Source organism: Onychomys torridus, chromosome 5 (genome assembly GCF_903995425.1).
Source record: "Onychomys torridus chromosome 5, mOncTor1.1, whole genome shotgun sequence".
Taxonomy (NCBI): Eukaryota; Metazoa; Chordata; class Mammalia; order Rodentia; family Cricetidae; genus Onychomys; species Onychomys torridus.
In genome coordinates, this window is record NC_050447.1 from 127,509,924 (window position 1) to 127,651,614 (window position 141,691).

General features: G+C 46.8%; 4 protein-coding genes across 12 annotated transcripts in view; 3 read left to right on the top strand and 1 right to left on the bottom strand.

Moving 5' to 3' along the window:
• The first annotated feature begins 24,054 nt into the window (after positions 1-24,054).
• Faf2 (Fas associated factor family member 2) lies at positions 24,055-65,551 on the top strand. 4 transcript variants are annotated; one of them, XM_036188195.1, is made up of 11 exons: positions 24,055-24,168; positions 43,340-43,408; positions 47,097-47,231; positions 50,834-50,910; positions 53,636-53,774; positions 55,319-55,404; positions 55,491-55,582; positions 57,397-57,574; positions 60,832-61,003; positions 61,805-61,948; positions 64,775-65,551. In XM_036188195.1, exons 1-11 carry the CDS (start codon positions 24,106-24,108, stop codon positions 64,955-64,957), a joined length of 1,338 nt encoding a protein of 445 aa, XP_036044088.1. In that variant the 5' UTR covers positions 24,055-24,105; the 3' UTR covers positions 64,958-65,551. The 4 variants fall into 4 exon arrangements, with proteins under 4 accessions (XP_036044088.1, XP_036044089.1, XP_036044090.1 ...); XM_036188196.1 differs by having other exon boundaries at positions 24,068-24,168; positions 47,097-47,174; positions 64,775-65,012; XM_036188197.1 differs by lacking the exon at positions 24,055-24,168 and adding an exon at positions 30,267-30,336 and having other exon boundaries at positions 64,775-65,012.
• A 24,847-nt stretch (positions 65,552-90,398) lies between these two features.
• Rnf44 (ring finger protein 44) lies at positions 90,399-103,409 on the bottom strand. 6 transcript variants are annotated; one of them, XM_036188383.1, is made up of 12 exons: positions 97,838-99,095; positions 97,317-97,486; positions 94,135-94,285; positions 93,755-93,944; positions 93,222-93,389; positions 92,677-92,853; positions 92,425-92,586; positions 92,213-92,334; positions 91,908-91,995; positions 91,703-91,824; positions 91,529-91,628; positions 90,399-91,408 (listed from the first exon to the last, which is right to left on the bottom strand). In XM_036188383.1, exons 3-12 carry the CDS (start codon positions 94,239-94,241, stop codon positions 91,346-91,348), a joined length of 1,299 nt encoding a protein of 432 aa, XP_036044276.1. In that variant the 5' UTR covers positions 94,242-94,285; positions 97,317-97,486; positions 97,838-99,095; the 3' UTR covers positions 90,399-91,345. The 6 variants fall into 6 exon arrangements, with proteins under 6 accessions (XP_036044276.1, XP_036044275.1, XP_036044277.1 ...); XM_036188382.1 differs by lacking the exons at positions 97,317-97,486; positions 97,838-99,095 and adding an exon at positions 103,278-103,409; XM_036188384.1 differs by lacking the exon at positions 97,317-97,486 and having other exon boundaries at positions 97,838-99,096.
• A 17,300-nt stretch (positions 103,410-120,709) lies between these two features.
• Positions 120,710-141,222, top strand: LOC118584687 (cadherin-related family member 2-like). Its single transcript, XM_036188929.1, has 27 exons — positions 120,710-120,761; positions 121,021-121,092; positions 122,299-122,438; positions 122,565-122,618; positions 124,169-124,258; positions 125,756-125,845; positions 126,433-126,558; positions 126,635-126,781; positions 126,865-126,940; positions 127,031-127,146; positions 127,238-127,471; positions 128,359-128,514; positions 128,597-128,758; positions 129,025-129,086; positions 129,647-129,890; positions 132,287-132,526; positions 134,035-134,104; positions 134,394-134,999; positions 135,916-135,987; positions 136,403-136,452; positions 138,623-138,771; positions 138,929-139,037; positions 140,330-140,418; positions 140,752-140,820; positions 140,915-140,992; positions 141,091-141,155; positions 141,218-141,222. The coding sequence occupies exons 1-27, from the start codon at positions 120,710-120,712 to the stop codon at positions 141,220-141,222; spliced, it is 3,423 nt and encodes a 1,140-aa protein (XP_036044822.1).
• Positions 141,185-141,691, top strand: part of Gprin1 (G protein regulated inducer of neurite outgrowth 1) — a 3,906-nt gene continuing 3,399 nt past the window's right edge. Inside the window, 2 exon segments of the mRNA XM_036188705.1 lie at positions 141,185-141,294; positions 141,296-141,691. The exon segment at positions 141,296-141,691 is cut by the window's right edge and continues 3,399 nt beyond it. Coding sequence (XP_036044598.1) covers positions 141,223-141,294; positions 141,296-141,691 — 468 coding nt within the window. The 5' untranslated portion in view covers positions 141,185-141,222.

Below are 141,691 nucleotides of genomic sequence, written 5' to 3' on the forward strand. Positions count from 1 at the left end.
TCCTGAACTGCACATGTGCAGTCATGCAGCTGGAGTGAGGGAAGAATTCTAACACCTCCCCCGCCCCCCCCAAAAAAAAGATTTTAATGGCCACTTTTTCTCCCAAAAGATAAATACAAATGAGGTGGGCATAGAAGTATATAGCTATAATCCCAGCAACAGGAACAAGGGCAGTATGTGAACAAATTGAAGACTAGCCCGGACTACATGGTGTGACCTTACTTAAAAACAAAACAAAGAAAATGTACAAATGGCCAGCAGTCACATGAAGAGAAACCCAGCATCATTAGTCATTACAGAAATGCAAATCAAAACCTCAATTAGATACCACTTCACACACTTTCAATAGCACACACTTTTTTTTTTTTTTTAAAGGGAAAAGTGTTAACAAGGACACGGTAAACTTGGATCCACTACAGACTGTAGAATGTAAAAATGCAGCTGGTGTTTCTTCAAAATGTTAAAAATAAAATTACCAGATGACCCAACAATTTCAACCCTGGGTATATCAAAACAACTATTCAAAACAAAATTAAATACAAATATCCACAGCAGGGCTGTTAATGATAGTCAACATGAGCAAGGCATAGTGGCATGCACCTATGCAGCCAGCACTTGGCGGTCTGAGGCAACAGGATCAGGAGTGTAAAGTTAGGTTGGTTAATAACAATAAAGACCCTGTTGTCTCAGAGAAGAAAAAAACAAAACAAAACAAAGTAATCCAAATATTAAAATAATCCAAATGTCTATTAACTTTTTAATGGGTGAAAACTGTGATCCCATCATATAGTACAATACTATTTGATAGAGATTCACAGGGCTGGGGATTTAGCTCAATGGTAGAGCGCTTGCCTAGCAAGCACAAGGCCCTGGGTTCAGGCCTCAGCTCTGAAAAAAAAAAAAAAGAGAGAGATTCACAATACGCCCCCATGGTTGTGCATGCCCGGCAGACCTAGACACTTCTGCCTAGCCATTTCCAGGTCAAAACATCTCTCGTGACCAGGACCCTGTGATTTTGCATGGTTGGGTAAAGCATGCAGTGCAACCATGTGATCTACACGCATCCGATAGAATATATTAAGTATTAGACTCAGGTTCTTTAGGATAGAACACCTTTTGGAATGATCTTTGTAACATGCCACCTACCCATGCTCTAGACTTCCCTGGATTTCACTATGTTTTTTGCTTGATATTGTTTACACTTATTGTAGTTCCAACTTATCTAGGTCATTATCCCTCATTACTCCTGGACAATTTTGATAACCATCTCTTTGTATATAGTCTTGTATTAGGTTAGAACTTTCTTATTTAGACAAAAGGGGAAGATGTAGTGGATAGCCATCCCAGCATTGGCCTGGAAGTTCCAACCCCCACTGAGGCTTCGGTAATGGTCACGCCCACAAGGCGGGGCGGAGGAGGAAGCGGAAGACCCAAGATAGAGAGGAGGTCTCTCTCTCTCTCTTGGTTCTGGGATGCTGGACGCAGGTGGTAGACGAGCAGAGTTCTCCCTGGAGTAGCCACATGAGCCTGCGTGCGCAGGCGCAGCCCAGCCTTTATAAGCCGGCGCCATATTCCCTGGCTTCTCTCTTTATTCACGTGTCTTTCCGCAGGCCTCTTCACATCTGTCTCTCTTTCCTATTTTAATAAAACTCTTGTTAGTGGATTCTGTATTGTTTCGTGACATTTCCTCACAGGGTAAGAGCGCCGCCAAATAACTAACACTATTCAGTCATAAAAACTATGACATGTGCTTCCACAGAGTTGAACTTTGAAAACATTTTAATGAAAGAAGCTGCACAAAGCCAGCACATTGCATCATTCCACTTAAATATCCAGGATAGGCAAATTCATAGAGATGACGTGTAGGTTACTATCTCCTAGTGGCCAAGGAAGCAGGGAATGGGGGATAAAAGGTTTACATTCAGGATGACCGGACAGCAGGATTCCAGTTTGCTTGCTGTTGCTCTGACAAACACCATGGCCAAAAGTAACTTAGAGGAGCGAAGGGTTTGTTTCAGCTCACAGATTACAATCCATGATTGAGGGATGAGGAGCACTGTTGCTGGTTGGCTTTCTTATACAGCTCAGGACTAGCCACAGTGCACTGTGCCCTCCTACATCAGTTAACTACAGAGACAGTTTTCCCTGGACATACATGTTAAGATCCTCAAGAAGTCATATACAAGGCCACTAGACTTTGCAATCAGCAAGAGCATTTATTTACTATACCAGCATATGTGGGGTCGTTCATCTGTACACAATGGCGATGACTGAGGAGCAGCGGGCTCCTTTTAAGCACAGCTAAGGGGAGTTTCAGGGACAGTGAGGTCATCTTAACCATAGTTGGTTAAGCAGGCATCAATTACATTAGTATATTTCTAATTGGCTGAGGTTTTATCTTTGGGCATGTTTGTACAAGCTTGGGCAAGTCCTGACATGACCTGGTAGGGGGGCTGTAGGACTTGTCCTTGAGACACTGTGCAGCTAACTGCAGGCCTTGTTTGTGTTCTCTCCCTTGGCCCTGAAGGTGATTTGTTGATAAATGGCCCTTTGTTGGGAGAAACACCTGTTTGCCCCTCTCAGAGAACCAACATCTAAATTCAGTTGTAAAAGTGGGACGGTTTAACCCCTTCAATACCCACAGGCCAATCAGATCTGGGTTGTTCCTGAATCGAGACTCTCTTTTCAAGTGACTCTAGGCTGTGTCAAATTGACAATTGAAACTAAATAGGTCAGGAGAGACAGGTATCAGTTTGCTAAATGTCATGGAAGAGTAGAGGATAAAATGGGCAAAATGACCTGGAACTAGAGGCCACCTTCTCGCCTTGACTCTATAGAACTCATCCAACAGTACAGACTGCCTGAGGGCTATGACAGAGCAACAGACACCATCAAGGAGTCAGAAAAGTTGGAGATTATTCTCACAGCCCAAACCTAGAGAATGACTGTGGATTACAGAGTCTAAATAAGGCAGTATGTCACTGTTAGTTATTTAGGCAGCGCTCTTACCCCGCGAGGAACACTTCCCGAACACGACAAATCCACAGAAGAGCTGTTTATTAATAGAGGATAGAGGATAGAGAGAGGTGACAGGCCTGTGTGAAGTGTGTGCGTGTGCGTGTGTGCGCGCGCACGCACGCGCGCGCGCACACACACACACACACACACACACACACACACACACACACACGAGTGAGGAGAGAGAGGAGAGAGACCTGGGCAAAATGGCACCGGCTTTTTAAAGAGTGAGCCGCGCATGCGTAAAGCCACAGAGTCCTAGTCACGTGAGATGTTCTGACCTGGAAATGGCTATTTTGAACCGGAAATAACTAGGCGGTCCACCGGGAAAGCCCAACTGTGTGGACATGTTGTGATTTCCTATCATTCCTGGCTTATTTTCTCTTAAAAAAAGAAAAAAAATGTGGATGAGTGTGTATGGGGCGCCATTTCTCTCAAAGACTGCTTCAGGCTGAATGGTGGACGTTGACTGGTTCTTGGGGGAAGCTGCCTCCTGAAGTCCTGGGATGAAGTCCTTTGATGAAGTTCTGTCATGCCTTGTTCTGCAGCTGTCCATCCTTCATGGTGTGGCTGGGAACCTTCTGTCTGACAGGACACTGGTGACATAAAAGCTTAGAGAAAAGACTTATTATTATTTTGTTTTTGGAGTTGACATTTATCTGAGGTAGATCTGGCCTGTCAGGATGGAGACATGTTAAAAAGGTGGCTGTGATGTTTTAGTACTCTGCTTAATTTTTACCTGAGACAAGCCTTATTTGAGGTGGTTTATTTAAGGCACCTGCTTGTTTTGTTAGTTTAGCATTTGGGATACACAGGTGATCAGTTGCTGAGTATTGAACAGTGATAGATTGTTATATCCTTACCACCTGGATATTTTGATGGTCCCTTTTGCCTCCGGCTCCATGTGGCCCTAGTTGGGAAGGAAAGGGATGATACCTTATTCCTCTGGAATTGGTGACAAGGCAGTGGATCCTGGTGTCCTCTGGAGCTTGAGAGTGCAAGAGAACTTTTCTCATTAAATAACTCTGAAAGTACAATTAAATCTGGTGAGGTAAGTAAGGCTGTCCTCTGTTCCCGACAATAGAAAGGAGGAGTGACATCCTAAAACTCCCAGGACTGAGTCAGTGGCTCTGGTGTCCAGAAGGAATGAAACTGATCGCTTCCCTGCTGAGTTCTGGGTTCCCTGCTGTGTCTATAGCCAAGCCTAGGTTTGCTGGAGGTCTTAGCTTGATGTACCCATGCGTCTTGGCACCTGGGGGCAGTCAGCTGACTGGTTGTCTTTCTAGGCAGCACAAGGACAAGGCTGTTGATGGGCAGGGCATTCGCTAGCCCGTGACCTTTTTCATTTAAAACAGGGACCCAACAGCTTTTGGGAGTCAGCGAGTTCCAGCATTTGGCAATTTTGTTTTCGGGCTTCTATCTCTTTCCTGGCACACCTTAAATGCCACAGATGACTCTTTTGCCCGTGGGGTCAGGAGCCTTGCTCTCCAGATACTTAACTTTAGCCGGGAACAAGAAACGGATTTTACTCTGTGTCCTGAATTTTTTTCCTGACAATTGGTGGCTTAAGGACAGCTTTTGGAAGATCTGCCAGTAGGCAGACTGTAAACTGATCCTTTGGAAGACTTGCCTGAGGCTATAAGCTGATTTTTCTGGTTTAGGAGCCATCCCAATTATTGTAAACTTAATTGTTTAGATCTCAGCTGCTTTTAGACCCATCTGTGGTTCTCAAGGCAGTTTGAGAATGAGTGGGTGGAGTTAAGGTGAGTTAGGGCGAGTCTTAGAAACCGCCCAAGCCCGCGCATTTGAGCCCGCCCACCGCCAGTGCGGAAGTCAGACAGAAAAGGTTACACGTGGCAGACTCCGAAGTGGGAAAGGAAAAAGAAAGGGTTTAGAGCTTTAGCAGAAAGCTTGGAGATGAAGCAACTCTTATTTTCCCATTCGCTGGCTGAAGTACCTGCCACACTGTTATGCAGTCAGGTTTATGCTGTTATGTGGCCAGGCTTACCAGTACCCACCCGTATCCGCCAATTTAGGTGGTAAATGTATCTGCCCCTTTGTCCCATGGCTGTAGCTGAGAGAAAAATAAAAAATTAAAATAACAAACCACGATCAGACTCCAATCTTGGGCGTCCCCAAAGAATGGAGAGAGATCTAAGAATCAGCTCAAGTTCGCCATCCTCTTCGTCAAGGGATGGGAAGGGCTGTGGCTGTGCTGCAGTGGTCTACCCGGTAGACCCCAGACGACATTTTTGCCAGCAAAAATGTCCCCACCACTGCCAGCACAGCCTGAGGACAACAGCTGGGATTGTCCGTTGCAAACATATAGCTCAGATTTCAGCCATTAGAACAGCAGACTCACTGTGAAAAATCGTGGCAGTATCAGTAGTGGAAAGCTGCACTTCTCATGGCTGGCTACCACCCACGGTGGCCAGCTGGAGGTGCGTGCTGGTTGGCGGAAGAATCGTAAGCCATGGTTACCTTTCTAGAGCTTTATGAGAGAAAAAGAGAGATAGGGACAGAGAATCTTCCGGTTTAGGCATAGCTAGGAGCACATGAGCAGAAGAGAATGAAGAGACAGTTTAACATTGAGAGAGAAAAAGCTAAGATAAAGAGCAACTCTTTCTATTTGCCTGTTCGCTGGCCAGAATTAGATAACTCCCATAAAAGACTGGGATTTTTTGTTATTTTTTAAAGCATACTTGGGCCATCTCTCAGTACAGAGAGGGATAAGTTTAGGAATCTTTAAGCAAGAAGACAGCCTAAAGGAGAATTAGGACTGATCGGGTTGGAAGCCTTATTTCCCATGTCTGCAGTGGAGAGGCAGAAAAATAAAAAATTAAAAAAAAATAAACGTGATCTGGAGCCAACCAAGACCTCCCAGAGGCCGGACGGATCTCAGGCACAAGCCGCCTTATCAGCTCGGTGGTGGTCCTATCTCGAAAAATATCTCAAGCTGCAGACATGGGAGGTGGCTGGAAATTTGGGCCTGCAATAGGGGCCGACCATAGCCAATGAAGACCGTGGCCGGGGGTTCCCCCAGTTTCAAGAATAACCAGCGAGGCAATGGTTGATCTCACGGATTCAGGAAACCATTTATGCTAGCCGAAAAGGGGATAACTCACCAATCAGAGGAGCGGTGTTGCATGTGGATTTGTGCGATCAGGCAAATGGACAGTGATTTGTCGCGAACGGAGCAGAGTTCCTGGTTTGTGCAGCACAGAGTTTCCGTCCCCGGTTCCCGGGTTTCAGCACCAATGTTAGTTATTTAGGCAGTGCTCTTACCCTACAAGGAACACGTCCTGAACATGACAAGACCACAGAAGAGTTTTTAATTAAAGAGGATAGAGGATTGGGGTTGACAGGCCTGTGTGAAGCACACACGTGAGTGAGGAGAGGAGAGAAGGAGAGGGACCTGTGCAAAATGGCGCCGGCTTTTTAAAGAGTGAGCTGCGCATGCATACAGGATGCATGTGGCTACTCCACGCATTCACGTAGATTACATGGCAACCATGTAAAGCCACGGAGTCCTAGTCACTCAAGATGTTCTGACCTGGAAATGGCTATTTTGAACCGGAAGTAACTAGGCGGTCCGCCGGGAAAGCCCAACCGTGTGGACATGTAATTTCCTATCAGTCACCCCCCCACTTCCCTGTGTCACCGTGTCCAGCACTGCTCATTTGACACAGACAACTCACAGTGATGAGGAATTTCTAAGATGGACTAGACGTTCCTGGTGCATTTTTTTTAGTATTCCTTTATTTATTTATTTACTTACTTACTTATTTACTTATTTATTTCAGAACAGGGTTGCTTTGTGTAGCTCTGGCTGTCCTGGAACTAGCTCTGTAGACCAGGCTGGCCTCAAACCCAGAGATCTGCTTGCCTCTGCCTCCTGAGTGCTGGGATTAAAGATGTGTGCCACTGCTGCCTGGGCTATTTTTTTAAAATAGATTTCCTTATTTTTTTTATTTTTCAGATATATGAGTATTTGCCTGGAAGTATGTATGTGTCTGGTGTGCACAGAGGCCAGAAGTGGGTATTAGATATCCTGGAAGTGGACTTCCAGATGATTGAGAGCCTTCATGCAGGTTCCAGGAATGAAATTCAGGTTCTCTTTAAGAACAATAAAGTGCTTTTAACCATTGAGCCTCTTAACATCTGCTGAGCTCCTGGGTCCCAGGACCAATTTGCATTCACTGGGAACAGTCACCAGTGGACCTAAGTGCTTCTCTAAAATTACCTCCACAGTCCCTCTGTTTGTCATGGATGGTGGCTCAGGACCATGTTTTCTTATCCTGTTCACTTCTATAAAGAGATTTCATTACAGAGATGACAATGTTAACTTCTGTTTCACAGGTTTAGAAAAGTTTCTCTAGTGCTTTTGGTATGCCTAAAGGAATGTGGGAAAAGGGCAAGCACAGCTGTAAAATTCTTGAGAATATTATGGTCTGGTAAGAAGTATATGATACCCAACAATTTTGGTATCATAATTGAAAACATTGTACAAAAGTCTGTGCCTGTAAATGTAAAAGAGCTACTGGTATCCTTGGGGATCCCTTGGATAGAGAATTTTTATACCCTACCTAGCCAAAGTTGCCCTTTCTCCATATAACTTGATAAAGACTATTGTGTGAATTGAGACAAAAAGGCTCAAGGGTTTTTCTTCCTTGTAGAGCAGGTTAAACGGCTGGGGCCCTATCACGCCAGTGTTGCCTTTATGTTAGAAGTCACGTAAAGCAGACTGGAGAGATGGCTCATTGATTAAGGGCACTAGCTGCTCTTCCAGAGGTCCTGAGTTCAATGCCTAGCAACCACATGGTGGCTCACAACCATCTGTAATGGTATCTGGTGCCCTCTTCTGGCCTGCAGGCAGAACACTGTATACGTAATAAATAAACCTTTAAGGAAGGGGAAAAAAAAAAGAGTCACCTGAGGCTCTGAAGACCATAGCTGGAAGCTATGGCAGAAATAACCTGAGAAAATGGTTCTAGTAGAATTTTGTCTCAGGTATGGATCAGGCAAACATCAGAGCAGCAATTTCTGCCTGTAAGTTACTTGCTGTGGGATGTCTTTCTGTATACTGTGAGTATGTATTGCTCTTATTGGTTGATAAATAAAGCTGTTTTGGCCAATGGCGAGGCAGAATAAGTTTGGGTGGTACATTCAAACTGAAGATGGAGGCAAAGAAAGGTGGAGTCGGGGAGATGCCAGTGAGCCACCTAAGAAGCAAGATATGAATGCTACCAGCTACATGGCAATACATAGATTAATTTAAAAAATGGATTAATTTAAGATAAAAGAACTAGTTAATAATAAGTCTGAACCATAGGCCAAACAGCTTGTAATTAATATGAAACCTGTGACTAGTTATTTGGGAACAGGAAGGCAGGAGAGATTCCTCTATCTACATTTAGCACCCAACAAGGGGCACATACATCCACATAAAGCCTAACTTCTTGATAGCTGCCTTCTTTTCAGCTAGGCTCTATTTGCTGACAGCACACGGATGTGAAGGTCCTTTAAAAGATGACTTCCTGGTTTGTAGTGGTGGCAGTGATGATTCTTTGGACAGGCCCTGCTAGGGAGCACTTAAATGGGGCTTGTGCTTGGTGGCAGCATGGACCCCTGCTTCCCAGAGCTGGGAAGATGAGCATGGACCCCAGAGTTGGTGATGAACATACCTTCACTATGTTGAAAAGCCAAACAGGGTGGAGCCAGCAGCCAAAGCTGCAGCTTTGATTCTAGCCATGCCACTTAGCAACATCTTTTCTTTCTTTCTTTCTTTCTTTCTTTCTTTCTTTCTTTCTTTCTTTCTTTCTCTTTCTTTCTTTAGCTGAGAATCGAACCCAGGGCCCACTCTATCACTGAGCTAAATCCCCAACCAACCCTCAATTTATTTTTTATTTTTTATTTTTGCCACTTAGCAATTTAAAACAATGGTCCAAAAAAGGACTATAAGTACTCAATAAAGACAAATTCAGACATAATGAAGACAAAAAAAAAAAAAAAACCCTCTAAATGGTTCACAATATATTTAAAAAATATACATAGACTTGGAAGAGAGAAGAGAAAGAATATTATTGGTTAAATTATTAAGGCCACTCCACGTAGTTAAAAGGGAGGTTTATTTTGTGGGGTAACTTACAAATGAAGGGGTAGGTTACAGGGTCTGGCAAGGGTATAGCGCAGTCCGGCGGTGTTCTCTTGAGAACTCTGCTCGGTCTACCTCCAGCGTCCAGAGTCTGGGAACCAAGAGAGAGAGCTCTTCCAGATCCTTGGTCTTCCGCTTCCTCCTCTGCCCCGCCTTGTGGGCGTGACCATTACCGAAGCCTCAGTGGGGGTTGGAACTTCCAGGCCAATGCTGGGATGGCTACCCACTACATCTCCCCCTTTTGTCTAAATAAGAAAGCTCTAACCTAATACAAGACTATATACAAAGAGATGGTTATCAAATATTGTCTAGGAGTAATGAGGGATAATCTAAGTTGGAATTACAATAAGTACAAACAATATCAAGCAAAAAACACAGTAAAATCCAGGGAAGTCTAGGGCATGGGTAGGTGGCGTGTTACAAAGATCATTCCAAAAGGTGTCCTATCCTAAAGAACCTGAATCTAATACTTAATATATCCTATCTAAGATATTATATATGTATATATACTAAGTTGTAAGTATAACTGCTAATCTCCAACCTCATCAAAGACCTGAGAAGGAATATAATAATACCTGAGAAATGGGAGAAGGACGCAAGCAACTTTCGGGAGTCTTGCAAGAGTAGACAGAGACAGCTAGCAGCCTGGACAGTCACCTAATGTTTCTCAGCATCGTTGGTGCATTCAAATTGGCTACAGGCCTAGAGTATCTGACAGACCATTTTCAGAAGCAGGAATTCTGAAAGACCGTCTTACCCTGTCTTGGCAAAGTATAGTAGTCGCTTTCCTTGTGTCCCGCTTGTCCAGAAAGGACAGCATTTGTACTGTCAGCAGTTGAGGCAAGGGCAGTTCTTTGTCCAGTAGGCCATTTTGTGCCAAGAAGACAAACTTCCAAATGGAAATGTCTTAGAAGCCCAACATTCTCTCGGGAACAAATTGGTGCTGCCAGGAGCAATTATGTCTCACGTCAACAGAATTCTAACTTATTTAAATGCCATGTTCTCTAGGTCCATGAAGTGTTTGAAGATTACCTGTCCATCTGACCTATGTATTTATTAATCTGGATGACCTAACTAACATAATTATAGAGATGACAAGCATAGGTGACAATAACTATGTAAGTCTTGTCTACCTAAACAACCTAAGGACTAAGCTTCCTATAAATAAGGCAAACAGTCTGTAAGCAAATGCACTGTAAACGGACAATGACTTTAAATTGTGACAATACACAAAATATCTTTAACAGAGGTAGGAATGTATAGTGCAATATGCAATATGATAATAATCCTAAATATATATCAGTATACAGAATATCTTAAACAGAAGTAGAACATACATACAGTATGACAGATATAAATTCATATTTGTATCAATATACAAATATTTCACATAAGAGTAAAAATATATGTACAATATAACAAACATAGTTCTGTATTTGTATCAATATACAAATTATCTTAAATAGGAATGTAAAAAGTTTATATTTGTATCAACATATAAGAATTCATAACAGTGCAAAGGCTGGTATATTACTAAATTTGTTTACTAATGTATATGACAGTCTACCATAATATCTTATACCTATCCATTCCATTTCTTCTTTTCCCCCTTTTTTTTTTTTGAGACATATTTTCTTTCCTTAAGGAGAGTACTGAGTTTAACAGTTTCTTCCACCCCCAACCCTAGAACCATTATCCATAACCCTGAGAAATATGAAACCTTAGGGAGAAGGGGCGTTGTTTTCTTAGAATTGCTTCCTGCTGTTTAGGAAGCGATGGTATCTCTGTTGGGTATTGTGAGAAAGCTCAGATAGTTAAATCTCAGTTAGACTAACTGTAGATTCTGCAGCAACTCTCAGAGTAATGGGTAAGATTGTCTGAAATTTTGGCAAGAAGTGTAATATGATGATGATTACCATGGCATCATTCTGGATTGGGTAGAGTTGTTGTTGCTGGGGCCCCATCTTCCTTCTGGAGACTTCAGAGATTGCTATTGGAAAAAACTTATTTTTTTATCAGAATGGAAGGTTTGGATTTAAAGATGTCATGACATGTAAGAAAGGATTCCAAGAAATCAAGAGTAAGCATGGAGAGAATTAGAATCTTGAAGATAACGGTCCCTTATAATTGGTTTCCTTCTGTCTCACACCAGAGGGCTCTTCTGATATGGGACTGAAGAATCTCTCAACCTTTTCTTTTATCAGTATGCTTGGGTTTAGAGAAGGAGTGAGCCAGTTCCATCTCCAAAGCCAGATTGGTTTATAATTAAATTGGAACCACAACCATTCTAGATTGATAGAGATATAGATGTTAGACAGTGATATCTTACCCTGTGTAGATTGGTACCAATAGATTCTTTCTTTCTGCTGTAAACATCTGGATATCCAAGTCCTTATGATTTCTGGAAGATGGGTATTTCCATTATCCTGGAAAGACAAAAACAGAACCCTACCCCAACCTTTGATTGTTAAATTTTTCTTACAACCTGAAGAGATGTCACATTGGTGGATGATCTTTTACTTCTCCTCATCAAGGGGTTTCTCCTGTTCTAATTGAATTTTTATTAATTTTGTTGGTATCCATAGCTTTTCTTCTCCTGTGGAAACAAAAGCAAAACCCCTTCCCCAACGTAGGACATATCCAGGTTTCCATTCTGAGGTCAACACATCTTTGAAATAAACCGGTTGGTTTAGCTCAGGAGTTTTGTCTGTCGTCCAATGGCTCTCCGCAGCTGTTGTTCCTTTCTCATCAGCATTGAGAAAATTCAAGGTTAATAAAGCACTATGCAATCGATTTCTAGGAGTCATTGTTACCTGTTGCTGTTTATTTAGCATATCCTTTAAAGTTCGATTGGATCTTTCTATGACTGCTTGGCCTGTGGGATTGTGTGGTATACCTGTAACATGCTTTATATTGTAATAAGCAAAGAACTGTCTCATTTTATTGGAGACATATGCTGGGGCATTGTCTGTCTTAATTTGTACAGGTATTCCCATGATGGCCATAACTTCTAATAGGTGTGTAATCACAGAATCAGCCTTTTCAGTACTCATAGGAGTTGCCCACTGAAATCCTGAATAGGTGTCAATGGTATGGTGTACATACTTTAATCTTCCAAATTCTGCAAAATGAAACACATCCATCTGCCAAATTTCATTTCTTTGTATACCCTTTGGATTGCTTCCTGCAGGTAATGGAGTTTGGTTATAGAAGGAACAAGTAGGACATTTTTTCACAATATCCTTAGCTTGTTGCCAAGTAATGGAGAAATCCTTCTTCAAACCTTTGCTATTTACATGGTATTTCTTATGAAATTCTGAGGCTTCTAGCACATTACCTATTAGTAACTGATCAATCTCATCATTACCTTGTGCTAGAGGTCCTGGCAGACCTGTATGGGATCTGATATGTGTTTTATATATATATATATATATATATATATATATATATATATATATATATATATGATGTTCCCTTTTTCTGATGATTTCCTGCAATTGTATGAATAATGAAGTTAATTCTGTATTATCAGGAATAAATTCAGCAGTTTCAATGTGTAAAACAACTCTCTCTGCATATTGAGAGTCAGTGACTATATTGAGGGGTTCTGTGAAGTCCATCAGTACCATAAGAACGGCATACAGTTCTGCCTTTTGTACAGAGCTGTATGGACTTTGTACTACTTTACTTAAGTCTCCTGATTTGTATCCTGCTTTCCCTGATTTATTTGCATCTGTATAGAATGTGCGGACTCCAGAAATTGGCTTGTGTCGTACAATGTGAGGAAGGACCCATTCAGTCTTCTTTATGAATTCTATTCTCTTGCTTTTGGGATAATGGTTGTTAATCTCTCCCAAAAAGTTACTGCAGGCTCTCTGCCAGTATTCATTATCTTTCCATAGTGATGAAATTTCCTCATTAGTTAAAGGTACTACAATTTCTGCTGGGTCCATTCCTGTCAACTGACGAAGTCTTAATTTACCTTTATGAATCAAATCAGAGATCTTTTCTATATAAGTCTTTAATTTCTTATTTGGTTTACGTGGTAGGAATATCCATTCCAATATAATATCTTCCCTCTGCATCAAAATACCTATGGGGGAATGTCTGGAGGGGAATATGACAAGAATACATTTAAGTTGTGGATCCACACGATCCACATGTGCTTCTCGAATTGTCTTTTCTACTAGAGCCAATTCCTTCTCAGCTTCAGCTGATAATTCTCTTGGACTATTTAATTCTTTGTCCCCTTCTAGAGTATTAGCCAAATTTTGTAGTCCATCTTTGGGTATTCCCATGATACCCAATAAGTTGGAAATGCTTCCTAACAACTTTTGAAAATCATTAAGAGTCTTTAATCGATCTCTCCTCAGTTGTACCTTTTGGGGTCTAATTTTTTGTAACTCTATCTTATATCCTAAGTAATTAATAGAATCTCCTCTTTGTATTTTTTCAGGAGCAATTTGCAGTCCCCAGCGAGGCAAAACTTTTTTTACTTCTTCAAACATGCTTTCTAATGTGTCTAACTTTGGATCTGCTAATAGGATATCATCCATATAGTGATAAATTATGGATTGTGGAAACTTTACACGAATTAACTCCAATGGTTTTTGCACAAAGTATTGGCATAAGGTAGGGCTGTTTAACATTCCCTGTGGGAGGACCTTCCATTGATATCTCTTGACTGGCTGAGAATTGTTATAATTAGGAACTGTGAATGCAAATTTTTCTCTATCATTTTCTTGTAAGTGTATGGTAAAGAAACAGTCTTTTAAGTCAATAACTATTATAGGCCATTCTTTGGGTAGCAGAGAGGGCAAGGGCATCCCAGTCTGTAGGGAGCCCATTGGCTGAATTACTTTATTAATAGCTCTCAGATCTGTCAGCATTCTCCAATTACCAGACTTTTTTTAATAACAAATACAGGAGAATTCCAAGGGCTGGTAGAATCTTCAATGTGTTGAGCATTTAACTGCTCTTGAACCAGATGTTCTAAAGCTTGTAGCTTCTCTTTTGTCAAAGGCCACTGTCCAACCCAGACAGGTTTATTAGTTAGCCATTTTAAAGGTAAGGCAGTTGGTATTTCTGAGAGTTCAACAGCAGTTGTGCTCTGTTTGTGTACAGCCTGAATAGTTGGTGACTGTTTTTTATAGCATTTTATGATATTATTCCTAGAAACATGGATTGGCCTGTATTCCTTTTCTGAGAGTGTAGGAATTTTAATCTGGGTATTCCACTGTTGTAACAGATCTCGGCCCCATAGATTTACAGCTACATTTGCTACATATGGCTTCAGCCTTCCTCTCTGTCCTTCTGGCCCTATGCATTCAACCCATCTCGAACTCTGTTTTATCTGAGATAGGGTGCCAATTCCTAAAAGTTGGACATCTACCTCTTGAAGAGGCCAATTTGGATGCCATGATTTTGGTGTAATTATAGTCACATCCGCACCTGTGTCTACCAGGCCCTCCAGAACCAAGCCATTAATTCGAATTCTAAGCTTTGGCCTTTGTTCATTTATGGAAGTCTGCCAAAATATTTGTTTTATTGTGTTCTTTGTAAACTGTGATTCATCTATCAGAGCTGTTTTATCATCCATTGCAGTATCAGTTTTTACATTAGACATTGGTTTATTCAGTTGTCCTGGAGAGGAATGTCTTCCACAGTGGCTGGGAATGTTCTTACCACATTTGATTTGGGGGCCTGCAAGAGGCCCCCTGAGGCATTTCCCGCTACTAAAGGGTTGCCTCGTATATCTATTTTTGATCTGCACTCACTGGTCCAATGTCGGCCTTTGCCACATCTTCTACATAATCCAGGAGGTGGTTGGGGTCTTCTGTTTAGGCTATTCCTAGAAGGAGTATTACTTCTAGGATTACCCCATGTACAGTTTTTACTTATATTACCTGGTGTACCACATGTAAAACATTTGGTACCACGGGGCCTTCTTACACCTCTGGGATTTGTCTCTCCTATCCAAGCCTCATTACTGTAGTTAAGAGATTCAACACTATTAGTATACTGAATCCATTCTTCCAAAGGAGCTGATCTGATCTTTAATGGTGTAAGTATTCTTTTGCATTTTGCATTAGCATTGTCGAATGCCAAGAACTCAGTTAATACTTTTCTTAATTCTTTATCTGATACAGCTTTTGTTATAGCTGTGTTCAGCCTTTGTAAAAAATCAGTGAAGGGTTCATGTGGTCCCTGAAATATCTTTGTGTATACCTCAGTTGCTTTTCCAGGTTCTGGAATTTTTTCCCAAGCATTTAGAGCTGCTGTACGGCATAGGGATATTGTATGCTCATCATAAATGGCTTGTACATTCCTGTCAGCGAAACATCCCTCACCAAGTATTTGATCTTGGGAGATCTCAAAACCTCTGAGTTTACCTTGTTGTTCTAAATTTCTTGCCTCTTCTCTCAACCAGCTTTTCCACTGTAACTGCTGGCTATATTCTAGAACAGCTGAAATTAACTGATGCCAGTCATCTGGAATGATTCTATGTGAGGTAGACCATGAATTTAACATCTGTTTTACATATGTGGAGTGTATCCCATATGTAACTACTGCTTCCTTTATATTTTTAAAGTCCCTTGTTGAAATTGGTTATAATGTATATGTCGTATATGGCTCGGGGTGTGTGTCATCTGCTGGTTTCTCATGGATGATAACATGATAAGCCATTGTATGAGAGCCATTTGGAGATGTTACAACCTGTATGGTCTTGCCCTTCTGCTTATTAGGTCCCTTGTCATGTTTATTTAGAGTTTCCTCCAGGGCTTGTAAACGAGCACCTAGGGTCTGTTCCAGGGAGTAAACCTCCTCTCTTGTAAGGGATTCCAGATTTTTGATGGAATCATGGAAGTTTTTATGTTCTTCTGAAACACATGATTCCATGGACCTTATCCTATCAAGTAATGATAATTTTTCTTCCTTATATATTATCTGAGTAGCTACAACTTCACTCTGGAGAGTTAGTGTTCTATCCATTAAATACTCATATTTATTATCAATAAAAGCAATTTTGGGTACAAGCTTGTTTTGTAAATTCTGGTTAGCAGATTCCAGAGAGAGAATCTTTTTATGTAAGTCCTGGCCAGCAGATTCCAGAGAAAGAATCTTTTTCTGTAAGCCTTCATTGCTATCTTTTAAAACCTGTAATTCCTGGTTAGCAGATTCCAGAAAGAGAATCTTTTTATGTAAGTCCTGGTCAGCAGATTCCATAGACAGAATCTTTTTCTGTAAGCCTTCATTGCTAACTTTTACAGCCTGTAAATCCTGGTTAGCAGATTCCAGAAAGAGAATCTTTTTCTGTAAGCCTTCATTGCTATCTTTTAAAACCTGTAATTCCTGGTTAGCAGATTCCAGAAAGAGAATCTTTTTATGTAAGTCCTGGTCAGCAGATTCCATAGACAGAATCTTTTTCTGTAAGCTTTCATTGCTAACTTTTAAAGCCTGTAAATCCTGGTTAGCAGATTCCAGAAAGAGAATCTTTTTATGTAAGTCCTGGTCAGCAGATTCCATAGACAGAATCTTTTTCTGTAAGCCTTCATTGTTATCTTTTAAAGCCTGTATCAGTCCCAATAATGACTCATCTTTGTTCTTATTATTAAACCAGTGTTTGAACACTGTGTGAATTATTACAATGAATGTCAAAATGGTACAGGCCAGATATGTCTTAGGGAGGTCGTATATTTCCAGGAAAATGTCATTCAGCATACAGGCAAAAAGGTTATTAAATTCTTGTGAGGTAATGTTGTCAGCCATATTACAAGAATTACTCAAAATTTGTTAGTCAGTTTTAAGGTGTAAAATTATCAAGTACTTTTACTTGAAAGCAGCTTACCTTTCCGTGGTTTTCAGGGGTGCAATAGCACTTTTCAGCCAGCAGGAGGCGTTGGTATAGCTCCAAAGCAGGGCCTGCTGGTGACCTTGGCTGGTGGCAACTGAAGGCAGGAGCCAAGATGGCGGGGAAACGGCACTCGGAGGAGTGGGAAGATCTCACTCACAGCGGTTTTCGCTGGTCTGGGGGTAAGCTAGGGAACTGAGACTGGACTAGCTGCTCCCTTTTTCGGGAATGGAACCGTGTAGGTGTCCCCTGGTTAAATGGAACTTTGCAGGCGGTTTTAGGTACCCGCCAGCCGGGGAGGAGGCTGAGGGAGGGAGCCGCCTAGGCCTTTGGAATTTGCCCCACGTGAGCGCCAGATATTGGTTAAATTATTAAGGCCATTCCACGTAGTTAAAAGGGAAGTTTATTTTGTGGGGTAACTTTTGTGAGTCTGGGAACCAAGAGAGAGAGCTCTTCCAGATCCTTGGTCTTCTGCTTCCTCCTCTGCCCCGCCTTGTGGGCGTGACCATTACCGAAGCCTCAGTGGGGGTTGGAACTTCCAGTTAGAGTTATCTGCCAGCCACCACCATGACAAGAAAGAAATAAGGTACTGGTAAGCCATGAGCCACGTGGCAACTATAGACTAATAGAAATGAGTTAATTTAAGATAGAAGAAGTAGATAACAAGAAGCCTGCCATGGCCATACAGTTTGTAAGTAATATAAGTCTCTGTGTGCTTACTTGGTTGGGTCTGAGCAACTGTGGAACTGGCGGATGAGAGAGATTTGTCCTGACTATGGGCCAGGCAGGAAAACTCCTTTTTAATATTGTAACTGTAATTCTTGCTTGATAATTGTTTTATTATCTGAAATTTTACTATATAAAAGTTAAAAACCTTCCTAAAAAAGGGGGGGGGGTTGCTGTGGGATGTTCTGTATGTCAAATGTGTTGCTCCGATTGGTTAAAATAAATAAAGTGCTGATTGGCCAGTAGCTAGGCAGGAAGGATAGGGTAGGCGGGACAAGGAAGAGGAGAAGGTTGGGAACAGGAAGGCTGAGGGGAGAGATGCTGCCAGCCACCGTCATGAGAAGATGTAAGGTACAGGTAAGCCACGAACCAAGTGGTAAAGTACAGATTAATAGATATGGGTTAATTTAAGATAGAAGTAGATAACAAGAAACCTGCCACGGCCATACAGTTTATAAGTAATATAAGTCTCTGTGTGCTTATTTGGTTGGATCTGAGTGACTGTGGGACTGGTGGGTGAGAGAGATTTGTCCTGACTGTGGGCCAGGCAGGAAAACTCTAACTACATGTGTCCGGCTTTTTTAAGGCACAGATTGTATGACCACATAGTCGCCAGCACTTCCAGACGATGTAAGATGCAAGATCCTGAGCTGTGCCTATAACATGAGCTTAACATTCCATTTTCTGATATCTTCTTCAATTTCTTTGTTAGAGACTTAAAGCTCTTATCACATAGGTCCTTCACTTGTTTAGTTAGTGTTACCCCAAGGTATTTTTAATTATTTGTGGCTATTGTAAAGGGTGATGTTTCTCTGATTTCTTTCTCAGCCCTTTTATCATTTGTGTATAGGAGGGCTACTGATTTTTTTGAGTTGATCTTGTATCCTGCCACTTTACTGAAGGAATTTATCAGCTGTAGGAGTTCCCTGGTAGAATTTTGGGGGTCACTTGTGTATACTACCATATCATCTGCAAATAGTGAAAGTTTGACTTCCTCCTTTCCAATTTGTATCCACTTGATCTCTCTCTTTTTGTTGTCTTATTGCTCTAGCTAGAACTTCAAGTACTATATTGAATAAATATGGAGAGAGTGGACAGCCTTGCCTTGTTCCTGATTTTAGTGGAATCGCTTTGAATTTCTCTCCATTTAATTTGATGGTGGCTGTTGGCTTGCTATAAATTGGCTTTATTGTGTTTAGGAATGTTCCTTATATTCCTGATCTCTCTAAGACCTTTATCATGAAAGGGTGTTGGATTTTATCAAAGGCTTTTTCAGTATCTAACAAGATGATTATGTGGGATTTTTTTTTCTTTCAGTTTGTTATATGCTGTATTACATTGACAGATTTTCATATGTTGAACTATCCTTACATCCCTGGGATGAAACCTACTTGGTCATGGTGGATAATTTTTTTGATGTGTTCTTGGATTCGGTTTGCCAATATTTTGTTGAGTATTTTTGCATCAATGTTCATGAGGGAGATTGGTCTGTAATTCTCTTTCTTCATTGCATCTTTGTGTGGTTTAGGTATCAGGGTAACTGTAGCCTCATAAAAAGAGTCTGGTAATGTTCCTTCTGTTTCTACTGTGTGGAACATTTTGAAGAGTATTGGAATTATTTCTTCTTTGAATATCTGGTAGAATTCTGTACTGAAACCATCTGGTCCTGGGCTTTTTGTTGTTGTTGTTGGGAGACTTTTAATGACTGTTTCTATTTATTTAGGGATTATTGGTCTATTTAAATAGTTTATCTGGTCTTGGTTTAACTTTGGTATGTGGTATCTATCCAGAAAATTGTCCATTTCTTCCAGATTTTCCAATTTTGTGGAGTACAAGTTTTTGAAATATGACCTGATAATTCTCTGGATTGTCTGTTGTTATGTCTCCCTTTTCATTTCTGATTTTGTTAATTTAGGTGCTCTCTCTTTGCCTTTTTGGTTAATTTGGCTAGGGGTTTGTCTATCTTGTTGATTTTCTCAAAGAACCAACTCTTTGTTTCATTGATTCTTTGTATTGTTCTCTTGGTTTCTATTTCATTGATTTCAGCCCCCAATTTGATTATTTCCTGGCATCTGTTCCTAATTATTTCCTGGCATCCTCCTGGGTGAGTTTGTTTCTTTTTGTTCTAGAGCTTTCAATTGAGCTGTTAAGTCACTAGTGTGAAATTTCTCCAACTTCTTTTTGTGTGCATTTAGTGCTATGAATTTTCCTCTTAGCACTGCTTTCATAGTGTTCCATAAGTTTGAGTATGTTGTACTTTCATTTTTGTTGAATTCTAAGAAATCTTTAATTTCTTTATTTCTTCCTTGACCCATTGGTGCTTCAGGTGGGCATTGTTCAGTTTCCATGAGATTGTAGGCTTTCTGTAGTTTTTGTTGTTGAAATCTAATCTTTGTGTTTTGTTTTGTTTTTTCGAGACAGGGTTTCTCTGTGTAGCTTTGTGCCTTTCCTGGAACTTTGTAGCCCAGGCTGGCCTTGAACTCACAGAGATCCACCTGCCTCTGCCTCCCGAGTGCTGGTATTAAAGGCATGTGCCGCCACTGCCCAGCTGAAATCTAACTTTAAGGCATGGTGGTCTGATAAAATACAGAAGACTATTCCAATGTTTTTGTATCTGTTGAGATTTGCTTTGTGACCAAGCATGTGGTCAATTTTGGAGAAGGTTCCATGGGGTGCTGGGAAGAAGGAATATTCTTTTGTGTTAGGGTGGGATGTTCTGTAGATATCGATTAAGTCCATTTGAGTCATAACATCTGTTAGGTCCTTTATTTCTTTGTTAAGTTTCAGTCTGGTAGATCTGTCCTTTGGTGGGAGTGGTGTGTTGAAATCTCCCACTACTAGTGTATGGGGTTTGATGTGTGATTTAAGCTTTAATGTTTCTTTTATGAATGTGGGTGCCTTTGTATTTGGGGCATAAATGTTCAGAATCAAGACTTCATCTTGTATGATAAATATGTAATGTCCTTTCCTATCTCTTTCAGTTGATTTTATTTTGAAGTCTATTTATTAGATATTAGGATAGCTACACCAGCTTGCTTCTTAAGTCCATTTGATTGGAAAGCCTTTTCCCAGACACTCTGAGGTAGTGTCTGTCTTTGAAGCTGAGATGTGTTTCTTTCTTTCCTTTTTTTTTTTTTGGAGCTAAGGATTGAACCTTGGACCTTGCGCTTGCTAGGCAAGCGCTCTACCACTGAGCTAAATCTCCAATCCCGAGGTGTGTTTCTTGTATGCAGCAAAGGGATGGATCCTGTTTTCACATCCATTCTGTTAGCCTGTGTCTTTTTATAGGTGAGTTGAGACCATTGATATTGATGGATATTAATTACCAGTGATTATTAATTCCTGTTATTTTTTGGTGGTAGTGTTGTGTTTCCCTCCTTTGGTATTTGTTGGTGTTGGATTATCAATTGCCTGAGTTTTTTCATGGGTGTGTTTAATTTCATTAGGTTGGATTTTTCCTTCTAGTGCTTTCTGTAGGGCTGGATTTGTGGATAGATATTGTTTAAATCTGGCTTTGTCATGGAATTATTTTGTTTACTCCATCTATGGTGATTGAGAGTTTTGCTGGGTATAATAGTCTGGGTTGGCATCCGTGGTCTCTTAGTGTCTGCACAACATTTGTCCAGGACCTTCTAGCTTTCATAGTCTCTATTGAAAAGTCTGGTGTTATTCTGATGGGTCTGCCTTTATATGTTACTTGGTCTTTTTCCTTTGTGGCTCTTAATACTTTTTCTTTGTTCTGTATGTTTAGTGTTTTGATTATTATGTGTTTTTTTTTTTTTTGGATCCAGCCTACTTGGTGTTCTGTAAGTTTCTTGCATCTTCATAGGTGTTTCTTTCTTTAGGTTAGGAAAGTTTCCTTCTATGATTTGGTTAAATATATTTTCTGTGCCTTTGAGTTGGTATTCTTCCCTTTCTTCTATCCCTATTAGTCTTAGGTTTGGTCTTTTCGTGGTGTCCCAAATTTCCTGGATGTTTTGTGTTACGACATTTTTGTCGTTAGTGTTTTCTTTGACTGACGAATCTATTTTCTCTATTGTGTCTTCAACATCAGAGATTGTCTGTTCCATCTCTTGCATTTGGTTGGTTATGCTTGCATCTGTAGTTCCTGTTCATTTAGTCAGAATTTCTATTTCCAGCATTCCCTCTGTTTTCTTTATTGTCTCAGTTTCAATTTTCAAATCCTCTGGAGTCCTGAGATTAAAGGCATTCACCGCCATACCTACTGACATCAGTATTTGTACTCAAATCTTCTTGAAGAGCAGGAGATATATTTTGTGACTTACACAAAGTAGAACTCAGCCTCCAAGCCTAGCTTGTTCTATCAGTCCTGATAGCCTTCTCAGAAGCCTAAGAATCTTCAACATACAGCTGATTAAAACTATTGCCAACATCATGTCTTAGTTAGGGTTTCTATTGCCCTGAAGACACACCAAGACCACGGCAACTCTTATAAAGGAAAACATTTAATTAGGGCTGTCTTACAGTTCAGAGGTTTAGTCCATTATCTTCATGGCAGGAAGCATGACATCATGCAGGCAGACAGGTACTGGAGAAGGAGCTGAGAGTTCTACATCTTGAACTATAGGTAGCAGGGAAAAGACTGACTTGAGCTTCTGAGACCTCAAAGCCTGTCCCCACAGTGACACTTCCTCCAGCCACACCTAATCCAACAAGGCCACACCTCCTAATAGTGCCATTCTTTATGAGTCTATGGGGACCATTGTTATTCAAACCACCACACATTTCACCATGTACTGTATGCAGCAATCAAATTGCTGTGTTCTCTTTCCTTTTTATTTATTTATCTATTTATTTATTTAGTTAGTTAGTTAGTTATTGTTGTGTGTTCCCTGCCCCCTCCCCGCGCCGCACCCCCAGCGCCTTGTAGTGACACTTCATGGCCAGGCTGGATGCTGGGCCTGAAACAGGGGCCAAAGTGGGGGTGGGGCTGGTCCTCCTCTTTTTCAGAGGTGCCTCATTATCCTTTCTTAACCCTTTCCTCGCCCCATTTTGCCCATCATTCCTGCTAATTCTCCTCTTTCAGCTTCAGATTCTATACTTGACAGAAAACATGGGATACTTTGTGAACATGGCTTACTTCACTGAACATGATGGTCTCTAGTCACATCCATCTCCCTGCAAACAACATAAGTGCATTCTTCTTTATAGCTGAATGAAATTCCATTGTACATATACAGAATTTTGCTTTGTTTTCTTCATACAGGGTTTCTTTGTGTATCTCTGGGTGTCCTGAAACTTGCTCTGTAGACCAGGTAGGCCTGGAACTCAGGGTTCCACCTGCCTCTGCCAATCGAATACTAGGATTAAAGGTGTTAGCCACCATGCCCAGCTATATATAGAATTGTCTTTATTCATTCATCTATTAGTACACACTTAGGCTGATTCCATAATTTATTGTACATCAGTAAATATGTGAATATGGGATTTTTGTTTTTTGTTTTTTTGAGACAGGGTTTCCCTGTGTTAAAGTCTTAGCTGTCCTGGAACTCTTTCTGTAGACCAGGCTGCCCTTTAACTTAACTGAGATCCACTTGCCTCTGTCTCCCAGGTGATGGGATTAAAGGCATGCGCCACCACTGCCCAGCCAGAATATGTGTATTTCTATAGTAAACTAACTTTGATTCCTGAAGGTTTATATCAGAACTGGTGCGGCTGGAATTATGTAGTAGGTGTTTTGTTTTTTTTTTAAGATTTATTTATTTATTATGTATACAGTGTTCTGTCTGTATTTTTACCTGCACACCAGAAGAGGGCGCCAGATCTCATTACAGATGTTGTGAGCCACCATGTAGTTGCTGGGAATTGAACTCAGGACCTCTGGAAGAGCAGTCGGTGCTCTTAACTGTTGAGCCATCTCTCCAGCCCCCTAGGTAGTGGTTTTAATTTTAATTTTGAGGGGAATCTTTATACTGATCCCCCCCCCCCAGCTTTAGAAAAAGGATTAAGCATCAATCTGGTGCTATTTCGTCAAAACAATAGTTTCCTGAGAAATCTTCAAAACTATCGGAAATGGTTGGAAAATGTTTAAGCAGCAGCCAGACTGCGGGACTTTTCGCAGCTAGTGGAATTCTATTGAGACCCTTTGGGCTCTGACATCTTTTCAGCAAAGTTAGATCTTTGATAGATTCACTGCCTCGGCAGTTTCCGGAATTGTTCGGCCTAGACTCGAGAACATCGCTCTCTGGCGGCGAGATTCGGAAGGGGTAAGTGAGACAGCGCGCGCAGACGCAGTTGAGTACCGGCGGCGGTTCGGACCGGATGTGGTTGCACCTGAGATCACTTCCGGCGGGTGACGGTGCGGACGGGTCAGGAGCGTAGAGGCGGCGGCAAAATGGCGGCGCCTGAGGAGCAGGATCTAACTCAGGAGCAGACCGAGAAGCTGCTGCAGTTTCAGGTAGCAGCGAGTTCTCGGTGCAGCAAAGGCCGCCGCGGGATGGGGAGCGGGGCCCTAGAGGAGCGCGGAATCATCCTCAGGTTGGGGTTGGGCCCGTTTTCAGACCGGCAGGCGGCCCCCTCCCCCCAGACGCCAACTGCCCGGGTTTCCCCGGCCCCCAGCCTCTGTCGGTACCCAGCCTTCCAGCCGCTGCTGCCAGCCGGGCTCGACCGCAGGGGTCAGCTGCCTTAGTTTCCCTTAGCGGCGCGAGTCCGCAGTCCTTGCCAGCCTGGTTAACCCGCCAGACCCTCTGCGCCCATCCGCTGTTGATGTGCTAGAGATCCTAAATCCCCATCGCAGAGTTGGTGTCAGCTCGCGGGTCTGGACCGCCGACCGCCATCCCGCTATGCACAGACGTTTGCTGAGGGGCTCTTGTTACTAGGTCTTGTGTCGAGGGCTGTAGTAGGGAAGGACGCACCTACACACAGACCTGGCACCTGCCCTAGAAATGTGGGCGGACGCCACATGCGGAAAATAATGCAACATTAAGTACCATCGATGGCGTCTGACTGGATTTGTTACCTTCGGCTTTCTCCTGAACTGCTGACTATGCTTGAGGAGGGTGGCAACTTGCAGGACTCGGCCTCCTGTTAGTGGATGTTAAACAAAATAAAGGGGCCGGGGGTGGGGGGTGTGCTCTAAACACTTAGCCGAGGTGGAGGAGACCTCCGTGGTGGTGACCATGACATTATTAGCCAATTGCCTTAGTTCTTAAATGCATGACTTCAAAATGCCTGTTCCCTTGAGGATGTTTTGGAGGTAAACTACAGTTGATGGATGTTACAAGGTATTAAAAAGACTTTGTAAACAGTAAAATGTGCCTGAACAGTTGCTGCTGTCAATGAACAATTAACTTCAGGTAGAACTAAAGTTAATAGAACTCGTTTCCTTATAGGAAATGTGCTGACTATTAATTTTGAGCAGTTTTTTTAAATGAAAAATCTTAGTAACAGACACTGCTAGTTAGACTACCGCCTATTAAATATATGTGATGTTGTGAGACTGTCACTAATGTTTAGCATGTTACCTTGTTTAACACACAGCCCTATGGCGTTCGTACTGTGACAATTCCTGTCTCATACATGGGTATGGATTATTAAGAAGTAGCACCAGTGGGTGTGGCCCGAGACTGTAATCTCTGGGTACAGGAGGTAGAAGCAGGGGGGGTTCTGAGTTTGAGGCTAGCCTTTTCCAAATGAACAAACAGCTTGCTTAGGGCACACAGCTAATAAATGGCGGTGGTGTCACATAAGCACAGTCTTCTCTGGGCCTTTTGTAGGCTTTTGGTGTCTCTGCTATAACGGTCTGTGTTTGAGTGTATAGTTAAGAGTTGGCTGTACCTGCTGTGATGTCTATTTTGTGTGTGTGTGTCTGTGTGTCTGTGTGTTTAAACAGTGTGCTGGGCATGTATAAATGGTAAAATACTATCACAGACTTAGATGCTATTTGAGTGGAGTTTATAATAGAGAAATTAATAACACCAGATTAGAAATAGAGAATGAAGAGACCGCCTTCAGTTCTTTGTAGACCACTACTTTCAGGGTTTTATTTAACTTGCACAGACTACACTTGACAACTCTTAGGGTAAGCTACTTGTGGAATGAGGTATGAGTAGTAAATTGTGGTGACTTAGAAGTACATGTGTGAATACATGGCAATGTTTGTGAGATGAAGTTAACCCTTTACAGTCTTCTAAATTAGTTTAAATTGATGTCAAGCATTATAACCTTAAACTAATTTAGAAGACTGTAAAGGGTTAACTGCCATTCTATTACTGAAGAAAACAGGTATGAGAGATCAGGTAATGCAAAACAGTGCCTTGCATATATCTAGAAATACACATTCATAAAGTATCATATTCATATCCTGGTGTTGAAGCCAGGGTACATAACATGAATAATAGGAGTGCCTAGAAAGCTCTCTGGGGTGTGTGTCTGTATGTCTTTGCTATTGGAGTTTAGGGAAGAGCAAACTTACTGATGTTGAGGGGAAGGAAGAACAGCTTAGAAGGTAGTATCTGTTACCTGCTATGTTTTACGGTGATGTATAACCACCATGCTTAATCCACAGAGTTACCTCATAAAGTACGAATGGTGTTCGGCCTTCTGTCATTAGCTGGTAAAGAGAGGTTTGTTGATTCATTTGCTCACGTAGTGGAACTGCAGAGGCTCCAGCTCTGGGCTGAACGGTCCAGCTCCTAGTGCAGTGCCTTTCAGTTGTGAAGGAGGAATAGAGTTTCAGCAGATGGTGGGCAGGAGGATGTTCGAAGCTGAGAAAACGGGCAAGTGTGGCTGTGTTTGGAGGAAACGGTGACCGAGAGCCAGACTTTGAAGACCTGGCAGTGCTGTGCTCAAGTCTGTAGGTGTGGCAATCATGAAGAGTATTTTTAACTAGGGAGTAACAGCACTAGGTTTGGGGTTTACTTCTCTAGCAATGTGGGTCATGTGCTTAGAATCTCCACCGGTATCAGGATAGAACAGGGTGGCACTGCTGACAGCTAGTTCTCAGGGTGTCCACATTTCACGGGTCACCATTGAGCCAGGCATGGTGGTTCATACCTGTAATCCCAGTGCTAGCACTTGAGAAGCTAAGTGGATTTCTGCAGGCTGGGCTGTGGTGGCACACACCTTCAGTCCCAGCACTGGGGAGGCAGAGGCAAGCGAATCTCTGAGGCCAGTGGTCTACAGAGCTAGTTCCAGGACAGACAGGGATACACAGAAAAACCCTGTCTTGAAAAAACCATAAGGGGGAAGAAAAAAAAAGGATTCTATAGGTTTGGGGCCAGCCTGAACTACATAGTGAATTTCAGCTTACCATTCAAGGTGAGGAGGTCTCAAAGAGCTTAAATAAATGAATTAGTAAAAATTAAAGCATTTCAGGAAATCTGAAATTTCTTATGTTTCTTTTTGTGACACATGACTGGGTTAGATTTTTCAGACAGGTTCTCTATATAGCACTGGCTGTCCTGGTACTGTGTAGACCAGGCTGGTCAAACTCGGAGATCCTTGTGCCTCTGCCCCCTGAGTGCTGGCATTAAAGGTGTGGGCCACCTTGCCTAGTCTGTACAATGTATCTTGATTATATTCATCCCCACTTCTCTCCTCTCCTTAACCAGACATCTCCCAACACATTCCCTTCCCACCTTGATGTCTTTTTGGTAATTGACTAAGTTAATTATTGCTGCCTGCTGTACTGTTGACCTGTCTGAGCTTGATTTTGTGCAAGTGGTCTTTATTGAAGGGAGTTCATGAGTGCAAGGGCCGAACATGTCATATCTAGAGGACAGCACTCTTCAGCTCTTCACAGTCTTTCTGTTCCTTCTGCAGTGTACCCTGAGCCTGGTGGGAGGAAGGGAGTTCATAGGAATGTCCTCTTTAGAATTGAGCACTCAATAGCCAATTATTCTCAGCCCTTTGACAGTTATGGGTCTCTGTATTAACTGCTGCCCATTTCAGAAAGAAGCTTCCCTGGTCAACGCTGAGAGTTGCACTGATCTATGGATATAAACGTAAACATTTAGAAGGCAGTTGGACAGCATGCCATTCAGCAGAACAACAGTACTAAATTCCCTGCTAGAGCCAGTGATCTGAACCAGGCTTTGACTAGGCTTATGGTACCAGGCGTGACTTTACTCCTGTGAAGGAAGTCTCAAATGTAGTTAGGAAGTAGTTGGTTACCTTTAAACAATCAAGCCTCTACTGCATCAGTGGTCACACCTGGCCTGGCAAATTAGTATTGTAGCACATAAAGTTCTGTACTGAGTTAAGACCACCCCCCAGTGGCCTGCATAGCATCTTCTGGCACTATGGAAGCTAGCCACCAAGGAGTGTGTTTTCTGACCAAGTTCCAGTTTTATTTCTCGGTGTCCTTTAATCAAAGTGTGCTGTGGATTCAGCAATAGGATCTTACCATCTAGTTATGATGGGCAACAAAAAAACTGCCTGCAACTCCAGTTCCAGGGATCTGGCACCTCTGTTGTGAGCTGGTTGTTGGGAACTGAATTTTGGGTCTCTGCAAGAGAGAAACCATCTCCTCTGTTTCCCTCCCCCTTTAATTTTTTTTTTAGTTTGCTTACAAACTAGTTAGTTTCCATAAGAGTTTTTCATGCATCCTTAGTTTTGTTTAACCCACCTTCACCCAACTCTTACCCCCTGTTTTCTTTCTTTTGGGGCAGGTCTCACAGTATAGTCCAGATGATCTTTGAAAAAATTCTCCTGCCTCTGCCTGCATGCAATGAGCTGAGATTATAGGCATGCACCACCACATTTGACTTGCTGTTTGGTTGGTTTGTTTTTTGTTTTGTTTTATTTTGGTTTTCGTTTTTTCAAGATAGGGCTTCTCTGTGTTGCCCTGGCTGTCCTGGAACTCACTCTGTAGACCAGTCTGGCCTCGAACTCACAAAGATCTACCTGCCTCTGTCTCCCTGAGTGCTGGGATTAAAGGTATGAACCTTTTGTTTTTGAGACTGGGTCTCACAATAGAGCCCTGTCTGGCACCCAAGCTGACCTTGAACTTGGAGCCATCTGTCTGCCTTTGCCTCCCAAACTTGACTTATTGTTACTTCAAACAAACAGACAAACAAACAAAAAACCCTACCAAACAGTGTATAAAATATCCTAGACAATATGTCATCAAATAAACATTGGGATTGTTGTGTGTCTTTATGTACCTTTTCCTTCTATATGTACAAATGCTTAATTTAGAAGACCTCTTACCTTAATCTTCACCTCACTGAGTATAAGAGATAGCCTCTCTTTTCTGAGGTCTAGTTTTTAATCTATTTTTTTTAAATGTTTTTTAGATCTTTTTAAATTTCTCTTTGTGTGTGTGAATGTTTTGCCTACATGCATTTCTGAATCGTGTATTTTGGAACTGGAGTGATAGATAATTGTGGATGCTTCGAATCAAGTCCGGGTCTTCTGTAAGAACAAGTGCTCCTTACAGCTAAGCCACTTCTCCAGCCCCTGGTGGGCTTTGCTCATTTATTTATTTATTCATTTATTTGTTTATTTCTTCTATTTGTGTGCGTGTATGTGTCTGTGTGTGCGTGTGGAGGTCTGAGACTAATACTGTGAATCATGGTCAGTTGCTCTTCTACCTGACCATTGCTGCAGGTCTCTCAGGGAAACCCAGAGCTTGATCATGAGGCTGCTCTTGCTAGCTGTTTTGCTCTGGGAGTCCTCATCTATTCTTTCCAGGGCTAGGATTCAAGTGGCCTCTGTACCCACCTGGCGTTTGCATGGTTTCTGAGGCTCCAGACCTCACTTGTGCGGTAGTGCTTCAACTGTGACACTGTCTCCCAAGCTCAAGTGTGGTCTTTAAAAATGTGCTCGCTTAATTTCTCTTTTGTAGCCTTCATTATTGTTATTTATGCCGTGATACGTAATGGAAATCACAGGATAACTTTCTCTCCTACCCTTACATGGGTTTTAGGGGTTAAACGTCAGGCTTATGTGGCAGGAACCTTAGCCCACTGGACTACATGTAGCCTTCTCCTTGAATTGTCAGTTGACAAGAGTCAACATTTATATTTGCTCTGAACCACTGTGTACTGATGTTTGTCATAGAAATTTAATTAAATATTATATGAATGAGTAAAATACTTACAAAAACTGTTTTAACAGCTTCTATGAAATTAGCTTAAATGCTTTGGAAAGGTTCTAAGCGATAAGTTACTGGAGAAAATTGGTGTTCAAGTAGGCAGTCTTAGGTAAGCTAACTAAATGACTTGAGGAAAGTGCCTGAGATAAGGGATTATACACTTCTTGACTGGCAAATGTTTAAGGTTGCATTCTCCTTAAAATAAATACAATATGCTTTTGCTAGAAAAATCCAAGCATTCCAGTGGGCTTGTTCCTATTCATCAGAAGATTGCTGCCTGGATGTGTGTGCTTGTTAAGATGAAGTACAACAATGTATGGGATGTTTGATTCCTTCAGGGGGCTTTCAGTTAATTGACTGGTTATAGTTCCCATTCTCATTGGGCAAAAGAACGTCTTTCTCTTACAGGGACATGTGTGAACTGTGAAAGGCAGCAGTGTGTAAATGCTTGCTTGTGAAGACTGATTCTGGAATAAGGCTGTCTGGATTCGAATTCTGCCTTCTCCAGTTACTAACTTTCAGCTCTGGGCAAGTTATCATTTAATTTGTCTCTGTGGACTAATAATATTATCCATCTCACAAGGTTGCTTTGATGTTTAAATGTTAATATAGCTGAAGTATTGGCAAATATTAAATATCTGAATGTTAAGCATTATTTTTAATTAATCAATTTGAGACAATGTCTCCCCATGTTACATAGTAAGTGGCTGACCTGGAACTTGCTATGTAGACCAGGCTGGCCTGGACTTAAGAGGAGCCACCTGCCACTGCCTCCCAGTGCAGTGTGCACCACCGTGACGTTTATGGACAAACATGTTTTCTTTTTTTTTTTGTTTGGTTTGGTTTGGTTACCACAAATAATGCTGCAGTGTATGTCCTTGTACATAGAGACTTATCCCATTCTCAGTCAACTCAGCTATAGTTGTAGCACTGGATACAGTAGTACAATCAGCACAGGTCTTCCACTGATGAGACTCCCATTCTAGTAGGGAGACAGGCCAAAGTCAGCGAATGAAACATGACGGTCATTGGGTGTTTAGCATGCTGGGGAAGTTCAGGAATTTAGAAGAAGGGCTTTCATTTAAGGGGATTTCTCACTTGGGTAGAAGTTTCTAGATTGTGAAGGGCTTTGTAGTTATTGTGTGATGAGAACTGTGATTTGACCCAGAAGTGAATAGCTTATCTCTGTCCAGAGGTCAGTGGAGGAGTTAGTTATAGGCAGGTGACCATTAGTATCTGATGTGAATTGGTTTCGAGAGTTCCCACTGATACCAAATTCTAAAGGTGCTCAGATTCCTTATATAAAATGTTTGTGTTTGTATATAATCTAAATACATCTTCCTGTATGCTTTATAGTATAGTAATAAATGTTACAGAAATAGTTGTATTGTTTAAGAAATAATGAGCCAAAAAAGTTTACATGTACATGTTTGGTATATTTTTTCTTTTTTGCGTGGGGGGGCGGTGGTTGCAGGGTTAGAGGTTAGCCCAGTGCCTTACATCTGATTACACCTTGAGATTTAAAAGTGGCCGGGTGGTGGTGGTGCATGCCTTTAATCCAAGCACTTGGGAGGCCAAGCCAGGGGGGATCTCTGTGAGTTCAAGGCCAGCCTGGTCTATAGAGTGAGATCCAGGACAGGCACCAAAACGACATAGAGAAACCCTGTCTCAGAAACACAAAAAACAAAACAAAAGTGTAATCTGATATTTCTTGAACAGTATTGAATTTACTTTGACCAAGGTTCCAAATAAACAAATAAGTTCTGTTGTTGGTTAATTGAGATTTGACCTGGAAGTCTAGCTCTGTTCCCGAGCTCTCCTGGCACGGGCACCACCTTTTTGGCTCCTATTAATTTGTTTTGAACTGCAGACAAGTAGGGTTGTTGGAAATAACCATGTGGCAGGTTTGGGTTTGTATGCTTTGGTGGTGTTTTTTTCCTCCAACCAGGGGCTTCCACTGTGTCGGACAAGTGCTCCACCACCGAGCCACCTGAGCCGGTGTGGCAGCTTAAGACAGAAATGCAGCAGAGTCCAACCTGGTTCTGATCCCACTAGTAAGTTCCTTATCACCTCTTCCTGAAGGTAGACTCGTAAAGAGAGAGGAGAATAACAAAGATGACAGTTGTCTCATTTCCACATCCACAGGGTAGAGAAAATGTGGGAGGAAGGCTTCAAGGAGGGGTGTCCACAGGGAAAAGGAAAGTTTCAGTTAGGAAAGTGAAGGATGAGAACCCACCTCGTATTGGTGCATTTTGTTCTCCTATGACAGAATACCCAAGATGGGTAATTTATAAAGAACAAAGATTTGTTTCTTCCAGTCCTAGGGGCTGAGAAGTCCAAGCTTGAAAAATCTGTACTGTCAAGAGCCTGTGCATTTTGTCATTTTATGGCATTCCGTGGAAGGATAAGAGAACATGAAAGAAACACACACACCCGTAATCTCAGTACATGGGAGGTGAAGGTAAGAAGATGAGTTCAAGGGCTGGGCTCCTTAAGACCTAGTCAGCTTGGAAGATGGACCTCAGGATGCTGGAGATGGCAGTACTGTGGACATCTGCCAAGGAAAGCTGCAGGAAGAGTGTGGCAGGCCCAAATGAGGGGCCATGTGTGTTGCAGCTGCGGAACTAGAGAGGTGGGTATACAGGCCCATTGGAGCCCAGACCAAGAGATCCAGATACTAGACATAGAGATGCAGGATTTGTTTGGATCTTGCTTTGGCCTAATAATTCTTTCTTGAGACTCCATTTTTCCCTTTTTGAATGAATTTTTTTTCCTGTGACATTGTATATTGGAAATACAACTTTTCTTTTTTTATTGTAGGGTGACTCACAGTTAAGAGATTATCTGGGGACTGGAGAGATGCTTAGTGGTATAAGAGCACTGGCTGCTCTTCCAGAGGACCCAGGTTCAATTCCCAGCACACACTCATGGCAGCTCACAACTGTCTGTAACTACAGTTCCAGGGGACCTGACACCCTCACACAGACATATGTGCAGGCAAAACACCAATGCACACAATATAAAAATAAATAAATTTAAAAAGAGAGAGAGAGAGAGATTGCCCAGTGTCTCACAATAGAATTTGGACTCTTGATTTTTGAACAGTGTTAAAACTGTTAAGATTTGGAGGATTTTTTCTTTGTGGGTTTTTGTTTTTTCAAGACAGAGTTTCTCTCTGTAAAAGCCCTGGCTTTCCTGGAATTCACTTTGTAGATCAGGCTAACCTCAAGACTCACAGAGATCCACCTGTATCTGCCTCCTGAATGCTGGGATTAAAGGTGTGCACCACCACTCCCAACTGAGTTGGAAGGCTTTTACAGCTGAGTTAAATTTATTATGTAATTTTAAAAAATATTTGTTATATGGGCATTTTGCCTGCATGTATAGTCTGTATACCATGTGTGTACCTGGTGCCCTTGGAGGTTTGAAGAAGACATTGGCTCCTCTGGAAACAAGTTACAGATGATTGGTAATGGAGCTCAGGTCCTCTGCAAGAGCAGTAAGTGCTTTTAACTATTGAGCTGTCTCTCCAGCCTCCTGAGTGCATTTTGCATTAGAGGTGAACATGAAACTGTAGGGACTGAAGTGGAATGTTAATTAAAGTGATGTGTTTGGATAGACTTGTGGGTCTTACTGTTTATTAGCAGTTTGACTAGATTTGGGATCACCTAGGAAACAAACCTCAAAGTGTATCTATGAGGCCGTTTCTAACTGAGAAAGAAAGGCTCATAGGATGGGTCCCAGGCTGAATGAAGAGAGAGGAAGCCAGCTGCACATCAGTTTGTCTTTCTCTTGACTGCAGATGCAGTGTGACTTCTTTGCTGCCGTCGTGGACTGTGTCCCTTCAGACATTAGCAGCATTAAACTCCTCCCTAGTTTTTGTCTGGTGTTTGGTGTCAGCAACAGGAAGGTAAATAACACAAATGTGTACCTGATGTTTTCACATGTATAGAGTCAAACCCAACATTCGGATTCAAAGTATTCATTATTAAATGTTAATGTTTGGGATCTGGAGAGATAACTTAGTGGTTAAGAAAAACACTGCCTTCCAGAGGACCTGGGTTTAATTTCCAGCACCCATAAGGTACCTTACAACTTTCTGTAACCCTAGTGCCTAGGGATTTGAAAACCTCTTATTGCCTTTGTGGGCATTGCAAAACGCCTGTATACTTAAAAAATAAAATTTTCTCCCCATTTTTTTTTCTTCCGCTTAAAATTTAAAAGCTTATTTTGAAACATATAGAAGCATATTTTTGCAGAAGGGGAGATTGAAAGTAGGGAGGGCTGGCTCTGGGAATACTTTTGATTCTGAGCAGAAGACTCACTTAAGGCTGGGCGCTGATGGTGCGAGCTTTTAATCCCAGCACTCGGGAGGCAGAGCCAGGCGGATCTCTGTGAGTTCGAGGCCAGCCTGGTCTACAAAGCAAGATCCAGGACAGACACCAAAAGTACACGGAAAAACCCTGTCTCGAAAAACAAAAACAAAAAAAGACTCACCTTTAGAGGAATATGGTCACGGTGCTTTTGCTCTTCATGTTGGTGAACTACCTCCAATGAAAGGATACCAGTGTCAGAATTTAGTGAAATACAATTTCATTTGACTTTCCCCAAAATTTACTGTAGTGCTTTACATTTAAAGCAAGTTCAGGTTCAGCTCCCAATACTTTACAAATACCTTTATGATACACTTTGTCATCATTGTTGAACTACTGAGATGATCTAAAACTCTGAACCTAAAACAGATGCCTACGATGACCAATCTAGTGAGTGGTGAAGTGGTGGGAAGTGTTGAGGACTCCAGCGTCCCCAGACTTTCTCAACGAGTTCAGCTTATTCCACCTAGTTTGAAGAGAAGAGTGGTGTGGATTTATTTCTGGAAACATGGGTGCATGCATGTGCGTGAGTGAGGTATACATGCTAAGCAAACACTGACTGAGCAATATTCCTAGAATTTTAGGGTTTTTTTTTCTAATTGTTTTTATTTTATGCTTATTGGTGTTTTGCCTGCATGTATGTCTGTGTGAGGATGTCAGATCCTCTGAAACTGGAGTTACAGACAGGTGTGAGCTGCCTTGTGGGTGCTGGGAATTGAACCTGGGTCCTCTGGAAGAGCAGACAGTGCTCTCAACTGCTGAGCCATCTCTCCAGACCCCACATGTAACATTTTTAAGTAGATTAAAATATTTATCTGTGAAACATTTGGATACAATGAAATATAAAATATTTAAGAAGCCACTACAAATATATATAGTCGTCTCTTGATTGACATTTGGCATTTGACTTAACATCTAAAGTGCTAACCAGTGATTTCCAATCTGATTCTTAGAAAAAGAAAAAACAAAACAAAACAAAACAAAAAAACTTCAAGGACTGTTAATGGTGATTTTTTGTTTTGTTTTGTTTTGGCTTTTTTTTTTTTTTTTTTTTAACTTTTGAGATACAGGCTCACTGTATTACCATAGCTGGCCTAGAATTCAAAAGATCTGCCTGCCTGTCTCCTGAGCTCTGAGATTAAAGGTGTGTGCCATCATGACTGGCTAATGGTGTTCTTCTTAAAAAAGATTTTTCAGCTGGACTGTAGTTGCGAAAGCCTTTAGTCCCAGCACTGAGGAGACAGGCAGGCGGATATCTGAGTTCAAGGCCAGCCTGGTCTACAGAGCAAGTTCCAGAACAGCTGGAGCTACACAGAGAAACCCTGTCTCTGAAAAAGACTAAACAAAACCAAAAAAGTGTAGGGAAGGGGGCGGGAGTGGGGTGGGGTGGGGGTGGATTTTCTCCTATGTAAAGTTGTAGATTAAATTTTCTTTCTTGCCGTGCGGTGGTAGCGCACACCTTTAATCCCAGCACTCAGGAGGCAGAGCCAGGCGGATCTTTGTGAGTTCGAGGTCAGCCTGGTCTACAGAGCGAGTTCCAGGAAAGGCACAAAGCTACACAGAGAAACCCTGTCTCGAAAAACCAAAAAAAAAAAAAAAAAAAAAAAAAATTTTTTCTTTCTTTTTAAAAACAGATTTCAGATTTCAAAGCGTTTTAAAGTACTTTATTTCTGAAGCCAAGATGGGCTAGTCTCTGTGAGTTTGAGGCCAGTCTGGTTTACAGAGGGAGCTCCAGGCCAGCCAAAGTCACCTGGAGAATCTATAAGCTTGCAGCATTTTCTCCTTAATAATTTTAAACCTATTTTATGTGTATGAATGTTTTGACTGAATGTTTGTGTGAGCCATATGTGTGCCTTGTGCCTGCATAGATCAGAAGAAGGCATTGAATTCTCTGGAACGGCAGTTCTGGTTGTTGTCAGCCACCATATAGCTTTGCACCTGTCCTTGAACTCACAGAGATCCGCCTGGCTCTGCCTCCCGAGTGCTGGGATTAAAGGCCTGCACCACCACCGCCTGGCTAAGAACAGATGTTCTTAACTGCTGAGCTAACTGCCCAGCCCCACATTTTTTCCCCCCTTGGGGGTGGGGGTGGGGGTGGGGTGGTGGGGTGGGGGTGGTGTCGGTGGTGTCAGCCCCACATTTTCTAGTCTTAGTTAATTGCAAACCATTTGGTAATTGAGTAAAATTATATAAACATATTTATTGATTCTGGGCAAAAAGAAGAAAAATTTCTTTTGTTTCTTTCTCTCTTTCTCTCCTTTGTTTATCTCTTTTCTTTTTCTTCAAGGTTTCTTTGTCCTGGAACTTGTTCTATAGAACAAGCTGGCCTTGAACTCAGAGATCCACCTCCCTCTGCCTGTGCTGAGATTAAAGGCATGCAACAACACCACCGTGCAGCCAAATTATCGTATTTTCAATAAACATTCAAATTTTCTAAATTAAGAATTGGGAGCTTGTTTTCAAACATGAGTATCCAATAATGGGAGGCATTGTTGCTTAAGAGAACCTGGACTTTGGAAGTTGTTCTAGCTTTCACTGTTACCGAGTATTACTGGCCAGGCAGTGTACCCTTGGGATACTTGGCTTTCCTTCTTGTTTGTTTGTTTGTTTGATTTTTGTTTTTTGTTTTTTTATTTTTGAGACATGGTTTCTCTGTGGAACAGTCCTGGGTATCCTTAAACTCACTCTGTAGACCAGCGTGGCTCCAACTCACAGAGATCAGCCTGTCTCTGCCTCCTGAGTATTGGGATTAAAGGTGTGTGCCACCACTGCCCAGCGGCTTTCTTGTTGTTAAAAATGAGGGTTTTTAGACACACAGTTGCTTATTACCCAGTGTAGGTGTTTAGTAGGTGGGAACTGATGAGAATTAAATGTAAACAGTGAAGGTCTCTAAGAGCTTTAGTTAAAACTCAAAGCCTGGTAGTCATCACTTTCTGAATGGACTTTAATTTCCATTTTTCTCCAGAGTAAGCAAACCTGCCCTATCTGGTGGGAAGGAAAAACAAAGGTTACTGGTTTGGGTTTTGGTTTTTTTCTTTTTTTTCTTTTTCTTTTTCTTTTTTTTTTTTTTTTTTTTGGTTTTTCGAGACAGGGTTTCTCTGTAGCTTTGGAGCCTGCCCTGAACTAGCTCTGTAGACCAGGCTGGCCTCGAACTCACAGAGATCTGCCTTGCCGAGTGCTGAGATTACAGGCGTGCGCCACCGCCTGGTGGGTTTCCTTTTTTTTTTTTTTTTTTTTTTTTTTGGTTTTTTAATTGTTGTTTTGTTTGCCAAGTTTTACTCTGGTAATAACTTAAAATATAAATCTCAGCAAGCCAATTGGAACATGGAGCACTTAGGTGTTTAATGAGTATGTTATTACAAACACTTGAGATGTGGAAAGTGAGACACTTAGGAAAGGCAGGTGAGTAGACCCTGGTTTCCCAATCCATATCCAAATAGTTCATTAAGACACCTGGTTAAATGGTTACACACCCAGCCTGTTGTGGTTTCCTCCTTGAGTTATATTCTCCTAAGAGCTAGATCAGCATTCATAATAATTCAGTATTTGTTTTTCAAGTGATCAGCATCCCTTTAGCTTCTGAGTAGATGGAAGTTAGAACAGGGCTAGATGGAGGAAAGTACTTCACACACTCTCCTCATGTCCCTGTACATAGTACTTGCCGTCGATTGGCACTCCAGGATATTTTGTCCCCAAAAATAAATATTGCCCGTCTTTCTTTGATGTTGTCATCACTTATACTTTTGTGTCAATTACTGTATCTGAGTGCAGCTCCTCAATCATCAGGAGGTCAATTCATGGCAGGAAGTTCTGTCTGAGAAGTGAAGGAGTAAGACATACTCAGATGGGCCTGCCTGAGGGGGTGGCAACAATTTCCTACATTATGGCAAGAGATTAGAGGGAAGGAGCCTTAGGTGAACTTAGCCTTTGTTCCAGATTGTTCCAGTTCTTCCCGAGTTGTCTCAAGTCGCATCCGATGTCAGTGGGTCTGCATGTAAGCAAACCAGTTCACTGACTTCATACACAGGTCTTAACTCATGGTGGGCATGGCCTGATGGTAATATTTTCCTCATAGAATCACTCAACGTGTTGAAGATAGCCAAAATAGTCTCTGACACAGTAGAAACAAAACTCATAAGAATGATGCATAAGGAACGAGGAAAAGTCTGACAGTGGTGGTGCATGCCTTTAATCCTAGCACCCCATTTCAAAAAACCAAAACCAACCAAATAATTAAATTGAGTGGCCTCTGAGGAAAATATCTAGGGTCATTCTGTGGCCCCCACAGGCATGCGCACGCGCACACACACACACACACAAACACACACACACGTGCGCGCGCGTGCCTGCCTACATGTAAGCAGAGAGAGAAAATGAGAATAGGGGGAAAAGCTGTCAGAGTAGAATAAGAGTCATTAATTTAATTTTCTTTCCTTTTTCTTTGTTATTTTTTGGTTTTGTTTTTTTGAGACAGGGTCTCTCTCTCTCCCTTTTTTTTGGGGGGGGGTTCGAGACAGGGTTTTGCTTTGCGCCTTTCCTGGATCTCGCTCTGTAGACCAGGCTGGCCTCGAACTCACAGAGATCCACCTGCCTCCTGAGTGCTGGGATTAAAGGTGTGCACCACCATTTCCTGGCATTTGTTTGTGACAAGGTTTCTCTGTCTCTAGTCCTGGCTGCCCTGGAACTCACTCTGTAGATCAGGTTGGCCTGGAACTCAGAGATCTGCCTGCTTCTACCCGCTACTTCCATTGCCGCCACCACCAGGTGAAGTCACTCATTCCCTAGTGTATGATAAGGAATGACACTGGCACACAGGGCTAGGGATGTGCTGAGCCTATGTGAGGCCCTGGATTCAACCCCTAACACTCTAAAAAAAATTGATTTAAAAACAAAAAGGATAACCTGGGCTGGAGGAATGGTTCGGGGGTTAAGGGCACTTGCTTCTCTTCCAGAGAACCTGAGTTTGGTTCCTAGCACCCATGTTGGGAAGTTCACAGCCATTTGTAGCCTCCTTCCAGGGCATCGGACACCCTCTTCTGTCCATCACACAAACAGCATATATATACAGAGAAACATGCACAGAAGCAAAAATCTATAATCTGTTGACTTCAAATAAATTTACTGTGAAAAGAACTGAAAATTTCTGAGGTTATTGAGTCTAGCGTTACTTACTTCTGTGATGGTTCATTTTGATTGTCAACTTGATGAGATTTAGAATCATGGTGGAATCAAATTTCTGGGCTTGTCTGTGAGGGTTTATCTAGATTAGGTTAATTGAGGTAGGAAAGCCTACCCTGAAGGTGAGCAGCACCATTTCATGAGCTGGGGTCCTGGGCTGGATAAAAAGGAGAAGGATAATAGGTGAGCCTAAGTGCTCACCCTCTCTGCTTCCTGGTAGTGCGTGCCATGTGACCAGCTGCTTGACATCCTGCCCTCTACTTCCCTGCCATGATGGACTGCACCATGGAACTGTGAGACACAATGTATCTCTCCTTAAGTTGTGTGATAGCTAATATGTTTCTGCTGAGATAATACATGTGGCATCAAAGCCAGTGGGGTCTGTTCTAGGAAACTCCTCTCCCCTCTGGCATTGGAAAATACATGTCAACATGAGATGGAAATAAGGTAGCTTTTGACTTACACTGGTAACCAGCTTAGTGTAACTGAGATCGTTTTTATGACAGCTTTATACTGGCTTTGGGGTGTCTACCAAGGTTTTAAAATGTGCGTATTACTAAGGGGGAAAAAGTGAAAAAGCTCATCAAGGTCTGGTTCTCAGCCTTCTTAAAGCTTCAGCCCTTTAATATGGTTCTTCATGTTGTGGGGACCCCCAACCATAAAATTACTTTTGTTGCTACTTCATAACTATAATTTTGCTGCTGTTTGGAATTGCAATGTAAATATATTGTGTTTTCTGGTGGTCTTAGGCAACTCTTTGTGAAAGGATCATTTGACCCCCAAAGGGGTCCTCGACCCACAGGTTAAGAGCTGATGATGAAGATGTTTGTGACCAGGTCACAGTGTAGCTAAAGTTGTCCTGGAATTCTCCCAGTAGCCTAGACTGGCCCTGAATTTGCCTAGAGAGAATACTGAATACTACTGTTTTTTTTTGTTTGTTTGTTTGTTTTAAAGATTTATTTATTTATTATATATTCAGTGTTCTGTCTGCACGTATGCCTGCAGGCCAGAAGAGGGCACCAGATCTCATTATAGATGGTTGTGAACCACCATGTGGATGCTGGGACTTGAACTCAAGACCTCTGGAAGAGCAGCCGGTGCTCTTAACCTCTGAGCCATTTCTCCTACTGTTTTGTTATTGTTTGGTTTTGTTTGGTTTGTTTGTTTTTGTTTTTCCTCCCTGAAACAGGTCTCAGTGTCCTGGAACTTGCTCTGTAGACCAGCCTGGCATTGAATTCACAGAAATCCACCTGCCTTTGCCTCTCAAGTGCTGAGATCAAAGGTGTGCACCACTATACCACCTTCAGAGAATCTGATTAAACTGCTTGGAGTGGGAGGTCTAGGCATGTGTAGGTTATTTTAAGTCTTCTTAAGTGTTGGGAGTGTGGTTCAGCGGCATGGCCTTTGTTTCTTGAGTTTCATTCCCTAGCATAATACAAAAAGTGCTTCCTTTTTTTTTTTTTTTTTTTTTTTTTTTTCTTTTTAAATGTGCATTGGTGTTTTACCTGCATGCATTGTCTGTGTGAGAGTGTCAGGCCCCCTGGAACTGGAGTTACAGACAGTTGTGAGCTGCCATGTGGGTGCTGGGAATTGAACCGGGGTCTTCTGGAAAAATAGCCAATGCTCTTAACCTCTAAACCATCTCTTCAGCCCCTCAAAAAGTGATTCTTATAGGTGGGTAATACTGAGAAACACTGTCCTTAGATGACCCTGCTCTGCCTGCTTCTGTTTGCCAGCCTGAAAGTTCATCCTAGGATGATCCAGGGTCTTGTGCATGCTAAGGTAGTATTCTACCACTGACCTACATTGCCTGCCTTTTACTTTTTTTGTTGTTGTTGTTGTTGTTTTGTTTTTTGTTTTTTGAGACAGGGTTTCTCTGTGTAGATTTGCGCCTTTCCTGGAACTCACTTTGTAGTCCAGCTGGCTTCGAACTCACAGAGATCTGCCTGACTCTGCCTCCCGAGTGCTGGGATTAAAGGCGTGCACCACCAGTGCCCGGCGCCTTTTACAATAACTTTTCATTTTATAATACATTTAGATTTACATGAACTTACACTGATAATACATAAAATCCCCATGTTCCCTATGCTCAGTGTTTCCTGTTTAATAGTCTTAATGTATATTCATCACAGTTAACTATAATGACATATATTTTGAAATATCTCATTTGAGCCTGGCATGGTTGCATACATCTTTAATCCCAATACTTGGGAGGCAGAGACAGGCAGATCTCTGAGATCCAGGACAGCCAGTACTACACAGAGAAACTATGTCTCAAAAAGAAAAGATCATTCGTGTGTACACACAATATATATACTACAATTTATTGTTATCATTATCATTATTATTTGAAGCAGATTTCACTTTGTAGACCAGGCTGGCCTTGAACTCACAGAGATCTACCTGCCTCTGCCTCCCAAGTGCTGGGATTAAAGGCATGCACCACCATGCCCGGTAAAAAGAAAACATACTTAACTATTTTGAACCATTGATTCTGCCCAAGGGAAAAATATGTTTAAGATTGTGTGTGTGTGTGTGTGTGTGTGTGTGTGTGTGTGTGTGTGTGAGAGAGAGAGAAAGAGAGAGAGAGACAGAGAGAGACAGACAGAGAGACAGAGAGAGACAGAGACAGAGAGAAGGAGGAAGAGAAGGAGAGAGGCTCTTGTTAGGTATCCCAGGCTGTCCTCAGATATAACTTCCTAGGCCAGTATCACTGGTTTACAGTATTTCAGACTGTGATGGAGAGACGATTCAGCTGGTTACAGTGCCTGCTGCATAAGTGTGAGGCTCTGAGTTCAGACTTGACTCCACACTCAAAGCCAGAGGTGACGGCATACTCCTGTACCGCAGCACTAGAGCCTCACAGTCTGGGAGTGTCAGGGTCCATTGAGATTTGTCTTAAAAAATAAAGGTGAATCTCTGTGAGTTCGAGGCCAGCCTGGGCTACTAAGTGAGTCCAGGAAAGGCGCAAAGCTACACAGGGAAACCCTGTCTCGAAAAAACCAAACAACAAAAAGGTGAAAAGGGAAGAAATGAAAATTTGGAGTTTTGTTTGTTACATTTGGAAAGGGGACTGGAGAGGTGACTCAGAGGTTAAAAGCACTGTCTGCTTTCCCAGAGGACCCAAGTTAGATTCCCAGCACCCACATGATGGCTCCAGTTCTAGGGGATCCTACACCCTTTTCTGGCCTCCAAGGACACAGCTACACACGTATTGCAGGAAATACAGGCAAAACACTCATATACACAAAAATAATTGTTAGAAAAAAGTCTGGAGAGATTATCTAATCCAGGTTAAACATTGTACATAAAGTACACAATAAAGTGTACAGAAGTAAAATCTTGTCCTTGGGTACAGAGTACACAATCAAGACAAGAAACTTTGTTTTGACTTAACAGTCGGGTTGAGATAATATCACTGTCTCTGTGGTTGCCAGCGGTTAGGAATCTCTTGACAGTAGAGAGTACCTGAACTCATCTTTGTATAGTACCATGCAGTAAGCATTTGTTGAATGAAAGGCCTCTGAATGGAGGGAGGATGTGGCTTTTGTACTGTGTTGGATGGTCTAGCACTGTCTGATTTTCAGGCCTGTGATGTGCGTATGAACTGTTAGGTTTGATGCGGAGTGGACCCGGAGGAAGTAGTTAGAAAGGAACCTGGAAAGCCACTTATACTCACTGTAGAGAGGCTCTGTGTGTCCTCCGTGGTCGGGTTTGCACAGGCTCTAGGGGTTAGCCTCAGGTCCTTGTATGTGCAAGGAAAGCACATGACTCAATGAGCTACCTCAGCAGCGTCTCCTGTGGCCAACAATGACCCTTTTTCCTACACCCCCAGTTGCTAATCCGTGCATGTGTTGCCATGCCTGGTTTATGCAGTGCAGGAGATGGAACCCAGGGCCCTTGTGCATACTGAACTAGACAAGCACTCTACCAACTCAGCCCCAGTCCCATAGTGACCTTGTGCTTCCCCTTCCTTTCAGGACCTGACTGGCATAGAATCCATGGAGCAGTGTCGCCTTGCTTTGGAGCAGCATAACTGGAATATGGAGGTATGGGCACCCACCTATCCCTCTCACAGTGAAGTCCCGCTGCCACAGCGCCTTCTCCCATTATGTTATATCAGAATTATAACTTCTTTGTGTTTAAAACACACGCGTAGAAGTATAGGAACTATGAAAATAAAGAACCCCATTCATGCTGTGCTCCTGTCCTTACCCCTTGCTGGGAACAGGTGTCTCACCACCCTGCCTGTGGTGCTCATTACACTGCAGAGTTAGCTGCTTTGAGGTAGTTCTACTAGAATGTGACTAGCATGGAAACCCCAGGAGGACAGAATTTTCATTTTGCTTTTGTTAATTGCTCTGAGCATAAAACTTATATAGATTTTTTTTTTTTGAGGCAGGGTTTTGTTTTGTTTTGTTTTGTTTTTGTAGCCCTGGCTGTCCCTCACTCTGTAGACCAGGCTGACCTAGAATTCAGAGATCTGCCTGCCTCTGCTTCCTGAGTGCTGGGAGTAAAGGCATGTACCACCCCACCCTCACCTTTATGTTTAGATTTTTTTTTTCCCCTTCCAGAGCTGAGGACCAAACCCAGGGCCTTGCGCTTGCTAGGCAAGCGCTCTACCACTGAGCCACATCCCAACCCCATGTTTAGATTCTTGGTGCTAGGCTGTGATGGTGCACACCTTTAATCCAAGCACTTAGGAGGCAGAGGCATAGACCTCTCTGGATTCAAGGCCAGCCTGGTCTACCTGTGTTTCAGGGCTACACAGAGAAACCATGTCAAAAAAAAAGAGTAGATACTTAATGGATATCTGCTGACCACTTCTAGCATATTAGCAACTTATATTTGCTGGCTGAAAGAGATCTTCTCTCAGAGAGTGGAAGGCACCTGTGGGAAAACACAGAGGTCATCACCTGACCTCCGGCATGAGTGTATGTGTACACAAAATTAAAAGTTTTTTTTTCTATGGCATAATTCACTTTATCCTTTTCATATTAGTCTTTCGTTTTACTTCATTTAGGTGTCTGAGTCTCTAATAATTTTCTGTTGACATCATAAATCTATAAGAATATTTTAAATTAAATATTTCAAACAAAAACAGATATACTTGGGAGAGGGGTAAACTAGGCATGGTAACACCTACATGTCAACACTTGGGAGGCTAAGGCAGAAGGATCAGGAGTTGAAGCCCTCCCTGTTTAGTATATAGCAAAGCCTGTCTCAGAAGGAAGGAGGAAGAAGTCCTGTGCCTCCCTCTCAGCTCCTAACCCTGAAGTGTTTTATGTAATACAGTTTCAAATTTCTGCTCATCAGATGTGGGTAAAACAGCTTGTCTGTGAGTTGCTTGCATGTCCTCTCTTGTTCCCCATTTCCTTTTTTCTTTTTCTTGGGGTAAATCGCTATTGACAGGTATGTGTTTACCAAAGATTGAATATTTTGTGAGCTAAAGATTTGTATCTTTTTGTGTTTATTTTGAGAAAGGGTTTCTCTATGTAGCTTTGGAGCCTGTCCTGGAACTCACTCTGTAGACCAGGCTGGACTCAAACTCAGAGATTCACCTGCCTCTGCCTCCCAGGTGCTGGGATTAAAGGTGTGCTCTCACTGCCTGGCTATATCCATTTTTTTTTTATTCATTCATATTTGATGAGATTACTTTGCATAGCATAAATGTGACTGGAAAGATTTATTTTCCAATGGTATTGTCTTTTTCCAATTACGGAAACAAAATATGCCTATAAAAGATTAAACACAAAATTCTTTCACTTTGTAGAGAAAAGCACAGTTGCTTTACTGTGTGTCCTTCCAGACTTTCTTGTGATGTAACTCTGTTTCCCCTTCTACCATGTGGATCCTGGGAACTAGCCTCAGAAGGTGAAGCATGGCAGCAAGCTCTTCTACCTGTTGGCTCAGTTAGTTTCTACTGCTGTGATAAAAAGACCATGAGCAAAGTTGATTTCAGCTTACAGCCAGTGCCACATCACAGTCCATCACTGAGGGACGTCAGACCAGGAACTCAAGGCAGGAACTGAAGCAGAGACTGGCAAGGAGTGCTCCTCGTACTTGCTCAGCCTGCTGTCCTGTGAGTCAGGCCCACCCACATCAATCATTAGTCAAGAAAATGCACCACAGACTTGCCTATAAACCAGTCTCATGGAGGCATTTTCTCTGTAGAGGTTCCCTCTTCCCAGATGAACTTGTGCCAAGTTGACAAAAAACTAATTAAGATACCCACTGAGCCAGCTTTCCAGACCTGAAAGGTTATTCTTTGCCCACTGAATATGATTTGACTGCCTGGAATTAATCAAACCATAAAGGTTAAGTCCAATTCTCAAGTTTAGAAGACACATAGCCCTTCCAAAGTCCCCACCCTAAATTATACAGCTGGTCTTTATGATATTACCACATTTTCCCCTCAGACTATTTATCAGGTGGAGTAATCCCAGTAATAATAACAAAAGAGGCACTCCCATCAGGTAAAGTAGGTCATTGAGGAAAAGCCAGACATCTCTTTGGGTATGGACAATTTTGTCACAAAACTGGAATAGAAAACTTTTCAGAGACAGAATTTAGAGAATGAAGGGTTTTTTTTGGTTTTTTTTTAAACCTGAATATTCAGATTTTTTTTTTCTTGGTGATTTTGTTTTGTTTTGTTATGTTTTTGAGACAGAATCTCTAACCAAGGCTCGACTCAGACTCCCTACATAGCTCAAAATGACCACCAACTTTTGATCCTCCCTTCCCTACCTCCTGAGTTCTGGGACTAAAGCAATGGTTTATGCCTCATACATGCTAGCCCTCATCAACTGAGCTATATCCCAAGCCCTGAATATTCAGGGTAAGTTGACCTTCCCTTCAAATTCCTCCCACTTTGGAGAAGTTCTCACTTTTTTTTTTTTTAAACAAATCTGTTTCTTTACTAAAAAAAAAATTTTCAGGGCTGGAGAGATGGCTCAGCTGTTAATAGCACTGGCTGTTCTTCCAGAGGTTCTGAGTTCAATTCCCAGCACGCACATGAAGCTTACAACTGTCTGTAACTCCAGTTCCAGTGGAGTTACACCAATGCACAAAAAAATAAAATTAAGTAAAGTAAAAATTTTTTTCAGATTAATTCTAAGTTTCCTTCAATTTTGCACATAAAGAATTTAAGGCTTGTGTTTTGTTGATACTCATGGAAGAGCCACCCTTTCCTGGATGGAGCCTGAAGCAGAGGGGATGGGGGATACAGACAGGGAGGAGAGAATGGGAGGAGGCAGGCTGTAGCCAGGATGTAAAATAAATAGTGGAATTTTTAAAAAGAGAGAAAGAATCTAAGACTCATCAGTTAGTGTCTTTCTGGGCTGTGGGGCTGTATTCAGACCATGTTCTCCTTGCCAGAACTGTCAGATACTGATGGTCAGTCCTGCCCACTGCACAGCCCTGGAGGTGCTGTCCATGCTGTATTCTCTGTACTGCCTTCCCTGGGGTTGTGTGGTAAAGCACCTTGTAGTTTAGCCATTCTGAATAACACATATTAATAATAATGTGCTTACTGTATAAATGTGGCTTCAAGACAAGTTGTCAATTCTACCATGTGCGATTTCTTATTGCCCCATAGCATAGCAGGATAAAGGTCCCTTGACATGTACTCATTAAGTGACCTTCGTGTAGTGTAGACCTTGTTTTGAGACAAGCAGTAGTTTCCTCTTGGGTGGATTTGAGCATCACTCAAGTTCTGCATTCTGTTTTCCTTCTCAGGCTGCAGTCCAGGACAGACTGAATGAGCAAGAGGGTGTACCGAGTGTTTTCAATCCACCTCCATCCCGACCCCTACAGGTTAATACAGCTGATCACAGGATCTACAGCTATGTTGTCTCAAGACCACAACCAAGGGCAAGTTTTGTAGCTAGAATATCCCCCTTTTTAATGATTTCACCCATTTGGTTTTGTTATCTTCATATGATAGAGCAAAAGAAATGTTGGCAGTATAAACTTGTTAGGTGTGGGCCCTTGGAAGACTTAATGGGTTTATCAGTTTCCCTGGATCTTTTAATGAATTGCTATAGGAACTTTTTTCTGTTCTTTACTGAGAAAGTATTTTCTGTACCTTGTTTTGAGCAACTTGCTTTTGAAATGTCTGCTGCAGGCTGAATAGAGCTGCTCCTGAGCATGTCTGTGCCCACATGCCTACAGGAGCCCATGGAAGCCTGAAGAGGCACTGCATCCCTGGGGACTGGAGATCGGCTGTTGTGAGCCACCATGTGGGTGCTGGGAACCAAACCTGGGTCCTTTGTAAGAGCAGTAAGTGCTCTTACTACTGAGCCATCTCTTCAGCCCTTCTGTGTGTGTGTGTGTGTGTGTGTGTGTGTGTGTGTGTGTGTGTGTGTGTGTTGTTTTGTTTTGAGACATGATTTTACTCTGTAGCCCAGACTGGCTGTAGACTAGCCCAGGCTGGACTGGAAATCATCATATAGCGTGGGCTGGACAGGAGCTCACTAAATAACTCAGACTAGTTGGCAACTCACTACAGCCTAGGCTGAATTGGAACTCATTGTGTAGGACAGGCTGCCTCAAACCTTGGACAACCTACCGTACCTGGCAACTTTCTACCATTAAATTGCAATCTGATAAGTTTTTTATGACTTGAGTTCACTTGACTTGAGCTACTTTTAAGGAAGTGCTTAGAGTCTAAGGGAATTCTGTGCCACTGTTTTGAAATTGGTCCTGAAGGACTGGTGGCAAAGAGGTGGTGCACTTCAGAATGCGCCAGTTGACTGCTCCTAGCGTGTGGAGAGGTCAAGAAAGAACTGATTTACTGCTCCCTTCTTCCTCCTCTCCATTCATTCCCTTTCTTCCTTTCCTCCACTGCCTCTGCCTCCCTCCTTCCCCTTTCTTTCCTTTAACAACATTGTGGTATCACATTTTATTTATTTTGTGATGTGTGCATGTAGATCAGGGGACAACCTGCAGAGTTAGTTCTCTCCTCCTACCATGTGGGTCAGAGAGACCGCATACCCCTCTGCCTGTTGATCCACTTCCTTCCTTCACTGTGTAGTCCAGGTTATCATCGAACTCTGGATCCTTTTGTCTTAGCTTCCCTATTTACAGTCTGATTTCTCATGATCTGTTTAAGGAAATTAGATATATAACTGATCATGAACTCTGAAGAACTTTCTGGAGCTTATTTTATCCTTGAGTGATGACACTCATCCCTTGAACATCCATTTAGAATTTAAAAAAAAAAAAAAAAAACTTTTTAAGCACCTCAGTAAATCCTAACACAATTAAAATCACTCCATTATCATACCTTTTTTTGTTTGTGTGTCTGGAGTACTTAATGTTTCAAAATGGCTTTAGACAGTGGTGCATGCCTGTGATCCTAGCCCTGGGAAGGCTAAGGTGGGAGCAGCTCCTCCAGTTCAAGGACAGCCCAACTCTATTTATGAGACACTGCCACGGAGAGAAAAGGCTTGGCTGCAGAGATGACTAAGCAGTCAGTAGTACTTAGCTACTCTTCCATAGGACCTAGGCTACATTCCCAGCACCCACATGGTAGCTCTCACCTATCTGTAGCTCCAGTCACAAGGGGATCCAGTGCCTTTTTCCAGCCTCCACAACCCCCAGGCACACACATAGTGCACAGACATCATGTTGGCAAAGCACCCATACACTAAAATTAAAATTAGAATTAAAAGAGTGCTGAGGCAGGGGGATCACTAGTTTTGAGGCCAGCCTGGGCAACGCAGTGCAGCCATGTCCCCAGATAAATGTGGAGCTTAATTACACCCTTTCCATGGAGGACACACTTCCAGGTAGAAACCCGAGACTCTCAGTATTGCTAAGCCTTATTATTTAATGCTTTGTCCATCATCATCAAGCATTTACCATCACTTTTGCTGTTGAAGGGGCAGCAGCAAAGCCAGCACAGATTTCTCTTCCTTCACAATTTTATGAATAAAAGATTGGTTGTTGTTGTAGATATTAACAACCTCACTATATGGTTTCCTGGCTAAATCTTACCTGTTCACTTAAATGGGTCATTTTGTGATTTCCCTTTGCCATATCAGTTCCAGCTAATTATTTAGTTTTGTTGTTGTTGTTTTGAGTCCAGGTCTCCTATGTAGCCTCCTTACCTACCCTTGAACTTGCTGTGTACAGTAGGTTGCCTCAAATTCACAAAGATGGACCTGCCTCTGCCTCTCCAGAGCAGGCATTAAAAGCATGCACCGCCAAGTCTAGCAGGGGCCTTTTTTTTCCCCCAAGACAGGTTTTCTCTGTGTAGCTTTGCGCCTGTCCTGGAACTCACTCTGTAGTTTAGGCTGGCCTTGAACTCACAGAGATCCACCTGCCTATGCCTCCCAAGTGCTGGGATTAAAGGCGTGCGCCACCACCCAGCGCAGGGGCCATTTTTTAAGTAAAATAAGGATTACTTGAACACAAGCAACACCCTGACACATCTGCTAACCAGGATAGCTACTAAGATTCTAATAGGCAGGTGTCATGTATGGAATGCTGGATGAAGAGATTCTTCCTGAGTGGGAAGTGAACAGCATGGCACACTATTTTACCACACTACTCAATTTGCAGTTTAACACTTACAAATTATTTAGTTTTTTAATTTTCCACTTAATATTTTCAGATCTCAGTTGTCTGGGGATAACTGAACTGTAGAAGACAAAGCCATAGATAAAGGGAAGAAAGACTAAGTAGATGAGTACAGACTTGCCAAGTAAAGGCACCTGCTTGAAATACTAGCATTCAGCTGCCTGAAGCCGGCTAGCCTGGGCTATATACTGAGTTCTGGGACAGCCAGGACTATAGAGACAGCCTGTCTCAAAAAAACAAACAAACAACAAAAACAAGAAACTCCAAATTCCTGGAGCAATACATAACTCAAGGAGTAGTTCTCTCTAAAGCACCTGTTTCCTCAGCTTGAACTGGCTCACTTTGTGATTGAGACCCTGGTCCCCATTCAGCTTTAGAGCTCCCCCTGATGATTACACAGGACATGTTGACACGGTGTAACAATAAGCCCTGTTTGTATATGACAGCAATAAGGTTAATTAATGTTATTGCAAAGATTAGTAGCTATAAGGATTTATCCTCATGGTAATAGACTTATACAAGTGTCCAAAGTAATAATACTCATCTCTCTTGATATTTCTGTGTACCATATGTTGATGTTTAAATAAAAGATGGAAAAAATGAATATTTATTACGTGGGGAGAAACTTGAAGTTGATGAATATAAGTAGTTGCTGGAGAATGTTATGGAGATTAAAGATAAAAATCCTGTGGAAAAAAATAATAGTCTTAGATGAAATAATACCAAAAGCAGTAGCATCTAAGGATGAGATTGCCAGGAAGAGGACACTGTATATTATAGAGAGAAGAGCCGCCATAGTGGGGTCAGGGCATGGAAATTTGAACTAGGCATTTTCTGAAGTATTGGACATTAAGAGAATGGGGTCTCTAACTTTGTTTTTGGAATTTCAGGGGCTGCTTGGATGGGGTTATTACTTGATAATGCTTCCATTCCGGTTTACCTATTACACGATACTTGATATATTTAGGTATGTACCTCTGTGTTTGTATACTACCAGAAGCAGGGCAGGCTCTGAAGCTGAAACTTAGACTAGAGTAAGCCTGATGGTCAGTCACTTTTGACTAGCCAGTTTGTTACCAGATTAAACATTCTTCCTGCACTCTCTTTTTCTATAGTAAAAAAATGTTTTAAATTGTTGCATAGTGGAAGGTGTTATAAATGTCTTTAAATTAGTTCTGGCTGTTGTTTGTTAGAATCACATTAATCTGCCTATGTTTATTGATCTTTCCCCTCCTCCACCATGTTTGTCACCACTACATTCCCAAGTTAATCACCATGCCCTTTCCTTTCTAACCACCATGATCTATCTCCTAACTTCATACTCCAGGAACTTTTACCCTAAACCCCTTCTTCTCTACCTGACTACAGTCCCAGAAGATTGTCTTGCTCTGAAACTACCCACTTTGCCATAGATTGTTGGCATCTTTCTAGGCAGTGTTTTGTACATTTCCCTCTGCCCTGGCAATGCTTAGGTTGCCAACACTGGAACCCTTTCGTATATATATACCCACTTGTTTCATACCTTCACCATCAAGCTTTCTTTGTGTACCATTCAAAAAACTTACCATGGGAAGCTATAGTATGTGTCCAGAGCTAGGAAATGTTGAGTGTGACCTGACTTCTGGCAGATGAGGCTTAGCACAGAATATGGTCTGGAGCTACACCCAAGCTCTGTCAGAGACTGAAATGTTCATTGGAGGCTAGGTGTAGCACGCACCTATAGTCCTATTGAGAATGAGGCAAGAGGACTTTGAGTTTTAAAGGGGTGGGGAGAATATGAATGAAAGAGCATGACATCCAGGCCAGCAGATGGAAGTACAGTGTGTACACTGTGCCCCTTCCAAATTCAGGCTAGCTCTTGCTCTGCTCTGACTAGCAAAGGCTGGAAGTAAGGACCCAGCCACTGCAGAAGTTCAGGGATTGGGTAATTGTTTCCCCTTGGTCTCTTGTTTAATGGCATCCTTGCTATAGCAAAGAACAACCCCACCCGTAGCCCTGGCCGTCCTAGAACTCTTTGTGTAGACCAGGCTGGCCTCGAACTCAGAGATCCGCCTGCCTCTGCCTCCTGAGTGCTGTGATTAAAGGCGTGCACCACCACCACCTGGCTAGTGCAGACTTCTTAGTGGCTACTTGCTTTGTAGTATCTTTCAAAATCACAATGAAAACTGAGTCGACACATTCTTAAATTACGTTGGCTGTGGAAATACATTGTAGTGAGAAACAGTAGACTTAAAGCCTTTACCCCTTCCTAGAATTTGGACACTAAAAAAGAGATAACCCTAAGTAATCTTTTCAGAAAAATAGTCAAAGTACCGGCCTTCTGAAACACTCATAACTGCTTCCCTATATATAGAAGTAATGACATTTTATGTCTTTAATTTTCTTGGAATGTTTGTATTGATGAATTTGGTTTAATGACTCAGGAAAAACGGAATATCATTGCATACATGTGGAGAATTTGTTAAAGTACTAATAGGCTCAAGAATTGGTAAAGAAAGTATCAGAATGTAGTTATCTTTTCCTATGCGGAAAAAATTCAAGTAGCGGGGCAGTGATGGCGCACACCTTTAATCCCAGTACTCGGGAGGCAGAGGCAGGCGGATCTCCGTAAGTTCAAGGCCAGCCTGGTCTACAGAGTGAGTTCCAGGAAAGGCACAAAGCTACACAGAGAAACCCTGTCTCGAAAAAACAAAAAAAAACAAAAATTCAAGTAAATATTATTTGCTTTCCTTGGAAAAATATGCATGGCATGTTCTACTAATTTTAATGCAGTGGTATCATCCAGGCAATGTAATGTGAAATGTCCCACTTCATCCTCTACCCCACTACCGTCTGTGGAAACCCAAAGCATAAAGAAGGGGTAAGGTGCAGTATGAGAGGATAGGCTCTTTAGGAATAGATGTATGGGCTCATTAGGCAATGCATCCTTGAATCTAAAGTTGCTAACAGTACTCCACATCTGGGTCCATTTTATGGATGCCATCAGTGTAAACACAATGAAGCAAAGTTACTTGCCCCTTTGAAGAACAAGTGAGTTGTGACTAAGTTTAGGTTTGAAGTCCCTATTGATGACTTGAATAACTTGAGAGTATGAGTTAAAAAAATCAGAATCCCAGAAGAACATAAAGGAGAGGAAGCTGCAGGTAGGAAGATCCAGAAAGAGGTGTCTACTCTAGAGCAGTATTTGTCCTGTGCACTTTTTTTGATTAAGACACATTCTTTGTCTCTGTTGTTCAGTATGAATCACTACCCACATATGTCTGTTGAGCACTTGAAACATGACAAGGGTGACTGAGGCACTGAATTTTAACTGTATTTAATTTAATGTATTTAAATCTATAGCCATAAATAGTTAGTGGCTGCTATGTTAGACAGTGTCTAGGATTGTGATCTTCCTTACCCAGTCCTTCTAGCCCTGTTTTTCTGCAGAGAGCACTCAAGAAGGGTTAGGCCAGCATTGGAATGTTGTAGTCCTAGTGGTGTGCATTCTTCTTAAGCAGATAGTGGAACACTTGACAGCTTTGTGGCTTTTGAGCCAGGCTCTACACTCAGATTTGATGGCCCACTCACTGACCATTCACTTCCCTTTGCTACCATGCCTCTGGCTCTGTTATAAAAGTCTGTACAAACTGGCCCACTCCATATGCACTACAGGAATCCAATTCATGTGATATTTATTCCTTCCTCCCCAGGTTTGCTCTTCGTTTTATACGGCCTGACCCTCGCAGCCGGGTCACTGACCCTGTTGGGGACATTGTTTCATTTATGCACTCTTTTGAAGAGAAATATGGGAGGGCACACCCTGTCTTCTACCAGGGAACGTACAGCCAGGTCAGTGCCACAAACCAAATAGATGCCAACTTAACAATATGATTCTGTCCTCAAAGGGAAGTGTAGTTTAGCTCTGATCATGTTGCTCTTATACTCAAAAGACTTAAATAGCTCTTCATTGGTTATAGGAGAATTTTTTTTTTTTTTTTTTTTTTAAAGACAGGACCAAACCTTTTATCTAGGCCTCCTTGATCTAATCCCAATCTTCTCTGATGTCTTTTTGCACAACTTGTTTCCTCACACCCTGGGTTCCAATCACACCCTTCCCTGAACACTACCCTACCTCAGTGCCTGGCTTATTGCTGTTCCTTTCACCTGGAATGTCCTTCTAACACTGTGACTGACGGGCATCTTGCCCATCCTTCAGACCAGCTCATGCCATCCTCCCTAACCAGTCCACTTGTTCCCTGTCTTGCCCTACCTTGCTTTCTAAAGTCCTGACCTTCCCTTTTGTTTTCCATTCCTCTGTTTTTAAATTTATAGCAATTTTACATTCCTCCTTATAGTGATTGTGTTCATGTCTTTGCTCTGTTATTAGACTGTACCTTGAAGGCAAAACCTGAATTTGTTTTGATCCTTTATAGAATTGAATAGAATTTAGACCATAGGCTCAAGGTGGTTCATTTCACTCAAACTAAGCCACAAAAACCTTTCAGTTGTCACCTTTCAGAGGGAAAACTGGGTGATCAGCATATATGGTTTGTCAGAGAAAATAATCAACAGCATGGACATAGTTAAAAGGTGATTCTATTCAGGAGTGTCCAGGATTTCTGAGTTTTGCTGGGAGAAGGCAGGGGTTCACCTTGCTTCTGCTTTTCCCCCCACATCTGCTTTTTCTCACAGTTAGTCTTCTTGGTAGCTGCTGCTATCCCACTCAGTAAACATTACATGCCTGCTGTACAGAATTCAGACACCCTGCTCAGGGCTGCAGATAACAGGGATGAGGGAAAAGAAGCACTTCTTTGTATGATCTTGAGAGTAGACTACCATTAAAGTGGAAGTTACTCAGGAGTATACTATGTGTGATACAAGATTCGTGGACACTTGCCTTGTCTTAGAAGATCTTCTAAACCCTATGCTCTTTAGAATGCCTTTGGGTGCCCTGGTCCTTCATTCTTGCCTTCCTGCTGGATCCAACTGAGTTTTGCAGCTATTTTTTATTAACAAGAACTTCAGAGTTGCAAAGTAGCTTTGACATAGTCACAGTCTCCTGTTTTTATCTTTAAACCACGGACAGCTGACTTTCTCTGACTTGTTTGTGTTGTCTACTCTTACGTGGCTGATGCAGTGTAAATTCTAACAACACTAAAACCTTTTTCATCAAATTTGTCAGCTTGAACTTGTTGTAGGGAGAAAAGTGCCAGGGTGGGTGTAGAGGTAGAAGCCTCCTCAGAAGTGCTTAACTTCCTGCTCTCCTTTCCCCTATCCCTTCCCCTTCTTCCTGGTTGCTGTTGTTGATAAGACATAGTTATATCCTTTGGACCATTAGCCTAAATAGAAGTTCAGAATCTTAATAGTGAGCAGTGACCTTCTGTCTCTCTCAGGCACTTAACGATGCCAAGCGGGAACTTCGATTTCTTTTGGTTTATCTTCATGGAGATGACCACCAGGACTCCGATGAGTTCTGTCGGTAAGTAGAGATGGGTCGTTGTCTTTCTTTTCTGACACTTTATGGTTGGCAGGCTGTTCTTACATTGTCTTCATCCTGTTCCATAGCAACACTCTCTGTGCACCTGAAGTTGTCGCACTGATAAACAGCAGGATGCTCTTTTGGGCTTGTTCCACAAACAAACCTGAGGGGTACAGGGGTAAGTGGTGTTTCTCTTGCCTCATTGAGAGTATCAGAATATCCTTGGGGAAGTCTGGAAAATATGCCATGCCATTTCTTGGGTGATTGTTTTGTGGTAAACAGAATACTAGTTATAGTTTTTATTTATATCACTTAGTTCTGTCAGTAGTCCTGAGAGATGAAGGTTGTATTGTTTCTTTGATTTTATGAAACAGTTTCAGAGGCTAACATAAGACAGATCCAAGAGCATACAGTCAGCACGTTTTGAAGCATGGTCGGGATTGACAGACTTTAAGGCCCGTTTTGTTTTGTTTTGTTTTTTTGAGACAGGGTTTCTCTTTGTAGTTCAGGTGCCTGTCCTGGATCTCCCTCTGTAGCCCAGGCTGGCCTCAAACTCACAGAGATCCACCTGCCTTTGCCTCCCGAGTGCTGGGATGAAAGACGTGCACCACCACCGCCCAGCCTTGCATCTTAGTTCTTAATCTTAGTTTATTTACTCCTAAGTGTTTTGTGACCATTTGGCATGTCCTGCAGTCTGTGTTTTACCATTCGCTTATGGCTCTGTAGAGCTAGCAGATAAATGGCACAAAGGGTACTTTTTGTAGAAAGTTCTAAAATTTCTTCTTTCATAACATAAGGACATAGATGCAATTGTATTATAGTAAAATTTTAATTATTTACAGACCAACTGTCTTACTTTATTTGGAGCAGAAAAAACTACCTTGTTAAGGGAAGAAAAAAAAGATTAGGAAAATGAGGTATGGAAGGAATTAGATGAGGAGGAAAAGACAGAGCATATGTGTAGTGTGTAGAAATCATGACCAGCAGCCGGGTGGTAGTGGTGCACGCCTTTGATCCCAGCACTTGGGAGATAGAGGCAGGTGGATCTCAGACTCAAGGCCAGCCTGGTCTACAGAATGAGTTCCAGGGCTATTACACAGAGAAACCCTGTCTCAAAAACCAAAAAAATTTAAAAAAGAAATCATGACCAACAGCATGCAGCTGAGAACTACAGCCTTTTCTCCTTTTGGTTTTGACCCTTCATTGATACTTGGAGAAATTATCACTTAAGCTGTAACTGGTTCTTTGTAGAGCCTTCTTCCATTTAATAGACATTGTCTTAGAACCTTGCTGCCTTTCCCAGCATGATAACAACAACTCATCAGAAAGGGTTGTCCTGCTCTAATCACTCACCTCAGTTGAGGAATGCAAACATGAGACAGAAAAGGTGAAGAAGTGAGCCAGGGTTAGTTAGATGACTCAGTTGGGAAAGGCATTTGCCACCAAGCTTGATAAGCTGAGTTTGTTCATCCTACATGGTGGAAGGAGAGAACCAACTCCATCCACAAAGCTATCCTCTGATCTCTGCACATACCTGTAGAGAAAAAAAACAAAAAAAAAATAAGAGTAGGAGCTGGAGAGATGGCTCAGCAGTTAAGAGCACTGGCTGCTCTTCCAGAGGACCTGGTTCAATTCCCAGCACCCACATGGCAGCTCACAACTGTCTGTAACTCCAGTTCCAGGGGATCTGACACCTTCTTCCAGCCTTCACAAGTACCATTTATTTGTGCATGTGGTGCACATAAATATGTGGAGACAACACTGATATACATAAAACAGAAATAAATCTTTTAAGTGTATTTTCATCAGTTATTATAAAAAAGAAAAAGAAAGAAGCCAGTAGCAAAAAAAATAGGCAGAGAAGAAATGACACCTTTTTTTTTTCCCAGCCAAGATTAAAGCATTCTGTCACTTAGTATGCAAAGTCGGAAGGTTGATCTGTTTCTTCCCCAAGTCTTACCCTTGGTCTCTTACTTCGGGTCTGTCTATTAGTCTCACAGGCTTTACGAGAGAATACCTATCCATTCCTGGCTATGATCATGTTGAAAGATCGCCGAATGACGGTGGTGGGGCGGCTCGAAGGCCTCATTCAACCTGATGACCTCATCAACCAGCTGACATTTATTATGGATGCAAACCAGACTTACCTGGTGTCAGAACGCCTGGAAAGGTACCAGGGAGTTCCTTTCTAAAAAGAGACAGATGTGTTAGAAGGGCTGACCTGGGGCTCCACAAACTTCTTTCCCATGTCCTAGGCACTTTTAAAGCCCTAAGATATCCTTCATGTTGAAGGATATCTTAGAATGCTGAACATTATAGAAAGAACTTAATGTGGAAAAGGAGGACTGGTTATCACTCCTCCCCCATTATGTGAATTATGTACAATAATTATAGAAAATTTGAAATGGGAAAGTCAAAGAAATTGGAAACCAGTCATAATTCTAGGGTACTTTTAATTTTGTAGACACTTGTGCACACCACTGTCTGATTACTCTGGAGATAATAATAGAAAACAAACAAAAGGTCTGCTTGTCTTGCCATACTCAGAACATCACTTCTGGTACCAGGTGTGTAAGTGGTTTTTCCCCCACACCAAACAAATGGTTCTGCAGCAGTGACTGCAGCTAGGTGTCTGCTAAATCAATTCACTTCCGACCCTCTTGTTGAGCTCAAGCCTCAAGGCTGTCACCTTTCTCCTTTTTCACTGTAGATGCCAGTTGCAACTCCTGCACTGTTTTGCGTGTACTTTCAGAACCCTAGGTCAAGGCTCCCACAGCTTGCACTTTGATTAATTTATTCAAGCACTTCAGCAAGCTCTGGAAGCACTTAGCTTCACTTGTTTCAGCTCTCAGGGTGTGTTTAAATTATGTCCTTCCAAGACCCAGACTCAGCTGGGTGTGGTGGCGCACGCCTGTAATCCCAGCACTTGGGAGGCAGAGGCAGGTGGATCTCTGTGAGTTCGAGGCCAGCCTGGTCTACAAAGTGAGATCCAGGACAGCCTCCAAAGCTACAAAAACCAAAAACCAAAAAAAAAAAAAAGAAAGAAAGAAAGAAAGAAATAAGGTAAGCCAGGTGGTGGTGGTTCACATCTTTAATCCCAGCACTCAGGAGGCTTCAAACACCCACCCCCCCACACCCACCCCCCCACACACAAAAAGGGCCTGGAGAGAGATGGCTCAGTTGTTAAGACCATGCACTTCTCTTATAGAGGACTCTATTTCAAATCCCAGCACTTAAGACAGTCAGCTCATAACTACAGCTCTAGATTGAACTCCTTAAAGGGCGCCTGTGTACATGTTCACACACACACAATTTTTTTGGTTTTGTTTTTCTTCTAGACAGGGTTTCTCTGTGTATCCCTAGCTGTCCTGGAACTAGCTCTGTAGACCACGCTGGCCTTGAACTCACATAGATCTGCCTGCCTCTGCTTCCCAAGTACTGTAATTAAAGGTGTGTACTATCAACTGCCTGGCCAACACACACAATTTAAAAAAATAAGAATAATTTTTTTTAAAGTTTGAGGGCCGGCCAGGTGGTACTTGTTTTTAAGTCTGAGTCCTCAGGACCCACATGGTGGAAGGAAAGCACTGACCCCAGGTGTCCTCTGACCTCCACATTGTGCTGTGGGGTGCTCACTCCATATCTGTACCATGTGCAAATAAATACACGTAGGAGAAAACATGCAGAATCCTGTAACTGGCCAAAGTGTGGAGAATAATGATGGTGACATACTTGGCTGTCACGTGGAACAGTGTACTCATGCCCTTCAGGGCTCAGGGAATACCGGAAGTAGGAGCAGAAAGAAAGTCAAAGCCAGGGGATGAAGAGATGTCATCTGGACACAGCACAGCTGTTGCACTCCTAAACTCCCTGCAGCTGTGCTATCGGCCCATCAGCATTTCATCATGGATGGGGCCTCATAGACCACAGCCCTCCCTGAGGGACTGTTGCAGTCAGTGATTGTTGGGGGTAGCACTGATAAGTTGCCCATGCTTCCATAAATAACCTCCCAACTACCCTCTGGCAAGAAACAGAACTCAGTGGCCACAAACAGAAAGACAGTCAGAGAGGACTTGTTGAGAAGGTCAGTGGAAAGGGAGGGATGAGAGGAGAATGGAAGTTGGAAAATGAATAAAGGTCATTGTATAAATCATGCAATTGTCCAACAGTAAGTGGAGAGCCAGTGAAGTAGCTCCGCAGGTAAAGCTACTGTCTGACACTCAGATTCTGATCCTGACCGAATCCCACATGAGGCTGGCCATGAGAAAAGATGTGGCTCTTTCAGACTCTGGTTCGGAAATGCCTTTGTGAAACAGCATGTTTACCTTGCCACCAAATCATCAGTGTAAGAGAAGATAGAGCCAGGCGGTGGTGGCGCACACCTGTAATCCCAGCACTCGGGAGGCAGAGGCAGGCAGATCTCTGTGAGTTCGAGACCAGCCTGGGCTACAGAGTGAGTTCCAGGAAAGGCAGAGCTACACAGAGAAACCCTGTCTCGAAAAACCAAAAACAGAAAGGGGGGGGAAGGGAGGGGAGAGGAGAGGAGAGGAGAGGGGGAGAAAATAGACTGGGAATGTAGCTGAGCTAGTAGAGTGTCTTGCTGGCATGCACAACCCTGAGTTCTATCCTATCTGGAATCTGTCTGACGCCTTGAAAGGCGTCAGAAGTTTAAGGTCATCCTTAAATAATTAGTGAGTTTTGAGACCACCCTCGGGAATGTAAGTCTGTGTCTTAGCCAGGGTTTCCATCATTGTGATGAGACATCATGACTAAAAGCAGGATGAGGAGGAAAGGGTTTATTTTGCTTATAGTTCCACATCACAGTTCATCATCCAAGGAAGTCAGAGTAGGAACTCAAAACAGGACAGGAACCTGGAGGCAGGAGCTGATGCAGAGGCCATGGACAAGTGCTGCTACCTAGTTGCTCAGCCTGCTTTATTATGGAACTCAGAACCGCTAGCCCAGTGGTGGCCCCACCCATAATGAACTGGGCCCTCTCCCTCAACCACTAATTAAGAAAATGTCCCCCACAGGTTTGCCTTTAAGCCAGGCATTCTCCCAGGTGTGTTTCACTCTTCTCAGGTACCTCAGCTTGAGTCAAATTGACAAGTGAATAAGTAGCAGCAACCAGGACACTGTCTCAGAAAAAAATCTTTCTTTAATAAAATAAAAACCAGGACCTGGGTGTGGTGGGCATGTCTCTAGTCTCAGTACTTGAAAGGCTGAAGCAGGGAGATCTCAAGCTAGGGGCCAACCTTCAAGAACAGGGAAGTGGGAGAAACACAGTCAAGAAATGTACTTGCCTAGCACACTGATGGCCCTGGGTTCTATCCCTAGAGGGAAGAGGGAGAGGGAGGAGGAAGACGGGCTAGGAAACAACTTTGTGGAGTTGGGGATTTGTTTGGCATGGTTTCGATCTGTCCACAGGGAAGAAAGGAACCAGACCCAAGTGCTGAGACAGCAACAGGATGAGGCCTACCTGGCTTCCCTCAGGGCAGACCAGGAGAAAGAAAGGAAGAAGAGAGAGGAGCGAGAGAGGAAGCGCCGGAAGGAGGAGGAGGTGCAGCAGCAGAAGCTGGCGGAGGAGAGAAGGCGGCAGGTGAGCCTTGTTTCTGTCCTTGTCATTCCCAGCGTGCCGAGACCTTGTCACTCAGGGCTCTGTGTGTGACGCCGGAGTTGTGTTGGGATTGTGGGTGACTTGTTTCTCACCTCATTTGTTCTCGGTGTCAATGTCAGCAGACTGGCATTTGCTCATGGTGTTTTTTCACTGTGTATTGCCACTTGCTTACAGCCAGGATCCTTTTTCCTCTAAATAATCAAATGCCTAAACATAGTCAGCAATACAGGTGGTACAGTGAAGTTGTTCCTCATTTCTTGCCAAGTATGATTTTGGGGGGTGGTTTTATAATTTTATCCAGCCAGGTGTGCATGCCTTCAGTCCCATCGCTTGGAAAGCAGAGGCAGATGGATCTCTGTCAATTTGAGGCCAACCTGATCTACATATCAAGTTCTAGGCCAGCCAGGGTTACATAAATAGACCCTGCCTCAATCAGTCAGTCAATGAGATTTTGTCGATGTGTATATGTGATGTGTGAGTGCTGACACACAATGACACAGGGCTTCTGTGAAGGTCAGAAGACATTTTGGGGACTCTCTCTCTCCTTCCACCCTCAACACGGTTTCTGAGGAAGGAACTTGGATCTTCTTTAGGCTTGTACCTTCAGGGCCCAAGCACTTTTACCTGATGAGCTATCCTGCCAGTCCCCAGGAGAGTTTCCTTATAGTAATTGTTCATTAATTTTTCTTCCTGGTGCACAATAAATCTACATGGCCATTGTATTCCTGGTTTCTTGTTTCCCTGTTTAAGCCAAATCCTTACCTTTGTTTTGTGTCTTTCTAGAACTTACAGGAGGAAAAAGAAAGAAAGTTGGAATGCCTGCCTCCTGAGCCATCCCCAGATGACCCTGAAAGTGTCAAGATCATTTTCAAGTTACCCAATGATTCCAGAGTAGAGAGACGATTCCATTTTTCACAGTCTCTAACAGTAAGGATCACTGATGAAAAGGAGCCAGATGATATATGTAGATTTAGGCTGTAGATGTGTGTTTGTGTATGTACACCATGGTGTGCATATGGAGGTCCAGAGGACAAGTCATGGGAATCCAGTGTCCTGGGTGTGGGTCCTTGGGATGGGGTCTTGTGGCTTAGCAGAAAGGAAGGACCCTTACCTGCTGAGCCCTTTGATGCGGCTCCTCCCCACCCCTTAACTTTAAACTGAAAATACATTGTGTTCTGAACTAGACACATTTACGTTGAGTACAGAAAATAAGACTCAAAGGACTAAACAGAATGAAAATGAGGTGGTGGCTTGGAAGAGAAGCAGATAGCTCCATTTATGTGTTTACTTATATTGAGAGTAGAGCATTCACACCTCTGATTCTTTGGGTTTTATTTTTAGTGCTGGGGATGGAATTAAGGGTCTCCCATATGCTAGGCAAGCATTCCAACATTGAGCTACATCTCCAACCCTGGATTTTTTTTTTTAAAGTAAGATTTATGTATTTTATGTATATGTGTGTTTGTTTGTTTGTTTTTCGAGACAGGGTCTGTAAAACTCTGTAGACCAGGCTGGCCTTGAACTCAGAGAGATCTGCTTGCCTTTGCCTCCCCAGTGCTGGGATTAATGTTTTATCTGTACACCAGAAGAGGGCATCAGATTCCATGAGAATTACATGAGACTACAGTCAGATGGTTGTGAGCCACTGTGTGGATGCTGGGAATTGAACTAAAGATCTCAGAAGAGCAGCCAGTTCTTTTAATTCCACTAAGCCCTGGAAGTAGGTAACATAAATGTGCCTCCACAGAGGCAGGCCAATCTCAGAGTTTGAGTTCAACCTGGTCTACTTACTGAATTTTCAGCCAGTCAGAGGCCAGCATAATGAGACCCTGTCTTGAAGGAAAAAAAAAAGAAAAAAGGCGGGGCTGGAGAGATAGCTCAGAGGGGAAGAGCACTGGCTGTTCTTCCAGAGGCCCTGAGTTCAATTCCCAGCACCCATGTGGTGGCTCACAACCATCTGTAATAAGATCTGGTGCCCTCTTCTGGCCTGCAGGCATACATGCAGGCAGAACACTGTATACATAATAAAATAAATAAATCTTAAAAAAAAAAAAAAGGCTAAATCACAGGGAAAACCATCCCTAGATCCTATGGCTAGTCCAGAAAAACAGCTGGAGCTGCTCAGTTATTAAAAGCACTTCCTGCCAGGCAGTGGTGGCGCACGCCTGAAACCCCAGCACTTGGGAGGCAGAGGCAGGTGGATCTCTGTGAGTTCAAGGCCAGCCTGGCCTACAAAGCGAGTTCCAGGACAGCCTCCAAAACTACAGAGAAACCCTGTCTCAAAAAAAAAAAAAAAAAAAAAAAAAAAAAGCACTTCCTGCTCATCTGGAGAGCCTGAGTTTGGTTCTCAGCACCCACTTGAGGTGGTTCACCTGTAACTCAAGCTCCCATGACCTCCATGGGCCTTGCTCTCATGTGTACATACCCACCCATCCCCTGACAACCATATACATATAATTTTAAGACATTTTTTAAGCAGTTGACTTCCTTTCAAACAGGAGATCCAGCTGCTACTCCGCTTATTTTCATCACAAAAGAAAAGAATGCTTGGAATGGTGTCACATTGCTGTAATTGCTACTTTGGGAAGGGGAAACAGAAGGTTCAGGAGTTCAAGGCCAGCCTTGTCTATATACCAAGTTCACAACCAGCCTGGGCTACCTAAAACTCAAAAATAAGGGCCAGTGAGGTAGCTTAGTGCTTAAAGGTGCTTGCCTCCAAGCCTGATAACCTTAGTTCAAACAAACAAACAAAATCCCCAAGACAGTAACATGTATAATATTGTCAGTTAAATAGGTATAATTACTTTAAACAATTTAAAGGATACAGAAGAATGCTTGAGATTTATCTGAGTGTCTGATGATTTTGGCTTAGGGGAGCGATCCTGAAACCATTATCCCCCACGGTATTGAAGGATGAGTATATAAATTTTTTATAATATGTCAATTAAATTTTCTGATTTTGAAGTCATTTAAAGTGTAACAAAATTATGTCTTCTGGGGTAATGGGACACCAAGGTTGACAGACCTCTTAAGACTACCTCAAAGAGAAATATATTTTGTATGCTACACTTGTAGCTTTTCTGTAACTGTAGTTATTTCTGAGTACATGTTGTTTACTTTGCTGGGTGTAATTGCCCCATGCTGGTACATGCCTGTGATCTCAGCACTGGAAGAAACAGAAGAGGCAGGTCGATCTCTGAATTTAAAGCCAACCTGGTCTACATTGTGAGATTCTCAGATAAACAAATGAATAAATTTTAAAATTGTTTAGCTTTACATAAAGACAGATTCTCAAAGATAAAACATAATTCAAAGGGCTAGTGATAGGCTTGTGTGAATTTTTTTGAGCCAGGGTCTTCACATAGCCCTGGCTGTCCTGGAACTCATTATGTACACCAGGCTGGCTTCAAACTCAGAGATCTGCCTGGCTTGGCCTCCCAAGTGCTGGGATTAAAGTCGTATGTCACTACTGCCTGGCTCCTTGTGAATTCTTTTTTTTCTTTTTTTTTTTGGAGCTGAGGTTCGAACCCAGGGCCTTGTGCTTGCTAGGCAAGCACTCTGCCACTGAGCTAAATCCCCAACCCATGAATTCTTAAAAAGAGCAACCACAGTTTTTTTTCCAGTGAACTAAACATACGTTCAATTCCATTGTAATGTGGCTACTGTATACCTGGGTCATCCTTGGGAAGGTTGGGGACATCTGACTTCACGGTGTGTCTCCTCACTGTATTATTTTCTGTGTGGCATCTACAGGTCATCCATGACTTCTTATTCTCCTTGAAGGAAAGCCCTGAGAAGTTCCAGATTGAAGCCAATTTCCCAAGACGGGTCCTGCCCTGTGTCCCTTCAGAGGAATGGCCCAACCCCCCAACACTGCAGGAGGCGGGACTCAGCCACACAGAGGTTCTCTTTGTTCAGGACCTGACAGACGATTGACAGCTTTCTGCCTCCTCCCTCCCACCCCACCCCTAAAAGAAATGGAAAAACAGAAAGAGAGAACAAGAGATAAATTCATATTATTATTATTATAATACAATATTTTTTGAAGAAAACTGCTGCATCCTACGGAGGGATCAGAGACCATGCTGTCTGCAAGAGTCACAGCCTGTGTGCGTGTGCAAGGCCAGCAATGAACACACCTGCTCGGCAGACTTACCTTCCCACAGCCTCTACCACATACCTTCCAGTGAAGAGACTTCTCCTCCAACCCATCCGTTGTCCAAGTGGGGAAGGAGACATTCCCACTGTCTCTCATTCATTCTTGCTTTTCTAGAAAATACAAATGGAAACCTCCATAACCAGCTACAGCAGCATCTCCTGAGGAGGAGGGGAGCCAGCCTGGACAGACGAGCAGACTGCCACAGTTTACGAATTATTTGTTTCTGTTTGTTTTGTAACGATAATGACCAAAGGAATGAGGCTGACTTAGGTGTATTTTTTTTCCTTAAATTTATTTGATAAAGAGCCAATGCTGTGGGTTCCTTAGCCCAAGGTAGTGTAATAAAGGTGCCCTGGGCTAATTTGCGCGTATTTCTGCCATTGCCCCTCGTCCTCACAGAGAGGTCGTTTGTTCTGGTACATTTCTGCCGCTTGTGTATGCCATTTGGAGCAGCGAGAGGAACTCTGCGTTCTTCACCCACAAAGGCTGTGTGTGTACAGTTTACACCTGTGTGTGGGGTGTGTGCTCACCTTCACACATAACTGCAGCTTTTTCTTGGCATTTGTACTAGGTGGTGGTGAAGGGCTCTGGCTCTTCTCTGCACATGCTACTCTTCCCAGTTTTCCTAACTTGTCAAGCTTGGTGCCTTCCCAAAGGACTAGTGGGACCCACCCTTGGGCCCACCATTCCACCTGCGGGTGCCCGTCCTGTTTGAGTGCAAGTGTGAGAATGATGTTTTAAGCGTGGAACCATAGCCCGCGTGGTGGTCCACACTTGTAGTCCCAGCACTGGGAGAGAGACAGAGGAAGTCAGATCTCTGATTTTCAGGCCAGCCAGAGCCACATAGTGAGACCCTGTCTCAAAGAAAGGGGAACTGAGACTCCCAGCCTGTGGAAGTTGTTGGAAGGCACATTTCTCTTTCTGATGAGGCCATAGCAGAGGTAGCTTTTGACCTTCCTCCTTTGCCATGGTGAAACAGCGGGGGCTTTTTCCTCTAGATGTCTCATCTGTGGCTGAGTTCATGGGAGTGGGTACGTGGTTAGGCCATGCATTAACACACACCAGTGTGCACTGACAAGTTTTCCAAAGTATGGACTAGCTGGACTGATACAGACTTCACACTGCCACCCTTTGAATTGACTGTAGTCACTAGTGTACCATGAGGCAAGGCAGTCCAGTGAAGAGAAAGCCTGGCTTGTGTTGGTCACCTCCAGAAGCCCCTCTTAACTAAAGCTCCTGCTCTCTAGCTTTCCACTGTTAGAATAAGCGTGGTGAGGATACCTCGTGGAGTCCTTTGGAAAACCTGAGAATGTCCTATGGCCTTAGTGCAGGGCTCGAAATTCTATCTTAGGAAACGATAGCTCTGCTGACTGGCTGCCAGGGCGGGTGAGAAACCACGCCTGATGCCAAACTGCAGTGATGGGCCTAGATGGCCCTGAGGTGAAGTCTTCCCAACGACAGCTACGCAGAGGGACTTTTTACCTGCAGCCTCTCTCCCAGTGTGTGGTCTCTGTCTGTCTGCCTGGTACACAGGCAGGTGTACTGTGGAAGTCTTCTGCTCACACCTGCTTGAGGAAGTTCTGATTCCCCCCTTAATCTCATTCTGTAATGTGTGCATTTTATGCTTCTCACCTTTTGATAGCTGCAGAAAGATTCTAGAGGGCAGAGTAAAACCAGGCACCTCTGAGGACAGCCTGTTCGTGGACTGGAGCTTCGTGTGAAGTACCTGCCCGACTCTGGTCATCTCCCCCATCCCCTTAGCTTTTTTCTCATCTTTGGTGGCCCAGGCTGGCCTTGAGCTTGTACCCTCCTGCTTCCCACTCATGTGGTGGGATCATGGGTGCGCACCACCACACCAGGCTCTATAGTAGCCGTGGAACAGCTCCACTTTCTTGCTGCCTGGGTGGCAGTCCCCATTCCTAGGTGAAATATGAATCTGACATAGTGTCCCTCATGCCAGTACAGTCTGTGACTCCCTAAGACCTGTGAGCCTGAGGAGACCTTCTGGCCTTTGCTGGTGTCTAAATTGCTTCTGGGCAAGTCATGGATGATAGAAGCACTTATTTCAAGTCTGTCCCTTGCTCCCACGGAAAAAGTCTCAGCTGAATGGCCATGGGGATGACCAGGCAGTGGTGCCTGAGTGAGTTGAAGTCTTGCAGCCTCAGTGGGTCCTGTCTGGTCTTCCTCTGCTGAGTTGTCTGCAGAATATAGGTTTGTTTTTGGTTTTTCTCCTTGCTTGCGTCCACCATGAGATAATAGAGAAGAGATGGCCACAGAGTTCCTGTCTCTTTAAAAACTAAAAGAACAAAAACAAAAAACCTAGAGTCTCCAACTGATCAGCTATTATGAAAATTGCTAATGGTGCCAAGGCCACCGAAAGAGTTTCAGAAATGGACTGAGAAGGAGCAGTACCCCCAGAACACAAAGTCAGGGTGTCACCCGGTGCTGATCAGGGACCACCACCTTACAGCTGGTTGGGTTTTCTGTTTGTCTGGGGGCAGGTTTTGACTTGAGAAGAACACAGCAACAGAATATCCATCCACAAAAGATGCAGTGCCCCATCCTGTACTGCACCTGAGGAGTTAACAGTTTCCTGAAGAAATCCAGTGTACTTCAAATTTTTCATAAAGGTTTACATTGTATTGTAGGTTAACATTAAACGTTTTATAACAAAAATTATACAACCAGCTGTGGGTCTTTCTGTCTAGAAACTTTCCCATGTGAAGGGAACAGGAAAGGCAATGTGGAGAAGAATCGGGAGAATCCTGGAGTTAAAATAGACCTCACACAGATACACTGTATCCCTGTGAGAAACAGCCATCTTTGTGTAGGAAGAGGGGATGGACATGGGATCAGGTTCACTGTCATTGATCAGCTTTGTGACTTCAGGCAGCTGCAGTTTCCCAATTTTAAACGAAGCTAATGACCAGCTTGCTTGGGGAGAAGTTTGAAAGAATAAATGAAAATGTAGTGTTCCCTCCCGGTCCCACAGGGGTGTATTTTGAAGGAGCATCGCCACACAAGAGTAGCTGTCTGTTCCTGTAAAGCAGAGCACTTGGGGGAGTCACATCCAGGGGCGACTTCCGCTCCTGTTTTCATCCAAGCCTCAGCCTTTCTCTTCCCTGCCCTTTCCTGGTACAGATAACTCATCCGAGAATTCCATGGGCCCTTGTCACCCTCAGCCCACTCGGGTCTCCAACAATGGGGGAGGAGAGCATTTTTTTTAACCTTTATTTTTATGTGCATGGGTGTTTTGCCTGCATTTATATCTGCATCACATGTGAATACAACTCCATCTTTTTTGTTTGTTTTGTTTTGTTTCGAGACAGGGTTCCTCTGGGTAGCTTTGGTGCTGTCCTAGATCTTACTCTGTAGACCAGACTGGCCTCGAACTGACAGAGATCCACTTGCCTCTGCCTCCTGAGTGCTAGGATAAAAGGCGTGTGCCACCACTGCCCAGCCAGCTCCGTCTTTAAAGTACATGGTAAGTATAAACTTAACCTCTGCCCAGACAGTCTGCAAGAGTTTATTCACCTAAGGTCAGAAGATAAAACAACTTAAACTCTGATGCCAGACACAAGTGGTTTAAAGTCCTGGCTTTGGCAGTGATTCTGGTCATGTGACTTCTGTTCTTTAGGCCAAGGTTTCAGCTATAAAGTGGACTGGCTGTAGCATTTTCTTTCTTTCTTTTTTTTTTTTTTTTCCAAGAGAGGGTTTCTCTATGTAACTTTGCGCCTTTCCTGGAATTCACTCTGTAGACCAGCCTGGCCTCGAACTCACAAGAGATCTGCCTGCCTCTGCCTCTTGAGTGCTGGGATTAAAGGCATGTGCCACCCCCGCCCGGCCGCATTTTATTTCTTGAAACAGGGTCTTCCTGTGTAGCCCTGGCTGACCTGGAACTTGCTATGTAGCCCTAGCCTTGAACTCAGATTAACAAGTGCTGGTATTAAAGGCATGCACCACCATGCCTGGCCTGGCTGTAGCATTTTAGTGTGACTGAATGAATTGCTAAGTGTTGCAGTGTTTGCTAAGTACCCGAATCATGTTTTCAGTGATGTGTAGTTTGCTCAGTGAAGGTTTGCCTGAGTAGGCTGGAGTACAGCTCATTAGCAGACTACTGGCCCAGTGTGCGTGGAGGTCTGAGGTCTCTTCCTAGACTTGTAAAAACAACAAAAACTCACCCAAGTATGAATAAGGGGTTGGGGTAAAGTGGGGCTTTGCTTATTGGCAGGTAGTGCCTGGCTCTGACATACCTCATTTGCAGCACCTTTGGAACTGCTTAAAAACAACAAACACGGGGCTGGAGAGATGGCTCAGAGGTTAACATCACTGACTGCTCTTCCAGAGGTCCTGAGTTCAATTCCCAGCAACCACATGGTGGCTCACAGCCATCTGTAATGAGATCTGGTGCCCTCTTCTGTATACATAATAAATAAATAAATAAAATGAAAGGAAAAAAAACCTATTCTTTAAAAAAAAAAAAAAAAAAAAAAAAAAGCATAGATTTTCATTTATTTTGAGAATCAAGGGGCAACACGAAGGAGCCAGTTCTCTCCTTCCACTGTGTGGATCCTAGAGATCGGACTCTCATGGTCAAGGTTGACAGCAAGCACCTCGCTCTACCTGCTAAGCCATGCCCCTGGTCCTGTGCTGTATACCCCGTTAGAGTGCCCTGTGCTAACTCTCAGGATGACACCCAAAAAATTCCAGGATTCTTTAAATTGAGGCTTGCAGCGGGGAGGTGGTGGCGCGGGGCTTTAATTCAGAACTCAGGAGGCAGAGGCAGGTGGATCTCTTGAGTTCATGGCCAGCCTGGGCTACAGAGAGTTGCAGGACAGCTAAGGCTACACAGAGAAACCCTGTCTCGAAACTCACCCCACCCCCCAAAAAATGAAGGTTTTCCTTGTAAGATGAAGCCTGTGAGTGGAAAGCTGGGCATGGCCATCTCTCCAGTACCAGAACTTTCAAGGCTGAGGCAGGAAGATTTAGTTAAACCCACCCCGGGCTACAGAAACTCAAACAAAGCCTGTCAGTAGAAGCCACTTGGTTTCCTAGGACTTGTCAGTAGGAAGCAGGGTGATCCTGAAGTACAATGCTGAGGCACGTGCCACCCGCATAGACCACTTTGTCCCCATGTGACTGCTACCAGCCATTCTCCAGATGCTGACAACCCAGGACTCCCACATACACAATGAGGGTCTCCTAAAATTTTGCTTTTTTTTTTTTTTAAAGAGTTTGTGTGTGTTTGCCCACATGTTGGTGTGTACACTACTTATGTGCCTGATATCCTCAGAGGCAAGAGGGAGTTGGATGCCCTGGAACTGAAGTTACGGACATAGGAGCCACCATGTGGGTGGGTTCTAGGAGCCAAAGCTGGGTCCTCTCCTAGAGCAGCCAGTGCTCTTAACCACTGATCCGTCCCTTCAGCTCCATAACTCCTCTTTTTTCTTGTGGTGCTGGCAATTAAACCGAAGGAAGCATCCTAGACCATGTCGATATGGGATTCTTGTTGTTTGGTTTTAATTGTTTTGTTTGAGACAAGGTCTTTGTATTGTGTAGCTCAGGCTGTCCTGGAAATCAGTCTGTCGATCAGGCTGACCTCACACAGAGATCTGCCTGCCTTGAGATTGAAGGCATGTGCCACCATGCCTGGCTGATATTAGTTTTAATAATTTTATTTTTTATATATTATGTGTGTGTATGTGTGTGTACCAGGAGCCTATGGACATCAGAAGAGGGCATCAGATCATCTGGAACTGGAATTAAAGGCATTATAGGCAGTTGTGAGCCACCATGTGGGTGCTGGGATTGAAACTCGGGTCCTACCCAAGAGCAGTAAACACTCCTTAACTGTTGAGCAATATCCAGCCCTTCAGTAATTTTTTTTTTAATGAGATATACTTTGCATAAGTACCCAGATTTTTAAGTCTTTACAAAAGTTGATGCATACACCAAACGGAGATTTAGAGGACTTCAGTTACCTCAAAAAGTTCCCTTGAATGCAGCTCCTTAACAGCCTCTTAGGAGAGGACCACCTCTGCCTTTCACCAAAGGAGGGAGGACCACCTCTGCCTTTCACCATGGGAGGGAGGACCACCTCTGCCTTTCACCATGGGAGGGAGGACCACCTCTGCCTTTCACCATGGGAGGGAGGACCACCCTCTGCCTTTCACCATGGGAGGGAGGACCACCCTCTGCCTTTCACCATGGGAGGGAGGACCACCCTCTGCCTTTCACCATGGGAGGGAGGACCACCCTCTGCCTTTCACCATGGGAGGGAGGACCACCCTCTGCCTTTCACCATGGGAGGGAGGACCACCCTCTGCCTTTCACCATGGGAGGGAGGACCACCTCTGCCTTTCACCATAGGAGTGTTAGGGTCGACGTACAAAACAGAGAGCTCCACTCCGATATCGGATCACAAATGAAGCTTTACTTTAACACAAGCTCATGGGGCACCAGCGCGAGGACTAGCTGGTGACCCCGAGTTTGAGGCTCACAGGCCTTTTATGAGGCAGTTCTACCAGGGCAGGGGAGTGGGGTCACCCCGAGTGCAGACACCTGGACGCCAGATGTCTCTGCGGTCTTTCTCAGAGTCTGGGTAGGTAAACGAATTCCAAGCTTATCTAGCAAGGGGTTATTTGGCAAGCATTCTTCCCAAGCGATTTATCTTGCAAACACAACCGCAGGGGTCATCCTGCAAGCATCCTGTTAGCATAGCGCAATGGGCTAACTTTTCTGATATGGGGCGTGGGGGCAGAGTGCAGTATTTTCCACTGAATCTGCAATTAGCAGAGATAGTGGGGGGGGGGGGCTTATTTCCCTTACAATGGCCTTTCATTCCTCCCTTTCTCTTGTGCAGGCCTTTAATCCTAAAGGCCACTGCCAGATACCGGCTGGTATCGTTGTCTTAGGACCATCATCTTAACCTCATTTACCTGGGATTGTACAAAAGCCGAGATTCGATTGAGGATACATGGTCCAATCATGAGGATAAGAATTAATACAACAAGTGGTCCTGTGAGGGCTGACAATAATGTAGTTAGCCATGGGGATTGATTATACCATCCCTTATTACATCCGTATTTTTTTCATTATATTTACAAGTTTCCTTTCCATCCTGACAGACGGCTGGCGATCTAGGGTTCCTAGGGTCAGTTGTAGGGATATCCCAGTCATCTGACCCTGCTGCTAGCTGGCAGAGGTCCGGGTGCAAGTCAGGCCATCAGCCCCACAGTGGGTGCCGATTAGAGGTAATTTTTTATACAATTTTCCCTTGGCCTGATATAACCTGCCAAGTCTGAGACATTGGTTGATGTGGGTTACTTGCGGTCGCACTGGCGACGAATCTGAAGCTTAAGAGGATGGTCAGTCCGTTCCGCAGTCCAGGAGTCTTCTGGCACTTTGGCTGGCTTGAGGTGGGAGGCATGGATCCAGGCAGCGATCCCGTCCACCTTGACCGCCGTTGGAGTGGTCAGCAGGACTTGGTATGGTCCCTTCCACCGGGGTTCCAAAGTCTGATGCTGGTGTCTGTGGACGTATACGAAGTCTCCCACGTGGAACTGATGGGCAGTGCTGTCCCCGCTGGGTTGGTATGCAGCGGACAGTTGCTTCCACAGTGTATGCTGGACAGATGCTAAGGCTTGCAGCCTGTCAGACAGAGGGGAAGGCATGATTTCTCTTTGCTGGAGGGTTAGGTTCTTAACTGGGGGTGCACACCCAAGGAGCAGTTCAAAGTGGGTAAGACCCATGAAGGAAGGGGTATTTCTAGCTCTAAAGAGGGCATACGGTAGGAGCATCATCCAATCTCTAGAGCCAGTCTCCATGGTCAATTTGGTTAAGGTCTCCTTAATTGTTCTGTCCTGAGCTCTGGGGTCTATAGATATAATGTAATTTTTAATCAACCCCCAGTATTTTTGTCAGTCCCTGACTTACCTGGGCCATGAACGCTGGTCCATTATCTGACCCAATTACCTGAGGCAGTCCAAATCTTGGGAAGATTTCTTCCAGGATTTTCTTAGCAACTATTGCTGCAGTCTCCTTTTTGGTGGGGTAGGCTTTTACCCATCCTCTAAAGGTATCTACAAACATTAGCAGGTACTTTAGGCCATATTTAGCTGGCTTTACCTCGGTGAAGTCTGCTTCCCAGTGCTGGCCAGGGCGGGTTCCTCGTAGCCTTTTCCGGGGGCCAGTTTCCCAGGATATGTATTTACCTGCTGGCCGGCCTGGCAAGCAGCTACCATCTTTTCTGCCATTTGTTTCTTTTTAGATGGGGAGAGGGTCTTATCTTTTGTAGTCAGCTGGATCAATTTTCTGCTACCCAGATGGATTAATTTGTAGATCCTTTTTAGAGTGTCTTTCAGAAGTTCCGGGGGTGGAGCCTCTTCAGGAGCTGAATCCTCCGGAGTCCAGGCGTGAATGGCCAGGCTCCTTGGATCCCGGAGGGCAGCCTCCTTTGCCTCTTGATCGGCCTTCCTGCTTCCCGCTGCCATTGGGGAGTCCCCTTTTTGGTGCCCAGGGCAATGTACTATGGCCAGCTCTCGGGGTAACATTACAGCCTCTAATAGGGCCTTAATTTTTTTTTTAAGCCAATGTTAGTAGCCCTCTCTCTCGATATATTGTCCCATGCACATGCGCTGTTGTGAACGCATACCGGCTGTCAGTATAGATTGTGGCCCGTTTCCCTGCAGCCATGGTGAGAGCTCGCGTGAGTGCTATCAGTTCTGCTTTCTGGGCTGAAGTTCCTTCCGGGAACCTACTAGGCCAAATTACCCGATTTTTGTCCACTAAGGCTACTCCCGCTTTCCTCTGCCCCCTCACTCAGGAAGCTGCTGCCATCCGTATACCATATCAGATCAGAGTGGGCTAGAGGCTGGTCTGTTAGGTCCTTTCGGACCCCGGTCTCTTCGGCTAGGATGGCCTCGCAGTTATGGACTAGTTTATTTTTACCCTCCTCCAGGGAGATTGGGAGGCCGGATTTAAAAGGGACGGGGGCCCAAATGTGATGCGGTCTCGGTCTAGTAGCATTGTCTGGTAATAGGTGGCCCGGGCATTGCTCAGCCATCTTTCGGGCGGCTGGTGAACAATGCTCTCTAGTGCATGGGGAGCTATAACAGTCAGATGCTGTCCCAAAGTTAATTTGTCCACGTCTCTCACCAGAGTAGCCACTGTTGTCATTGCCCGGAGGCAAGTGGGCCACCCTCTAGCCACTGGGTGGAGTCGTTTGGATAAGAAGGCGACGGACCTTTTTCAGGGTCCGAGAGCTTGCGCTAGTACACCAACCGCCACCCCCTTTTTCTCGTGGAGATATAGGGTGAAGGGCTTACTCACATCAGGAAGGGTGAGGGCAGGTGCCGACAGGAGTGTCTTCCTTAGTGTCTCGAACGCTGTCTGGTGTTTTTCTTGCCAGACAAAGGGGTTCTTTTCCCGAGCCGGAACTGCTGTGGGTTTTAAGGTGACCACAACAGGTGGCTGTTCTACTGCCAGTCCAGGTCCCCCCCCCCCATCTCTGCCCAAGCCTCTGGGAACCTGTGGGTCCATTTTTTATTTTTCAGTCCTGTGGGGACCATAGTCAGTTGGGCCGCGGGGATGGTGGTCCCATACAGCTGATATTTCTCTGTTGCTGGGAGTTCTTTCCCCAAGTTGACTGTTTTCTGAGTGGTCCAGGGTCTCTCTCTGCTTCCATTTGTTCCTTGGACCAGTGACTTTCGGGTAGACAGAGGGCCTAGTGGATGCTTGATGGCTGAATAGACTGCCCCCATGTCCATCTCAAAGTCCATTGGGGTCCCCTCCATTTTAAACGTTACCCGGAGTTCGGGGAGGGGGTCCGAACCCTGACTTCCTCAGTCGTCAAGGGCCAAGACCGACCGGCCTCGTCTTTTTTTTTTTTTTTTTTTTTTAATAAACCTTTTCTGCTTCCTTGACTAAATCTCTCAAACTCAGTTCCTGCAAACCATCTAATCTCTGTAATTTGTGTCTTATGTCTGCAGCTGACTGTCCTATAAAGGCCATCACTACCGCCCCCTTCTGTTCTTCAGACTGTGGATCGAAAGGCGTATACCTCCTGTATGTTTCCATGAGCCTTTCAAGGAAGGCAGAGGGGGTTTCGTCAGGCCCTTGGAGAACCTCATCTACCTTAGCCAAATTAGTGGGCCTTCTGGCCACCGCATGGAGACCCGCCATTAGAGTCTGGCGATAGAGGGACAGATGCTCCCTACCTTCCGGAGTATTCGGATTCCACGTTGGGCGCCTCATCATGAGGGCGTGCCCTTCTCTGGCGGGTGCCCTGTGCAGGCCCCGAAGGGGAGACGGGGGCCGGTCCGGATCCTGCCCCCGCTGGCGGCAGCGGCGATCTGTAAGGCGGTGGGGGGTCTAGGTCAAGAGAAATGAGATCAGCCTGAGACTCTGGCAGGGGTGCAGGTGTCAGGATCGATGGGGGAGGGGAAGATTTAGGCGAATCAGAGGTTTTGGTTAGAAGGAGAGAGGTATGATCAGTAGGTGGTGCAGATGGGCCGACCTGAAATGACCGGACCCACTTAGGCGGGTTTATCATTAAATCTTTCCAGACCCAGATGTAGGCTTGTTGGTCGGATGCCCATGTGAACCTGCAATGAAGATTTTTTGTTTGACTGTTCTGATTATATTAAGATCAAAAGTACCATCTACCGGCCACCCGACTCCGAAGGTGGGCCATTCAGACGAACAGAAAGTCTGTCACTTTCCTTTCCTCATCCGAACCGCCAGGTTCAACGTGCGGTCCGTCACTGCCGACCAATGAGAGAGGGTTAGGGACAAAGGGGTGGAGGCAGACTTGGTGACCGACTGTCCCTTTCCAAACAAGTAGAAACCGACACAGAAGGACACAAAGATAGAGACACAACATACAAACAAGACAAGCCAGCAAAATGGTAGGGAAAATGAAGCAAAAAGATTGTCTATTGGCCCGGGCCGTCTGAAAAATCTCCTAGACAAAAGGGAATCAGACGGGGCCCCTGTCTCAGGGTCCCCATACTCCAGAGCGTCCTCCAGAGCTGCAGCCTGTGGGTTCAGGACACGTCTGTCCCCCACCGTCCAAGGGTCCTCACGGGCCGCTTGAACAGCTGCTTCCCTGCCGACTCACCACCGTCCTTATCAATCTCGGTGGGACCTCCAGATGTTAGGGTCGACGTACAAACCAGAGAGCTTCACTCCAATATCGGGTCATAAATGAAGCTTTACTTTAACACGAGCTCATGGGGCACCAGCGCGAGGACAAGCTGGTGACCCCGAGTTTGAGGCTCACAGGCCTTTTATGAGGCAGTTCTACCAGGGCAGGGGAGTGGCGTCCAGGTGTCTCTGCGGTCTTTCTCAGAGTCTGGGTAGGTAAACGAATTCCAAGCTTATCTAGCAAGGGGTTATTTGGCAAGCATTCTTCCCAAGCGATTTATCTTGCAAACACAACCCCAGGGGTCATCCTGCAAGCATCCTGTTAGCATAGCGTGATGGGCTAACTTTTCTGATATGGGGCGTGGGGGCAGAGTGCAGTATTTTCCACTGAATCTGCAATTAGCAGAGCTAGTGGGGGGGGCCTTGTTTCCCTTACAATGGCCCTTTCAGGAGGACTACCCTTTGCCTTTCACCATAGGAGGGAGGACCACCCTCTGCCTTTCACCATAGGAGGGAGGACCACCCTCTGCCTTTCACCATAGGAGGACCTCCCTCTGTCTTTCACCAAAGGAGGGAGGACCACCCTCTGCCTTTCACCATAGGAGGGAGGACCACCCTCTGCCTTTCACCATAGGAGGACCTCCCTGTCTTTCACCATAGGAGGGAGGACCACCCTCTGCCTTTCACCATAGGAGGGAGGACCACCCTCTGCCTTTCACCATAGGAGGACCACCCTCTGTCTTTCACCATAGGAGGGAGGACCTCCCTCTGCCTTTCACTATAGGAGGACCACCCTCTGTCTTTCACCATAGGAGGGAGGACCACTCTCTGCCTTTCACCAAAGGAGGGAGGACCACCCTCTGCCTTTCACTGTAGGCAGTGGTGTGGGTTTTTGTTTGCTTTTGAGTGTTGTATATGTGTTGTTGTCATTGAGGATTGAATTTGGAGCTTTGTGATGTGATGGCAGGTAAATGTTCTACTTCCTCAGCCTTCACCACAATTATCAGTTAACATCTGCCTCTGCTGGGGAGGTGGGGAAGGGAGAGATTATTGTTTTGTTAACTGTGGTTTAGTTTTTTTTGTTTGTTTGTTTGGTTGGTTGGTTTTTTTGTTTTGTTTTGTTTTGTTTTGGTTTGGTTTTTCTAGACAGGGTTTCTCCATGTACTTTTGGTGCCTGTCGTGGATCTCACTCTGCAGACCAGGCTGGCCTCAAACTCACAGAGACCTGCTTGGCTCTGCCTCCCGAATGCTGGGATGAAAGGCATTCGTGCGCCACCACTGCTGCCGCCGCCGCTGCCACCACCACCACCACCACCACCCAGCAGTTTAGTTCTTTTTTTAATGGTAGGAAAATTCAGGAAATACACAAAAACAAGAGACTCAGGCATAATGGTATGTAGCTGGAGAGCTTCTCTCCGGGTCTGCCAAGCCCCGGCAGTCCTGTAGCCCACTTATAAACACACAGACTCTTTTTTTTCCCCCTGGGGAGTTTTGTTACCCCTTTCTGTTTATTTATCATGTCCTTTAGAGTTCTGTTTGATCTTTCTATAACTGCTTGGCCTGTAGGATTATGTGGCATACCTGTAATATGCTTTATATTCTAATAAGCAAAACACTTCATTTTAACAGAGGCATATGCTGGAGCATTGCCAGTTTTTGTTTTGTTTCCGAATGCCGTTTATTGAAGGAGGGAGGAGGTCTTAAATACAGGCTTACAGCACAATGGGAGAGCCCCAGAGGGCAGAAGTCTGCTTCTGATGTTTTACAATCTTGCATCTAAACTGTTAACGCCCAATATGCAGGATACACAGACAAGGAACTTCCCTTAAGCACTCAGGAGGGTGGAATCTCTCAGGGAATTAGCATAGGGAGGATATCATGGTCAAGGTCAGCAAGCAAGGCAACAATCACCCAAAACGGGGGTCAGGTCCCTACAGGTTCCCCCCGCCCCTGCTTTTACTAAAAAATGAGCTTCTGACTTAGGTTGCCTGGGACGTCAGCAGGTCACCTTACCCATCATGGAGACACCTGTCCAGGCCACACAGGCACTTCTTCGGTTATCACACAGGCTCAAACGACACAAACTCTTATATTTCTTATAAACTGTATGGCCATGGCAGGCTTCTTGTTATCTACTTTTTCTATCTTAAATTAACCAATTTCTATTAATCTATACTTTGCCACGTGGCTTGTGGCTTACCAGTACCTTACATCTCCCTTGTCATGGTGGTGGCTGGCAGTGTCCCCCTCCTCAGCCTTCCCCTCCCCCAATTCTCCTCTCTGCTTGTCCCGCCTATACTTCCTGCCTGGCTACTGGCCAATCAGTGTTTTATCTACTAACCAATCAAAGCAAACATTTGACATACAGAACATCCCACAGCAATGATACACTTGTGTTACCACACCACTATGAAGACTGAGGCAGGAGGAACTCAAGTTTGAAACCAGTCTGGGCTACATAGAACCTGTCTCAAAAAAAAATTAATAAAGCCCAGAGGTGATGGCACACGCCTTTAGTCCCAGCACTCAGGAGGCAGAGGCAGACAGATCTCTGAGTTTGAGGCCAGCCTAGTCTACAGAGTAAGTTCCAGGACAGCCAAGGCTATACAGAGAAACTCTGTCTTAAAAAGTCAAAATATAGGGTTTGGGGACTTAGCTCAGTGGTAGAGTGCTTGCCCAGCAAGCTCAAGGCCCGGGGTTCAATCCTTAGCTATACACACACACACACACACACACACACACACACACACACACACACACACAAAAGTAAAAAAAAACAAAAACAAAAACAAAAACCCCCACTCTACATGCAGGCAAAACACTAATGCATGTAAAATAAAAACAAATAATACCACACTGACCAGAGATGCCTGTTAATATTCTAGTCAATTTTATTACACATTATTTATTAATTAGTGTATGGAGAGGAGTATACCACATTATGTGGGTGAAGGTCAGAAGATAATTTGTGGGAATTGTTTATTGCTCATAAAATCTTTTTTCAGTCTGAGGTAAGAACTGAGTGGTAGAATGTTTGGGTGGTGATATGAACAAGGTCTCTTGGGTTCCATCCCAAGTACCAAAACATACATATAAAGCCAGAACTTAAAAAATACTCCTGGCTGGATGGTGGGGGCGCACACCTTCAATCCCAGCACTGGGAGGCAGAGGCAGGCGGATCTCTGTGAGTTCAAGGCCAGCCTGGTCTACAGAGGGAGTTCCAAGACAGGCACCAAAAGCTACGCAGAGAAACCCTGTCTCAAATATAAATATAAATAAATAAATATAATATATAAATATATATATATATATATTCCTAGTTCCAGGACAGCCAGTGCTGTACAATGAAACAAAACATTTCTTGCTACATTTATTTTTTAAGTTTTAAAAGATTTATTATTTTAAGTGTATGAGTGTTTTGCCTGCATGTGTATCTGTGCACTACATGTCTGGTCCCTGTGGAGGTCAGAAGAGGGAGTCAGATCCCCTGGAACTGGAGCTACAGGTGGTTGTGAGCCACCATGTGGGTGCTGGGAACTGAACATGGATCCTCCATAAGATCAGTAAGTGATTTTCACCACTGAGACCCAGTCCCAGCCTTTATTTGTTTGTATTGTGGTGTATGTGTGTGTGTGTATACATGCTTGTGCCAAAGTGCACACACAAAAGGCAGAGAAGAACTTTCAGGACTTGTTTTCTGTGGGCTCTTGCTCCAAAACTTTTCTATAGAAATGGCATAACATGATAACTATATTATTTAAATTTTGTGGGGATGGTGTTTTGAGGCAAGGTTTCTCTGTGTAGCCCTGGCTGCCCTGTAATTCACTCTATATACCAACCAGGCTGGCTTGGAACTCAGAGACCTGCCTGCCTCTGCCTTCCAAGTGCTGGGATTAATTGTGTGCTTCCATTTCACACATTCTTTTATTTTTTTATTTTTCTTTCTTGAAATAGGGTCTCACTATGTAGTCCTGGATGGTCTCTCAGAGCCTGCCTCTGTCTCTCTAATGCTAGGATTAAAGGTATGTGCCACCATACCTAGCCCCCCCCACAAAAGCCTTTAAAAACTTTATGAGTACATATGTGTATATGTGTGTGTGCATGTGTGTGTGTGTATTACATGGGTGCAAGTGCCATCCTAAGAGACCAGAAAGCATTGGATCTCTCCTGAGGTGGGTGCTGGGAGCTGAGAACTGAACCCTAACCTCTGAGCCATCTCTCCAGCCCAAAAGTTGTGTTCTTAGCAGCAGCATATGACTGTGTGCTCAATCTCCCATCTGTCATCACCATCTCTAGAACCTTTCTCCATTATTCCCTTTTGTTCTAGTTTGGTTTCTTTTTTTTATTCCGAGACAGGGTTTCTTTGTGTAGCTTTGGTGCCTTTCCTGGAACTCACTCTGTAGCCCAGGCTGGCCTCGAACTCACAGAGATTACCTGCCTCTGCCTCCCAAGTGCTGGGCACTGGGATTAAAAGCGTGCTCCACCATGGCCCTGGCTAGTTTGATTTCTGTTGCTGTGATACACACTGTGGTCAAAAGCCTTTTAGGATGCCAGGCATGGCTTTAACTCAGTACTCAGGGTTAGGGAGGTCAGGATGGATCTCTGTGTTTGAGGCTAGCCTGGTCTACAGAGCAAGTTCCAGGACAGCCAAAGCTACATAGGGAAACTCTGTCTCAAACACACACACACACAAAAGCAACTTGAGTTAAAGGTTTGTTTCAGCTTAGGATTCCAGGTCACTTTAATGAGAGAAGTCAGGGCAGGAACGCAAGCGAGGCCTGGGAGGAATGCTGCTTACTGGCTGGCTTGCATTCGGGCTCATGCTCAGCTGTTCTTCTTCTGTTGTTTCTTTTTTGATACAGGGTTTTGTATCCCTGGATGTCCTGGAACTCCCCTTGTAGATGAGGTTGGCCTCCAACTCAGAGATCTGCCTCTCGAGTGCTGGATTAAAAGCATTCACCACCACCACCTGGCCAGCTATTTTTCTTACACTATTCCAGCCCACCTGCCTAGGGATAGTGCTGTCCATAGTAGGCTGGATCCTCCTACATCAATTGTCAAAACAGTCTCTCACAGACATGGTCGTAGGCCAACCCGAAAGAAGGAATTCTTCAGTGGAGGTTCCCTCTTTCCAGCCAGCTCTAAGATATGTGAAGTTGACATGAAAACTAACCAGGACATCTTTTGAACCAACTGACTCTCTGTCTTCTCTCTAGAAATGATTGGTGTTTTCTTCCTCAAAATGCTTCAACCTTGCTTTCTCAAAGGTTCCCACATAGACTCCCTCCTGAACATACAGTTTCCACAACCAGCTATGAGTTTCTCTCAGGATGCAGGCTGGTCTCACTAGGACTAGGTATGTGCCATCCTGCCTCTTTTTTTTTTTTTTTTTTTAAACATCCTATGTGAGAGGCTGGAGAGATGGCTCAGTGGTTAAGAACACTGGCTGTTCTTCCAGAGGACCCGGGTTCAATTTCCAGCCACCACATGGCAGCTTACAACTGTCTGTAATTCTTGTTGCAGGGAATCTGACACCCTCACACAGACATACATGAGGACAAAACACCAATGTCCATAAAATACAAATAAATAAAATTAAAAGGCGGGGGTGGGGTGGTGGTACTGGAGAGACGGCTCAGAGGTTAAGAGCACTGGCTGCTCTTCCAGAGGTCCTGAGTTCAATGCCCAGCAACCACATGGTGGCTCACAATAATGAGATCTGTTGCCCTCCTCTGGCAAGTAAGAATACATGCGGACAGAACATAATGCATAATAAAAAAAATTAAAAAAAACAAAACAAAGCATTCATTGTATGTGAATTGAACTCAAGACTCTCTACATATCAGGAAGCTTTCTGAGTTACATCCCTAGTTAACTTTCAGCTTTTTTTCCTGTGGATATGCTGTGGTTAAATGTCACAGAAAGCATTTATACCTGTGCAAAAGTAAATGTGTGTTTGTTCAGTAGATGCAGCTGACATGCAGCTGAACGGCATGTCATTGTGCTGAAAGCTGCCCAGGAATGAGCCGTCTTGTTTTGAGGGGCTTTCCCAAAATGCACTTCTCTATCAGAGCCCTTATCTCAGACTGTAACAGCAGAGACTTGAGATTTATCTCAGCTTGCCACATTATCATACCCCAAATAAAACAACAGTGATAATTGTCAGTGGGTAAATAACTGCACATTTCAGCTGGGCCACTGAGGAAGCCAGAGCCTGTGTTAAAGGGATTGGGGCCCCGGAATTGGGTCAACTACATTGTCCGTTTTTACTAGGGGTCTGGGATGTGCATGTGCTGGCTCTAGGTCTAATACAGGTGCTTTTCAGCAGGAGCCATGGTGACAGGAGCATCCTCTGCAGGTGTGTTGTGGGAGCCAGTAGGCTTGGTTGGAGGGAGAAGCCAGTGGAACTAGGCTTGTGAGAGGCACATGCGCACTAGTAGGAAGGCATCAAAGTGTTAAATCTGTGTAGGAGAGCAGTGAGGAAGACCTGGGGCCGGATCCCTCCTATGCCTCTGGTTGGTTGTGATCTTAGGCAAACTGAGCTCCTTTTCCTGTGTGGGAATTAAAGAAGGCTGGTTTACAGTCAAGAAGAAAAAGGATGTAATGCCAGCACTCTGGAGGCCGAGGCAGGATTGCTGAGAATCGGAGAACGGCCTGGACAACAAAGCCACATCAATCCAGCCTGGAGTACACAGCAAGACCTTGTTTCAGAGAACAAATCCAAAACAGAAGGACCTACGATGGGTCCCCTGGCAGTGCCACAGACGCTCACAGGTGTGCGGCCGGCGTCCTTGGCAGAACACAGGGGAAATCAGAAAGATGTGGGAGTGGGGTAGGAACAGAAGAGAGGCAGGGACTGAGAAAAGGAAGGTACTGTCCACTACTGCCTGCACCCATGAGGACCTGCGGAAAGGCTCCAGGGCACCACCACACTGGTCCCCTCTGCCTTCCTCTGAATGAGTGGAAATTCTTCTCTTCATTCAAGAAAAAGAAAAGACTGACCTACCCCTCAAAAGGCTGAGGCTCTCTGCTTCCTGTGTGGAGGAGTCTGGGGACAGCAAGAGTAGGCTGACCAAGTCAGGGCCTCGATTCACTCTTAGCACGAGCATGGGGCATAGGACTGTCCTCATTCTTGGCCAGTCACAGAACCAGGCTGTTTGGTCCCCAGTTTCTCCAGGTGGAAATAAGACATTTCTTAGGCTGTGGAGGAAAAAATGCAACAGGGAGACTGATCACCCCTGCCCGCAGCGCCTCCCTCCTCTCACAGGTGCCTATCCTTCATTCGAAACAGCTGTTGCCTGTGTATTTTAACCTCTGCTTCAGAACCTGGCTTCCGGAGGCAAGAATTTGTGCCTGGGTTGGCTTGAAGCAGAAGTCAGCTAGTTCTGTTGAATAAATTTATTTGACACAAATGATATGCCAAGCACTGAGTAGACTCCCCCAGGAGTCAGGGTAATCAAATTTTCCCTATAGAATGCCTAGGCTTTTATATGATCCTTGTGGCCCAAGAACTTCAAATGTTTTTCCTGCCAAGGTACAAGTTGAACTCACAGGACAGTGGATGCTCTCACCATGGACCAGATACAGCTGGAGTTGCTAGCAGGCAGGCAGAGCTTCTGAGAGGAAGTAACCAAAAACCCATGTCATACCTTAAAGCGGTAATTCCAGTTTGCCCTCTTGCCGAAGGTCTTTACAGTTTTCCACAGGCTATTTGCTTCTGAGACCCAGCTCATTATGCTGCCCAGCCTGGCTTCAAAGCCACTTCTCTCCTCCCAGTTACCCTTCCAAATGGGTGACCACGATGAGTGGCCAGCATGCCAGATCTCAACTTTGTTTTGTTTTGTTTTGTTTTGTTTTTATGAGACAGGGTTTCTCTGTGTAACAGCCCTGGCTGTCCTGGAGCTCGAGCTGTAGACCAGGCTGGCCTTGAACTCACAGAGATCCACCAGACTCGGCCTCCCGAGTGCTGGGATTAAAGGTGAGAGCCACCACCACCTGGCCTCCTCAACTTTTTATGTCAAAATAACCTTAGGATTATAGGGATTGCAAAAATAGTTCAAAAGGATCTGGTGTGTACCTTGTTCCTCTCTGATGGAACCTGTAGGCTGGTAGGTTAGGGACGCTCTGCAGCTTGCTGGTTGAGCATTAGCATGCAAGAAGCCCTATGTTTGCACCCCAGCACTAAAACCAAAACCAAACCACCTAGAAAATCAACATTGGTACAATCTATAACTTTCAAAGGTTTTTGTTTGTTTGTTTGTTTTTTCAAGACAGGGTTTCTCTGTGTAAGAGTCCTGGCTGTCTTGGAACTCACTCTGTAGACCAAATGGGCCTTGAACTCTTCAGAGATCTGCCTGCCTCTACTTCCCAGGTGCTGGGAACAAAGGCATGCACCACCACTGCCTGGCTGAAACCCTGACTTGAAACACCTAAAAAAAAAAAAAAAAAAAAATCTGGGCAGTGGTGGCGCACACCTTTAATCCCAGCACTTGGGAGGCAGAGCCAGGCAGATCTCTGTGTGTTTGAGGCCAGCCTGGTCTACAGTGCAAGATCCAGGAAAGGCACCAAAACTATACAGAGAATCCCTGTCTTGAAAAACAAAACAAAACAAAACAAAAAACAAAAACAAAAAAACAAACAACAACAAAAGACAGGCTTCCTCTGTGTAGCCCTGGCTGTCCTGAACTCACTCTGTAGACCAGGTTGGCTGAAGTCAGAGATCCGCCTACCTCTGCCTCCTGAGTGCTGGGATTAAGCCACCACCGCCTGGCAAACTTCTGCTTTTATATGAGAAATGAACCCTTTGTCAGATATGTGGTTTGCAAGTTGTTGCTCCCCCCGCCCCCCCATTTTGACAATATCCAGTTACTGGCTAATTTGAAATGATTTTGATGTAACAGCCAAAACTACTTTGCCTAGCCCTAGATCTGGCAGTTTCTACAAATTTTTCTAATTTTCAAGTTTTATCTTTACTCTTAAATCACTCTGTGTTTGCTGTTGTATAAACTGTGAAATGTAGTTCTTAGTAAAGCCAACTGTAATTGTATAGACTGACTTCTGGGTGGGTTGGTTTGTTTGCTTGCTTGTTTTCTTGCTTCCTTTAATCCCAGTGCTCCAGAGGCATTGACAAGTGGATCTCTGTGAGTTTGAGGCCAGCCTGATCTAAACAGTAACAGGACAGCCAGGGCGACACAGTGAGCCTGTCTAAAAACACAAAACTTTCTGGTTTTGACTATGGGTATGTCTGTGCACCATGCATGTGGACATCTGGAATGTCAGAAAGGGCATTCTATCCTCCTGGGACTGGAGTGAGACATTTCATTGAGTCCCCATGTGGGTGCTAGGAATCAAATTTGGGTCCTTTGTAAGAGCAGCCTGTACTCTAAAAGACTGAGCCATCTCTCCAGCCACAACTTCCGGATTCTTTTGTTCCATAATCTGTAATAATCTGTCGTGTTGCCTGTGTGTGTGTGTGTGTGTGTGTGTGTGTGTGTGTGTGTGCTTTTTCTTAATTTTTCTTAAGAAATTTTCTACTCACTTCACATACCACCCACAGATCTCCCCTCTTCCCTCCTCCCACCCCCCAGCCCTCTCCCTCAAGCCCCTAGGCATCCCCACATCCCCCAAATCAAGGTCTCCCATGGGGAATCAGCAGAAACCAGCACACTGAGCCTAGGCAGGTCCAAGCCTCTTCCCACTGCACCAAGGCTGGCTATGCAAGGCATCACACCACAGGCACTGGATTCCCAGAAGCCTGCCCATGCACCAGGGACAGATCCTGATCCCCCTGCCTGGGTGCCCCCCAAACAGTTCGAGCCAAACAACCATCTTCCGTATCCAGAGGGCCTAGTCCAGTCCCATGGGGGCTCCACAGCCACCAGTCCACAGTTCATGGGACTAGACTAGGCCAGCCATCTCTGCACGTCCTCCCATCATGAGCTCAACATCCCTCGCCTGCAGAATCCCTCCTCTCTCATCAACTGGATTCCCGGAGCTCAGCCTGGTGCCTGGCCATGGATCTCTGCATCTGCCTCCATCAGTCACTGGACAAAGGCTCTATGATGACAGCTAGGTTATTAGCTAGACCAGTCGCCAGAGTAGACCCGTCCAGCCATCCTCTGGACCACTGCCAGCAGACCAAGGTGGGGTCAACCTTGTGGATTCCTGAGAGCCTCCCCAGCACCCTGCCTCTTCCTATTCCCATGATGTGTGTGTGTGTGTGTGTGTGTGTGTGTGTGAGTGTAGCTACCTTGTCCATATATCAGTTTTTCCAGTTTCCAGCATGTAAAGCTTAGATTTTCCTTTAAGATTAAAAATTTGTGTATGTATCTATGTGAGTATATGCCAGAGGCAGGGGTCCTTTGGGGCTAGTTACAGGCAGTTTTGAACCACTGGACTTGGCGCTGGGAATCAAACTCTAGTCCTCTGGAAGAAAAACACTCTCAACTGCCCAAATGTTTGACTGGTTAGAAGTAGTATTGGTTTTAAATGATATTTTCATGTGTCCAGCTTGGGAGTGTCGGCTCAGCTGAGTACCCAGTATAATCAAAGCACTACACAGACCATGTGTGGTGGCACAGGCCTATATAGTCCTAGCATTTGGGAGGCCTTACCCCTTTGCCCCAATTGCTGTGCTCAAGGAATCATTCTCTTTCAAGAATGGCTGGAACTATGGGTACAAACCACCACTCAGCTTACACAATTGTGTTGACCTTGTACCCCATGGCCTGTTGAACTGTCAGAAGTCTTTCAGATATGTTTTCTTCACTGGTTTCCATTAGCTGGGCTACAAATCCAGGATGTTCCCCTTTCTTGTCCATTTCCCTGGGACTTCCTGCTGCTGCTCAGTAGTGTGACAGGTTCTTGAAGCATCCAGACTTTCTTTAGGTGGATTTAGCTGTCTGAGCCTTTTGCTGACATTCCTTCCCAGCTCATTGAGCTTTAGTTTTTATGAATGAGAGGTGAATTATTTTGATATAATTTATCATTTTTCTTTGGGCTTTCTGCAGTTCTGAAGAGCTTACAAACTTCCACTTTGAATTTTCATGGCTCTAGTGCCATGGGAATGCAGCTGCTGCCAACATATAATCTACCATGTCCCAGTGTGCTGCATGGTGTGCAAAGCCAAGGCAAATACAGGACACGTAGCCCTAAGAATCAACTCCTGGAGATTTACAGCACATATCGGCACAAGGCCCAGTTAAGCCATGCAATCCAGATTGCTGTGCCCTTGAATGGGAGCTGACTGAATTTACATTACCAGAGGCCTTATCCTTTATAAACGGAGATGCTTCCAATGGACTTCTGAAATAGATTACAGGAACACCTCAGCTGATCCTGTCCCTCAACTTGGAAATGACCCCAAGATCACATGAGAAGGACCTGACCAGAGCTCTCTGGTCAGTGGCACCACACAAGGACCCCGGGTACCAGCCACCGCCCTGCAGAGCATGTTTTCTGATATGTTCACCCCTACATCCAATGTCAGCATGGAAATGAAGCCCCTTTGGGGCAGGGGGCAAAGGCAAGGGGTACACAGGTCTCTCTGGGGGTGTGGTCTAGCCAGTCATGCTGAGAACTGACTGCTCAGGTCTGATGTCCAACCATAGCTGTCCAGTGACCAAAAGGAGTACCCGAGCACTGGCGGTTTTTATTGGTGAAATTATTATGGCCACTCCATGTAGTTAAAAGGGAGGTTTATTTTGTGGGGTAACTTACAAATGAAGGGGTAGGTTGCAGGGGGTGGCAAAGGTATAGCGCAGTCCGGCGGTGTTCTCTGGAGAACTCTGCTCGGTCTACCTCCAGCGTCCAGGGTCCCTGAACCAAGAGAGAGATCTCCTGATCCTTGGTCTTCCGCTTCCTCCTCTGTCCTGCCTTGTGGGTGTGACCATTACCGAAGCCTCAATGGGTGTTGGAACTTCCAGGCCAATGCTGGGATGGCTACCCACTACAGGTTTTCCTCTGGAGAAGTGCCAGACTCAGAAGGCAGGGTTGAGTCCCCTCCAGTCACAACTTACCTCAGGATTTAGTTTTTCCACTGTGCTGGGGATGAGGCCCAGAGCTTGGCAATGCTAGGGTAGCTAACACACTCTACCACTAGGCTACACTCCCACTACCTCAGAATCTCAATGTCAGGACCTGTGTGACAGCAAACCTATAATCCCAGTACCTGGGGCGGCTGAAGCAGAACTGTCCCAAATTTGAGCCCACCCTGGGTCAGATGGCAAGACTGTCTCAAAAACACCAAGCACTTGGGAGATGGGAACAGGGGATTCAAGCTCACTCTCGGCTACACAGCCATCTGAAGCTATCATGGGCTACTTAGAAGTCAGGACCACTAAAGATATCTCTCCTCACATTAGTTAGGTGGACTCTTGAAAATTGCCAATAGAATCCAATTTCCCGGGAGACTGTTGTTTCTGGTCAGTGGTGACTAATTTCATGGTTCCAGAGCAGAGAACCATGTTTTCTGTGACATGCTCCAGCAGCATCCCCCCAGGCACTCCCCAATTTTCAATTCTCATGGAAGAAGACACGAGCAGCCAGAGGTGGCTTGGGCAGCACTTGTATACATCATACATTTATTAGTGAATATCCCTCTGAAATCAGCAACAATATTAAAAAAAATAATGATTGCACTACTTGGTCAAGCAGAACTAGCAACTTTCATTTAAAAAAAGTACAAATCTGTTAAAAATTTCAATCCGTATACACATATATAATACAACATACTAGTTATGTTAAATGCTACAAACCAATGTGAGTCCAATGGGATGGAAAAAACCACACATTTAAGCTTTAAGAACCATTTTCTCTATATATTAGCATTTTTTCAAATACATACATGGGAAAAATGAGGTAACTGTAAGATGTGCAAGGAACAGGGCCCCCAAATCACATGTGTTTATATATATGTGTGTAATTATATATATATAGATATATATATATATAAAAACCTTTCTAACAGAACACAGGCGCTGGGCCCAGCAATGCTGGGGGAAGGTGCCCACTGTCATGCCTAGGCCAGAAGTTGGTAAATAAGGAGTAAACAATGCCAAGCCCCCACCACAGGAAATCATTGGTAACATGGCATCTACAGCAAGGTCAGCAAATCACAAACATCCGAAGTAATTGTTTGATAAATCTTTCTTAAATGATTAAAAAAAAAAAGGTATATTCCCCCCAGTAGCTGCTTGTTGGAATCACCACTGCAGCCGACACAACCCATGAGTCAATTCTGCTGCTCCAGGAACCGTAAGGGTTTGGAAACCTTTTGTTGGGGTAAGGAAGGGACTGGGTTGGATAAGGTGGTTCTCTGTGTAAAATGTGGATTTTCAACACTGCTATAAATATAGAAACATCACCTGGAGTTATATACAGTAAGACTTTGGGTTCTTGTGGGGTGGGACCAGGTCAATGGGCCCCTGGCAGGCTGGGGTGGGAGGCAGGAAGCCAGGGCTGCCGCAGGAGAACGAGGGTGGTTGGAGCATCCCTGAGGCAGCAGGCGCCAATGGCTGCCTGCTAGGATGTGCCGGCCCCACACGCGGTTCGTTCACTCAGGGCAGCAACCCCAGGTGGGGGCAGGAAAGGAAAGGGACCTGAAAGGAGAGCAGGGAACTGGCCTCCTCTGGACCTTGGAGGGCAGGATCAGGCTGGGAGGCCCATGTGGAGGTTCACGCCCTCCCTGTCCTCATGGGATTCCTAGGAGGAGACCCCACCAGGCAGGTGGGAGACAGCCCCTGGCTGGAGGAAGGCCCTGAAAAGCAAATGGTCCCGGTAGGCTCTAGGGACATGTGCAGTACAGTGCATGGCAGTTATCAGCTGAGCACAGACCCCCAACCCTGCCCTGGGACTTCTAGCCGCACAGTCATATGGAAGGCCTGGTGCAGCACAACCTGACCTTTCTCTGCCCCCTGGGCGTTTGGTCCCGGTTGGTCCCTATGCCCTCACCCTACTCCTTTAAACCAATTAAGAAAAATTAAAAACAAAACAAAAACAAAAACAAAAACAAAAAACAACCCCCCCCAAATCAACCAACCAAACAAAAAACAAAACAAACAAAAAAACCAACAAAAAAACAAAAATAAAAAAAACCCAAAAAACAAAAACAAAACAAAACACCTACCAAACACCTCTAAATATCCACACCCCCTCCACGCAATTTTTGGGCCAAATGAATAAACAAAAACTGCTGTTCCTCACATTCATGCAAAACGACAGAGGGGGAGAAGATCAAGCATTGGTCTGACATTGTCACTGGTGGAGGGGCGGCCACCAGAAACACAAGGACATGCCCAGATATCGTGGCTTGGCTCCTGCAGAACATAATGTGTCCAGCTTGGAGCCCCCATCCCATTTGCTCCAAGAGCCTGGCTGGGATACACCTTCCAGCCTGGGGGTGGGCTGGAACATTGTGCCTGGGGTGAGAGTCCTGAGGAGTCAGACCCACACTGCACAGCAGTGGAGGAAGAGCCGACTGCCTAAGTCTGTCTGGAATCAAACAGGACTCAGATCTGGGACTTAGGAAATGGTCTCTGGCTACTATCTGCCCACAGATGTGGTAGGACCACCTGGGCAGGGAATACTTCACTTCGGTACAAGAGACCAGTTGACCCAGGGTGGCTACTCCTTTGCCCACTTGGGGGGTGGGGAGTCACACTTGGGGAATGGACTCCTGCCTCCCAGAGCCAGCAGGAAGAAGGACCCAAGGGCAAATAAGAGGCAGACTGAGTTGGGGACACTCAGGCAGCTCCATGACAGGAGGGAGGGCAGGTGGACGGACGGACGGACGGCGGGCGGGCGGGCGGGCAGTTTGGGGAAGGAGTCTTTGGAGCTTGGCAAACGCAGGGGCTTATTGCAGGGGCTTCTCCAGGGCTGACCTGGCACCAGCTCTGGAGTAGCAGGTGACAATGTTGAGACAGGCCTGGGCCCTCCCTTACAGTTCTCCCTGGGCCACTCCCTGCCCCCCCCACCCATTTCCGGAGCTTTGGGCAGGGTTCTTGTGGGTGGCTGAAGGAGCCTCACTCAGCCTCCCTGGGCACCTCGGAGGCATCGGCCCGGCAAATGGGACAGGTCCGGTTAGCCTGGGAGGAACAGCCACACATCAGACCTCACTCTTACCTGACCTGCCGCCCCCACTTCTTTGACTGGGATAAGCTCTCCACACTGCAGACTGGGGCTACCTGGAAGTTAGGCCACCTTACCTTCAACCACTTGTCAACACACTTGGCATGGAACTCATGGTTGCAGGGAAGGACTCGGAGCAGCTGCCGCACCTCAAAGTCACTGAAGCAGACCACACACCTGAGGAGCAGCACAGTGTCACCCCCCACCCTGACAGCAGAGACCCCTCCCGGGGGTCTGGGTAGGACACTCACAGGGTCTGCTCAGACTGATGGCTGTCAGGGTTAAAGCGGTAGGACGGCAGTTGCTCTATGTCTGCTTTGGTGAGGCCTCGGGGCTTGGCATCTCCCAGCCGCTCAGCCAGGTTCAGGAGGGCCTAGAGCCAGGCAAGGGAGGTAGGTCAGCAGCACCTCGCGCTGGAGGTCTCCCAAACTCCACCTCCCAGCACAGGTACCACACCTCATAGTTCTCCATCTCCACATCATCCACATCCAGATCCAGGCTGATGGTGGGGCCCATGGTGGTCGGTGACATTGGCAGCATTGAACTAGAGAGGAGCCCCAGAGTGCAGTCAGCAGAGGGAGATGGCACAAAGCACCCCCCTGCCTGCAAACAGCGCAGAGCTCTGCGCGGCTCACATCAGGACCTGGTGTTCGTTCAAGCACACCAGAAGAAAGGCAGGGATGACTGTTACATGTGGTGTGGGCTACCAGAGCTGCGGAGGGCCACAAAACAAGGCCTAATGGCTCTATGCTGGCACTTACAGGAAGTAGGGTAGGAAGCTTGGGTAGTAAGATGGCGGCGGCGGCGGCGGTGGCGGCGGCGGCGGCTGCTGTAGACGGTATCTTTGTGTGCTCAGTCTTCGTGGCATCATGTGGGAATACGGCTGCGGAGGGAGAAACAGATGTAGTAGGTGAGCTAGCAGGGCTGGCTGCTCACTGCTAAGCCTGGCTGGAGGGACAGGGTTGGCACTTACCACACCGAAGGACAGCTCTTGGTGCAGTGGGTCATGGGGCAGGTAGTGAAGGGGCACCGAGGGTGACAAGGCCGGGCCAGTGGCAGAGGTGGAGTAAGTGAAGCTACCTATGGGGTGCTGGTCCCCTCGAAGGTCCATATCATTATCCAGTCGCTGCAGGGGCTGGAAGAAGAAGGGACGGGTCAGCCAGCTGCTTACAACCATATCCTCGCCTTTCCCACTCCGCACTCCCCCTCAACTCCCCCAACTCACCATACGTGGGTGCTGGGTCTGCAGGGATACAAACTGACCAAGAGGTGCCATGTGGGTAGGTTGGGGCGGTGGGGCCGGTGGCGGGGGGTGAAGAATGTAGTGGTCACTGGAGATGAGGTGGGGGTAGGTGTGATAGGGCACAGGGAGCTGTTGCATGGTACACGCCTGGATCAGCTGCTGAGAGAGGGCAAAGAAGTCGGGCCTATGTGCCATGAGGCCAGGGAACAGCACCCGGCTAACGGTCCTCACTGTACACACAAACCCAGGAGCTGTATATAGCAGCAAGTTCCATTCCTGCCCTAGGCTGCCCAGGTAGGATGCCCCACCACTGCAGGGTCTCTGCCAATGTATGCGGCAGGACCTCTCAGCTGCCTCACACCTCTGTGGGAACAAACGTGGCTCTGGGCCATGGCCAGAAGGCCAAGTTAGTACACTGACAGCCTGCACTGGCGGTTAGCTCAGTTCCTAAGGGTGCCTGTGCTCACACCTGCTGGGATGGAGAGTGTGGCATGTACCTGGGGTGGGAGAAGAAAGCATTCACTCACCGGAGGTGGGAGGCAGCAGAGGGGATAGTGCTGCCCACTGAACATCACGGAGCATGCTGGGAGCTGCTGGGCACTGCAGCCAGGGATGTGTTGGCTTGTAGGCAAGGGGAAGCCTTGGGTGGTCACTGTGGTGACTGTGTAGGACAGAGGGACAGGTCCCTGGTGCACCTGTGGAAAGAGCACCAGGGAACTCTAGGGAGGAAGCCTGGCTCTAAGAGCGATCTTCAGAGTCCTGTGGGAGTCCAGGAAGGTCTCTGGGACATAAAGCCAGCCTGGTCTACACAGGAAGTTCCAGGTCAGCCAGGATTACATAGTGAGACCCTGTCTCAAAATACAAAAAGGTCCTGTTGGGCAGAACCGGTGTGCTAATGAATCCTTTACAGCAGGCACCCCAGAGAAGACCCTCCCCTTTACCCATATCATGGGACTAACATGCTAAGTACAGCAAGGGAGAATCAGCTTTGCTGCCTTTGCTTCTTAGACCAGTTTGACAGAAGCTTGGGGTAGGGCGGGCTAAGAGTCGTCCTACCTACCTGTTCGTGAAGATCAACCATGAACGGGCTCTGCTGGGTGGCTGGGTGCAGCATTCGTGAGCTCCTGCCGGCAGGAGCTGAGGCTCGGGGCTCCTCTACAGAGAGGTGTGATGGCTGGGGCAGCAGCTGCTGGGAGGCTAAGTGCTCATCCTGGGCAGGTGGGCTGGCCAGGGGCCCCTCGTGGCCAAGGCTGTACCACACAGAGGAGCCCCAATAGGATAGAGGAGCACCACTCATTTATAATGCAGGGAGGGAAGCCAGGGCCATAACCCACATTAAGAAGCCAAAATAGATAGCTCAGGGCTCTGGGGCCCACCCCTCTGTTCCTGAACCCAGCCAAGATGGCTCCCCTTGAACTAGGGATGGAGACTTCTTCGTACCTTCCCCAGAGTGGGCCTGGACTGCTGCTCGGTCTTGTAGAGAATTGCCAGTGACGCACAGGGGCAGAGGGTGGCCACTTAGTCACTGCCAGAGTCCATGGTCTCATCAGGGGAGCAGGGAGGTGGAGGGGCTGGGCCGGGGCTCACAACCCTAGGAGGCAAGTAGAGAAAGACATAGAGGGATAGAAAGACCCAGAGAGGTAGGTCCTCCTCTGGAGCTGGCGTCCAGTGTTAACAGACTAGACGGAGCCTTCTGCTCTGTGAAGTAGGATCAAATCTTAGAACACCGTAAATTCAGAGAGCTGGCTCCAGTGAGGCTCAGGCTGGAGGAAACTTCCTTTGCCTCACCCCTGGCTACATCTTGGCCTCTAAGCAGATGAGGCTCTTGGGAGCTGCAGTTTCCCCTTTTATGTCGCTGGAAAGAGGAACTTCAAAAAGGCCTGGGACTCACTCTCAAGGGCTAGGTAAGATGGTCTGACCCATATCCACCTTTGGAAACTTGGTCTAAGGTCAGACACCATTCTCTCTCCCTAGCCCTTTACCTTGGTACACACTCAGCTGTGACGCCACCCATTAATTAAGGTGTTAGTAGGCTCTGCAGAAGAGACTCACTGCCCTAAGTCCCACATACGTGTTGCAGATAGGAAATAGGGCAACTTCAAGCCTATCTACATGTCCTGCTGCTGTTGTGAAGGCCACCTCAAGGCTTCACAGGGCCTAGGAAAGAAACTTGCCACTGGTAGCATGCTGGGCCTGACATGCATCAATCAATGTCTTTGCTCTGGGACCCCCCATGTGGACCCCAATGTGGGAAGTAGAGCTCTTTGAAAAGGGATGAATTTGAGAGGAAGACAGAAGGGCAGGTCTCTCTAGGGTCAAAGTGAGGACGGGGGTGGGTGGGTGGGGGTGGGGAGCAGGGCGCTTTCACTACTACTCAGAACCAGGGTGAAGTCCTGGCAAGGACCACTCTGGAACCCCATCAGGCCCCGAGACACCGAAGAGTCTGGGCCAGCTCTCTGTGTCACCGCCACAAGCAGGCCTTTCTACTCTTTCTCAACCGACAAACCTATGCATGCCTCATGTCCAGTTCCAAATGTTGCTGCCTGCTAACACAGCAAGGGAGGAAGGCCAGTTAAGCACCTCAGTCATTCCAGCTAACATCACAAGAACCATTTCCTTTACCCAAGACGCCCCAAGGCTGCACAGAGGTGTGTAAAGCACACAGTGTGGCAGTGATGACAGGCTGCTGCCAGTGAGGAAAGACTGGAGATAATAAATGACTCCCCACAAATACTAGTCTCCAAGGAAGGCTAGAAGAGAAGGGAGCACTTGTCCTCCTTCCCAGACCCTGTCCACTCTCTGCACCTGACTGTCACTGGTAACTGGCTTTGAGATCCCCAGCTGGGCCAACTATAGATACCTGACACACAGCTCCTCACTTCCGGATTCCACACTAGCTACAAACAAGGACCAGGAGTAACCCACTCCCAAATACCTGAAACGAGATGCCTGGCCCACCCCAAACCAGCAAACAGAAGGGCATTTAGTGGGTGATGGTGCCAAAGGGAACAGCATTACCCCTAACAAACAACACCCCCAAATTCTTGCCAGGGTCTTAGGTCCATGGCTTCTAGTCCCTGAACCTCAGCCTCCTCCTCTGTAAAGATGGGAACAACCTAAGAATGATCTCCCAAGGAACCATCAATGGCCACTCTAAAGGTAACAGAAGAATCAATCCTTAAAGTGAATGCCAGAGGTAGTGTGAATGACCATTAACAGAAAATAAGACACGCTGTCCTGCACCCCAACACTAGGCAGGCATGAGGTAAGAAAGTCTTGAAGGTCTGAGAAGCATGCTGCCCTAGCTGTGTCCCCCAGAAGGGAAAGGTGATTCTGTAACTCCTACTGGGAACCAAAGTGGTAAAGGGGGCACACCCATTTCAGTTACTGAAGCCCCAAGAGGAGTTGCTCTAGACCACGGAGAACAGAATCGGTCCTGGCTGGTTCCCTAGACCCAGACTCCCCAAGTCCCGGTCCTCTCAATGGTAACAGTGGTCAGAGGAAAAAAACCACAGACTCCTTCTAGAGTCACACAGGACACGGTGAATCTCTTAGTGTCTGTGAGTATCTGCAAGAGACTGAGCTGGATCTAGCGACACTCAAGGTCAACCAGCAACACTGCTTTTGCACACCTCTTTCACTGCACTCTCTTAAGAAGTTTGTGTAAGCTCCCCTAAGTCCGATCTTGCCCCCATGAGTCCACAGCCCTGTCAGTACAGTGTTCCAAGCATGTCTCTGACCCTGGCATAGAGTCTGTTTGCAAAAAAAAGATGCTCCCTTCTAGCAGACCAGCAAAGTGAGACTCCAAGATCAAGAGCAGGCTTAGGCGGGAAGAAAACCTCCCCCTCCCTACTTGCTCGCCCAACTCCCACTCTAAAGAGGAGCTTTCCAACTTGCATTAAGACCGCGGAGGCAGTAGAGGGTGGGACCACCACACCTTGGCCAGCTTAGACTCCCTGGGTGACCTTGGTTAAAGAACTCCTTTAGTTTTCGCTAAGCCTCAGTTGTAACAAATTAAAACGCGGGCTGAAATCTCCCCAGGGCACCCCTAAAAAGCCAGAGACAAGAAACCAGGTGTTCACATTAGTGGGGGAGGAAAACAAAAGCCCCCGAGGATCAGGCTCCTCCCTAAAGCAGGCCAGACGCAGAGAGTGGGGTTCCAGCAACCTTCCACAGCCACCCCTCCCTGGGGACGGGGCCGAAGCTCGCACACCTGTCCCAGGAGAGACTCCGTTGACCCCCTTACTCCTTAGTGCCGCACTCGGAGGAACACTGAGGGACGGGGCAGGCAGCAGCGCAAGGACTAGAGCGCTGTGACTTTAAGAACCGAGGATCCCGGACCATGTGCTCGGCGTGAGACAAAAGCAACAACAAAGGAAGTGGCGGCTGCAGGGGGAGGGGGTGGCTCCTTCCCCTCCACCGCTGCGCTCAGCTCCGCAGAGGGGTGGCCTGGCCGAGTCTAGGTAGCCCCAGGCAGCACCTGGCCCGGGGGCCTCACCGCCGTCGCCCCCACCCCGGCAGCCCAGGATCTATGCCCACGAAGCCGGCAAACCACAGCGAGTCCCCGAGGGAGCCACAGTTCCGGGGTGCGGGTCCGAAGTTAGGGGCCTGGCCCGACTCACCGGCAGCCGTCCGACAACGCGCGGGCTCCTTTGTTCGCGATGCGGGGTGCGGATGGTGGAGCGCCGGCTCCTTCCCGAGCCTGCTCTGTCTTCCGCCTCTCCGGCACGGACACGAGAGAAGGGCGGCGCAGGACGCAGCTGTGCGATCCGGCGGGCTGGCCCTTTAAGAACTGTCCGCGGCGGCCGGATGGAACCAGCCCCACGTTTGATTCACAACATTCGGAGCGGCGGGAACGCGCAGCGCGGGAGGCGGCTCGCGGGGGCGCGCCAGGACGCTCAAAGCAAACAGCAGCGGCCAGAGCCGGCGCCCGCCCCGCCCCCGGCCCCGCCCCTCGACGCCGCGCCGGCCAATCGCGCTCTGCGGGCGGCACGTGACTAGCGGGTCGCCATCTTGAAAGCCAGGTTAAAAAAGCCTCCTCGCCCCCTCCTCATACTTCAGGGCCCCCACAGCCAGGTGGCAGGCGAAGGACGGGGCACCCCCGAGTGTGGGACCACGGCGCGCATTAAGATGTCATGGTTACCTTCTTAGGGCCGCGGGGACCGCAGCCTCTCACGCAGCCGAGGTGAGAGGACCGCCCTCAGCCCCGGCCGGCACGCTTCCCGGAGGTGACGTCACTCCCAAGCCCTGCAGGCCGGCGATGACCTCATAGCCCACCGCGCCTCTCGTCTCTCCTGTTTTCTGTTCCGTTACGCGGCGCCTTTAAAAAGCGGCGACAGCCCAGGTGGCCCGAGAGGCCAATGACCGACGACCCATGCAAACGACTTAACGTCTCCTGGGCAGGGGGATTGGTCCTGCGCACGTTGACGTCACAGAAACATTTCGCCACCCCGCCCCCAGCGATGCAGAGGGTGGGGTGGGGTGGGAAGGGGAGGCCCTAGTTCAGCTGATGTCGGAAGAACTGGCTGTACCAAGCCCAGGGAAGTTTCTGCACTTTCGACACTTTAGTTTTCTACGCCTTCCAGCCCCTGTGAGTCTAGGGAGTATAACAAGCAGTACTGGAGAGGAGATCCACACACACAGGACTGGAGGATCTCTGTGAGTTCGAGGCCAGCCTGGTCTACACGGAGTTCCAGGACAGCAAAGGCCACTAACACCCTGTCTTCAAAAGACAACAAAAGTGTCACACACCCAATTAACAGCTGAAGCAAGAGAGGGAACAGAGATATAAACCCAACAGAGATGTAAACAGCTGAAGCAGAGCCTCGGTCTCCTTAGGATGTCTCCCAGGCCAGCAAACAGATCACCAGAATTACCTAAAGCACTATGTATGTCTACTAGGATGGTCTGTAGTAACTGGACTCCTCCAACGCCCACCAACCCAGAACAAGATGTCAGAACAAAATGGCAACAATTTGTTAAACCTATGTGGCAGGCTACAGGATCGGGTACACTAGTGGATACTAGTGTGTACTTAGTGGATATATCCCATACTCTCAAATATTTAAAAAAACAACAATTTGCTGAACAAGAAGTAACAGTATTATAAATTTCAATCGAATATTGTATCTGCACATAGTATTTCTAAAAGGATACAGAAATTATCAAGGTACACCTGCTCAGGAAGGCAGATTTTAATTTTCTATTATTTGTTTTTAGACACAGTCTCATATATCTCAGTCTATTCTCAAACTCCTGATCCTCTTGCCTCTACCTCCCAAGTGCTGGGATTACAAGCATACACCACTTCTCCTGGTTTAGATTTTTAAATTTTGATAACTGTATATTTGCTTTAAAAGATTCTAGACAGAGTTGGGGCGGTGGTGGCACACGCCTTTAATCCCAGCACTTGGGAGGCAGAGGCAAGTGGATCTCTGAGTTCAAGGCCAGCCTGGTCCATGGATTGGATTTCAGGATAGCCAGGACTACATAGAGAAATCCTGTCTCAAAATACAAACAAATTCTAGACTGTACAACCTGCTGAAAACCATAAAAGAATATATCTTAGGTCTATTTTTAAAAAATTTTTTTGGTTTCTCAAGACAAGGTTTTGATGCCTGTCCTGGATCTTGCTCTATAGACCAGGCTGGCCTTGAACTCACAGAGATCCACCTGGCTCTGTCCCCTGAGTGCTAGGACTAAAGGTGTGTGCCACCACTGCCACTGGCCTTTTTTTTTTTTTTTTTGACAGGGTATAGTTTGGGAGCCTGGAACTCTGTAGCTCAGGTTGGCCTTGAACTTACAGAGATCCACCTGCCTCTGCCTTCCCAGTGCTGGGATTAAAGGCATGCGCCACTACTGCCTGGCTCTTAAGGTCTATTTTTAAAAGATGTCATGTGTATGGATGAGTTTGTGCACCTTGTGCACTCACTGCCTGTAGAGTCCAGGAGAGATGTTGGGCCCCTTGGAACTGGAGTTACAGGTAGTTGTGAGTCAACTGATGTAGGTGCTGGGAATTGAATCCTGGTCCTCTGGAAGGTGCTCTTAATTGCTGAGCTCCAGTACTTTATAAGCCCGATCTTAAGGCATTAAAACTTTCATTCTCTTAGAATGAAAATGTGTCCTCAGGAAAGGTAGCCAATGGAAAGAATCCAGAAGGAAACTGTGGGAACAATTTTTGGCTTAGAATGTCCTTTAGACCAACTAATTGCACTATGGATGTACAGCTAGTAACAAGATAACAAGATGGTACCTGGAGGCAATTTGCAGATCTCTAAGCAACAAGAGATCAAGTTAATGGATGCAGTGGTATAGATGTAACTTGGAATTCCACTCTACAAATGTGTGTGAACTTAGATGTGGACATGCCCAATGATCTTTGTTTGCTCCTTATCAATTCTTCCTTGTCTCTATTAACCACAAGCAACTAGAAAATCCTGCCCATGTTCAAAGATATCTACATCCGAACCCTTGCCCACTTCTACAGGAGGAGCCTGCCACCGAGTGTACACTGGCACTTAGTAAGCTCACCCTATCAATCTTCAGGCTCACATCTTCTAAGCCCTTCCTGCACCACAAGGTGCTCCTCTGGCCAGCTGCGCCTGGCCATCCTCTGTTGGAGGCACCTTCCCTTTCTATAAATCAATTCCTCCTTCCTGCTCTTCAAGGCTCCACTCCCACTCCTCTCTTATGGGGGTTGAGCTGACCCTGACCTCCACTTTGTGCCACTAATCCATAAAACCCTCTCAGTCACTGTCTCACTCAATCTCCCCTCCTGGCTGAAGGGGTTCATCGTTTTGAGTGCGCCGAAATCCAGCCTTTACTACAAATGTGGCCTCGATGTGCGGGTGAGGATCTGAGGGCCACGGCAGTGAGGTGACTTGCCTAAGCACAGATTTCTACTTTCTTCCCTCAGAAAACCACCCTCCAGAGACTTTAAGAGATAGCTGTCACTAACGTGCCTGCCAGGCAAGTTTGAGGACCTGAGTTCAATCCCCACAACACATAAAAAGAGACATGGAGACAGGTGGACACCTGGGGCTGGCTGGCCAGCCAGCCAGCCAGCCAAGACTAGTTGGTTAGCTGCAAACCCCGACTTTGAAAAGGATGGACAGTGCCTAAGGAATGACAACCTGGGTTGAACCCATGCCTCCACACATCAGCACACACGTGCACTCACAAAGCAGATAGCACGGGCTCGCACACACAGAGAAACAAAAACCTGCCTTCCATTCACAATCCAGTTAGAGGCTTTTAAACCCAAATCTGGCCCATGTATCATTTTATCTGCCTAATATATCTTTAGCATCACCTCCCACATTCGGCAGATTCTCTGTCAAGCTCTAGACATAGCCAGACAGCGTTCTTGTGCCTTTCCTAGCCTGTCAGGTGTGTTCTGGCTTCCTGGACCCAACAGAACCATTGCCATGCTGCAGGTGGGACATCTCCATGTGGCCATCTTGCAGTTCCTGGCAGGGACCAGACTCATCTGGGACCTGGCTCCCACTGGGCCAAATGCCCAAAGATACTCTGGGGTGTCCCTACTTGGCCAGGTAATCCCTTTCCCACCCTTTCCCATACAGGACCCTCTCGATGATCTACTCAATCTGGGCCTGGCCCTGGAATCCCACAGTCAGTCTCTCCCCAGGAACAGAGGCCCCAAATACCTCCAAACGTGAAGATCTTTCCTGGCCACATGCAAAACTGTATACGCAGAAGAGAGGGGAATTTTATCAAGTTTCTTAAGTTTTCAACAGAAGCCAGCAATCTGGACTATTCTTCAAAACCTTTGGGATCCCTCTGTGCCTCTTCCTCATCACAGCTCATCCCCTGTGGGGTGTGGCCCTCATACCTATTGTGTGCCTTTTATGACAGCCTATCCCCCAGCAGTCAGGTACTGTTTACTCAGAGAGAGGAAGTAACTGCCCTCACCACAGAACCCGGAAGGGTGGCCCTGAAAGGCTCTGTATCCAGTCCTCAGGTGGCTTACCCTGACTGTCTCGCAGTGAGCTAAGAGCTAGATGCCAGTGTTTGCCCCATTTCACAGAAGAGGTAACTGAGGTGAAAGAGGGCTCTGACACACCCCCAAGACTTTGAAATAAATGGTCCAAAGCATAGACGTGCCTAGGGCAAAAGAAGACCACAGAGAGGCTCAGGACCTAGCAGGTGGCTTGAGGTGGCAGATGAAAGCTCGAGAGTGCAGCAGGATCCAAGTGCAAAGCACTTGCTGCTGCGTTCCAGCTTCCTCCTCTGGCCTCCTCCACACATGAGCAGAGCTCTGGCCAGCTGCAGCAGGAAGAAGATGCCAGCACTCTTCCCTAAGTCAGGGTTCCCACCTACTATCAGAGCCTGAAGATGGGCTGCCTCCCTTCTCCTGAGTGAGGAAGTATTCCATTCCTTTCTTCCTTGGGCCCTCAAATCTTCCTCCATAGAAGCAGGACACAACCACCTTTCCAGAACTAAGGAAACATGCAATTAGGACCTTGGGACACAGTATACCTTGGCCAGCTTGGGACTCGGACCTCTCAAAATACCACCAAGCATCAGACTTGAGCCCAGAGCCTAGTACACCAGGCACAGAGTGGACAGGCCCTGTTCTACATCTGCTTTGGGCAAGGATGGATCCCAGCTTTGCCTCTCCAAATAATGACATTTGTGCAGACGGGCAAGGAGAAGACAGTGTGGGTCCGCGTATGTTGTTCTGGGTCTTGTGCTCATTAGAGCATCACTCTGGGTCCAGCTCTGAGTTGTCTTCATCTTAGGCTCTCATCTGTAAAATGGGGTCAATGACAACACTGATAACTGAGGCACTGTTCACCTGCTGGATGTAACTAAGACAGGAATACACTAATGAAGGCTGGCTCTCAGGGGCTCCGTGACCTTGAGGGCTTCCTAACCTCCCTGAGGCTATTTGTCCAGAGGTTAACACTGGAAGAGAGTACCTGTACTTACCTCCCTAGGTAGCTCTCAATGGATACGAAACTGGCGGTGTGATTCCCTGTTCCCTGGTTACGTCTGCAGTGGGATGTGTGAACCTTGGGTGTATGCTGGGGGGCTTTTTTCTCATTCACCCCTCCCTATACTGCATGCACCTCACCACTGCAATCGCTCAGTCTGCGGTAGGATAGGAGAGCATTACACCACTAAGAAGAAAACTCGGGGTTACAGGAGTGCAGTTTCGCCCCCCCCAATTTGTTTCCTCCCTGGCCCCCAGCACCAACTCCACTCAAGCCTAGTGGGGTGCAGACAGGAAACGCTTTTCTACTGGGCAAGATGCAAACCGACTATCGATCCCTCGGGGTTCGAACATCACGAATGCAGTGATGGCTCTGGGTTAGTGCTGTTACCAGGACCTCCAGCCACTCTTGCTGCCGAAGGGTGAACTGTTAGGGACCCACACGGGGCCACGGGATCCTCTCTGGAGCTCCACCAGCCGTACGCAGAGCTCTCAGAAACTCGTCCAGCCGGACGCCCTAGCACTTGGACCGAGCGGACCGGCCGCAGCGACGACTGGGGCCGGCGAGGCCTCACCGAAGCGCCCGCACCTCCCGCCGCGTCCACAGCAGCCCGCGCCCGGTAGTTACCTGGGGCCACCGCTGGGCTCCACCCCCACTAGGCGGCGGCGCTGCTCCCAGAAAAGCCGGGTCCCACTCCGGCTGCGGCTGGGAAGCCGCCGGCCTCGGCCCTCCCCCTTGCTCCCGCAGTGGACCCTGCTCCTTGCCTCCCCCTCCCTAAAGCTCGCGATGGGCTTGTCGGGACACACCATCGTGGACAGGGGGTATAGAGGCGGGGCGTCTGCATGCTGCTTTCCTGGGATCGCAGGTGCAACGCGCCCGAGCTGTATGTCACGCCCCACCTCACTTGCATGCAATGGGCCCGTCGGGCCATACCATCGCGGTTAGGGGGAGGAATTGGGCGGGGCGTCCGGACACGCCCCCTCGGTGAACTCCCTGCTTGGTGTGCGCAATGGGCTGGTCGGGCCTCACCAATGCGGAGCGGGGAAGGACGCATCTGGACACGCCCCCTCAGCGCCGACGAAACGGCCAAGCTGAACATCCGCTCCCCCTGCTGTGCACAATGGGCCTATCCGGCCGCACCATCGCGGACCGGGGGTGGGGGTGGGGAGGCGGGGCGTGCGGCCAGAGAGGCGCGGGCAAAGCACTTGGGAGCCCCCGCGTTCTCAGTGCTCCTGTGACCCGGCAAGAGAGCGGCCTCTATTTCCTCTTCTGTAAAATATGTTAAATACGACTCTATGGTCTTTCAAGGACACTTCAGAGGACACAGACACCAGATACGACAGGACGGGGTAGATCCTGCCCGGGCCGTTTCTAAGCTGCACGGGAAGCGCGTTGGTGAGGACTACAACTCCCAGCGTGCCGTGCGGCCGAGCACGCTGGAAGTTGTAGTTCTTGCAGACCACGCCCTGGGGATTGCGGGGACAGGCTCCAGGATCTCAGCTCAAGTCTTGGTTGGCTCCTCTATGCAGTTCGTTGTCCTTGGGGTTAACTGGGCCTCCTTCTTTGGCTTCCTCCTGACAAGAGCTCTTTAAAGGGAATGTGTTCCCTGGAAGGAGCCCAGGGTCTGAGGCCAGAAGTGGATTGGAAAGTTGATTCTTGGGATGACCTGTTCCTAGGCTAGTACCCTCACTATACAGGCACCGAAGGGACTTTGTACCTGCAAAGTGCAACGATCTGGGAGGATTGGGCTTGGAGGCGTGAGCACATTCCACCAAGGAGCTTCTGTCGGCTGTGGCTCTATGGGTCACCCCTAAGGCAGTACTGAAGGGAAGACTGTCTGTACCCAGTGTCATATAGCTGGTTGGTCAGGGACAAGCTGCCTCTAGATTTCACTTTGACCAGTTTCTGGGCACAGAGGGTGCAACAGAACAGAGTCCACAGTAAGCTTTTCTCATTTTGTATTGTTTGTTTTGATACAGGGTCTCTATATAGCCTTGTCTGCCCTGGAACTCGTGGTGTAGACCAGGTTGGCCTAGTACTGACAGATATCCGTTTGCCTTTGTCTCCCTGGTGCTGGGATTAAAAGCATGCTCCATGATGCCCAGTGATTTTTTTTTTTTTTTTTTTTTTTTTTTTTTTTTTTAGCTGAGGATCGAACCCAGGGCCTTGCGCTTGAGCTAAATCCCCAACCCCGTGATTTTTTTTAAAGCGAACACTAACGCAGTGGCTCCAGAGGACCTAGGTTTGTACTTGTTACTCATGCAAACATTGCTCTGTGGCTTGCTGTGTGGTGCTCTCAAACATTACAAGATTAGTCCCTACAACATTTCCATGAATTGGAGCCCATCCTTATGTGCAGTTTACATGCGAGGGCTTGAGGGAGGACCTGAGAACCTAAGGTGGTAAGTTTCAGGAAGACTTTAGCTTCATCGTTGGCTCTTAGCCCCACTTTCTACTTCCCTTTCCCTGAAACTGACATTGGACATGAATCTGTTATTTAGATCTAGGTCATCACAGCCCAGCGAAATTCTCAGGCTGCCTTGGTGGCATAAGGGAAGGATGCCATTAGCATACCAGGCTTATGTAGATGTTATGCAAAGGTCTAGCCTTTGTCCGCCTTCTGGCAGTCAAAGTAGTGACTCAGAGCTGCTGGCCCTGCCATAGAGCAAGGAAGGAGTCCTGAGTCCATCCAGTTGGGTTGGGCACAGAGACCAGTCTGATGTACTTGGACCCAAGGTCTAAGGCACAGCTGGATCCTCTGGTGAGGCCACCTGCCTTTCCTCTCACCACCCAAGCCACCAGCCCACGATTAGTCCCTTTCTTTCCCAGAGCAGAATTCACCAGCTGTGGTCAGAAAATCAGGCAAGAATAGTTGCCCAGATAGTATTACTGTGCACATGTGACCCTCGACTGATAATCTGGCCTTGGGTCTCAGTTTTTCCATCTGTAATGAAAGAAAGGGCTATCCCAGAGTTGTGGAGAAGAGATTACACTTGTAACATCAACAAAATCATCAGCTGCACACCACAACAAAAGCCAGTGTTCATTGAAACCTTGACACTGATGTACAGCGCTCCAGACTAAATGTGTTCTGTCAAAACTTCCACCCACACTGAGTTCATGACACACATCCATTGACTGTGAACCAGACACGGTTCTACCTATGAGTAGCAGGCCACTAAATAGTAGTAACAAGACAGGGATGCTCTGGCTCAGTCTGCGGAGCCCAAGTGAGTGGTGGCAGTGTATTGAGAGCCGCTGGTAGTGAAAGTCCATGAGAGTATACATACAGCAGTGACAGCTAGTGTTCAGAAGGTCAACTGATCAGAACTAAGAGTTCTGTTAGAGGAAACCATCATGCAAGGCGTTATGGAATTACTGCCTTTTGAATGAACTGGCTGTCTCTTGTAAACTTCTTGTGCAGTAACAGCTGTGATTCTCCCCATTTACTGTGCATCTCCATGTTACATGTACATGTGATCTCACTATTGCATCTCAATCTTGGGCACAACTTTCCCTACACATTTGGGGTAATTGGACAACTGTCCCCAGCTGTGTTTATCTTTCATTAACATATATCTGGCCAGGGCCATTCTCCAGACAAAAGTATTTCAGCAAAGATACCTTTTTCCAAGGACAAACCTGCACATAGATAAACAACCCACAGATAGAGAAAAGAACCGCTAACAATTAAACCCTCAACCCCTTACCTTCACCCTGGGGTATTTACACAAGACCCTAACTGAAGAGATTTACTGCTCACATCCCTGGGATGAGGTTTTAGCCACTTGCTAGATACTGAGTTAAGGCAGTTACTTCCCACTGACCCAAGATTGCCTACAAGGCCAGACAGGCAACAGGTGCCAAGCTTCTTTCTTGTGCAAATTCAGTTTTTATTCCTTCTCAGCCAGGTGCTATTCCTAGATTTTTCTCCTCAGCAATTACTCTGAGTGAAAGTGCTTTTACTAACCAAATACTACACGCTCTGACACAGGTTGCTTAGCTATCTAACATATGTCCCCCTCCTTATTGGAAAGCAGCTGCAGCCCGGATGAGCGGGAAAAGCGGCGCCAAAGACAGTTTACTTTCTTGTGACTTACTGACCTCTAACATTCTACCTAGCCATTTCTAGATTATGGTTTGAGCACATAAATTCCCTAACTGATCTTAGCTTTAGTTGACCCTACCAGAGAACTCCCCTTTGTCACTCTCCTTTGGGGTTGTAATTGGAAGCTGACAATTAATGCTTTATGTGTGGGTCCTTATCACCTCTCTCTTCGACCCTGAAAACTTCAAGCCTCACATTGCTTTACCAAAGAATTATTGTGTGGGTATATAGACTGGTTCTCTGAGAGCACTGGGAGAAGAGGATTGATGGAGAAGGACAAAGATGAGGACGGAGATGGAAAGAACTAGGTAGAAAGATGAGAGAAGAGCAGGGGGACCAGGAGCAGGAGGACTGAGAGCAGGAGGACCAGGAGCAGGAGGACCAGGAGCAGGAGGACTGAGAGCAGGGGGACCAGGAGCAGGAGGACTGAGAGCAGGAGGACCGAGAACAGGAGGACCGAGAGCAGGAGGACTGAGAGCAGGAGGACCGAGAGCAGGAGGACCGAGAGCAGGAGGACCGAGAGCAGGGGGACCAGGAGCAGGAGGACCGAGAGCAGGAGGACCGAGAGCAGGAGGACCGAGAGCAGGAGGACCGAGAGCAGGGGGACCAGGAGCAGGAGGACTGAGAGCAGGAGGACCAGGAGCAGGAGGACTGAGAGCAGGAGGACCAAGAGCAGGAGGACCGAGAGCAGGGGGACCAGGAGCAGGAGGACTGAGAGCAGGAGGACCAAGAGCAGGAGGACCGAGAGCAGGAGGACCAAGAGCAGGAGGACCAAGAGCAGGAGGATGAGAACAGGAGGAGTGAGAGCAGGAGGACTGAGAACAGGAGGATGAGAACAGGAGGACCGAGAGCAGGAGGACCGAGAACAGGAGGACCAAGAGCAGGAGGACCAAGAGCAGGAGGATGAGAACAGGAGGAGTGAGAGCAGGAGGATGAGAACAGGAGGAGTGAGAGCAGGAGGACCGAGAGCAGGAGGACCGAGAACAGGAGGACTGACAGCAGGAGGACCGAGAGCAGGAGGACCGAGAACAGGAGGACCGAGAACAGGAGGACCAAGAGCAGGAGGATGAGAACAGGAGGATGAGAACAGGAGGACTGAGAGCAGGAGGACCGAGAACAGGAGGACCGAGAACAGGAGGACCGAGAGCAGGAGGATGAGAACAGGAGGACTGAGAGCAGGAGGATGAGAACAGGAGGACCGAGAACAGGAGGAACCGGGAGGAGCTAAGGAAGAGCAGAAAAGAAACCTTGTGGATAGAATCACCATAGAAGAATAAAGTGAATGGACTAAAGAACTCAGTGTGCTTAGATTCATTGAATATCCCTCAGATTAGAATCCTCAGCTGGTTGGTAGACTCTTCCGAGGACCCTGGGAGCAAACAATATAGGCTGGACCTACTATTGCTTGCGTTAGCAGTGGGGAGTCTGTAAAGTCCCCGACCCCACACCACGTGTACTGTCTTAGTTCTTTGTTTTTGTTTTTTAAACACTTTTATTTGCATCTGTGGGGGGCACGCATGTGCCACAGCTCATACATGGAGGTGGAGGACAACCAACAGGAGTGGGTTCTCTTCCTTCGTGTGACTCTAGGGATGGTTTCAGGTTGTCAGGCTTGGTGGCAGCCACCTCCCTGTCTCCATTTCTTCGGTGCTTCCTCCTATAGCACCAAAGAATCCTATAGAAAAGTATCGGGCGGTGGTGGCGCACACCTTTAACCCCAGCACTTGGGAGGCAGAGGCAGGTAAATCTCTGTGAGTTCGAGGCCAGCCTGATTCACAGACGAGTTCCAGGACTACATAGAAAACCTTTGTCACAAACAAACAAAAAAACCCAAACCAAACAACAACAAAAAAAGCAAAAAACCACACACACACACACACACACACACACACACACACACACACACTCACACACAACAAAACAAAACAACACATCCTGTAAAGTAGCCAGTGTGATTTTTCTCCCACTTTCATGTAGGCCTCAGGAGGAATTCTCCCAGAGGGTTAGCAGTTGGGAGATGGCCAAGCCACAGTCAAGTTCTGGTCTCTCACCCCTTCCCTTGCATCTGGTGGAGAGTTGGAAGGACAGAGGACTGCTAACGTCCAAGAGGAATGTAGTCAGAGCAGAACGAAATCATCAAAATCAAAGAAAAAAGGCAGTCTATTGGTGTAGGTGAAGGACTTCAGGAGCTAACACCAAGTCACAAGAAATACATTGTTTCTATTTCTTTTTTTGTTTGTTTTCAAGAAAGGGTCTGTCTCGGGAGCAATGGGATTAAAGGCTTGAAACACCATGCCTGTGTTTTTGTTTCTTACCTCTGCTTTCCTTAGTCTTGGGCTATCCTGGTTACTTGTTCTCATGGCATTAAAACAGACACGTGGTGCCCCGGTTACTTTCTTACGGTTTAGACTCTAAATAAGGAGGCAGAAAGCTCTCCCTTTAACCATTCCAATTGAAGCCTTTTACTTGAGACCAACCATTAGGTCTTTCTTTCTTTCTTTCTTTCTTTCTTTCTTTCTTTCTTTCTTTCTTTCTTTCTTTCTTTCTTTCTTTCTTTCTTTCTTTCTTTCTTCTTCCTTCCTTCCTTCCTTCCTTCCTTCCTTCCTTCCTTCCTTCCTTTCAAGACATGATGTAACCCAGGCTGACCTTGAACTCATCATCCTCTGGCCCGTCCCTCCTCTGTGCTGGGATTATAAGCACAGGCCTCCATGCTGGGTTTCCATTGATTCTTATAACCAAACCTGTCCATTTGCTGTGGTCCTAAGCCTGGCTGCCTAGGCCTCAGCCACATGCCCAGCATGGAGTGGAGGAGCCATGTGTGGGGTTTTCTGAAGGAAACTAGAGGACCATTACCTGGGCAAGGGCTCTTGGGCTATTTGGAGACTGGTACTCATGACTGGGAGATGAGGAATGTTTTGTGGGTAGGGAGAAGCATAGAGGAGGTCCCTCTCTCCAAGGGGAGTAAGGGGGAGGGTCAGGGCAGCACTCCTGTGAATCAGGTGGGTTCCCCTCAGCCACTAGCAGTCAAGGCTCTGAGGCATGGCTTCAGGAGGATGGGCACCACAAACATGCTCCTTAATTCTTGTGGCACCCAGCATCTGTGAGACACAATGTAAAGCACACAGTAGGTGCTCAATAAATGCAGATTCTAGCTCCTCCCCAGAGACATGTGGACAGCCTTCACCAGGACTTTGAAGAACCATGAGCCTTTTGGTGGATCTGGTGTTCTCTGAGGGTCTGCGCTAGACCCTCAAAGGGACACAGCAGGATCCAGAGGGAGCAGCAGCTTCTCCAGGTAGGAAGAGACACTGTGATCTGAACAGGCTGGTGATCTGGGGACCTGTTCCTCATTGGGAGGCCACCATTGTGAGTGGGTGGGGCCCCTGGAAAAGTGTCCCTGTCCTTTGATTTTCTTTTCTTTGTTTTTGTTTCTTTGAGTGAATATCTTACTATATCTGATCTGGAACTTGTTATATAGACCAGCCTGGCCTGGAATTCACAGGGATCCACCTGCCTCTGTCTTTTGAGTGCTAGGATTAAGAGCATAAGGCATGGAAAGAGGGATTATATGAGCAAAGTGGTGGTGGGGTGGGGTGGTGGTGTAGAGATCATGATGGGGAAATCTTCAGGGACAGCCGAACCAAGCTTGTAGGAACTCATGGACCGACAGCTGTGGAGCCTGCATGGGACCGCCTAGGCCCTCTGCATATGGGAGACAGTTGTGTAGCTGGGTCTGTTTGAGGGGCCCCTGGCAGTGGGATCAGGATCTATTCCTGGTGCATGAACTGGCTTTCTGGAGCTGATTTCCTAGGTGGGACACCTTGCTGAGCCTTGATGCAGAGGGAAGAGACTTGGTCCTGCCTCAGCTGAAAGTACTAGACTTTGCTGACTCCCCATGGAGGAGGGAGTGGGGAGAGGGCTGAGCGGGAGGCCAGCCTGGTCTACAGAACAAGTTCCAGGATAGGCACCAAAATTATGCAGAGAAACCCTGTCTCAAAACACACACACACACACACACACACACACACACACACACACACACACACACAAAGAAAAAGAAAAAGAAAAGAAAAGATCATAATCCAACAACCCCATGTTAGCTCTGCCTATGAGGGAGGGCCTGCCTGCTTAGCAGGGACAGATATTGACTGGGAGGGCCTTGTTCCAGCCGCAGGGTGTCCCCTTCATGCCAGCCGCAGGGGTTGGCCTGGAGGCTCAGTGCTTGACAGTTGTGTTATTACTAGTCCCTTCATCTCACCTATTCTCCCTACCCACCTTCCCCACAGGTCCCCACCACCGAAGGGCAGCCAGGAGAGGACAGGAGGTGCTGATGTGCCCTCTGGCTATCACTGTCTCCAGCCTGCAGCAGGTCCCTGGCCTGGCATCTGCCTGTCCCTCCAGTACTGCAGCCCTGCGGCCTTGCCTGCTCCAGCTGCAGCCAGTGCCTTCTGAGGAGGTGTGGTCTCTGCAGGGTTAATGATTGCTCAGGGGAGGTGGAGATGGTGCCAAAGTCTGCGGGCTGCTGGCTCCAGACGGTGCCCACCTGTGACTGGTGCACATCACTGCCTCTGTGCCCCTTCCGGGGCACATCCAGCTCAGCTGCCTGGGGGCTCTTAGCCGGGGGTAAGCTGGGGTCCTTGGGATTGAGCAAACTTTGGGTCGTTCAGACTCATTCGCTGACATCTTGCGTGCGGTGCGCTCGCGGGGTGGGCTGGGGTGGGGTGGGGAGGCACCAGCGGGCAGAGCTGGCTGTGGCACTAGCCACTTTACTGGGTTGGGCAGAACTAGGCTTGAATTGGTGAGGCCACCTGTGAAGCCTGTTTCTTCTAGACCTCCTCTCCAAGCAGAGGCAGCCCCTGTTCTGCCTTCCCAAGCCCCTGGGGGTATTTGGAGTCTTGAAGGGATCCTTCAAGACTGAGGGGGAGGACCCGTAGGAAGTGAATTAACCCACCTCGTTTGCTATCCAGAAAGAGGTGAGGAAGGTTGGCTGAGTCTGACTCTGGGCCTGAGAGGGAAAGGCTGGCTCCATTATGCTGGGCTCAGATCTTCTTTCAGTTCCATTCATACTTTGAGTGGGCTGCTGACTACCTTTGGGCCTCAGTTTCTGCATCTGTAGAGTGGGTGTGGTGTTACCAGTAGCCCCTGGAGGGATCATAAAGCAGACAGGGCAGGGGTATGGAGGCTGTCTGTCACAGACTCAGACATCAAGTGCTGGGGCAGCTCAGGGAGTACTAACCATGCTAGACCCAACCCTAACTCAGTCCTTGTCCTGGTCACAGGGTGGAGACTCTGGCAGGCCAGCCCTTGTTCAGACAGGACTCACTTGCTGGTTGGCTTGATTTCAGAGAACACTGATGTTCACTCGGTCAGCACAGGCCATAGCCTGACCCCCACCTTATTCTTCAGCAGGGGAACGAAGCTGAGGGAGAGGGAGGCTTGCCTGGTGCTGGACAGCCAGTATGTGAACTGCAGAAATCCAAACCTGGGGCCGGATCTATACCTGTCTCCCAGAAGAAGCAGTTGGCTGGGGGAGGGGGGGACATTGCCTCTGGCTACAGGAAGCCTGGTATCCCTGGGTCCCTATCTTTGTATTGGCTGGTGGGATCAGGAGCAGCCCCGTGGGGTCAGCAGGGGCACCTGGGTCCAGCCTTGCTGGAGCTGGTGTTTCCTCCTCTCTCCCTTGTCTTGGCCACCGTCCCTCTGCACTACCGTTTTTTCAGGATGATGAACAATAACTGTGCAATAGCCACTTCCTGGGCAGCACCTGTGGGAGGCAGTACAAGAAGTCGGAAGTGAAAGAAAGGGCTTAGGGAGCTGCGGTGGAGATGAGGACGGGTGAGGTGGCTGTGGGCTGGGGGAGCCCATGGCTGGGCCGTTAGCAGAGGAAGAGGTCCCTTCCCCTGGGGTTCTCCCAGAAGTCCTGGGTAGGAACGGGGTCCTCACTCCCAGGGGATCGAATTCTAGAGTTGTTTGATTTCCTGGAGTCTTGTGAGGTGTAGCCAAAGCATCCTCTGAGCTGAGGGGAAGGAGCCTTTGCTGGGTCAGGCCCAGCAGAGGATGGCCTGGGTATGGGGGTTCGTAGAATGATCGAGATTCCCTAATGCTCCTGACCTTTCCTCAGACACTTTACAGCATGAGTAGATGTATATTTTTATTTTTAACTGACACAAAGTAATTGAACATATTGGTAAAGTACAGCATAGAATCTCCACAACCCTATTTATTTATGATTAGATCAGAGTATTGGCCCACCTCTCACCCAGACAGGTCTTTGTGCTGGGAGTGAGCAAACTCCTCTCCACTAAATACTTTGAAATTTTCAGTTAACTTGTCCCTCACAGCCCCCCTGCGGTGGTAGAGAGCCTCCTGCTCAGCCCCAAATGAATGGGATGGGAGCTTGGGAGCAAGGACCTGGGATTTCCGGGGTCTAGATTTCTCTTTCTTCCTCTCCCTACCTCTGTTATCCCCATCTTCTTCTCCCTCCCTCCCTGCTTCTCTGTGTTTCACCGGCTCTTTATAGCTCAGGCTAGCATAGAACTGAAGAGCCTCCTGCCTCCTGAATAATGGGATACTGGCTGTGCTCCAGGCCCAGCCTCCCATCTCCTAGAGAAGCAAACTGTATCAGGTGCACAGTGGTCGGTGGCTGACATCAATGGGGTCTCACTTCACACCCAACTTTGACTTGAGGTTCTCCATAAGAGAAAAGGGGTGGGTGAGTTTCCCTAGTCCCAGTCCTCGGGCACCTCCCCTCACTTTCTTCTCCCTTGTGTCCTGGAACAAGTGTCCCCTGACTGGGGCTCAGAGGCTCCATTTGTGGGTAGACAGAATTTGCTCAATGGCAAGGGACACGAGAGGGCCTTTGGGGCAGAGGAGACACATGCAAATCTAGGGTGAGACTGCAGGGTATGGGCTGTGGACAGGATGCCACATTGGGGGGAAGAGCGCCACTGGTGGGAGAGACCCAGGTCCTCTAAGGACTTGGCTTGCCAGGGGTGGGAAGTGTGTCCTACAGCCAGTATGAGCTTTGGACGGACATGATGTTGGGAGTGGCTGTGTCTATGAAAGTGATGCAGGTCACCTGGTGCTTTCCTGTCTCACGACACATTTTTCTTAAGTGATAGAATCCAGGAGACAGTGGTGCAGACTGCAGAACTTTGGCCTCATCATGATCAATGAGTATGTTTATGAAAAGTCACAGTGATAAAGGCGACAAGAGAGTGAGACCCGGGATCAGCTCATGCAGTCTGGGAAGAGGACCAAAAGGAGCCCTGGGCATGGCTCCTGCGACTGTTGTGGAGTGCTGGGCAGGAGAGCCAGTTCCCCAGAGGTTCAAGGTTCCCAAGAGGCAGAGAGGAGAGTCTGAGCCATCTCTCTCTCTCAGGAGATAGTGACGAGTCAGGGGAGATGGCACATGAGCATGTAGATGTGGATCACTATCATCTGAGTTACACTATGCGAACAGGAGGGAAAGCAGGCAGAGCTTGCCTGGATGGTGAGCAGGAAAGGGCTGTGATTGGAGGCCCTGGTGGCCATGGAGAATGAAGGTCCCAGTTTGGTTCCTTTTTCCTCAGCCTCACCTCTCTGGCGGAACTGTGGAGCCTGGGGGAAAACATGGCATATCAGAAAGAGAGGAACAGGAAGGAGAAAGGAGAAGGAAGAGGAGGAGGAAGAGAGGAGAAGCGAAGCCCTGAAAAGGGCGTGTCCCCTGCTGAGCATGGGACCCAGGGCCCTGAGCATGGCAGCCCAGTGTTCTACCACTGATGTCTATCTCCAAACCTTTTAAATTTGATTTTGAGGTACAGCCTTCCCAGGTTTCTAGGCTAGCTTTGGACTTTCAACCCTCCTGCCTCACCCTCCAACTAGCTGGGGTTACAGGCACCACCATATCCCACTAGACTGGGGTCCTGTCAATGACTGTAGCGGGTTCCTCCGAAGCTTCTTTGCTAAGGACATGATAGCAGGTGCCAAGGGGCCAGCCCGGCACTGCCCTTCATCTCCAGCTCCCTTTCTCCTGTTGAGCTGGCTGGAGAAACTTCCTTGGGAGATTGGCAGGGATGAACTTTGTGACGGGGTGAATTGTACACACATGAGTGACTGATCAGCCTGTGGTTGTTTCTTTACTTCCAATAGAAGGAAAAGGATTGAAGAAAAGACAGAGGAGTTAGACTCAAGGTTATAATGCCATGGAGATGTCGGGTCTTTACGTGCCCAGCCAGCAAGAAGGCCCAGGACCTTCCTCACATGGTACATGCATCAGCACTCTGCTGTCCCCAACTCTCATCCATCTGCCACTGTCACCACCCCCACGATCACACCATCACCTCCATCAGTTCCACCTAGACCCCACTCTCATCCTCTCCATCCATCTCCACGCCGCACCACTGCTCCAAACACAGACCCTGCCTCCATTTGTAGCAAGCCTCGCCCCTGCCCTGGCTGCTGTGTTCTGCTCTTAGAACATTTCAATCTCAGAACATGGGGGGTGGAGCAAGCTCCATAGTGACTTCTGTGAGTGCAAGGCAAAGGGAAGGTGCAAGCTCCTGCACAAAGGAAGAAAATCCGTGGAGTACCTGAGAGCTATGAGCATGTGGGCTGGCACAGCACCAGCACCAGGGCAGAGCCAAGCAGAACAGAGGCTCGTGAAGAGCAGCGAGTCACCCACCAGGACTGACCCCACTCCCCGCCTTCACTGGTCTTGTTTGCTTGGTTTTCTGCATAGTTCACAAGTCCATCCCCTCACTCTGCCAGAGATGCAAACCTCCCACAGGATGTGGAAACCCCTAGTCTTCAGGGTCCACTGGTGATCAGCTACCTCCCCACTTCGGGGCTGGCACCCTGTTTCCAGACTCTGGCTGACTCCTACACTTGATTCCTGAGAGGTGAAAATCTGGGCCAAGTCTAAGACTGTGTGACCAGTGATTTTAGTGGGTATAGATAGAATTCTAGGTTGGAAATAACTTGTTTTCAGCGTTTTGTAGAATTAGTGTGCGGTCACTCGCTGCTGTACAGTAAAATATTCCATAGCACAGTGGCTTGAACAACAGTCTATTATTATTAATGTTGATGATTCTGTAGGAATTTAGATTAGGTATAGCAAGAATTGCTCAACTCTGCTCATGGTATCTGGAGATCCAGCTAGGATTTTGTGCAAGGCTATAGTAGTGGGACGGAGTGGGCATCTTTCTCACAGCTTGGCAGCCTCAGGGGCTCATGGCCCAGCACTATTGAATTGGGACTGGGTAATTCTCGGTGGGAGCAGGCCTGTATGGGAGAGTCTCTACATGCTAAATGCCAGTAGCAAGCCCTAAATGTTGAGACATTTCTGTTCTTGGATGTTGGTCTTCCTGGAGCCTCTTGTGTCACTCTGGGGGTGGCAATTATTACAAATTTTTCTGGGTCTCTTGCATTTTATGTATCTTTAGAGTTGATCTTTCCACATTCTTGTTGGCTTGAATTTGCAGTTCTGTGTGTGGCTGTGGAGTTTGTGGGGGAGAGGAGCTCTGTTTTATTGTGCTTGCCCACTTCCCTACCTCCGTAGGGAATCTATGCCTGAATCTAGGTAACCCTACTTGGTGGCCTTGGGTTGTGAGTGAAACTTGGAGGCCACAGTACAAAGTGGTCCTGGTCTACATAGAGAGTTCCAGGAGAGCCAGAGCTACATAGAGACCCTGTCTCAAAAACAACAACAAAACCCAAAACAAACAAACAAAAAAGCCCCACACCGAAAAAACCAACTTTCAATCCCAGCACTTTGGAGGCAAAGGCAGGTAGGTCTGAGTTCAAGGCTAGTCTGGTCTACAAAGCGAGTTCCAAGCCAGTCAGAGCTGCAGAAACAGAGCCTTTCAAAACAAATAACAACAAAACCCCAACCACCACCATCCTGTTTAGAAAGCTTGTGTCTGGGCAGGACTCCGAGTGGGTATGTATCCCCAGGCATAGGTTTTGTTTCAGTATGGTTTCCTTCTGTCCCCTGAATACTGACTATCAAACAGGAGCTCTGAATGGCCAGTCCCTTTCTGTGCCCACAGGAGTGCCACTAGCGGCTTGCTCCCTCTGTGTCAGTCCATTCAAAGGGAGCTCAGGCTTCTTTCCAGCACAGATGTTCGTTCCTGGCTCAAAAGGCAAGAAGGGGAGTCTGCCATTCTTGCAGCCTTGGCAGAAGGCATCTCTGGTGCCATGTTCTGATGATGATTGCTCTTTCTGATGTCCACATTGTTCTCATGGGGTGTGTCCTAGTCAGAGTTACTGTTGCTATGATGAGACACCATGACCAAAATCAAGTTGGGGAAGAAAGATTTCATCTGGCTTATGCTTCCAAATCGTCATTCATCACTGAAGGAAGTCAGGACAGGAAGTCAACGGCAGGAGGCCCTGGAAGAGTACAGCTTACTGACTTGCTTATCATGGCTTGCTCAGTCTGTTTTCTTATAGAAACAGGACCACCAGCTCAGGGATGGCACCACCCACCATGGGCTAGGCCCTCCCCTATCAGTCACTAATTGAGAAAATGCCCTACAGTCCAATCTTAGGGAGGCATTTCCTCACCTGAGGTTCTCTCCTCTCAGATGACTCCAGCCTGTGTCAAGCTGACATAAAAGTATACAGCACATGATGTTAATGGCTCAGTAAAGTGGTGACTGAGTTATGACACAGACACTAAGAACACTGAAAGCAGATGTGGTCATTCACTGTTCCAAGAGGAAGGAGCCTGCTGTAGTGTCACAGAAGGAAACCCAGATGGGCCAGAAAGCAGAGGGAGGGCGGAGGGAAGGCATGGCAGGGGGCTTTCTTGTGTTTTCATGGGAAGAAAGGTGGACAGGAAGTCGGAGTGCAACCAGGCAGGACTGGGTGTGTGGGTAGTCTCTGGGTGCTCTGGGATGCAGGGATGATCATCTAGCTGTTTATTACATGGTCCTGGGTTTGGAGTGAGAGGGAGACACTGAGGGTGGTTGGAACTGTGCCTCTAAATTGTTCAGTTGTACAGGAAGGTGTGTCTGAAGGCCTTGTTTCCTGTCTTCTCCAGCCAGCCACACCCCAAACACGTCAGAAGATCATAAACTACAGAAAATAAAAACCCACAATTAGCAAGCCTGATTCAGCCAGTACTCAGGAGGCAGAGGCAAGAAGAATGTCACAAGTTCAAAGCCAGCCTGCTCTACAGATGGAGTTCCAGGCCAGCCAGGGTGATAAGGATGCAGATACAGTTTCCTTTCCCTGCAGAGAAATGTCAAAAAAAATATGAATAAGACTACTTATCTGTCATATCACCTAAAATAATTTCTCTTCTTTATGTTCTTGTCGCGGCCCCCTCCCCATGCTTGCTTCCTCCATGATGGGTAATCAGCAAACATTTGGACAGCCATCAGCTGAGCAAGGCCAGCCCCTGCCTGTCTGCTCACTGTGTATTGCCAGGACTGGAAATAGGTCTGGCGTATGGTAGATGTAGATGGCAGCCAGTATCTGTTGAGGGAGTAAGTAGGGACACTCATCATTTAGCGGGCACTCAGAACATGTCAGCAGACATTTAAAATGGTGAGTACCTCAGCCCACACTTCTTTTTCACACTCTGGGTCTTCTATCAGTTTGGGCAAAACTGTGTGTCTTAGTCAATGTTCTATTGCTGTGAAGAGATGCCATGACTACAGCAGCTCTTATAAAAAGCATTTAGGGCTGGAGAGATATTGGCTCAGAGGTTAAGAACACTGACTGCTCTTCCAGAGGTCCTGAGTTCAATTCCCAGCAACCACATGGTGGCTCACAGCCATCTGTATTGAGATCTGGTGCCCTCTTCTGGCCTTCAGGGATAGACAGAACACTGTACACATAATAAATACATAAATCTTTAAAAAAAATAAAAATAAATAAATAAAAAGCATTTAATTGGGGCTAGCTTACGGTTTTGGAGGTTTAGTCTATTATCATCATGGTGGGGAGCATGGCGGTGTGCAGGCAGACGTGGTGCTGGAGAAGTAACTGAGAATCCTACATCCTGATCTGCAGTCAGAAGAAGAAAGACACTGGGCCTGGCTTGGGCTTTTGTAAGACCAAAGCTCACTCCCAATGACAAACTTCCTCCAACAAGGCCACACCTACTTCTAATCTTTATAATCTTTTTAAATAGTTCCACTCTCTGGTGACTAAGCATTCAAACATCTGAACCTATGGGGGCTATTATTATTATTATTATTATTATTATTATTATTGTGTTTGTTTTTTGATACAGAATTTCTCTGTGTAGCTCTGGCTGTCCTGGAATTCACTCTGTAGACTAGGCTGGCCTCAAACTCACAGAGATCTGCCTGCCTCTGTCACCTAAATGCTGGGATTAAAGGCGTGCCACCATCACCTGGCTATGGGGGCTGTTCTTATTCAAACTGATACACTGAGGCAAAGTTGAGCTGAATCAAACAGAAGGCCTATGCTGGGCCTTCAGAGCCTGTGGACAACAGGGAGGTGGAAGCCAGACTTGACTGTTGAATTGACATCAAGTGCAAGGGAGCCAGCCACGGCAGAGCTTGGGGAAGAGAGGCACCAGGAATGGGGACACCAGTCTCGAAGGGGCAAGAGTTGAGTTTCTTCCATAATAGTAATCACTGACATTTATTCTGTGCTTACTGGGAGCTGGCACTACAGTGTAGAGGCCAGTGTACCTTCTGCCCAAGGAAGCCAGAGGGACTTGTACACAGAGTCCGGGGTGCACCAACCACCGTGCCGAGTCTCTAGTGTCCCATATTAGCCTTAGGCAGCTTGGGATTCATGGACTCATTCATACATTTCAATCAGGATGGGAAGAGGAGTCATTTCCTTCTGGAAAGCACTGAGGTGTGTGGATAGAAAACACCCTGTAGAGCAGCAGGCAAGTGGCTTGGAAAGCAGGAGCTTCCTATGCAGAGGGCAGGGTGGTATGCAAGAGCGATGGAGGCGTGGGAAGGGTTGGTAGGGCAGCATGGCATGGGGGACTGTTAGCCACGAGGCGGGGAGTCACTGGGAATCTTGGAAGCTCTGATATGGACTTTATACTCTGATAACCAGGAACCATCACAGGGCTGTAAGCAAAGGTACAGTGAGACTGCTTGAGAGCAGGGAGTGGGCTTTCGTTGGAGGGAATCCTCAGGAGGCTGATGGCATTGAACACGGGAGGGGAATGTGGCCCATGTGACACAGTGGAGTGGAATGGAGGAGCAACAATTGGATGTGACAGGTCTAGAGCAGAGACAGGAAGGAGTGTTGCCCTGAGTGTGTGACAGAAGACGTCAGCTATGTGACTCATGGCCAAGTCGCCTTTCTCCCCCTGCCTCCCCCTCTCTCCACCCACCTGGCCCTCTGAGCCCTTGATTCTGGACGGTGCCATTGTGTGTGAGACAGGGGAGGTAGAGTGGTGGTGGAGGTGAATTCCAGAGTCAAAAGATCTGTGTTCAAATCAAGTCTGGTCACTGCTTCCTGTGTAGCCTTAGGCATGCCACTGACTCAGCCCAGTAATTATTTTTTCTTTTTTGTTTTGTTTTGAGACAGGGTTTCTCTGTGTAGCTTTGTGCCTTTCCTGGAACTCACTCTGTAGCCCAGGTGGGCCTCGAACTCACAGAGATCCGCCTGCCTCTGCCTCCCAAGTGCTGGGATTAAAGGTGTGCCCCACCACCCAGCTCAGCCCAGTAATTAACAGGTGCCCCATGATTACAGACACAAGGCTACCACACACCCAAGGCACTTAGAACAGTGCCCAACACTCAGTGGGTGCTGAATTCTGGGGTTTAGTGGAGGTTCAAGCATCTTTCCTACCCCCCCCCCCCAGTTCCCTGTGGAAGATGGACAGAGGGTGGTAGAGGCCATGGTGAGCTAAAGAGTGAAGGCCACTGATAGCTCAGGGTCAGACCCTGGCAAGTGGACTTTAGCAGGAGGGAGGGCTGTGCCCAGGCACTTTTCCCTGACCCCTCTTTTCTTAGGTTCCTCCACGATGGCCTGGCTGTGGCTGCTCTGTGCACTGCTTACTGCTTCCATGCTGTCTGGTGAGTGCCTCCCTCCTCTACAAGAGCGGTGTTAAATTGGGGATCCCTAGCAGGACCTTGTGGGGTCCAGTCCTCACTAGTCAATGCCCAGCTTGAATGGCCCACCCTAGACAGGCCCTAGGAGGGCTATAGGGGAGTCTTGGTCAAGGTGGGTAGGCTGGGCCGAAAGTTGGCTGTAAGGATAAGGGTAGGCATTCAAAAGACCAGCTGATGGTGGGCTTCAGGGTGTACAGATCTCCCCTGCTGTGTGTCCCTACAGTGACAGCCAACAGGCCACCGGTATTCGAGGGCAATATGTCGTTTGTGACTCTGCCAGAGGACTTACCATTGGGTGAGTAATGGCCCCTGTGTTAGGGCAGAGCGGAGCTTTGTAGCCTGATGGTTTCTCCAGTCCCGCCCCGCCCTGTGGCCTGCAGCCACTTATCAAATTATCATTTGGAGGCATATGTGAATTACCAACTGCATGGCCTATGGCAGGCTTCTTGCTAGCTAGCTCTTATAACTTGACCCATTTCTATTAGTCTATAAGTTGCCACGTGGTGTGGCTTACCGGTATTTTCAGGTCTCTCTTCTCCTGGCACTGCTGGCGTCTGCTCTGCCCCTGCCTTTCTTCTTCCTGTCTTGCTCTTTGAATTTCCTGACTTGCCATAGGCCAGAGCAGCTTTTTTTATTAACCAATCACAGCAACACACATTCACAGCATCCAGAAAGACATCCCACAGCAGAGCATTTATCCCAAGGTTGTCACATAGGCTCAGGCTCCCTGCCCATGTCTGAGGAATAGCCCCTGAATGATCGTATGCACGGTCAGCCCTCCGCATCTGCAGTTTCACATCGCAGGTTCAGCCTCCATGGGCTAAAATACTTGGGGGAAAGTGTAGTAGCTTTTGTTCTTGGCCTTAGTTTATAAACCAACTCCTTCTGCCATACTTGGTGTTACCGTTATCTAGAGGGGATTGAAGTCAGGGGAGACAGGCTTGGATTCTACCCAAATGCTCCATCACTTTGCACGAGACCTGAGTACTCACTGATTTGGGTGGCTGAGGAGGGTCCTAGCCCATTTGTGATTGGTTGATTCTGAGGTTGTGAGGGACACAGGACCTCAGTCATGACTCTTCACCAGCTTGAGGACAGAGCACTTCAGACAAGGTTCCCACTGGCTTGCCTCCTGTGTTTCCTCAGGCACCAGAACCACGTCTTTCTGCATCTTAGCATCTCCTAACTGGAAAATGTCTTTCTTATCATGGGGAGGGTCATTTAATACACTTCTTTTTTTTTTCTCAAAAAGAAACAAAATTAAAAAGCAGTCATTAAATGGGCAGTGTGCCTTACAATCAAGAGTGTTTCCTCCACAGAACACTGCACGGACATTTCTAGTCTCACTGAAGTCCAGAGGCAGGAAGGGAGGCTGGACGGTGATTGGGGGATCAGAATCCCAGATTTCAAGTCCTATTTGTATCTCTGCCCTGTGGGCAGCTGGACCAGACCACCCTAACAGAGGTGGCCATGGACCTGGGACAGTCCTGTTCATCTGCAGATGGCGTGGCCTTCTGGTTGGTGGCTACAGACAGTGATAATGATACTCTGACCTATGGGATTAGTGGTTCCTATGCCTACTTCTTCTCTGTCACCCCAGACACTGGGGAAGTGAAGCTGGCCAGCCCTTTGGACTATGAGGTAAAGAGTGGTGGGGTTGGGAAAGCCTGGAGAGAGGGAGTGGGCAGGGTGGCTCCTGGAGCCAGAGTCCTGGGAGCATGGCTGGGATCTCACACTAACAGGGGACTTTTCTCTCTGCTGCTTCAGACACTCTATTCCTTCAAGATCAACATCTCTGTATATGACCATCACAACAATCCAGTGAGTTGAAAGGAGAGAGGGGTGGGTGATTGGGGGTGGGACAAACAGGGGCCCAAGTGTCCACTTCTGATCATGTGTCTATTTCAGGCAAGCAGAGAGTGCCTCAGCTGATAATACTTCAGTGCTGATTGCTTTCAAAATTATGTGTTTACTTTGTCATACAACAGGACCAAGAGTTTGACATTTATTAACTATATAAGGATTTTGTATATAAAATTAGTGTTGGATTACATTAATATAAATACTGATTTAAAAGTGATTTATTTTTATTCTATGTGATTGAATGCTTTGTTTGCATGTATGCCTGTGCACCATGTGCACGCTTGATGCCTGCAGAGGCCAGAAGAGGGCATTGGATCCTCTGGAACTGGAGCACCACCATGTGGGTGCTGGGAACTGATGCCAGTTCTCTAGAAGAGCAACAGAGTGGTCTTAACCACTGAACTTTATTTCCAGCCTCTGTTTCTATTGTCTTAAAGTCACTGCATCTACCCAATGACTAGCATGATGTTGTCTCCAAATCTCTATATGCCCCTTTCCTCTTTCTTTCACTGAGTGACACCCCCAGCTCTTCTCTTCCTCCTCCTCCTCCTCCTCCTCCTCCTTCTTGTGCATGTCTGTAATCTTAGTGCTTGGGAGGTGGAGGCAGGAGGATCCAGAGTTCAAGTCCATTTTTGGCTACATAGTGTATCTGAGGCCAGCCTAGGCTAGGTGAGGCTGTGTCTAAGTAAAGGTCAGTGAAGAGAGGAGAGATGTGTTGGCTCAGTTCTGGCTCAGTGCCAAGGGCTGCATCTTGTGATGGACATCTTGCTGGCAGTCACAAGGTTTCACAGAACATCACATGCATGAGGCAGGGACTTCCATCCATCTGTAATGTCTGTTTCTCGCATGGGAACACCTCAGGGTCCTTTAGCTGATCCCCTCCAATGGGAATTCAGGTTGTTCACAGTTCATGCTATGCCAAAACAAAACAAAACAAAACAAAACAAAAACAACAACAACAACAACAAACAAAACCAAAACCAAAAAACAAACAAAAACCCACTACACCACGTGGTGCCCCTGTTACAGAACAAGGACAATTTAGATTTTAAAAATTGAACGCAGGTTGGAGATTTAGCTCAGTGGTAGAGTGCTTGCCTAGCAAGCGCAAGGCCCTGGGTTCGATCCTCAGCTCAAAAAAAAAAAAAAAAAAAAAAAAAAAAAATTGAACACCTGCACCTTCACATTCAACTAATGTAGAACACACACACACACACACACACACACACACACACACACACACACAAGTGCACATGTGTGCATGTACATGAAGGAGGGAGGGGAGGATGGAGAAAGGGGAATCACCTAGAAGAGAGGTGGCAGAATTCTGCATAGTGTTCCTGAAACTCTTCTGGCATCTTCCCCCCACCCCCACCCCAGAGTTGAGGACCGAACCCAGGGCCTTGCGCTTGCTAGGCAAGTGCTCTACCACTGAGCTAAATCCCCAAACCCTCTTCTGGCATCTTAAACCACATTTTCTGTCCTCACCCGGGCTCTCTCATCTGCAGGTGCGGAAGGAAATGCAGGTGTTTGTGGAGGACAGAAATGACAACGCGCCTGTTTTCCAGAATTCTGTGTTCTCCACCAGCATCAGCGAGGTATCTCCAGTCTTTGTGGGACAGGGCATGGGAAGCATCTGTCTGGGGGAGGTGCGAGGCTGTGAATGATAGGGCCATAGTCTGCAAGCAAGGACCCCAGATCAGGATTGTTTCAGTAGGAGCAGGAAGCAGAGGGGACTGCTTTTCTCATGCATCTGAAAAGCTGGAGGTACTCTGATTTAGGCACAGCTGGAGCCAGCTGATGTCACCCTCTGCCTGTCCTCTCTGCTTCGCTTGCTGTCTCCATCCTGAGGTGCAGAGCCAGCGGCTCTGGCTCCAAGCTAACGTCTGTTCACTTCTGCGGCTCCAGCAGAAAGACTGGCCATTTCTCTGTTTCCAGCATGCACAGACCTGGCTTTCATCCACTCACTTTGGGCCATGTGTTCATCCTGTGTCTGAAATGGCCGGTCTGTGCTGTGGCTCTTTCCTCAGCCAGAGGTACCTCACTTTAACTGTTTCAACTGGAGGTTCCCTAGTGCTGCACTTGACTAACAAAGGGTTGTCTCCGAATCACCAAGACCATGTGGTTGGGAAAACCTTTGAAATGGGATCAGGCATAAGATCCGCCGTATAGGCCCTACCCAGCACCCATGTTCTCGGCACTGTCCTGGGTCCTCATACCACCTTGTGATCAAGACTCCTCTGGGTGTGATGCTCCAGGTCTCACAGTCTAGAGCACAAGTGATATCAGAAAAATCAACTGCAAGGGATGGTTCAGAGATGAGAGACTATAAAGATGACAAGATGGGAAGAGCGGAAGGAAGGACCTATGCAAGGGCTGCTTCCGGCTTCTCTGAGTAGCTGACTTCCCAACAGAGACCTGGAAAGCAAGGAGCCTGCCAGGGATCTCCAGGGAAGCGGTGTTCCAGGTTGAGGACGTGCAAAGGTCCTCATACAGTGATGTGGCTAGCGTCAGAGGCTGAGGAGGGAGGGGCTGGGGATGGAGGGGCAGAGACGGCAGCTGCCTGACTTCTGAGGGCCACCAAAATTGTTTGGACCATATTCTGGAAAGAATGAGGAAGTTTCAGAAGCCAAGACTGAGGAAGTATGACTCAGGGTGTGGGCTATAGGGAGCCCTCGGGATGCTGAGCAGTGGGATGGCTCAGTTAAGCTGGATTCTTGAATGTTCTTTCACGATGGTCTTGAGAGAGTATAAACCAGCTCTGGGGTATGAGGCTGTGTAAAGGGAAGGAATTTCTAGGCAGGGTTATTTGGGAGAAGGGGTCCTGGCACCCGCCCTGTCTTTTTGTTTGTTTTTGTTTTTGGAGACAGGTTTTCTCTGTGTAGCCCTGGCTGTCTTGGAACTTGCTCTGTAGACCAGGCTGGCCTTGAACTCAGAGATCCACTTGCTTCTGCCTCTTAAGTGCTGGGATTAGAGGCGTGCACCACCAGCCACCCAACTGCCTGTCCCATCTTAACTTGTCTGATGCCTCTCCTGAAGGCTTCGCCCAGGCTTGGGATGGGACGGACACACAGGTGAAAAGTCCCTTTTTACAGACCCTGCCAGTTGGCTCTGTGGTGTTCTCCGTGCTGGCTACGGACCCGGACACTGGGCTAGGAGGTTTAGTGAAGTACTCCATAGAGAAGGTGAGTGTGAGAGTCCCTGGGGGGGACCCAGGTGGGAGCCGGCCTCACTGTGCCTTATGTCCACCAGGGGGCAGCATCTTCAAGGCAATCATAGCTCTGTTTCCCCAGCCTTTCTCTGACTACACTCTGCTTTCTTCCCTACCCCCTGCCCACCACAGGGAAGTCTCACTTTGCCAGCTTGCTGAAGGAAGCCCAGTCCTTGCTCCCACCCCCTTCACCAGCATGGTCAAGGCCTCTTGCAAACTAATGCACTCACAGCCTCTAGGATAGATCAAAGCCCAGAGAGGGCCTGGGTCTTGCCCGCGCTCACCCGGACAATCAAAGCACACGTGTTTTGTGACAGCAGATTTGCTAGTGATCCCACCACTTCTTGAACACCAAATACAAACGTACTTCCAACCCACCGAAGCAATTAGAGCAGCCAAGGGGAGAAACCAGGCCTCAGAAATTACATGGCTTGGAAACATTTGCATTTCTGGCTGACGGTAGAGTCAAGATTTGATCCTATGTCTCTCAGAGTAGGGTTTGTGAAGAGTGAGGGGCGGTGGTGTCCAGAGTGGGCCTTACCCAGGTATCCTCTGTCGTAGGTCATCCCCAGCACCGAAGACAGCAAGAATCTTTTTCACATCTTGGACAATGGCTCCATTGTGTTGAGTGACAACCTCAGCTACAACAATAAAAGTGCCTTCTACCAGCTGGAGCTGAAGGCTTGTGTAAGTGGGGTTCGGGCAGCGCTGGGGGCTCAGAGTTGGGGCCCTGACTCACAGAAGACCTCTCTCTCACCCTCAGGATTCAGGCGGCTGGTGGAATAACGAAGAAACCTTCCAATGCTCCCAGCCGGTCTTCTTGTCCATCTCAGTGGTTGATGAGCCAGACCTGGACCCCCAGTTTGTCAGGGAGTTTTACTCAGCCTCCGTGGCTGAGGATGCGGCCTTGGTATGTGCTGGGGGTGGTGGGGTGCTGGGTAGTGGCGAGTGTCTAAGCAAAGGGTCAAATGCACTCATCAAGCCTCCTCCCAGGGAACCTCGGTGCTGAAGGTGGAGGCGGTGGATGGTGACAAAGGCATTGATGACCATGTGACCTACAGCATCTCCAGTGAGATGGGGGTGTTCCGCAGAGAGTGCTTGGGTAAGGGTGGGGTGGTCAGAGTCCCTGGAATAGCTGCTGCAAGTGTCCCCCCATCAGACTCCACAAGGGCCGGCTGGTTCAGCATCGGGGAAGATGGGGTCATCACAGTCAGCGGCCCCCTGGACAGAGAGCAGCTGCTTGACGATAATGGAGAAGTGCAGATACAGGTCACGGTGAGTGCGACCCCTCTTCTCTGACCCTTGACCTGAGAGCTCACTCTCTGAGCACCGGTCTCTGCCCTCTGGCTTCTGTTTTGTACCTCAGGCCACTGAGAAGAATCCTAACATCTACGGGCAAGAGGCCAAGGCGAGCATGTGGGTCACAATAAGAGTGACGGATGTGAATGACCACAAGCCAGAATTTTACAACTGCAGTCTCCCAGCCTGCACCTTTAGCCCCCAAGAGGCCCAAGTCACCTTCACAGGCTACGTGGATGAGCATACCTCTGCCCGAATCCCCATCGATGACCTGACCATGGTGGCCTATGACCCAGACCAGGCAGGTGCACACAAGGAGGAACACTGATGGAGAGGAGGTCCAGGCTGAGGAGGAGGGAGTAGTGAAGGAGGGGGCAAGCAGGGAAAGCGAGTGGGTGATGACTGGAGTTGAGATGGGCGGTGGATTACAGAGCGCATGGCCGAATGATGAGTGGAGCCATGGGGAATGAAGGTAGAAATATGGTGGTAATGATGGTGGCACCAATCTGTGAGTTGTGCAAAGTGGAGGTTGTTGTGTACTATTTGGCAGTGTTCAGGGGAACACTCACTGGGTGGTGCTGAGCAGAAGCAGTGTGGAATGGAGTCTGATATTAGGTGCTAGGCAACAGTGAGTGGCTATGATGCTGGTGCTCTGGGTAGCCTGTGGTTTGGGAAGGTAGGGAGAATGAGGGAAAGGTGGCTGGTATGTTTAGGGTGAGCTGAGTGATCCGCCACAGAGGTGGTACTGAGTGATGGGTGAGGTCGTGGTTTGATGGGATTGGGGGACGTGGAGTTGAGTGGAGGGTGCCAGGGGGTGACACGAGGCGGGTGGGCGTGCCCAGCCGGTAGCTAGTACTGAAGGGCAGTGTTGAGGGAACAGGCTGGGATGGGTGTGGGTGGTGAGTGATGCCTGGTAAGGAAGGCTAATAGGAATATTATGGGAGTGGGTGAGTGTGGCTTATCTCTTCAGCCCTGGAGACCCATAGTGCTGAAGGCAGTCCTCAACTGCTGAGGCTGCATTGCTGAGCTGGACAGCCAGCCCCGCATCCTGAGCCTGGGCTGTTGTCTTAGTGTTTTCTGCCTCCCTCTGTGCTTCTCACAGGACAGGGCTTCTGCAGAAGGCCTGAGCTTGGAGATTGGATAGGCAGTCACAGGGGTCAATCCCTACTATACCACCCTCCTTTACAGGGCGACAATGGTACCTTCTTGCTGTCTCTGGAAGGCCTAGATGCTGAAGCCTTCCACGTGTCCCCAGAGCGAGCGGCAGGGTATGTCAGTGTGCAGGTGGTGGTGAGAAACTCAGAGATGGTGGACTACGAGAAGAAGACAGTGATGTTGGTGCAGGTATGGTTTGCCAAGATGCTGTGGGATACAGAGGGCATGGGTAGCCAGGCCCCAACATTGCTGCTCGCTCTTCTGTCCTCAGGTTGTGGCCACTGACTCAGTCAGCAGGAATTACTCTGTTGCCAATGTGACCATCCACCTTAGAGACATTAATGATCACAGGCCCACGTTTTCTCAGAGCCTGTATGAACTCACTGTGCCAGAGCACAGTCCAACAGGTTTTGTGGTCACCAGCAGTATCAAGGTGAGTGATACTGGAGGGACCATGCTGGGAGGCAGATGCTGAAAAGGACCAATCTGAGACTGTCCCAGACTTTGTTTCTTTCAATGTCACTGGATCCCTGAAACCATGCATGCATGTATGACTGTATCTGAGTGTGTGGAGTGTGGTTGTGTGAAAGCAGATGTGTTGTGAGCCTCTGGAGTTAGGATGCACAATATCTTGTCAAATGAGTTGTGTGGTATCACAAATGGCCCTGTCTCCAGTGTCCTGCTGTCTCTACCTCACAGGCTACAGACGAAGATAAGGGGGAATGGGGTCGTATCACCTACAGTCTGCTTCGAGGAAATGGGTAAGCTCCTAAGGTGCGCAGGGGAGCTCTTCTTCATGGGGCTAGAGTGGTAGAGCAGGGTAGTCTGCAGAAGTACAAAGTGCTCAGTTGCGTCCATTCCAGAAAAACAATGTAAAAAAGTGGTTAGTTTTCTATGACTATAATAAAATACTTGAGGCAGGGTATTTTATATAGAGAAAGGTTTATTTCATTCCAGAGGCTCAGAAGCATGGGGTTCCATGCACTGGACCATGTGAGGACTTCATAGTCTATTGAATCACATGGTGGGACCCTGTGTGAGATGGAGAGATCACATGACAAGATAAGAAACCAGAAGGGAAGAGGCCAGGGACAACTTCCCCAAAGGCCCCACCTCTCAGAGGCCCCTGCACCTCCTAACTCTGCGGACCAAGTGTCCAACCCTGTAGGCTTGCGGGCACTCAATGTGACCAATCCACAGTCACAAGTATGTTGGGAATGCCACACAAGATTCACTGAAGTCTGTGTTATCATTTGTCTGAAATGCAAATGTGAGTGCGTGTCCTGTCATTTTACTGGCTAAATCTGGTCACTCCGAGCAGAGAAGACCTGTTTGAGGTAGATGCGAACTCAGGAAATGTGACAGTGAAAAATGGCACACTGCTGGACCGGGAGAAGCAGGCTGTGCACTACCTCACACTGCAGGCCACTGACGGAGGGAACCAGTCTACTACCACCACATTACAGATCACTCTGCTGGACATTAATGACAATGCCCCTGTGGTCCGAGGCTCCTACACCGTCTTTGTGCCAGAGGAGGATGGCAATGTCTCTGTGACCATCCAGGTGAGGGCCACCTTGGGCCTGGTGGGGAGGTGGGGGAGGGAGCCATGCTGGCCCTGTATGAAGCCTGAGCTCTACTGAGTGTCTCTGAGGAAGTTACTCAGTCTCTCTGGGTGTCTTTTTCCTCTTAGAAAATTAAGAGTAGTAGTCCTTATTCACAGGGTCAACAGGGCATGAGATAATGGGTCTAAGGCACTCTACAGAGGCCTGGTGTGGAATAGACCTCACAAACAAATCACACATTCCCCTCATTCCCAAAAGGTTTGATGTGGCTTACATAAAAAATAAGATCCAAGCAAAGCATGGTGGTGCATACCCCAGCACCCAGGAGGCAGAGGCATCTCTGAGTTTGAGGCCAGCCTGGTCTACAGAACGAGTTCTAAGATAGACAGGGCTCTGTAGACAAAGCCTGTTTTGAGAAAAACAGAAAGAAAACCCAAGATCCAAACAGAGAACAAATAACAAAAAATGGGTGGTATTATTAAAGGGTCCAAAGGTAGATTAACACCCAGAACCCAAAGAACACAGCCCCTGGGAGTAGGCTACAGGTTCAGTTCTGAGCCGCCTAACAGCCAAAGCTGAAATAGACGAGCTCAGTGGCCAAGCTCCCAGGATTATATGGTAAAAACCCACTCATGGCTCCAGAGACACATGGGAAGCCCTCTGCCCTGCATGGTCTGACACTGAGCACTCTCCTTTCGGATGACCCACATGGCCACCTTGTGAGAAGAGATAGATGCTCAGAAGGCATCTCCATCGTTCAGGGGCTGAGGCTCTCTGCAGATGCTCCAAGGTCAAGCCTTTCTGTGACAGCCAGTCAATAGTGGGGTCGGGCTGTAGTCCAGATCCCAGTGCACTTGCTCCTTCTGGCTCTGGTCCTTAAGAGCCTCATGGGAGAAACATTCCTGATTTGTCAGAACTACAGCACCCTTAGGGATGCAGAGGAGTACTTGGTGAATTAACAGACTAAGTACAGAGGCCCTTTGTGGAGACAGGTGGGTTGTGCCTTTGGGAGAGCCGTCTCTGGCTGCTTATGAAGGGCCCATTTACTGAGCAAGACCCAACAGAAGTAAAGCAAAGGCAATGATGTGGGGTGAGCAGGGCGCACAGACAAGGAATAGCCTCCATCTCAACACCTGCTGAGTCCTCTGTTGAACCCCAGCGCTCAGAGGCGAACCTGCTCTGACTCTTGTTCCTGGGGCTTCCACTAAGCAAGTCGCAGACCTTTACTGATAGTGTTATCTGTGCTGTCAAAGGTAGCAGGGCTGTAGGGAGCTGCAGGGGTAACAGCATGATTGGGAGTCAGGTGGAAGGCCCCAGGTCAAGGCTGGGGCATAAAAGAACATGCATTCTTTGTGCAGGCCCATTCCATTGTGATCCAGCATGTTTGGGGCCCTGGCAAGACAAGAATGCATTTGTGCACACATGTACACCCTTTGTATGAAGAATGAGCTGTTAAAAAGTACAGCCAGATGTGTAGCCAGATGTGGTGATGCATACCTTTGATTTCACTTTTGAAAGGCAGAGGCAGGCAAATCTCTGTGAATTCCAGGCCAGCCAGGGCTACATAGTGAGACCCTGTTTCAAAAAAAAAAAAAAAAAAAGCTGAGTGGGGAGCTGGAGGGATGGCTCAGCAGTTAAGATCATTGTCTGATCTTGGAGAGGACCCAGATTTGATTATCAGCACCCACAAGATGGCTCACAGCTGTCTATAACTCCAATTCCAGGGGATCTGATGTCCTCTCTTGGCTTCTGTAGGCATTGTGCACAAATGCTATACTTATATACACCCAGGCAAAACACTCAAACATATAAAATAAAAAATCTTTTTAGCCGGGTGGTTGTGGCGCACGCCTGTAATCCCAGCACTCGGGAGGCAGAGGCAGGCGGATCTCTGTGAATTCGAGGCCAGCCTGGTCTACAAAGCTAGTCCAGGACAGGCTCCAAAACTACAGAGAAACCCTGTCTCGAAAAACCTAAACAAACAAACAAACAAACAGCCCACTGTGTGTGTGTGTGTGTGTGTGTGTGTGTGTGAATAGAAAGACAGAGAGACAGAGGAACAGAAAGAGCATGTTGTAGTAACATGGGAAAATCACAAGATTCCCTGCATATACTCCCCCACAGCCCTCTCTGTAGCATCAGCTTATGGGAACCTCCACTTCAGGTCTCTTTCCAGGGTCTAGCTCAGGCCTAGATTTGCAAGATGCAAGAAGCAGTTATCTGGGGGATGGACAAACTCAAGGCCTGGCCTGACAGCCTCTGCTGGCTGTGCCCCACATCTCAGCAGGAGGTCATGGCCTGTCTCCTCCTGGTTCCAGCCAATGGCTGCTCAGACCAGTGCTGCAGGTGGGGGCTGGGCCCGAGGCCTGCATACCTGAGGCCAACTATGTTCGCAGGCTTATGATGACGACCAGCCAGACACTAACAATAGCCGCCTGCTCTTCAGCCTGCTGCCTGGGAACTATAGCCACAACTTCTCCATAGACCCCAACACAGGGCTCCTCAGGAATCTGGAGCCCCTGGACCGAGAGGCCATTGACCCTGCGTTGGAGGGCCGCATTGTGCTAACTGTGCGTGTGGCTGATTGTGGCATGCCTCCCCTCAGCACTGAGGTCAATGTCACCATCATGGTGGAGGTAAGGCAAGGTGCTGTCATGCAGCCTAGCTCCCTGGCTCTAGCACAAGTCACACAAGTTGATGAGAGGTTGAGGTTGGCCGGGCAGACCTTCGCAATCCTAGTCCTTACATCAGAAAGACTAGGGATGAAATCAGCGTGAAAGAATGGAGGTGCTCTGAAGAGGGTGTTGCCCAGGGAAGGCGCTCAAGGGAACCCTCCTAACTGATACCAAGCGAAGGCCAAGGGCAAGTGAAGCTGGTTCCAACTGTGTCTCCTGTACACTACGAGATAGGGATGGTAACACACCACCAGATAGAGACGGTCACAACCATTTTATTAAGAAAGCGGGGCGGGGGGGGGGGGGCGCCAAGCATGGTGGTGCACACCTACATCCTCAATACCTGAGAGACTCGGGCAGGGTAATTGAGAGTCTAGTCTATCCTGGGCTACACAGCAGACCTTGTGACCTCACAGATAAGGGTGACACTGAAGTAGACTTAGGACTTTGTCCGCATCCTAGGAACAAGGTAGAACACTAAAGGAAAAATGAAGAATTGCACTTACTGGATTAGAGGGGACCCTTGGCCCCTGTGAGCTTCATACTCTGGCTGTGTCAGAGGTTACCCTGTTTTCAGATGAGGACACTGAAGCCCAAAGAAGCCAAAGCCACAGAAGAGGCAGAGCAGGAATGAACTCAGAGTGGATGTCTTAGCCACTCCTGCGTGAGTCAGGATGACCACGAGAATTCAGCAGCCTTGGGCGAGATGCATATCTGAGGAGTCCCCATCAGACCATGTGCCTCAGCGAGCAGAGGCCCCTTCTGCACTTCTGAGGAGGATTTCACAAGCTCAGGAGATGGGTTACATGATGAGAATTCCATCTTAGGAAAAGATAAAGGAAAAGGAAGGAGAGGAGGAAAGAGGAGGGGGCATAGAGGAAAGGAAGGGGAGGGTGAGGGAAGAAGAGAGGAAAGACACACCTTACTGAAGGGCTAGAGTTCTGTTCCCAAGTCCCCATTCTATGGTTATACAGAGAAAACTGACCGCCAAGGGGTGCTCGTATGCCAGCATACTGGGAGGGGCTGGAGCATCCAGGGCGTCTCCCATAACAACCCTGGGGAGCACACGGAAGACAGGGCTCCAGCTGGGCATGGTAGGCAAGGTCAGAAAGCATCAGGTGTCCAGGGCACCAGATTCCAGTTCAGACTGAACCCAGAGCTGGTGTCACAGGCCTGAGGAATGGGGCCTCAGGCTAAGCCAGATGGGGACACAGACAGGGCCCAGGAACAGTTCTGGAAAGTGGAACTAGAGTAGTTCTGGGTGAGGTCAGACAAACAGAAGCAGTACTACTTCCTGGCCTTCTCTGGAAGGCTGTCTGCACATCTGGAACCCGTCAGTGCTGTCTGAGGGGTGCAGACTTGATGGCTCTATCTATGTAGAGATAGTATTGGCTTCTCTGATGGCTCCTGGGGTAAATAGCTCCTGGGGCTGCTAGGTCCCTAAGACTTAGACCTGCCTCTCCCTTTAGGACATCAATGACAACCTACCTGTATTCAACCAGTCCTCCTATGAATTCTTTGTGATGGAGAGGGATCCAGGTATGTACCCTCTGGGCTGGTTTGGGCCCAGGGAGCTGGGCCATGGGCTAGCTGTGCAGATGACAGGGGAATATGTATCCTAGCACCTTGGGTATATGCAGGATAATTCTGCTGGTGTTATCCTTTGGCAAGGCAGCACTTGGAGAAGGATATACTAAAGCAGAGACTGTTTACATCCCATCTCTGACACCAAATAGTAAAGCCCATGCTAACGGCTCCATTGTAGGACCAGTCTGGAGTGCCTGTGGCTGGCACAGTTGGTCCTCCAAGCTCTGTCCTTTGTACATAGGCGAGTTTGTGGGCACAGTGAAGGCCTGGGATGCTGACCAGACAGAGGCCAACAACCGCATCAGCTTCAGCCTGTCCGGGACTGGTGTCAGCAACTTTATGATCCAGGGCAACGTGCTGGGTCAAGGGTGGGCCGAGGGGTCCCTCTGGCTGCTCCCTGATGTGAGCCTGGATTACGAAGCACAGAAATTCTTCAATCTGACAGTGACTGCTGAGAACCCAGGCCCCCAGGGCCTCAATTCCACAGCAAATGTCACTGTAGTTGTGGTGGATGTGAATGATGAGCCACCTACCCTGGATGCAGCCTCACTCCAGAGCATCGCTGTGGCTGAGAATGGTTCCCAGCATGGCCTGGTGGCTCAGGTGATCGCCCAGGATGTGGATACTGATTCCGTGCTGGTAGTAGAACTAGTGAATGTCACCTGCACCAAGGATAGCGTTGACGTGGGCAGCGTGTGCCACGGCTGGTTCTCTGTGCTTGCCAACGGCTCGGTGTACATCAATCAGAGTGAGGCCATCGACTACGAGGCTTGTCACCTGGTGACGCTGGTTGTGCGGGCTCATGACCTCACCACCGATCCTCGCTTTGAGGCATACAGCAGCAGTGGTGAGAGAGCCTTCAGGGCTGTGGACATCAGACCTTGTCAATTGTGTCACTGGCCATGTCCTCTCTAATCTTCTTTGCTCCATCTGTCCAGTGGGGATCGGCCAAGGGGCGGGCCATGGAGAGTGTGAGAGCATGCATGCAGTGTTGAGTGGGGTGCCTAGAAGCACCAAGGAAGGCTGTTGTTTGTGAAACAGGACAAAGGAGATAGGGCTAGCCGAGTCCTCATCCACCTCCACACAGGCACGAGGGCCGTGCTGACAGAGAGCACAGCCCAGAACTGCCAGGCACCTTAAAGTATTTGCTCATTTTATTCCTGCACAACTCCTGAGCTAGTGATGCCCAGCCAATCTAAAGATGAGGAAGCCAAGGAACAGAGTGGGTAGGGTCTCACTCTGTAGCCCAGGCTGGCCTCAAATTTATAATTCTCCTGTCTCAGTCTCTCAAGTGCTGAGATTTATAGTTGTAGGTCTCTACTTCTGACTCAGAGTGAGTGTTTAAAAAGACCAATTGACATAAAAGAATACATCATACATATATCAATATAGACAGACGTACATAATATTTACACACACACTTTCAGCTGTGTTGAGAATGGAGCCCTCATGCCAGCCATGTGTGCTACTGGGTGACACCCATCCATGCATAAAATGCCCTGGTCAACTGGGGCAGACCCAGGCCCACTCCTGGACCGCCACTCTTACATATCTCTGACCAGCTGTTCATCATTAGTAGGTGGGAACAACACTAACAGACAGGAAATCTAGAGGAGGCTGTGGGGACACATGAGGGCGAGGAGCCAAGCTGAGCACAGGGCAGGAAAAACAGGGGTGGAAACTGCTGAAGGCCTGATGAGGCCCAGGCTCTTATGGTGAGGAGTTTGCTCAGAGCTTTGACCCACATGATCTCATCTCCTCAGGAAACCTCCCCATCATCATCGAGGACAAGAACGACAATGCTCCCTATTTTCTGCCTGACAACCAGACCTTTGGTGAATGAGTAAAGCAACCCATCTTCACCCCGGTGTATCTACACACACCTCGTAACATGGGATTACCCTTAGATACCCTCCGTCTCCCACCCCTGTAAACCTTCTCTAGGCCACAGAGGGGTCCAGCTCACCTCTGCCTCAGCTTGTAGCTAGAAGGGACACCTAGTTTCATTCCAGCTCTGGATCATCTGCCTGCTGGCTTTAAGGCAGGCCTTTCCTCTCCGAGCCTTGATTTCCCCATATGTTCTGTGAGAGATGGATGCCTTGCCAACTCCATCCTCAGGAACAGCTGCAATGGGATCATTTTTGCAGAGGGATTGGGCATGGGCTTGTGGTGTGGACTCAGTTTGCGGGCAGTGCTGGGCCAGGCGGCACTGTCCCAGCCATGCTGACTTCTTCCTGCTTTTATTTGTAGTGATCATTCCAGAGCTTGTGTTACCCAACCAGCTGGTGGCTTCTGTCCAGGTGAGTCCTGAGCTCCAGCTGCTGCTGTCACAGCAGCTCCAGGGGACAGAACTTCCAGCCTTTCGCCTGCCCCTAAGATGTTTTAACCTTAGATGTGATGGCTCAGAACCCGCTAACACAAGGTGAGACTGTAGCAGCGCTTGCCCAGTCAATGTGCTCCCAGTCTGCTAATTGTTCAATTTAGCATTCATAAAAATTTCATGACCAGAAATACCACTTGTAGGCTAGATCTCCTGATGATGCCAGAATTCTTGAGTGTGACCGAGAACCCATAGCCAATTGTAAATTAAAAGGGTTTCTTCTACTTTAATAGCTTCCTGAGCACAATTATAGCAATGCTTTCAATTTGTTATGGTCATGGATGTGGGTGTGTGACTGGAGGGTGGCTAGGCCCTGTGGGGTGAGGCCCTGGGGCCGGAAGCTGTCTTGCTTCTCTGGGATTAAGCTTCTTTCGTGCATGTTTTGAGAGAGGGTCTGACTTTGTAGCCTTGGCTCTTCTGAACTCACTATGTAGACCAGGCTTTCCTCAAATCTGCCTACCTCTGCTTCTGTGGTGCTGGGATTAAAGGCGTGAGCCACCACGTCCAGCTCAGTTTTCCTCTGACAGGAGCCTGGTGGCTCTTGGCTAGCACTACATGAATGGTATGCCCCAGGCTTGGAAAGGCCTGGCCTTTCCCATGCAGAGCTGAGGGTGTCCTCAGGACAGAACCTCTCCTGGGGACAGCAATTTTTCCTTTCTAGGTTCTTTCAAGACTTAACACAGTTAATTTTCAATCCTCAGCCTACTGTATGCCAATGTCCCAATTTAGTCATGGTTTTGAATTGTTTTCTTTTGTATGTGTGTGTGTGTATGCACAGGTACACATATGTTCATGTGGGGGTGGGTGCACATGCTCCTGTGTGTATGGTGAATGTGTGTGTATGCATGTATATATATATATATATATATATATATATATATATATATATATATATGTGTGTGTGTGTGTGTGTGTGTGTGTGTGTGTGTACATATCTGTGTATATGCACATATGCATGTATGTGGTGTGGATAGTGTGTGTGTGCTAAAAACAATGAAGGGCATTGTTCTTTAGGAGCTATCCTTTTTTTTTTTTTTTTTTTTTTGAGACAGGATCTCTCAGTAGCCTGGAGCTTGCCTATTAGGTTGACAGGACCCAGGGATCCACCTGTCCTCACCTCCCCAGTGCTGGGATTACAAGCACAACCCACTGTACCTGGTCTTTTTATGTGGGTTCTGGTATACAGATGCAGGTCAAGCCTTGTGCCTGCAAGGAAAGCACTTTACTGACTGAATTCTCTTCTTGGCCAAACTGGTTCTTTTAAAAAATAAGTCCATTTTGCAACCTGAAGCCCAGCTGTTTACCTTGAGCATGAAGCCCTGTGTACCCATCACATTCTCTCTCTCTCTCTCTCTCTCTCTCTCTCTCTCTCTCTCTCTCTGTCTGTGTGTGTGTGTGTGTGTGTGTGTGTGTGTGTGTTTCTTTTGAGACAGGGTTCCTCTGTGTAACAGCCTTGGCTGTCCTGGAACTCACTTTGTAGGTCAGGCTGGTCTTGAACTCACAGGGACTTGTCTGCTTCTGCCTTCCAAGTGGTGGGATTAAAGGTGTATGCCACCACGCCCAGCTCTCTGTTATATTCTTTTTAAAGGCATTAGAGTGTTTGTCCCTCCTTCTTGTTCACTTTTGGTCCACTAGGGAATGTAGGCTCACATTAATCAGCCCTGGAATGAGGGCTTTAATGGGAGGATGCACACTGTAGGTACTCTTAAACTGAGTGTGGCTGTTTATGAGTGGGTGTGTCTGTGCTTGGCAGTTGTATAGAGGAGTGTGAGGCAGGTTTTAGTATAGGAAGACTTTGGGTGGTGATCTGTTATATTGGGGCGCAGGAGAAGGCACTTGGGCAAATGTGGATGTACAGTGAACTTCGTCTTTTAAAAATCTAGCTAGGTGTGGTGTAGACTTCTGTAGTCCAGGCAGGAGGGTCACAGAAAGTTCAAGGCTATTCTGGCTTAAATAGTGAGCTACAGGATGGCCAGGACTACATAGTGAGACCCTATTTAAAAAAATAAAAATAAAAGTTTTGCGAGGCTTCTGATCATGGTGGGAATGGAGAGGCTAGTCTTACTCCAGACATCCACTCTTGCTAACAGGCCAGAGATGAGGACTCACAGTACAATGGGATCATCCAGTTCTCCATCCTGAAATCAGATTTTGTCTCCAACAATGGGGCCTCCAACCCTGTCCAGGTCTTCCGGATTACCCTCTCAGTGGAAGCTGATCTGTACACTGGCAACATCGTGTAATGTGGTGAAGGATACCTGGATGGGTTGGGTGGGGTGGGGAGTACTGCTTCAGGCAGTGTCTCCATCCTGGAAGGTGTATGGGTAGGTTTCCGGAGGGCTATAAGGACCCAGATTGGGTTACAGAATAAAGCTGTGTCTTGCCTTCTCTCACAGGCTGGTGACCAACCTTGATTCCACTCTCCAAGGCACATACCAGGTGACAATTCAGGCTCAGGACCAGCCAACTGTGGGTCCTGCACTGGAAACCCAGATCACTCTGAATGTGAGTGCCATTCCCTGCCTCCTGCCTGGTGTCCTCAGCTAGTCCCATGTTCTTCTTTTCTTTTTTGTTTATATATATATATATTTTTTTTTTCAAGACAGAGTTTCTCTGTTTAGTACTTGCTGTCCTGAAACTCACTTTGTAGACAATGTTGGCCTTGAACTCAGGGATTTCCCTGCCTCTGCCTCCTAAATGCTGGGATTAAAGGCATGTGCCACCACTGCCCAGCCTATATTTTGTTATTTTAAGACAGGGTCTTACTATGTAGCTCTAGATGGATTAGAGCCACTATATAGACAAGGCTGGCCTTGAATTCACAGAGATCCAGTTGCCTCTGTCCCCTAAATTCTGAGATTAAAGGCATGTTTTATTGAATTTTTATCCAGAATACCTGTCACTATGAGATGGATCTGTAATTCCATTTTTTGAATTTGAGGCCAGCTTGAGCTATATAGCAAGACCTGATCTAAAAAAAAAAAAAAAAAAAAAAATCATAAACCACCCCCCCCCCACAATTCTCCCTGACCTCACTTCTAAATGATGGGACTTCATTGTTCTCATCCACAGATCAGAGTCCAGAACAACTGGCATGCACATGGAAAGTAAAGTCTCAGTACATATTAGTCATGTGAAAGACCCAATGGTCCTTCTAACATCTAGTGGTGCTCCTTCTAGACCCAGACTCTCCTTAGTCTTGTTAGGAAATGAAATCAGTTGTAATCTATTAGGAAGAGTATTTGTCAATCTCTACATATGTTTACAAGACACACAGAGTTTTAGCCAGCAGGTCCCCTTCTGGGGATGTTCCTGCAGACACAGGACGGCACATGAGAACACCTGGCGGGGAGAAAGTCAGGAGTGAGGATGTGTGAGACGTCCACATGGACCACCACACAGACAGTGACATGGAGTGATGAGGAGAGATGCCTAAGAGGGACCGAGTGAGCAAAGGCACGTAGGGACAGGGACAGCACGAGCGCCAGGATTCTGAGTGTGTGGCCAAGGGAAACCATGTACGTGTCATGGGGTTATTTATAGGTAGAAAATTCCAGGATAAAATCTCATGAAACTTTCATTGTGATGGCCTCTTCAAAGTAAGAGCTGGAATCTTTTTTTTTTTTTTTTTTTCCTTTTTTTGTATGTCCCTTTGTGGTGTCTGAATCTGGGTTGCAGGTGAACACAGCACGTGTGCTGTAACAGTGGATGTGTGTTCTGGGACACACGTGCTGTCGATGATCTTGTAGTTGTCCTATGTTTCTGATGTCTCCTCTTCACACCTCCTTCTATCCCAGCTCTTCACTGTGGACCAGAGTTACCGTGTGAGGCTACAGTTCTCCACCAACAAGGAGGATGTGGGTGCCAACGTGGAGGAGATTAAGGCGTAGGTCTGGGAAGCACAAGAAGGGGCTAGTCCTGGGGAACTACCCCATCCCTGACCCATACTTCAACTTGTCCCTGTCTTCGATCCTGCGCCTGTACCCCACCAAGCCCATGTGCAGTCAAAGGCTGCGTGGGGCATGACAGGACTACTGTGTCCAGTTGTAAAAGTCATGCACTGGAGAAGAACAAGGGTCCCAGGAGAAAGGATTTCCATTTCTAGTATGTGCCGAGGGGTCTCAGTTCTTTAGTGGACACACCCTTCCCTCCCCCTGACTCCTGATTCCACTGGCCACAGCCGCACTCCACACATCTGTGATACCTGCATCTTTTGTAGGGCTCTTGTCCAGGCGACCAGGACCACTGTCTATGTTGTGACGATACAGAACATAGACTCCACGGCTCGGTGAGTGTCCCCAGGAATAGTGGCCGGGCTGAGGAAAGCAACAGTTGTTGGAGAGGCTTGTGGTGTTTCTGGGCTGTTTATGTGTCTCTTCCAGAGCCCAAGTCCAGTCCTACCTGGATGCCTACTTTGTCTTCCCCAATGGGTCAGCCCTGACACTTAACGAGCTGAATACGTGAGTGGGGCTGTCTGGGAGGGTGGGCAGGGGAAGGAGAAGAAGAAACTCCCAGGGGAGGTCAATGACCCTTGGGTCTAAGCAGGGCTCTGTGGCAGGATGATCCGGAAAGACCAGGATGCACTGAGGCAGCTGCTGCAACTGGGGCTGGTTGTGGTGGTGAGTGAGTCTGTTCTCTTTGTTTCAGAAGCAGACAGCTGTCTTGAGCTCAAACATGGCTGTGAGGGTAGATGGTCAGTACTGAAGATCCAGCCTGGCTCCCGCTGCTTCAGAAGGACTCCAGCCCCCCAAGACCCTTCTGCTCCCCCACAGGATGGGAGCCTGGGCACTGGAGGCCGGGTCATGAGGGACTGCTGCTCTTCCCCAAAGGTTATCCCTGCATCCCCACGGCATACCCTTGACCAAAGCCTAGACATGGACTCCAGACACAGCAGTTCCAGTGGGGCTGGGGAAGGGGCCTCCTGCTCTGAGAGGCCTGTAGCCTGCCCCTCTCCTACCTGCAACCCTCGCCCAGAGACAGTGAGAGTACATGGAGCCTTGATCTCAGGAGCCTCTGAAACGACTTTGTTTGGAAAGCCAGAACCCGTGTCCTCAGCAGAAGCTGCTCCTAAAACCCCAGAGAACAGAAATCTTGTATTTCTGGAAAAGATGGATTCTAACTCCTTGAAGCAGGCAGATTCTACTTCCATAGGAAAAGAA

What these genes read in the sequence shown, in the direction of transcription:
- LOC118584687 (XM_036188929.1), top strand. Translation starts at nt 120,710, where the DNA reads ATGGCCTGGCTGTGGCTGCTCTGTGCACTGCTTACTGCTTCCATGCTG. An exon ending in AAGTGCAGATACAGGTCACG is followed by an intron (nt 127,147 to 127,237) that starts GTGAGTGCGACC and finishes TTTGTACCTCAG; the next exon opens with GCCACTGAGAAGAATCCTAA. An exon ending in CTGTACACTGGCAACATCGT is followed by an intron (nt 138,772 to 138,928) that starts GTAATGTGGTGA and finishes CTTCTCTCACAG; the next exon opens with GCTGGTGACCAACCTTGATT.
- Rnf44 (XM_036188382.1), bottom strand. Translation starts at nt 94,241, where the DNA reads ATGAGACCATGGACTCTGGCAGTGACTAAGTGGCCACCCTCTGCCCCT. An exon ending in AAGAGCTGTCCTTCGGTGTG is followed by an intron (nt 92,335 to 92,424) that starts GTAAGTGCCAAC and finishes CTCCCTCCGCAG; the next exon opens with CCGTATTCCCACATGATGCC. An exon ending in CATCAGTCTGAGCAGACCCT is followed by an intron (nt 91,629 to 91,702) that starts GTGAGTGTCCTA and finishes GCTGCTCCTCAG; the next exon opens with GTGTGTGGTCTGCTTCAGTG.
- Faf2 (XM_036188195.1), top strand. Translation starts at nt 24,106, where the DNA reads ATGGCGGCGCCTGAGGAGCAGGATCTAACTCAGGAGCAGACCGAGAAG. An exon ending in TCTCAAGACCACAACCAAGG is followed by an intron (nt 47,232 to 50,833) that starts GCAAGTTTTGTA and finishes TTGGAATTTCAG; the next exon opens with GGGCTGCTTGGATGGGGTTA. An exon ending in GTGTCAGAACGCCTGGAAAG is followed by an intron (nt 57,575 to 60,831) that starts GTACCAGGGAGT and finishes ATCTGTCCACAG; the next exon opens with GGAAGAAAGGAACCAGACCC.